This window comes from Amblyomma maculatum, chromosome 10 (assembly GCF_055883805.1).
Source record: "Amblyomma maculatum isolate TAMU_Amacu chromosome 10, ASM5588380v1, whole genome shotgun sequence".
NCBI classification, from domain to species: Eukaryota; Metazoa; Arthropoda; class Arachnida; order Ixodida; family Ixodidae; genus Amblyomma; species Amblyomma maculatum.
Window position 1 is genome coordinate 97,429,811 of NC_139353.1, and position 126,148 is coordinate 97,555,958.

The 126,148-nt window shown below is 44.8% G+C and overlaps 2 protein-coding genes across 4 annotated transcripts; one reads left to right on the forward strand and one right to left on the reverse strand.

Moving 5' to 3' along the window:
• Positions 1-9,357: 9,357 nt before the first annotated feature.
• Positions 9,358-69,374, reverse strand: LOC146177075 (V-type proton ATPase subunit D 1-like). Of its 2 annotated transcripts, none has more exons than XM_084583092.1 (7): positions 69,212-69,374; positions 68,942-69,059; positions 63,574-63,721; positions 56,168-56,212; positions 51,668-51,838; positions 45,674-45,752; positions 9,358-11,227 (listed from the first exon to the last, which is right to left on the reverse strand). In XM_084583092.1, the coding sequence occupies exons 1-7, from the start codon at positions 69,250-69,252 to the stop codon at positions 11,077-11,079; spliced, it is 753 nt and encodes a 250-aa protein (XP_084439218.1). In that variant the 5' UTR covers positions 69,253-69,374; the 3' UTR covers positions 9,358-11,076. The 2 variants fall into 2 exon arrangements, with proteins under 2 accessions (XP_084439218.1, XP_084439217.1); XM_084583091.1 differs by lacking the exon at positions 9,358-11,227 and adding an exon at positions 38,786-39,122.
• A 1,507-nt stretch (positions 69,375-70,881) lies between these two features.
• Positions 70,882-99,366, forward strand: LOC146177076 (uncharacterized). 2 transcript variants are annotated; one of them, XM_084583093.1, is made up of 6 exons: positions 70,895-71,033; positions 83,378-83,472; positions 92,172-92,221; positions 94,506-94,772; positions 95,925-96,233; positions 98,599-99,366. In XM_084583093.1, exons 2-6 carry the CDS (start codon positions 83,421-83,423, stop codon positions 98,800-98,802), a joined length of 882 nt encoding a protein of 293 aa, XP_084439219.1. In that variant the 5' UTR covers positions 70,895-71,033; positions 83,378-83,420; the 3' UTR covers positions 98,803-99,366. The 2 variants fall into 2 exon arrangements, with proteins under 2 accessions (XP_084439220.1, XP_084439219.1); XM_084583094.1 differs by lacking the exon at positions 83,378-83,472 and having other exon boundaries at positions 70,882-71,033.
• The last annotated feature ends 26,782 nt before the right edge of the window (positions 99,367-126,148 follow it).

The window sequence follows — 126,148 nt, forward strand, 5'->3', positions numbered from 1 at the left end:
AATACTAGAATGGATAGACATCCAACCGGGATACACTGCTCATAAGACAGTGGATATCCCGGAAGAGATAAGAGCCAGGATACGCGTCCCGCCTATGCCAAAAAATATGCACCCCGAATATAACAGAGAGGCGCGGGCATAGAGCCAGAGCCTACGAGAAAAGAATGGGAGAACAACCAGCAGAACAAGTGGCCTACGTAGATGCTGCATGTGGACGGAGAGGAGCAGCCGTATCCACAGTAGTCGACGGAACAGGAGCACCTGTAGTATTGGCTTCAAGCCGCACGAGAGACGCCAACGCGGCGGAGGAATTGGCAGTAACGCTCGCTTGTGTCGGTACCAAGGCTAAATTAGTACTATGCGATAGCAAAAAGGCGGTCAGAAATTTTGGGAAGGGAAGAATATCAGAAGAAGCTAAACGAGTCCTCGAATCGAGGCCGCTTGAGCGCAACGTGGAAATTATATGGATACCAGCACATGAATCCATCGCAGGGAATGAGGCTGCTCACGAGTTTGCCCGAGCTCTCTATCACCGGGCGGCTGCCGAGCAGCCCTCTTGCATGGATATAAAAGATAGCCTAATCTCGTATAAAGAGGTTGCAGAGCACTATAAACTAAGCAGAAGGGTCTATCCGCCGCCAGACCGTTCCCTCGGAAACGGGGAGGCAATTGCATGAAGGAGACTACAAGGGGGCAATCATATTAGTCCCTTTTGGGTATATGCAACAATATCAAAATATGAAAAGGATCTACATTGCATAACATGTGGGAGATGGGGCACTCTAGATCATATTATTTAGGAACGTAACAACAGCCCAGGAGCTAAAGAAAATATAAATAGAGACGCCTGGGAGACCCTGCTGCGAAGCGAGGACCCCGCTCAGCAGCAGCAAGCCATCTGCCTGGCGGCTGAGGCCGTGAATCAACAATGCATATTCACCAGATACTCAGAGAGGCTCCTGAGTAAGGCTCCATCAGGCCTGCGTGCCGGGGTGTCCGAAACGGAGCTTCTCGGTGGAAATAAAGGTTTTCAACAACAACAACCGGGCTGCATCTCGCGCCGTCGAGCGCGGCGTCGCCACCAAGGAGTTGTTGTTGTTGAAAACTTTTATTGTCCAAGAGAGAAGGACCACACCGCCTGGACCGCTCTGTCTCACCCCCCTTTAAGGGGGAGGGGACTTAGCGGCCCAGCCGCACGGAATGGTCGCATTACATGCTGGCCGGTTTGGTTTCGCCGGCGGCTTCTGCTGCCAGTTGAACGGCGGTGAGTTGGAGCTCAAGGTCCGAGCTTCGCAATAAGGTTTCCCAGGCTTCCCTACTGCTAACGTTTTGTGCCCTGCCTGGGGAGTAAGCGCACTCCCAAATTATATGGTCGAGGGTTCCTCTCGCCCCACACTTTTTACATTTATCGTCCTCGCAGTCCGATCGGATATGTTTATTTAGTACTGGGTTTGGGTATACTCCAGGAGAACCACGTGATGCGTGACGTCACGACCGAGGAGAGACCGGGCTGCATCTCGCGCCGTCGAGCGCGGCATCGCTACCAAGGAGTACCACGTGATGCGTGACGTCAGAGCAGAGGAGAGATGGGCCGCCGGCTCGCGTGGTCGAGCGCGGCGTCGCTACCAAGGAGTACCACGTGATGCGTGACGTCAGAGCAGAGGAGAGATGGGCAGCCGGCTCGCGCGGTCGAGCGCGGCGTCGCTACCAATGCGCTTCCCACTTCTACCGTTAGGTGCGCTATAGTGAACACGTGATGCCGGAGCGGCGGTATATAAGGGGGTTGCGTCTGCTTCTTGACCCTTCAGGGGTGCTCAGCCCTGATGGGGCTGGTGCAGGTGGGTCACCGCTGCTTGCGGTGGGGGCTGGCCTGGCACCGAATTTTTATCTGTTGTAGGCCGTCATTGCACACGCCACCGCTGGTGGTGGACGACGGCTGTTGTTGCGGCGCGCATCTTTCTTTCCCTCTTGCTTTTCTTTCTTCTCTATATTCTCTTCTATCTGCACGAGGCAGCGGAGATGGCTCAGCTACAGAGCCAGTAGCAGGCCCGTGCATTTTCTTTTCCTTCTTCCTACAGCAACAACAACAACTTCTGCTAGGCACACACCAAGCAAGTTTTATATATCCTCCTTGGCACACACGGGGTTGAGATGCCTCCTGAAGACAGGGCTGCCCGTTGGAATGAGAAGCGAAAGCTGCGGCGTGCTACAGAGACCGATGAAGAGCGTGAAGAACGTCTAGCCAAGCGGCGTGCTCAATATGCGGCACGGCGACAACGTTCTACAACAACTAAAGAACAAAGCGAGGAATTTGTCAGCAATGCTTCCACTAGTGCGGCCAGTGAGTGGCCGTTGCTGCATGTCAAGCCAGCTGGACATGGGTAGTTTACGGGGTGGTTTTCCCATATGACCGTGTTGTTGCCGAAAAATTCATAATCGTTGATCCCTTCAGCAGGTCGGTGTTCTAAGAGCTTTTGGTACGCGTACATATTCGCGTAGTGGTAATCGACTAACGTTGGCCCGGGGTTCGTCATGTTCGTTGTGTGTCGGTAACACAGTTATACTACCGTATTTTCGAGATGAACGAGTCATGCTATTGCCGAGTTCAACCAAGGAAAACCGTGTATTTCCGAGTTTAACTAAGGAAAAACCGTGCATTTCCAAGCCTAGCCACCAATATGCTTCGCATCTGACTAGGCTTAACCTTAGCTAAGCCTCAAAATTTTTTAAGACGAAGGCCTTTCTAGACTCACGGAACGAAATCCTGAGCGCGAGATCTGTCATATTTTGCGAGATTCCGCGAGTTGTGTTCTGGTTTAGCGTTCCTGCAATCTGCAATCCCACGCTTGAATGCGCGGCAAGGAACGCCACGCGACAGGCGCGATGGTGTACCGTCCGAACAGGTTTGCTGGAGGAAGTAGGGCCATTTGTTTACCCTACACTAGCTATACCGGTGTTGCAAATCTCCAAAATCTCCAATGGTGTTTTGCTACAATAGTGTAGCTGGCGTAGGTGAAAAAACTGGCCCTAGTGATACAGATGCTGCGCCTTTCCCTTCCTGCAAATCAATTACATAAAGCACTGCAACGAACACCGATAAGATTGATTGATTTATAGGAAGGGAAAGGCGAGATAACTGTCTCAGAGTTTTGCTAGAATAGTGTAGCTGGCGTATGTGAAAAACCTGGCCTAGTGATACAGATGCTGCACCTTTCCCTTCCAGCAAATCAATTACATAAAGCACTGCAATGAACACCGATAAGATTGATTGATTTATAGGAAGGGAAAGGCGAGGTAACTGTCTCACTTGTTTTCCTGTGGACACCTCAACCGCGCCGCAAGGGAAGGGAGGGCGGTGGGAGTGAAAGTGGAAAGAAAGAAAGAGGAGCCGTAGTGGAGGGCTACGAGATAATTTCGACCACCTGGGGATCTTTAACGTGCGCTGACATCGCACAGCACACGGACGCCTCTTCGTTTCGCCTCCATCTAAACGCAGCCGCCGAGGTCGGGTTCGAACCCGGGTACTCCGGCGCAGTAGTCGGGCGTCTTACCACTGTACCACCCCGGCGGGGCGAACACTGATAAGAGGTAAACGATGAGAGGCAAATGATAGGAGAGGATAAGTAGGCTTTCGTCCTTCTTAAAGAGACTTCTAAGAGACCGTGTAATTTTTTTTATTGCATGGAAAAAAAGTGAAAGGAAATCTCGAACAGCTCAAGCTTCAAATCACTGGGCTGCAAATGCAATACCGCCATGCCCAAACAATTCTTGATTATCACAAATGTCAAATTCTGGTAGGCACACAAAAGCACCGTAATCCGGGAGCCACATAGGCGACTCTAAAGCGCACTGCTCTCGGAATGCTGACCTTGGTGATCGTGGAGGTCCGGTTTGTAGGTCCATTATACAGCTCTTCCCTTGGCTCTTCCACAAACTAACTGGTCACGTGAATGTAAATGAATCACAAGGTGCATCATAGCTTGTTCTGAACAGGCAAAAATCAAGTACTATATACAGAGTATTTCTGGGAAGACTAAACAATTTTAAAAAATAGTTGATGCAAAACAAAGAAAGATTATTTGGAAAAATACACTCTCCGCCCCAGTGAGCATAACATGCTGCAAAACTCGTCGAATTATTTCGATGAAATCTTTCGATGAAATTATGTCGATAGGAGGAGGAGGGGGGAAAACTTTATTTAAATAAAAAAAAATGTACACACTCCCAGGAGGACCCCTTAGTCCAGGAGCCCTCAGGCTGTTCCTTCTAGCGTAGCCCGCTCTACCAGCTGTAACTGATCTGCGGGTTGCGTTGCTAGAAGGGCAGCCTCCCAAGAAGAGGGGGTGGGGTGTTTGACAGGAGGAACGCGGATGGGATGTGGGCATTCCCATAAGTAACTCGGGTGGGTGGAGTGGCATATTGCATGTGGTGCAGTATGGTGGTAAGTCCGTGGGGTGAAACATGTGGGCAAATTAAGGAGATGGGAACGAATGTGTCTGGAGTTGTCGCAGTACGTGTTCTCGATGTGAGAGCGTGTGATATAGTGGCGGGTACGTGACACGGCAACGACGATAGTGGTGAACAATTGTAGTGTAATCAAGAGGTACGATGAGGGTGTATAACGAAGGTTTGAGGAGGCCATCCACAGGTGCCCGGAAGCTCAGTTCTCGGGCAAACGCATGAGCGCGCTCATTTCCGAGGATGTCCTCGTGCCCAGGTACCCATGTGATGGTGATTGGATCGGGAGGGGTAGGTAGAGTAGATAACATTTTAGAGGATGACTGTGGGAGGGTTCCTCGCAGGACATATCTGTATGTTGTTTGGAAGTCCGTGCATACCGTGGTGAGCTGAGTCTGCAACTGACTGATGCATGCAATAGCGAGTGTAATGACCAAGCATTCGGGCTCCGCGATGCTAGTGCATTGGGTGGAGGCGGCATTGAATGTTGAGCGGCGAATGTCCGTGAACACGGCAGTGCAGATGTGAGGAATGTCCGGATTACGTGAAGCATCCCTGTAGATGATGTCCTGGCGTGTACAATACTGTTTGGAAAAATGTGAGGCACGGACTGCGCGACGGCATTCGTGGTGTTCGGGATCCATATTTCGAGGAGGTTGCGCAGATGCTATATGAGTGTGAAGCGAGGGATCAGGAGTAGCATTGAGCATAGGTGTTGTGCGGAGTCGACGTTGTTGGCTAGAGAGGTGCGCATCTATGATCTCCTCAACATTGTTATGTATGCCTAATTGAAGAAGCCGAATCGTACTGGTATGACAGTAAAGGAGAGCAGCTTTACCGGCTGAGCAGTGTACGACGTTAAGTTTATTGAGTTGGGTTTTGGTGACGTGGTGGTAGGATAGTCGACTAACGATGAGGGCACCTACGAGTGTTAGTGTCCTTTTCTTGAGGCCGTGATTGCGGCTTGAAATGTGACGAATGAGATGTGTGATCTGGTTGATTTGGCGCTGCAGGTCCTGTTGAATGTGGAGACCTAGCAGTCGGAGTCGTGGTACTTTGGGAATCGGGGCGTTCTCAAGGAGTATGGTGATGGTTGGGGCAGGTGGGGAAGGTTTAATTACTAGGAGCTCAGATTTCTGCGGTACAACGCAAGACCTAAAACCTGTGTATATATGTGGATGGCATCAGCAGCGAGTTGCAAAGTATGTTTAACTTGGCCAGGGCAACCCTTAGTAGTCCATAGTGCGATGTCGCCTGCGTATATTGTGTGCTAAAGATCGGGTATAGTTTCGAGTATCCGGGCTAAGGGAGTTAAGGCGATGTTAAATAGGGTGGGTGAGAGGACTGAACACTGCGGTGTGCCTCGGTTGGGTGAATGATTGATCGGGGAGGTGTAGGAGCAGAGTGCGTTTGGTTAGGAATGCCTCAACATAGCGCCAGATGCGTAGTCCTCAGTTAGTTATGGCAAAGGTAGACAGAATGTGGTCATGGCTTACATTGTGAAATGCCTTTTGTATATGAATTGTGCAAGTATGGCCCGTGTGGCCTGTTTATGGAGAGTATTGTTTAGGACTGTCTCTTTCAGGTGCAGTAGAATGTCTTAGGTGCAGAGATGTGAGCGGAAGCCGAATTGAGTATGAGCAAAAAAGGCGGTAGATTCTAGCTCAAGTTGAAGCCGTGTAAGGAAAAGACAGAAGGAAAGCACCTGTAGCACCTGCACACATGAAGCGGCAGGCATGCCTCGTGGAGCAGACGCGAAGCGTAGTGAAAATAAACTCTTTGGTCGATATTTCTTCACTCACAGTGTACACGGATGGAATTTTTTCCTCCGTTCCTGCTATCCCACAATTACTCATCTATGTATTACCCAAGCAACCACCGATGTCCGTTGGACATCCGAGCTAGAGCCGAATGTCCTTCGCCGAAATCGGACGTCCGTCGGACATACGTATGACCTCTGCTTTCGGACATACGTATTTGTACATCTGTCGGAGGTACGAACTACGCCCATTTATATATATCCACATAAGATACGAGGTGTGCGTCCGATGTACATATACATACGAGTGTTTTCAGGGCATATATTTCCTTGCTGACAAAATTTCGATTTATCATATACAGACAATTTATGTAATATATGTGCGGGTTCATATCATACGCGTTTTTACGGTGACATTTATTTGTAACAATAAAACAAAGCATAACATACAACATAAGCATTACATAAGTCATTTTCAAGCCACTATTACTGTTTCTTTTGAATGTTCTACTAATGTTTCATATCACAAAACAATAAGTAACATCTAATATTCGGTACTACCTGGGTTAGGATGCTACATAGTGCCAGAATTCTAATAGCTCATTTATTTCAGGGAAGTCGTAACACTAGTGCAGCTAAAGCAAAATTTTCTAATGGTCATATTTTTCTTTCGGCACTTTGAACTATCCGATATTGATTGGAATAGCCTGTCATATTCTAGTAACTCTAACGAATTTCTCTATAGATTTCCCTACCTCTAAGATTTCCCTCTCGACCAGATAATAAACCTACCCTACAACTGCTTTCCAGTATGCCAGCTCAGTGTCTCTTAATAAAAGATTGTGATCATCTGCTTAGTGGGTTCAGCTTAAACACATCATAGATTATAAATGGCAAGACTATGACACTGTCAACAATGGTTTGAAAACTTTTGCTGCACATATCTCCAACTGTTTTCTAAATGTTAGGTTAACAAGCTTACAATTTGTTCATAGAAAAATTAAAAGCTAGTCCATTTTCCCTTACCACAATTCCTCTTTCACGTGAATATATTAAAACCGTGGTTGCACTGGCAGGGTGTTGCCGCACTAAAGAACAAAAAGTTTATTTAGAAGAGCCGAACAATTAGGAACACCACAATCACGGCTTCCCTGTAAAGAAGCTGGCCAAAAATACTGACATGTTTTGACACAAAGCCAAACAAAAATTTTTTTAATGTGATCTCCAAACTCTGATCAATAACCCTACAAAATTCTGGAAAACTATCTTGCCCAAAAACTCAGATGCTCAAATTTCTCTGCAAGACATCTGGATACCGACAAAGTCAAGATGCTCGCTTGTTTTTGAAGTTTTTCACGTCTTTCTTATCCAATATTATCCGGTATCCCACAAATAACCGAGGTTGACCATCAGTGCATCGGACCTGTATCTGTAACTTTTGCCGCAACTGCACAGTGATCAATAATCTCAAGTTGTCAACTTTCTGTGGCGTAAGATGGCACGAGTACTAAAGTTCTTAAAACATCGTCAATAATTCCAATGTTATCTTTGCTCACATATTCAAACAATCATTGTCTACTGGGAAAATATCATAGGATTAGAAAAAGGCTAGAAAACCTGCAATATTTATAGCTGGGGATAGAAATAATGTCAGCAACTGCCACCCAATATCTCGAACCTGAATCACATGCAAACGTCTTGAACATGTCATTGCATCATCAATTGCGCCACTTGGAACACTAAGCCAACGTGGATTTAGGAAGGAATTTCCAGGTGATGCACAGATATTCAAACTTACCAACCTAGATATGCACGGTTTTCCGACTGCATGTTCCTCGAATGCTCTATAGCATTTGATAGCTTTTTCACTCCTTCCAAATTACATTGCTGCTGCTCATGAACTTGTAGTCTCCAAAGAGCAAATACTGCTGTCTTTTTCTTTGTTTTTATATGCTGCCATGTACTTTTTTATTCAGCTTTTAGTCGCCATTGATGGTAACCTTTGTTGTCACTTGTATCATGCTGCATGATCGCTTTCTGTATTCTTTGCTCCCTGTACTCGGCCCCACACACAATACTGTTTGGAGCCTGCGAGTGCCTTGAATACATAAATTGTGATGAAATCGTTCTTTGTGCAGCATTCAGGAGGTGTAATATTCTTCCACTTTAGAAATAATGTCTAGTCAAAGTGGCGGCTGGCTTACAATATTTATTTTAAATGAACACCTAATATACAAGGTCATCCATCCATAGGATGAGCATGCGAGGAGGTGGATGCTCTCTTCAAAAGCCTTTGCATCCAATAAGCAGCATATTAAAGCAGAGTTGAGCTGGCATTGAGCAACTTGTAGGTGACCTTCGCGTGGCTTGCCACTTACCTTCACTGCGTGGACAGATCAGGTGCAATGGCACATTGAAGAGAGGGGCCATGTGCTCTTGTGTTCATCCTAAGCGTGGACAACCCTGTACCTCCAAATGCATGCCATTAATGGTAAGTGTACGCTTCCATACAGATGTGAGAGAAATACTGCATCAGTCCTTTTCTCAAAAAGCAAACCATCTACAGATGTTTAACACTTCGCTAAACTCTGTGCCAGCCTCTCAATGCTAAACCAGCAAGCAAATCAACCGTACCAAACACTGCTTTTCACACGTCCTAATCGATTCAAGTGGAGTTAAAGCACTACTAATTTTGCTAATGTTGTTGGGCGATTTGTCCTGCTTCCGTGAGGATACAGGACACATTTAAGGGCAGCAGCAAGGCTTTGTTGACCGAGCCGTCTTTCTCTGAAGCACTCCTTTCATGATGCTGGCAGAAGATGCAGCAGCTGTTGAAGGGAAGAGAAAATATTCTAGACGGCATATGCCAACATGTGTTAGCACATCATTCTTTTCTTCTCCAACCAAAATCAAAAAAATTTTGATTGGACACACCTCAGTTTACTATAGCCATTCTTTAATGTCAGTTGAGCAAAGAGTTCAAACAAGCGAGAAAGTGAACCTCACTCCCCATTCATGTGTACACTTTGACCAGTGCTTCATACACATGTAGTATGTACTACTAAAAAACCGGTGAGTACGCAACAGGCCTCCAAAGGTGCAAGAAACCAGGATTAATGAGAAATATGAGGACACGCTCGTAACAATCACAAACATTTATTCATACTGCATGAAGTGTAAAGCCTGTTTCTTGTGCAAGTAATAACAGCCGTGCTTTCTGCCATGGCAACATAAAAAACTTTTGAACTTACGCAGTAGCTCAAGCAGCCACAGCAACGCAGTTCCAACATGTTGAAAATTTTTCGCTTTGTCGCTGCCGAGATCGCTTAATCAATTGCATGTACCAGCCTTGAGACATATAACGCCTAGTAGGTCCCATACGAGAGGGTACCCAAAAGAAACTGAACTAATTTTTGGTGGGCAGCACTTTTGTAGTACCGTGTTTTGCTGCTGAGAGTGCATAGAGTGGAACATCCCAGAGTAAGTCAGCCGAGTGGTGTCGCTGAAGGCCAGACGTACTAGCTTCGGCAGAGTTTATAGTAACAACTGTTTTCTGTGAGCATCGTTTTTGCAATGGCTGATTTTCGTAAACAGTGCGTGGCAGTGAAATGTCCTTTCTGCTCGCAAAAAATGGAACAGAAACTCTTGAAATGTTAACGACGACGTACTAGCTTCGGCAGAGTTTATAGTAACAACTGTTTTCTGTGAGCATCGTTTTTGCAATGGCTGATTTTCGTAAACAGCGCGTGGCAGTGAAATGTCCTTTCTGCTCGCAAAAAATGGAACAGAAACTCTTGAAATGTTAACGACGGCGTACAAGGATGATGCTATGGGGAAAACTCAAGTGTTTGATTGGTTCTCCCATTTCAAAATGGGTTTGGTTTGGTTTGTGGGATTTAACGTCCCAAAGCAACTCAGGCTATGAAATGCTAATTGATGACCAACTTCGTTCTGGTCGTCTTTCCACAGCATGAACACATGAAAATGCTGAAAAAATTCATGCAATCATCAATATTTGACCAAAAATGGTATGACCCCTGTTCTTCACCCTCTATTCTCAGCAGACCTTGCCTGGTGTGACTTTTTTTGTTTCCCAAAATGAAAAAATGTATGAAAGCAAAGCGTTTTGCTGATGTTGGAGAGACAAAGAAAAAAAAACGACGCAGGCGCTGTCAAGCATCACAAAAGCTGATTTTAAACAATTTTTTGCAAAGTGGAATGAAAGTTTAAACAATTGTAGTAGTGAAAGTGGAGAGTAGTTTAAAGGAGATTGAAGGTGTGTGTTTCAAATGTGAATAAATAGTTTCAAAAGGAAATAAGTTCGGTTTCCTTTGGGTACCCCCTCGTACTCTAGGCACTTTATATCAGCTGAAAACATGCTTGAACCACTGCAATGCTCTTATTCGATCGGAATTAATGATCCACAAGCATACACTAACATGATGCGCAGTCTCCCAGACTGCACGAAATATGGAATGAAACATGCATCCACACACTCCTCCCATGAGGTCACTTGCATACACTAACATGATGCGCAGTCTCCCAGACTGCACGAAATATGGAATGAAACATGCATCCACACACTCCTCCCATGAGGTCACTTCCACCCTTGCAACACCCCAGCCACCTCCCTTAAGCCACCCTAATGTTGTTATGAATGCAGTAGGATGGAACAATGGCAACCTCAATACATCATCACTTTCCTGCTTGTTCTTTTTAATGGATCCCTTGGAAAGGGGTCACTGCAGGGGATGCAGAGCCTCTATCCAGTTCCCCGTAGCAAAAGTGCCTTGACCCAATGCGTTGTTGCAGCAAGACTATGGCCAGCTCGGGAACCCTTTACAAGGCAGTCGTGGACATCAGGTGAAGAGGATGTCCTCATCGTGGGTATCATCCAGAATGCTAGCCGGCTGCTGCTGCTGTTCTGTTCCAGCTTTCCCCTTTGTCAGAGCCAATTCAGCCTCCCGGCGTGCCCTGAGCTGCTTTTTCTTCTCTTGGATCTTCTTCAGCCTGCTCGCAACCATACAATGCAACAATTCAGTTAGCAAGAACGAAACGTTACAGTCGGCTACTCCACACTTATGTGCGCTCGAGCTATGCATCACCATAGTCATCAGCCTCAGAACACCTACTGCACAATGATGGCCTTTGTAACATAGTTTGGGAACCAATGCTGTCCTGTGCCAGTTGCAGCCATCTCTTCTCTGCAAATTTTGCAATAACAGCCCAAATAACTTTGTACTACCCCTTTGGTATGGCTGCCTCCGATCAAAATCCATTCTATTACTTTTAGCAATATCGGTTAGTTGTTCTCTGCCATACATGTGTTGTCCATGACTATTGAAATGAAGGTATGTGAACTTGCATTTCTTCCATGACCCACACAGCTTCCCCCCACAGCCTCTGTTAACATTATTTATCATGTTCCCTTCCATGGCATGCTGCATTGTCTGCAATCTAATTTCATGCATTTTCATTTGCACCAATACATAATACTTGCTTAGGAGAAAATACAATTGTGGGACAACTGCCATAAAGACTGAGTGTGTTGAACACTCCACCCAGAAAGAGCTGACCAAATTTATTAGCTTGGTTTTTCTCAATTAAAAAGCAGTCATAGTTTTGCGACTGTGAATTAGAGGCACAACTAGAATAAGTGGCACATTTTTTATTTATTTAGTAACACATGATGCAATAGTCCATAGTATGCCCCATTTCTCAAGTGGTACCTTCATTATTCATTCTGTGGCTTACTCTACTCCCGTTCACGGACATGGATTTTCTCTTGGTGCTGAGCTTGATGTGCTCTGCATTTCCCTAGCAGCAACTGCGGAGTGAATTATTCTAATACTCGGCATAACCCCCCCCCCCCATACACACACACACTTCCAACCAAGCACCTAAAATACGTGGAGATTCTCGAGTTTATTGTTGTCTGAAAATTTTTATGCACTTGTTCTGGGTAAGGTTAGCTCTATTGTCGACGAAGCTATTTCTGCATTTAGTGAATTCGAATGAGAAACTATATAATGGTAGTACACAGACATAACAGGATGTGAAGAGAAATCAATCAACCACCCATGTAGACTGGTGGGAAGAAACCACAAAACTTCCTTGGATTAGATGACTGCTAGCATACGAGTTCATTTACGTCATACAGTTGTGTCCGACCCTTCATGAACCTATAAACCATATCATGCCAAACTGTTTGGCCACCCACTATTTTCATGTATCATAACGTTGCAGCTGTAATGCCTCGAGGATGCCATCTAACTGTTGCATTTGCTGTCAGCTCGTTCTACAGTGTCCATCAATCTTTCCCAGCATCAAGGTTATCTCTAGTGACTCCTCTCTTTGCATAAGATGATCAAAGTAGTGGACCTTTAACTTTAAAATTTTACCTTCCAATGAGAAGTCAGAGTTTATGGTCACCAGTAGTGGCTGAGTTGATCTTCTGTTAATCCAAGAAACTCAAGAATCCCTGCCAGCACCACAATTCAAAAGCATCATCTTCGGCGATCAGCCGTCTTCACAGTCCAACTCTTGCATCTATACATCACAATTGGAAAAACAATAGCACGAACTATCCGGACCTTGGTTGGCAGATGTTACTGGAGGCATGCTTGGGTAAGTCATTAATATATATTACATATAGAAGAGGACCAAGGACTGATCCTTGCAGGACGCCCGATTTACTGATAGAAAGCTAAAGGCTTCATTGTTAACAAACAAACTGGGTGTGGTTAGTTAAAATTATTTTATGCATTCCAGTACGTTAGGGTGCAAGTTTAACCAAGAAAGCTTTAGCAGTAAGAGATTGTGAGGCATTTTGTCAAAAGCTTTGGCAAAGTCAGAAAAGATAGCATCAGTTTGAAGGTTAGAATCAAGATTCACATTCAAGTCATAGACGAAAATAGCCAATTGTGTTTTGCAGGATAGGCCCTACAGAAACCATACTAAGGATAGAAAAAATTATTAGTGCCAAGGAAATTGATTAGAAGAATAGATGAAATGTTTCATGATTTTTCATGCATGCTGGTTAACAAAATGGGGCGGTAGTTAAGGAGCGATTTTTTGTTACCTGATTCAAGACTGGAACGACCTTACCCACCTTCCAATCTCTGGGTATGCTTCTTGAGGACAGTGATTGTAGAAACAGTAACGATAGACATTAAGCGGAAATGTGGTGAGCATATTTTATAGTTTGGTTGTAATTTTGTCAGTACCTGCAGAAGTTGACTTAATAGTTTCTACGACAGAAAACATTGCATGTACAGAAAATATGATTGACGGCATAAATGGACAAGGATAAGCAGTTTTAACAGATGGTGGCATATTGTTTTTTTTTTTGTGAAGACTGATGAGAATGCAGTGTTGACATATCAGTACATTCAATGATGCTTGCCTCTTCCACAAGTATGTTGGTAAACGCGGTGATGAGCGTCTGCTGAGGGTTAAGTATTTGCCAGAACTTTCACTGGTTATTTGTTAGAATCTTGGGCAGGTCAGTGGAAAAATTATGCGTTTGGAGTTATGAACTGCAAATAAAAATCCTCGGTCACATAGTACTTGCTCAATGTGCATACGCTCGGGTTTCAATTTGCTGCTCAGGAAAGTCTTTGTTTTCGAGTGTTTTTAGTGACTTTGAAAATCAGTTTATTTCGATTCACACGAAATGTGAAAGTGGGAATAAACTTGTTAATTCTGTGACTTTGGTTCTGAAGGCTAGCCAGTTGTCTTCAACTCATTGAGTATAGAAGCCTGTTTAGAAATTTGGGAAAAAACATGAAATTGATGGATAATTTTACTGTTAATTGCCTTCGTTGTAAAGGCAAATTATTTTGCTGTATATCTGGTGAGATTCTGACATGAAAGTGAATGTTGCATGAAGAACTTTAAGGTCGCTGATTGATAAACTTCCAGGTTGATTTGTTAGTACGAGATCCAAGACGGAACATTCACGGGTGACATGTGTCGGTACTCTTACTAACTAGGCGAGTTTAAAATGTAGACAAACAACAATCAAGTTCATTATATTTGCATTTCCTGTTAGGGTTCGGTTCTGCCAGCCAATAGTCGGGAAACTGAAATCAAAAAGAATGCGTGCATTAAAATGTTTAATGGCGAGTTGATTTAGGCTGTCATTACGGCTACAAAAAAATGTTTTATTTGTGCGGCGTGGTCTACGGCAGACATATATTATGGTGGATTGAGGTGTGGAACGGCAAATTGCACATATTTCTAGCTCTGATTGAATGCTAATAATGGCAAAAGGCAACTGTTGGTTAGTGGCAATAAGAACACCTCCGCGGGTGTCCTAACAACCCTTACAGAAAACATTAAACTTTGATAGATCCACTAGAACTTCAAAATCTGATGTCTTCTGCGAGCCAAGTTTCAGTTAGGATGAATATGTTGTTCGCGGATGAAAAGACAAGATTAGAAACGTTTTTTTTGAGAAGGCCACTGCGTATGCTTTAGGTGTGAGGGGTTGAACCGTATTCTATGCGATTTCTTGCACTGACTGCGATGAATCATCAAATTTGTACCGTTTGGTGCCAATGTGCAGTGTTTCATAGCACAGGGAAAATTGTGGTTTCCTGCATTTCACAAGCAACAAGAAGCTTGCACGTATTGCGGACAAGACGTGAGAAGTCCTCCCCAATGCTGTAGTTCAACTTTTTTCTTTCAACTTGCGGCCATTGAAAAGCATTACCGTAAAATTTCGAGCAAGCGCCCCACTCTTACATGCCGAAATTAGCAGAAAAGTAGAGGGGGGCACTTTCCCGGAACGGGACCGAAATTTAAGATCATGACAAAATTTCCAGCCAAAAAATTGAACTCAGTCGACATGGGTTTAAGTGTTTGTTTATCTCTGATCAGGGCAATTGGACTGAGGAGTGTGTTGTATGTCAAGGCGTCAGCGAGGTGCTGCGCAGTGTGCTCTCACTGAGCCACCTCTGCTGATGCAAACTGATCGGCCCCCGCCACCGACGTTTTCTCTCAGCATGCTGTTTAAATATGTTAACGAGTGTGTTTTTTCATGTCGTCACCAGCTCCCACCTAGACAGCGGGGTGAGATGCATGCCAAGGGTAGGGAGCGGGGAGTTGCGACGCAGGAGAGGGAGGCGCTTTCTTGGAACGGCGTGGAAATGTGAAATTAGCAGTGACATTATGGAAGGCTCTTGCATAGTGGGGGCATTTGCTCGGAATTTTATGGTAATTCTTTAGTTTTAGAAAGTGTAAATTTAACTATTATTGGGGCGAATGTGCTTAGCAGAATGGCAGCCAAGACGGTGAGCCCATTCCATTTCTTTAGATTCGATTGTTAGACCCAAGCGATCACGGCAGAGGCGGAGGACTACTGCTTCAGACTCTGCATACGTTTCCAATGCATTGTTATCTTCGATATTGTAGAAAATGAGGTTTTGCATTGTGAGCAATTCTCAGCATGATAGGTGGGCTTCAATTTTTTAAAATTTGGTTGGATGTTTCTTCTGCGTTTCTGCTAGATTTGATAATGTGATATAAGTTCAGATAATCTGCTGGTAAGTTTAGACATGTCTTAAGTAGTTAATTCGGTTCTAAACCCTTAACCTCGGTCAGCAATTGCGACTAGCTAGCAGATAGCTTTTTTTAGCTTCTCGTGCACGGCAACAGGACCTGGGTTTGTTCCTACATTGCCATGGCTGTCTTTCCCAGAAGCAGGCATCTCCTAATTTCACGACTACAGTCACTTTCCGAGGTAATCTAGGAGCCCAAGAGAAAATCCGTCACGGCTTTTACTTTTTGGCCCTGTATGTTCCAGGACTTGATAGGGCCAAGCTTCTAACTCTTCTTTCAAATGTTCAGTTGAAGACCAAGCTTCTCACTCTAATCTCTTAAATGCTCAGTTGAAGACAACTTCTCACACTCATCTTTCAAATGTTCAGTTGACGACCAAACTTCACTCTGCTTTCAAATCTTCAGTTGAAGACTAAACCTCTCCCATACTTATTGTTCAGTTGAAGACCAAGCTTCTCACTAATCTTTCAAACGTTCAGTTGAAGGCAAAGCTTCTCACTCTCATCTTTCAAATGTTCAGTTTAAGACTAAACATCTGTAATCTTTGAATGTTCAGTAGAAGACCAAGCTCCTCACTCTCATCTTTTAAATGCTGTTCAGTCAAAGACCAAGCTTCTCACTCATTTTATAAATGTTCAGTTGAAGACCAAACTTCACTCTCATTTCAAATGTTCAGTTGAAGACCAAACTTCACTCTCATTTCAAATGTTCAGTTGAAGACTAAACCTCTCTATTTAAATGTTCAGTTGTAGACCAAGCTTCTCACTCATCTTTCAAATGTTCAGTTGAAAACAAAGCTTCTCACACTCATCTTTCAAATGTTCAGTTGAAGACCAAACTTCACTCTCCTTTCAAATGTTCAGTTGAAGACTAAATTTCTCTCACCTTTAAATGTTCAGTTGAAGACCAAGGTTCTCTTTCTCATCTTTCAAATGTTCATGAAAACCAAACTTCTCACTCTCATCTTTCACGCACGTCAGGAGTCTCTCGAGTTTCTCTGCACCTTCAGCGATTAAAGTGGTATGAGCTGCATATCTAAGGTGGTTTTGGTTTTGATTCAAGGAAGGGAAAGGTGCAGTTTCCGCGACACTTGTTCTGTGGACACCTGACTATGCCATAAGGAAGAGGAGAAAGATGGCAAAGAGGAGAGAAAGAGTTGCCGTAGTGGAGGGCTATGGGAGAAATTTTATCCACCTAGTAGCATCGCGAGGGGGTGTGTGGGGTGCGGAACGCACTGGGTGCAATGCTCAGTGGGGTGCAGCAGTTAGAGGGGGGAAGGGGCGAGGGGCGAAATAAATTTTGTGTAAAGACGCGAACTGGTGGAAACACTGAATGACAAGTGCGATCTCTTCGTAGAATGAATTATTCTGTAGTGAGGAGGGCTTGAAAACACTTACCTTAGTTTATGCTAGAGACTCAACGACAATTTAACATTGGACCGGGCCTGTGTACGTGCATGTACCCCGGAAAGACCAGCATTAACCTGATACCCACCGGAAACCCCCTTTGCGGGTGGGTGTTAGACGACACCTGTCGGCTGCTGTGCCGCTGCATCCTCTTCTTTGCTTATGTGCACCTCAATCTCCTTTCCCAAGCTAGGACCGCAGGCAGCATCTCTCCAGCAGTCTTTTGTATTCTGTCTTGTTCATATCTCCTGTACTTTTCTCGCTCCTCGGCCCAGTTATACATATGCCTCACACTTTCAAAACGCCGAAAGGCACGGTGCTCAGGTGATGGCAAGTCTGATCACTACATGCTGACTAAAAAAAAAAAAATTAGGAGGGCCCTTGTGTTATTTGCACCTGTGGTGTTCAGTACTGCTGTTGAGCAGGAGCTCATAAAATGTAATGAACTTGGAATTGCAGTTGAGAGGCGTGTCAAGAGAGGATGCCAAGCGAACAAGCCAGATTCGGGACTTTCGTTGCAGGAAGAAAATAAGAGGGTGATGCTGAAGTGCATCGATAGATTTTATGCCAAGCTTTACATAAGATACAAAAGCGATTCGAGACATGGCAACTCTGTTTGAACCTGTTGAAGCCAGTAGCCTTCTTTATTCAACTAAGGGAGAGCTCAAATTTCTATTCAGAAACATACCAAATTCTATGACGGACTGTCTGACACCGCTCTCCTTATCGAAATTCCTAGGATGAGGAGATTTTGATTTGAGTTTCAATTTTTCTTTGCACTCTGTGAATATCTACTTTTATTATAACCGTGATTTTTTTGTTGTTGTAACTTACATGAATAAAAGTGTTTTTTAAGTGCTCAAACATTTTGTAACAGTAGAACCTCATTTGTATGAATCTCACGGTGTCTTGAAAGAATTCGTATCGCCCGAAAATTGGCATCATCAAAACGAAAGAGAATAAGTTTGCAGAATCATGGGAAAGGCAGTTGCACAGAGCTGTTTATGTCCGAGAAGGTTTATTACGGTCGCGCGGTCCCAGCCCGCCACTCGCAGCGTGCACAGCGCGACAGGCAATTGCGACGCCGCAGTCGTGTGCGCCACGTGCCTCCGCGGACTTCTCGCAGTGCGTACGGCACGACTATTTACTGTACAAGCTTAGCATATCAAAAAGATGACGCGCCGGCCGAGCGGCGCCACAGACTGCTCACGAAGCGTGCAGCGCAATTATAGCGATCGCAAAGTCTACAATGTGCAGACCACGCATCACCGCACACTGCTCGTGATGTGTACATACAGCAAGGCTGGCGATTGCGTAGTGCTCAAGGTTGCGGTTGCAGTTCTCGCGTGTGAGTTCGCAGTGGCACAGGAGAGTGACCAGAACATTCGAAATTTTGCACATTGTACAGAATGCACTCCAGGCGGGAATTCGTATCATCCCAAAATTCGTATCAATCGGATCGTATCACCGAAATTTTATAAATCGGTCAGTTCTTGATTGTACTTTCGCTTTGTACTCTTTGCGTGAATGTCCAGTTTTAAAATAGCCGTGATATTTTTGTAATAATGTACATGAAGAAAACTGGCCTCAAGTGTTCAAATTTTTGTATATCGGTCGGTTCTTGGTTGTTTAACGGATTGCGAGGAATACGTGTAAGCCTTTCAAATTTTGTTACGCGGCAGACATAATTCTTTGCTCCTTGTGACTTTTGCAAGTGTCGTGTTTTCTGGCATGTCCATTAAAGGTCCTGATTAACGGTTTGTCTGTTTCATGACTAGTTATTTGCTGTGTGTCCCAGTTGTCTTTGAGTTATAGATTCACCTCTCTAGTTATCACTTGTCATTCATATGCATATTCCTGCGCACATGATAACGTGCATAGTCTGACACTGTTTGTGTTCGCCAATCTCTAAGCCATTATTACCGGCATAAGTGCAGTTGTTTATCACAAGTTGGAAATTTATTCTTATGCTTAATTCATGTAACCGTGCGTAATAAGCACTAATTCAAGGAGGACACAGGAAGGCGATTCTTTATGGGCTCTACAGTTTTCTTCACCGATTCTTTTTGATAGTCTCTAAATATGTATGCGAAGTTGCATTGTTACTCCTTTATCGTCATAGTAGCATTTACCACTTCCCGTCCATGTTATATCTGTGCACATACGGCTACAGTGATTGCACGCACTCAATGTTTTCACACTGCGCAGTTCAGAGGCCACTTTGTTCTTATGGTCTGATACTGGGAAATCACCTGTCTTAGGCCTCTTGCTCAGTGAATTTTCTCACAACTTACACGTGCTAATACTTCTGCCTTTTTCAGATATATGTGCTTTTTATGTGATGCTTTACGGAATTATCAGTCGTGGGGCACGATCACTGCATATAAGTGTTAAAAAGAAAAAAATGCCACTCGAACTGAGTGAGTGGGTGCAATGTGAGCTTTACTTCAATGCAAATCATGAGCCCTCCACACCAGTTGCAGGCGACCCTAGCGACGCCACTGTATCCACCTGGGGTTTTTTAACGTGCACTGACATCGCACAGCACAAGGATGTCTCTTTGTTTCACCTGCATTGAAACACCAGACTGGCACATTATTCGCATATCTAGGGTTGAAATCAGTTTTACAGCAATCTTCACTCCAGCTGAAGACCCAACCAGCCCAGCCTTTCTCATGATGCACTAGGCATATAGGTCTCTTTGTTTCAAGCACATAGCAAGGTTATAAGTGGGAAAAGCTTATCCTGTGATTAATACAAATTGGCCAGTACTCATAATTTTCGTAGATATTTTCAGACGTTACTCAAACATAGCTCAGGGCCATCCACTGTTGCTGATAATGCTGCTAAGGCTGCACTTGCATCTGGTTAATGCTTTTCAGCTGAACTGCTCCAATAGCTTTGCGGATGCCCACAAGTGTGAAAATATAAGCGCGGTGCTCTTAAGCCTACTGAAAAGAAAATAACTAGAAAAGTCAAATCTGGATTGAGAGTGTCTGGTAAGTTGTTTAAAATTATGAATGGAAGGTTACCAGTATCCTTCAAGAGGAAACCATATAACAGATTTATTTTAGCGGTACTCACCTATGAGACAAAAAGAGGTTAACCAAAGGTGGTCTACTTAAAGAACAGGGCACGGTTAACTGAATAGTTGGAAGAGGCCTTTGCATCGCAGTGGGTGTAATCATGGTGATGAAGTTATCCCGCCTAAGGCCCATTATTCAGAAAATCTGGAGTCAGCATTGTGAATGATGCCACCTGCTGGCGGCAGCTGGCCAGAGATATGGTCGGAAACTGAATGATCGGCCACTTCTGTTACGTCAAAAGACCATGGCATGACAGAGTTGGCAGCAGCTGCGTATTTGGGTACCTCCGTAAGATCACGAGGTTGAGAATGGAATCAAACCGTCTGAGATCCTTAGATGCTAAGTCTGAGAAGGTGCTCCTAGGCCACACAAGCACATCCATACAGCTTGGCTAAAGCATGGCTTTATATCTAAAGTTTGGTCCTTCATACTTACCATCTTACAACTGCATGTTAGCAAGTATGTGCAAGAAACAGAGGCACAAAAATGAACACAAACAAGAAACCACAAGGGGTGCCAGTAGACTGGGCCCATTTGTGTCATACCCTTGCAGGAGAAGCTGAAGCGTCCCCTTTCTGTCTTTCCTTTTTCTGGTCAATCTGTTTAGCTCTACCTCAGGCAGTACAGATCCTATTCAGGTGCACTTCATCTACATTTGTTCCCCAACACGTGCTGCTCACTTTGCCCCTCTCAGTTGTGCTGACAATGTGATATTGCATTCCAGAGTTCGCAGAGGTGTACTTGCTTGTTTTAACGATTTTGTTTTGGTACGTTTCAGCACCAGGGCTGATCATCGGTTGCGTATGTTTGTCATGCACTTTTTGAATATTACAGTAAAACTACTGTCCATAACATGAAATCCAATAATGTACTCCAAACAATCCTTTCGAAGATCAAGATCTACAGTCCCTACACATTGCCGAAATGAATGCGATATATGCATACCTTCACATGTTTGGAAAGTGGTAGCTAGCAAACAGCAATATGACCGCTTGGAGAAAAAAAATTATCTGGACTACAGCACTTCACCATGACTTCAGAACGGATCTGAATGCAGGAATTTCTTGTGGGAAGTGAGTATGGAAGTTTGTTTGCAACTGCAGCAGCTTATTGCACTGTATGTTTAACTACCATTTTTGCACTGTGCACTGTATGCTACTGTCTTTATCAACTTCCATCTGTGCGCAATGAATTCAAATTCACCATTATGTTCTCTCAAGGCGTTACAGTGAGACAGAGTTGATTCACATTATGAACAGGCTTGGCCTACCTCTGAAATTTCGGTGGCCCAAACTCAAAATTAGTTCTTAAAGTCCTTAAATATTGTTAAGGGAAGAACACAGTGGTAAATGCTAGTTCACTGTTAGACGCACACAACACACCGCAGAACGAAGTCAGCTAGGCAAGAGCGTCATCTTCTTCCCTACTTCACATCAGCACGTCGTCGTCGTCTCGATATACTATGCTCTGTAACAGTATTCCCCGCGCCGAAGAAGCACCGTCCCGGTGGGTCCTACACAGGAGAACTCGAATGATATGGTTTTAGACGGACGACATGCACGGGTTCTGGATGAGGGGTTGAGGAAGGATTCTTGGGCTGTAAAGGGGCGATCTCATAGGTCACATCGATGACTTGCCGCAAGACGGAGTAAGGGCCCACGTAACAAGGCAAAAGTTTCTCCCACATACCTACACGGCAAGCCGGGTGCCAAAGAAGTATGAGGGAACCAGGAGGGTAGTGGACGTCTCGGTGATGAAGGTCGTAACGACGTTTTTGAGAGCACTGAGACGCTCCAAGACGCTCTCGAGCAATGTGGCGGGCGGCATCAGCGCGGGCGATGGCATCCGAAGCGTAGCTACAGGAAGAGTCGTCAAGAGGCAGCAAGGTGTCGAATGGGAGTAAAGGGTCACGGCCGAAGAGTAGATAAAAGGGAGAGTATCGGCAGTATCATGGCGTGAGGAGTTGTAGGTGAATGTGACGAAAGGTAAGGAGACATCCCACTCCCGATGGTGATCGGACACATGCATAAACAGCATGTTGATCAGAGTGCGACTGAGGCGCTCAGTAAGACCGTTCGTTTACGGATGGTAGGCCGTGGTGAACTGGTGACGAGTAGCGCATGAGCAGAGAAGGTCATGAACCACTTGAGAGAGGAAACAGCGGCCACGATCTGTGAGCAGTTGACGTGGAGCGCCATGAATCAAGATGACATCATGCAGAAGAAAGTCGGCAACATCGGAGGCGCAGCTGGTAGGGATAGCCCTGGTTACAGCATATCGGGTGGTATAATCAGTCGCCACAGCAATTCACTTGTTTCCAAAAGTCGATGTCAGAAAAGGCCCAAGAAGATCGAGGCCCACACGAGAAAACGGCTCTGGCGGCACTGGAATTGGCTACAGGGGCCCACTAGGTTGAAGCGAGGGTGTCTTACGGCGCTGACACAGCTCACAAGCGGCGACTAGCGACGGACAGAGCGGTAGAAACCAGGCCAGAAAAATCTGTGTCGCGCACTGTCATACGTGCGTGATACTCCCAAGTGTCCTGCTGTAGGAACGTTGTGAAGTTGGGTGAGGACACTAGAGCGCAGATGAGCCGGAACGACCAGTAAAAGGTCCGCGCCATCTGGACTCATATTGCGTCTGTATAATGTCTCGTTATGGAGTACAAACATGCTGGTGGAAGGATCGGGGATGTTGCCCAGCTGGTCAATAATTGGTTGCAGGGCAGGATCACGATGCTGCTCGGAGCCGATATTGATAAAGTCCGAGATGGACAAAACATAGTCATCAGCAGTATGGTCGGACAAATCAGGAGGATCAACGGGTTGGCGGGACAAGCAGTCAGCGTCTTGATGTAAGTGGCCAGACTTGTACACCACAGTAAATTCATACTCTTGTATTCGTAAGGCCCAGCGACCTAAGCGGCCAGTGGGGTCTTAAAGTGAGGACAGCCAACACAAAGCATGATGATCAGTCACTACACAGAAGGACCGCCCAAACAAATAAGGGCGGAATCTGGTCAGCGCCCAAACAAGTGCAAGGCATTCCCGCTCTGTAATTGAATAATTGCACTCAGAGGACGAAAGCAGGCGGCTAGCATAAGCAATGACACGGGAGGAACCATGCTGGGACTGGGCAAGGATAGCACCAATACCATGTCCGCTAGCGTCGGTGCGCATTTCGGTAGGTGCAGAAGGATCGAAGTGCGCCAGAACAGGTGGGGTGGTGAGGGCAGAAATAAGCGTCATGAAGGCATAGGCTTGGTCACAACCCCATGTGAAACGTAGGTTTTTTTTGCAGAAGAGAGGTAAGCGGATGAGCGATGTCTGCGAAGTTCCAAATGAAGCTGCGGAAGTAGGAACAAAGGCCAAGGAAGCTTCGCACGTCACTTGAGCTACGTGGGGTAGGGAAGTCTCGCACGGCTCGGACTTTGTCAGGGTCGGGCTGCACACCATTTGCGTCAACCAAATGACCCAGGACTTTGATTTGGCGCCGGCCAAAGCTGCATTTTTTGGCGTTCAGTTGAAGACCAGCGCGGCAGAAAACGTCCAAGACAGTAGAAAGTCGATGAAGGTGGGTTGCGAACGTGGAAGAGAAAACGACGATGTCATCCAAGTAGCATAAACATGTCCATTTAAAGCCACGGAGGAGTGAGTCCATCATACGCTCGAATGTCGCAGGAGCGTTACAGAGTCCAAATGGCATCACCTTGAATTGATAAAGTCCGTCGGGGGTGACAAATGCGGTTTTCTCGCGATCCCGTTCGTCGACAGCAATTTGCCAGTAGCCTGAACGCATGTCGATGGAAGAAAAATAGCTGGCACCATGCAAGCCGTCAAGCGCATCATCAATTCACGGAAGAGGGTAAACATCCTTCTTTGTTATTTGATTAAGGTGGCGATAGTCGACACAAAATCCAACTTTGGTCTTTCTTTTTGACCAATACGACAGGATACGCCCAGGGACTGCAGGAAGGCTCAATAATATTTTGCGCCAGTATCTTGTCCACTCCTTTCTCTATAACATGCCGCTCAGTAAAGGAAACACAATAAGGCCGTCTGTGGATGGGACTGGCGTCACCCGTATTGTTTCAATGACATTTGGTGGAGGATTGCTGGAAGTACGTAAGTCGCCAAACCTGGATCTCCGTAATGGCCGCCAGATTGGTACTATCACTATGCCATCAGACGCGACACCTTCAGCGGCACCATCAGCTCCCACCGTCGTCATGACGCAGCCTCGCGATCCAGGCACCTTTTGCGGCACCGACCACGTCGACGTAGAAGACTAGCTCACCATGTACGAGCGGGTCAGCAAGCACAACCGTTGGGACATGACCCTCATGCTTGCCTACGTAATCTTCTATCTGGCAGGTACGGCGCGTGTCTGGTTCGAAACGCATGAAGACGATATCACATCGTGGGAGATGTGCAAGGAGAAGCTTCAAGACCTATTTGACAAGCCGATTGGACGCAAGCTTGGCGCACAAAAAGACCTCGCATCCCGTGCCCAGTCTTCGACGGAATTGTACTTGTCTTATATTCAAGACATTCTAGCTCTATGCCGAAAGGTGGACAGCGCCATGTCCGAATTAGACAAGGTGGGCCATATATTAAAGGGAATTGCAGACGATGTTTACAATCTGCTACTTTGCAAATATTGTCCGACGGTCAACTCAGTTATCCAAGTTTGCCGCCAGTTTAAGCAAGCAAAACACTGCCTTATTACTCACCGCTTCGAACGCTTGCCAAACACAGCTGCTACGTCCTCGTGCGAAGATAGTCCAACCTTAGAGCAGCCATCTCATCCCTCCAAATTGACCAGGATTGTTGGTCGAGAGATAGAAGCTATGACACCCATTGCGTTCGCTCCTCAGCCAGCGGATGCTACTATAGCCTTAATCCAATCTGTCGTTCGCCAGGAGTTCGCAAATGTGGGCCTCAACGCGAACGTGGGCTTCAACTCCGGCCAACCTTCCGCACAGCCCTCGCTCCTACCTAATGTTCCAGTCGTAGCTGCTGCAGCTCCTACCACGCCCTTTCAGACCGCAACCCAGACGAATGGCGAACCTCGGATGACCGACCAATCTGCTTCAACTGCTCACATGTCGGCCACATTTCTTGCCATTGCCGCAGCCGTTGGGTTCCGCCACCTCGACCTCGCTACTATTCTGATCGCAGCACCGACTATGTTCCATACCCAGCACCTCCACCAAATGTTAAGGGAAGAACACAGTGGTAAACGGTAGTTCACTGTTAGATGCACACCACACACCGCACACCACAGAACGAAGTCAGCTAGGCCAGAGCGTCTTCTTCCCTACTTCACATCAGCACGTCGTCGTCGTCTCGATATACTGTGCTCTGTAACAGTATGCTCAGGCAGTCCAGACTTGGATGCTCCGTTACGATACTGCATAGCCCGGTGCAGTCAAATAGCCCCAAATTTTTGTCTATAGTCTGAATTAAATGTTCTGATTCCATTCAGAGCTGTTATAACAGTTAACAGTGCCAGTTACCATGCTTTTCTCAGAGTGAAATTTACCCTTCCTGTTCAAGTTTCCAATCAATCACAAAAGCAGTGTTTCCATTTAAAGGCAAAAGAGTTGAAGTGCCCATTATTCAGAGAATCAAGCATCAGAGTTATGTGCAAAAAATCACAGGCAGGGTGTGGTTGGCCTGTCACATGGCTGCCATTGATCCTTTCCAGGTTTTGCGATGCCCTGAAACCACATGACATGACTAACTGTCAACTGGGGCAGCTCCATTCAGATACGATGGCGAGAAGGGAATCACACCCTCCAGGACCCTTGGATGCCAAATAAGACAGTGCCTCAAGAGCTAGCAGGCAGATTTTTAAATAGCTTTATTAAGGCTGCAATTTGTATCTATATTGGGTGATGTTTTAAATAATGAGGAGATTACAGCTGCATGCTAGTATGCATGAATAGCGGCACAAATTTAAGGATTAATGATTGAGTAGGCAGCTACACGTACGTGAACAAGGATCATCAAGGTGAGGTGCAGACAAGAACCATTACTGCTGTCACGTCAGGGATGTCCCAACCTTAAAAAAGCTTAAGAGCTTCCCCCCTCCCTAAACAAAAAATAAATCTGTTTTTCCGAGTGAATGACTGCATGGGGCTCCTCCAAGCAGTATTCAGCATACTTACAAGTCTTCCTCCATGGCGTAGTTATAAAATATAATTACTGCTGTTTCAATCTAACGCTGCATGTTATAAAGGCTATGCAAAATAAACTATACACTCCACATTTCACAGCGACGCCATTGATGACGAGGATGAGACCTATTATCTTGTTTAATGTTGCTGCGATTCTACAAGGCATAAACTGTAAGCTACAGCAGTCCTGCAATAAAATGTACTGCCAGGATAGTTGGTGATCCATACTTGTAAAGAAGACAGTGCAATAAGGATGCACACAAAACAGAAGACGACGAGCATTACTTGTGCTGTGTCTTCTCTTCCGTGTTCGTCCTTTTTGCAATGTCTTCTTTGCAAGTACGGCTGCCCCTATTTTGTACCGAAAGCTACACTAGGCTAGTCAGTGGCTCATTTCAGGTAAGCGTCGCTTGTCAATACTGCACATGTGCTGTAATCATGGCAACTAGTTGCTCCAAGCTACAGAAGAAGGGAAGAGAAGAGGGAGAGAAGCTGCTGAAATGGAGCAAGATCCAGATGCGTCGAATCACCGATGACACCATACGATTTCCAGCCAGTACATTGGCGATGACAAGTCGGACTTTACGAACAATTCATTTGATACCTTTTGCTACGCATATCCAGGCTCAACAAGCCACCATCAATGGGTTTCTAAACTGGACGTCCGTTCAGAAGTACGGGCATTAAATTCTGGTTGCATTTCCCTCTCTTGTGTTGATGTGCAAGACGTTAGTAAAGCACCACACATGAAATTCCCGTATGCCCTCAACACGCTTGATTTTTCTCTCCAATACTAAATTTCAAGCCCCAAAACAGTAGCTATGACACCAAAGTCCTATTCAGGTGGCTTGAGGCAACCATAGTCTGAAATTGTAAGTGCTACATCAAACATCATTCCAGCCTTTCGAACTTGCTTGCACAAGTTGAAGTAAATCAAAAAATGAAGTGGCTACTGTATTTCTAAAAACACTGAGCTTTGAAGCCAACTCTACTGTTTGGTTTCTGAAACAAAATAAGTATGCGAGAATACATTTGATTATATGTTTTTTATATACCGGGCTAAGCGAGGTCCACATGGAACTGCAGTTGAAATTTAGACCACCTGAATATTTCTTCATGCCCCATTAAATTTCATTGAACTCTTTTTCTAGCCTAAATACTACACCCAGGCCTAAAAACAGGCAGTTTGTTACCACTACCTTTCGGATGCAAAAGGCTAATGCTCCTTTTATACGCGCACAATTTCTGACAAGCTGTCATAACAGTTGAGAACTGTATTAAAACCGAAGGCTCTGAATTGGCACCTAGAGGGTCGAGATATCGTGTTCTGCTTGATGAACAAGGAATTCAGAAAAAAATTACATACCTAGTGCAGACGAAAATCTGTCAGGGAGAAAATTGGGAAAGTCTGCCACCGGGACCATTGTTTTCTCAAATAGCGTCTACTGTATTTGTTAGGTGCACAAAAAGCACTGTATTGGCACCCCCCCCCCCCCGTCTCCAAGAAGAATAACCGCATTTACAACGTGCATAACTGTGTACGAATGGCCTTAAATGGTTAAAATGCACTGATATTGCACAATATGCGGCACTTTTTTGCAGCCCAATAGTGGAGGTGCATTCCTGGCAATTTTGACAAGCGAGGCAATCGTGTCGCGTTAGTTTCCTTTCTTACAAGATGCATGCACCGGCCAAAACAATATACCCCGTCTCAAGGTGCCATCCGTTGCTACGGCCAGTAACAAGCTCTAACCACACTGCAATTGGAAGGTTCTACTAGAAATTTTGTAAGATACTGAGCATAGTGTTGAATGTGTTACGCGAGTAATAAACCCTATTCATGCTTGCAGTACAGGCACACAGCAGGCATGGCCGCCACAGCAGTAGGATTCAGTCCTCCCAACGCCAAAGCAACTGACCCATCACTGCATACATTTATCATGTGGCATAATCAAAGTTAAATTTCTATGATGAAAAACTTGAAACACATGAATTTAGAGCAAACAACTTGAAATAGTCGGCACTAAACCTACCACGCCTTAATGTATGCACCACTGTGCCACCACTTCTTGCCTCACCACTGAGCATTTTCTGCTGGGTGTCATGTGCCCGTGCAAGCTATTTTCTGTTCCCTTCTCCTACTGACTTGTGCTGACCCTTCGTTTCTCAGCAACTCACACTGCTTTTTCCTACACTTGAGCAATCCTCTCTCGACACTGTGCCCTGGGTTTCACTTTGATGGTCTGGCTTTCAGAAGTTGGCTCTCTCTTCAAGAGCTCAAAAGATTGGTAGATGGGCTCACCGAGTATCAACAATGTAAAAACAGTCGCGCTTTCTAATACAGTAGTTTCAGTTGTGAGGGATGTTTTGAAGCAAGCAGGTGATTTATGGAAGTTACATTATACTAGGTATGTTGTAATATTTTTTGTCAATAGGTGGCATTACCACGAGTGCCCTCATACAGTGTGAGAATGTATCGCTTCCAAAGCCACAGAGCTTGACTCCACATCTTTCTTAAGCGGATGTGAGTACAAAAATGTAAAGGCACTATGACTTTGTACATTACCAGACGCAACCCCCACAAGCAATATCAACTTTTCTGGAAACGTGACCCGAGCTAAGGAGTTGAAATACACCTAGTTCTTAAGCAGCAGAATAAAATCTCCGCTTTTAGCTAACAGTTTCTTTATGAAACAATCGTATATATTTAAGCCCTACATTTCATACAGAAATGACAGCTTTAAGCTAAGACCACCAGTTCCCGATTTTGCCTCTTTCCCAGAAGCCTTACCTAAAGAACCTAGCCTCGACCTTATATTTATATTATTCTTGTATTGAATTTTACAAATTTAATTTTTCCTAACATGCTCCACTTTCGATCATTCTTTTGCACTGGTGTCTGGAGCACGAGCAATTCATTTAGCCAGAATAACTGATACTGAATAAATCACCACAGTGCCTTTTAAGAAAATTTACCTGCTACACAGCAAAGCTCATCACTCAGTTCAACAATGTGATGCACCCCAATGCATATTGTCTCCGATCACCATTACCAGAAATAAAAAGATCAGCCCATACCTGAAAAAAAAAAAAAAGCTATTCAACGTACACAACATTCACACCATTACGAATTTCCCCCCCCACTTTTCAGGTGACTAATATAAATTGAGGCATTTTATCTCTAGTGGATTGTTCATTGTGCAATAGGGTGTTATAAAAAAACGGAAGGTGAATTTTAACATGTCGGCACTGAGATAAATTCCTTGACCAAGTGTTTGCATCTTCAAGACTACTCATCAACTGCACAGGTGCAGTTCCTTAATTTATGCGATACCAACTAGTCTCTTTTGTGACTTCACTGAAGCATAATCATCGGACATGTCTTTCAGAAGCACAAATATTTGAATGGAGATTTATCCCTGCAATGGTTAACTACAGTTAAACCTCTATGTAACAAAACTCCACATAGCGAATTGCTCGATATCAAATTTTTTTCAATTCCTCAACTTCGCCCCCCATTGAAGTGCATGTATTTGAACTCCATGTAACAAACTTTTTGCTGTGGTTGACATTGACATAGTAAAGAGCTCGTAGCAACGATTATATCTTAGCTACTGCTGAATTACTGTAAATTTGGCAAAACCCTGCAAGTTTATTGACGATAAAACACTAAGTGATGTGAGAGAAACACCTGCGATCACAACCAGCGAACACAATTGATACATCGTGCACTGCCGACGCTGCACCTATGTGGCAAATGCACCAATCTTATCTGCTTTTGCTTTTTAAATGTGGCAGTACAGTAGTTCGTACTCAAAATCAGCAAAAAAAAAATCTCGCAGGCTCTTGAGCAGATAACAGAGTGCCGGAAAGCGCAGAGCGTTGGCGTGCGAGGCAAGAGCCAGTTTCCTGAGGCAATGGCGGGTGAGGTGGAACATGAGTGAAAACACAGGCGCCTCTTTGCCGGCAGTGGCACAACCATGCGCGCTCTCCCTCAGACTGACTCCTTCGAAATCGATGGCAAGTGTAAGCTGCGGCCATGCCGCATCCTCAGTGCAATCATGAAATGTTTTACCGCATTTGTACCCAAAGTAATTCCGATTTACTATAAACACTTTCAAGGTGGATTCCCTTGCATTCAATTCTTAATCTGGTTTCTAGTCTGCTTTTTTTTTTCGAGACTTCATGTGAAAACTGCATATTACGAAAACCTGGATGTAAAGAAAAATCGCAGATAACAATTTTCCTCCAATCAGGTTTAACTGCAACGAGTACTTTTATGCTCGGGCTAGGAACAGTAAGGATGCTTTTAACACTTTATACAACAGTGGTATGCACGTCTCACCACAGTAGAACCCCTTTATAGTAGTCACTAGGACTGGCAAAAATCTATCAGTCTTTACTATATCTATTGTTGGTGATGACATGGTGCTGAAGATGCTGTCTCATAACTAAATAGCTACTTACTAAACACATCTTCTTGCTTTATGAAAAAAAAAGTGAAATACCCTCCATCTCTTTCTAATCGTTGCTTTGAGCCATTTTTTTTTTTTTCAAAAGATCTTGTCTGCTTACATCTTGCAGAAGTACCTCTTTAGCATAAACACAATGTGGATACAAATGCAAATTAGTAATTTTATGTGAAAATCAAAGCATTGCATGAACACACTGTCATCTTCCAGTGTTTCTGTTTGTAAAGGGAAATAGACGAGAAATGCAGATGACGGTCAAGCACTGCAAAAACCGCGCTGGCCGTGCTCACCAATTCTAGCCATCGCTGTCTCGTGCTGCACAGTGCTGTGAATGTTTTGCCATTTATTCCCTTCCCTAGTTCTCGTTCAATTTTTATTCTCTTACTTTCAAACGAACCGTGCCGCCTTCGTTCCATGTTTGCAGATAGAGTTACTTTTTTTCCACAAGCGCTGCACACTTTTCCTCACAACTCCAAGGCATACGTAAAGTTGGCTTTTCCACAGTGTTGCCAAGTCTAGTGGCAAAGCTAAGAAAAAAAAAAAAGTCCTTTTTTTTTTAAAAAGTAAAATTTGCCACGTGATCCGGGTTTTTCACACGTGGGTGATGTCATTTCATGTAAAGTCGTCACCACGGCCAGACCAAACACCATTACTATAACAGATTTTTAACAAATTTAGAGTACAATTTAACCATTGTGTGCATGTGAGATATGCATGCTAGATACGGCTACGTGAGACTTTTCAGTTTCTACTTTTTGAATATTCAGAGAATTTCTTTCGATGCTAATTTCAGAAAGCAAGCATAAGACAGTCCTGGAAAATATTTCTGATGAATGATATGCTTGCTTGTTTTAGAGGGTTTAGCATCCCAAATCCCAAAGCAGCCCTCTGAAACAAAATTGTTGTAGAGAGTTTTGAAAATTTTGACCAACTGGGGTTCTCAGCACATCCATATGGCACAGTATATGAGAAATTTGCGTTTTGCCTCCACTGAAGTGCAGAGAGGCAGTGATCGGAATCACAACTATACTCATGAAATCAACAGGTAATTTCCCTGACCAGCACTAAGCCATCCCAATGGGTCTTTCAAAGGTACAACCACTCAAATAAGATTTGTAGCAATTTTTGAAGCAGCGAAATGTTGGTTTGGAGCCGCAAAATTCATATTTGGAGCAGCTCAAAAGGAAAAAAGATTGCATACTGCAGCATGCATTCGAATTTTTCAGCCATTAAACAGGAACGAATTCTTACTTTCAGCATAAAAGATGATCAGATATGAATATCGGACTGAATGAACGTAATCCAAAGGCAATCTTGCAAGGGCCCCCTATCACCGGCACTGCGTGTACCTATTTTTGTAAATAAGCGCTTTGTATTGCAAGGCATGCTATCACGATAAACAAATGTAATGTGAGCCATAAAATTGAGGAAGCTAATTTTACAAACTTGGAGGCAAATAAAGATGAAAAAAGCTAGAGAATATGCTTCTTTCTTTGCATCTAGTGCTGTTTGACAATCTTAATCGCGGGATCTTATGTTGCTTGCAAGGCTCATAAAACAATGTTTTACTGCCCGTGAAATCCACAGCTTATGTCGTGCGAAGACAGCTCCAAGGGGCACAGTGACGTACATAAGGCCGTTAATTCCAGCCAACCTCTAGGTTCTTTGCCCCAAGTCGATGTCAGTTAAAAAAGAATCCCAAAAATCGGCGCACAGAAACCAGAGTTATTCGGTTTATAAAATTCTAAATACAAGAGCTGGTGCGAGAGGGAGCCCCTCTTCCATTTCGCTCGCCCAGCGCTCGACTTGGGCGGAACCTATGAACGCAGCTTTCTGTTGACGTATCGGAAGCTATCCACCATGGTTGCCTATCCAACCCAACTTGCAGCCGCACTTTTCGGCAGTGTCGTTACCATGGTAACAACGCTGCGAAGCACAGCTATGAGCACAGGCTTCTTCGTCTGCTCAAAGCTAGCCTAGCCCACCAAACGCTGCTCCAAACCATCTTTGCCATCGAAGTGTAGTGCCCACATATCGTTCAATGCTGACAAATGTTTTCCGATCCAATTGCGGGGGTGTCCACAAGGTGGACACGACAGTCAGCAAATCCATGTCACCGTTTTGGTGTTCCGCCAGCGTCCATCGCTGTTGCTGTCACGAATCACTCAAGGGCTACTTGTGCGAAAGTTCGAGAACGAGTGCAAAAGGCGAAGATTGGGGAATGACGTAAACGAGTTAAGGCGAAGCTTACCCTGTACCTGTACAGGGTAGAGAAGCGAGCGTGCTTCACTAGCGAGTTCGACACAACTAGTGCCATCTGTGGAGCGTCGGCAGAAATGATCAACCACGTGATTTTTGCCTGTTCAGCGATTTTGCCGACCTCTGGGATCCGATCGTTGTCAGCTGCCCTGGGATTTGAGGAGCCTGTGGGAGTGACCTTTGTGCTTGTGACCGTAGGGCCTGAACAGCGAATTGGCGGACTTTTTCTATTTTTGGCTCCGCCGCGCCAGAAGGCAGTGGTGACCCGCTACGAAGCACTATGAAGGGCAAAGCCACCATCACCATCATGACAGCAAGCAGGCGTTCCATCACGCTTGTTCACAAACCGCATTTACCCGAGTTCACAGTCCCCATCTTTACAAGCACTCCACGTACACATGCGAAATTAAAACAACTTTTGTTTTTTGCATAGTACCTTGAACAACACTCGAATGTAGAATTAAGAGTGCATGCCCAACCAATCAGCAAAGCAGTGCCTAAGCGAGAAGGAAACGTCATATCCGTTAACGAACTTTGCCGTTAGGTGTCGCTCACATCGGTGCCAAAACGCTGATTATTGAAGCAGATTAAAATATTAGGCGCTATAATTTCCCCGTTATGATCGGGCTTTGGGGAATCGGGAAATTGCAAATAACTATAGAGGTTGGCTGGAATTAGTGGTCTGTTGAACGTCACAGCGCCCCTTTAATTTGAAGTCATGAATGCGATCAGCCTGTGTCCAGATGCGAACGCAGCACAAAAACAAAAAACTCATTAAAAGCAAACACAGAAGAAAGGACAAAAAGAAAAGAAAAACAGCGACCAAAAGTCGAAAAAGTAAATGCTGAAAGGAAATAGGAAAGCAAGTTATAAGCAAACAAAAATGACAAGTGAAAGCGTTTTCGGCCTGTGTATACTGCCTCCTATGGGCTGCTGATGACTAGTTTTCACATGATACAGTAGAATCCCTTTTTAGTAAAGTCACTGGGGCCAGCAAAAATCTTTACTATATCAGGGTCTTTACTATATCAGTTGTTGGTGATTACGCGGTCAAGACGCTGTCTGGTAATTAAACGGCACTTAGCGAACTCGTCTAGTTGCTTAAGAAAAAAACACCCTGAAATACCTTCCATCTCTCTCTTATCATCTCTTCGTGCAATTTCCTTCAGTAAAAATGTTTTTACGTCTTGTGGAAGTACCTCTCAACTTTTTCCTTACCGCACCCATTGAGCATCGCTAGCCCGCTAACTATGACTTCGCACGCAAATTTTGAACCCTGCCGCGAATCTCACGGACACGCTCTAATATCTAGTGTGTAGTCTGACACCAGAGTTTGATTTTGATGCAGTTTACATTTTTCCTGCAAAGCGGCTATTTTTTAGCGCTCTCCGAAGACGCAGCAGCATCTCAGTCGCATGAGAGAATGGCAGCATCCGCTTCGACGACGAGCGCTTCGAAACGTCCCAAATTTGAAGACTACGCATAATCTACGATCAATTTTTTCGATAACCCAAACAGAAGCGACTCTGAAGATGCTGCCAATTATCGTCAGCTTTCTGTTGACGTATCGGAAGCTATCCACCATGGTTGCCTATCCAACCCAACTTGCAGCCGCAAGTTTATCGTCAGGCTCGGCTGACGACGGAAACCAGCCCGGAACACCGGCGGCCCCACTCCGCCCCACTAAAGATGACTTCGCGAGCAAATTTTAAACCTTTCCTCGTCGCTCACGGACCCACTGCACCATCTAGTGAGTAGTCGAGTAATTGAAGCTTAAATTTTATTGTTTACAATATCTCTCGCGCTACGATGTAGGCTCTCTAGCGCTCCGAGCACGTGGCATCCGCATCGACCAAGAGCGCTTCGAAACGTTGCAAATCTCACAATTCCGCACTGTGTACGACCGATTTTATCGATGACTGAAGCAGCAGTAATGACGAAGATGCTGCCTTATTGTCAGAATTAAGTTCCGACCCCGATGACGATGGAAACCAGCCCGGAACCTCGGCAGAGGTTCCGGGCTGGTTTAGAGTTTAGACATGATAGCTTTTAGAGAAAAAGTAATCTACTAAAACCTACAGAAAACAGCCATTTTGCCGCGGTAGGGAAGAATTAAGCATGAGGACACTGTGGCTACGAATACAACTAAGTTCGATTTCATGTGAAAATCAAAGCCTTACATGAACACTGTTAATTTTCGCCATTTGTCTTTTAAAAACAAATAAATGATAAATGCGCATGGCAGTCAAGTGCTTCAAGACCGCACACGCTGCACCTCCACTTCTTACCTCCGCTGCCTCATGCTTTGTGCTGCACAATGCTGTGAATGTTCTCCCGTTTCTTCCCCTTTCCTATTTCTTGCTGCACTTTTACTCTCCCTTACTTTCTGAATGGACCGCGCTGTCTCCTTTCCATGTTTGTAGACAGCTTTACATTTTTTTTTCCTACGCGCTCCGTGCTTTCTCTCACGGCTTCAAGGCCTCCGTAAAGTAGGCTTCTCCTGAATGCTGTAAGCCTGGTGGAAAAGCCACTCAAAATGACACACTATGTTATTTTTTTGTTTTCAAATACAAAAATCTTTTCCTCGCGATTCTAGGTAGTGCGCTGGTGGTGATGTCATATCGTGGAAGACGTCGCCACGGCCCGGTGCACTTTAGTTATAACCAATTTTTACCAAAAATGTCTTTACTATAAAGGGGGAAAAATGTACAGTTGTCTGTGGAAGATGAACTGGGACTTCAGTTTCACTCTGCTATATCAGAGTTTTTAATATATCAGAGTTTACTATAGCAGAGTTCTACTGTATTTTGATTAAGAGGACGTGGGCGATTATTCAGGATATTAAGTTATGTATCTTGTGCACAGAGCAGACTTCATAGTATTTTGATGTTCCAGCATCCGCAAATGTTAATTCTGGCAGTCTTGAACACCACTGAAATTCCAGTATGGAATTCAATAGCTAAGGCTGCTCCTGAGCTTTTCTAGACCTGCTGATGCCAGAAATAAATGTCACATGTACCACCTCCAGTTATATTAGAACAAACAGAGAAGCCATAACACTTCCTACATTATCTGACTATTGGATAGTGAGTCTACCAACGAGACACCATAAAAACATTCATGCTGTACATGATTGGCCCAACAGGATATCGGAAACTTCCATGAGCCACATAAAAGACTAGAGATACATCCAACAAATGCATGGGGCGCTTAAAACACAGTGTTGAAATGTCGCTCCAAAATCACAAGTGCCAACATGGCCCTTTTCGCAATGCGAGGCAGTAGCAGTGGTGCCTCCTCACAAACAGCTCCTTTGCATTATGGGGAAGCTTCACTGCACAAATGGTTACTTGTGCGGTGAAGCATCCTCAATCTGCAACGCTTCAGCGAGCTCTAAAGCGGAGAAAGCACATGGATGCAGAGAAAAAAAACTAAAAGGCCAGTGATGAGTGCTGCAGCGTCTGAAACATCGTGACTGCCCTTATCACAGCTGCAGTAAGTGGTCTCAGAGTATGGCAAACTTTCGTGGATAGTCAGGGCATTTTGGCACAGCATGGCACAAATTCAACAAATTTCACACTTGTGGCACAGAAATACACAGCTCTATCAAAATGGTGCAACTGGTGCAGCTGTTGAATAAGTTATTTTTTGGCCTTTTGATATGGCGATCCTACGCGGTCAAATATCACTAGTATGTCCAGGGCCGCATTTTTGTTAGCATTAGCGTTTTGGCAGTAATTAATCTATAAATGTGCTTTGGGCTGAGCTAGTTTGAAAAGTTATTAGTATCATAAAAAACTGTAATGCAAACTACACGAGACAACCGGCAGCTGACGTGTTATTGTTTCGCTATCGTGCTGGGTTATGAGAGGGAGGAGATCACAGGTCTGTGTTGATGGCAGTGACCGAACTGCCACCATGATGCCAGAACTCTTTTTGTGACACCCATGCAATGTTTTAAGTCAGTGCCTTACATGGCACTGATAAGCTTGCCTAACTGGCAACTGCTCTAAGATGGTGATGATAGTTAACTGTGCTTAGCTAGCAGGCAAGGCAGTGGTGCTTCTTGATCTGCAACGATGTTTAAACCTTAGCAAGTCCTGAATCTGCAGAAATGTACTGCTTATTCAACAATACAACCACTGGGGCTCGCCCGTGGCTAGCCCTAAGCTGTCCTATCTCAATTTTGACCAAGTGTTACTCATTTAATAGCTTGCTAAGTATGTGGTTTATGCCAAGAATACTAGTTTACTCGGTTAAAACTAAATCTTTACTACCAAATTTGGCAGACTTTAATCAGTTTTATTGTTTCTTGAAAGCTCCGTACTGTACTGTGTATATCATATAAAGTGCTAAAGGCATACAAAAACCATATCTTGATTTCATGTTTCTTCTTATTTATGATGAAATCCTCGCACAAGAAGGTTACCACATAGTTTTCGCCTATGAGCACTAGATAATTTCTAATTGATTCTTTTTCCCTGGTTAGGCTTCAATAGCCGAGCAATGGCTGTGACGTGAAGCCGAATTTAGGCCACATAAGGGATAAAAAACAATCACTGCTGCTTCATTTGCTGTGATTCCTGTTTGTGAGGCAGAGTGGCTTTAGTGTTGCAGAAAATGACAGAAGAACACTTCATTAAAACTTCCTGTTGGGCGAGTTGGTAGTTCATTTTCATGTACTTGTGTGCATCGCTTGTGTGTTTTGTCTTGTTGTCTTGTCCTTGTCCTACATCAAGAACGACACTATCAATGTTTTTTCATCTTTCACATCACCTAGAGTTGACTTTGACGTCACGGCCATCACTCAGGTGTTGAAACTGAAAATGAAACTAGCGAGAAGACAAATTAGATCAAATTATTTACGATCATAAGCAAATATCATGCAGTAATTCATATACAGCAATGCTTCAAGTAGCATTATAAAGCCGTGATTTCGAGTCCTTCCTGGAAGGATGATGCCTGAGACTAAAGTTTTGCGATGCACACTTTCTGCAGTCAGAATAGTAGCAGGGTGCACAGCGACAGGAGGATAATGACACGGCTAACAGGTGATTCACAGCTCAATTGTCTTAACTGGAACAGAAATGCTATGCAGGATCAAAAGCAACAAACACAAGATGGATTGGTAGGATTTTGGTATGAACACAAATGTAAGGAACAGAGGTGACAAGCAAAGCCATACTACAGAACAAATTAAATAAAGGAAAACAGGGATGAAGGGCATAATGCACCAGCAAACAACCAAGCAACCATGCAGGCAACCAAGAAACCAAGGAAGAAAGGAAGCAAAAGGGCACAAAACGAGATTTACTTCAACAACCAGCATAAACAAAAGAGGACTAACCAGATGGAGTGAGTAGTGAAGAAGCAGGAATTAAAAGGAAACAACAGAAGCTTAGAACCATCACCTCAACAGCAAGGAATGCAGAGTATTAAAAAATGAACTATGGTCCTCAGAATTTGAGGATATACATGCAAAAGCTTTGATGGCCCTCGGATGTCTCCTCCGAGACCCCAGCACCAGCTTGTCAGACGCAAAGCAACAATCTCTCACCTGTCAACTCCAAGGCGCCAAGGAGAGTATTCACAGAGGAAACTCCAGCCTAGATCATTTATTTTCCAGCAGATCCTTGGCAGAACATTCTTGGAATGTCGACAACAAACAACAACATGAAGTATATTCTCGACTACTCGAATTGCAACAAGAGGAGGATGGGGAAGGGACCATAGGGAACAGGAAGAAGGTGCCTAACTGAAGGAAGGGACACAAGTACTTCCTAAGTGAACAAGATGTCTTCATCGTGCGAGTCCTCTAGGATGTTTGGGGCCTGTTCAAGGTCCTCGACGGTCATTCCCATCTCAGCATTGTGTTTGGCCAACTCGATTGCCTTGCGCGCCTTGATCTGCTTCTTCTTTTCCTGGATTTTCTTCAGCCTGCCCACCCAAGGGTTCAGTCACAAGACACAAGATAAAAAAATAAATAAAAAATGCCAGTATGTCATGCCACGCATAAACAAAAAACAAAAGCCTCGACAGGTGCTTAGACAACCAGCAGTTGCATTTCGATAAAAATTTTCCCGAGTGCAACACAAGGTAAATCACAGTTTTTGTGAAACAACGCCAGCAGATGCTTCCATTGCAACGCAAAATGACTTCAAGTTGCCACAACAGTCACACTACAGGCAGATCTCTTCAATGACCAGCTCACCAACAAATTAAATCTTCTATAGTTATGAGAACTCTGCCAACACTTCCACATATTTCCTTACTTCAGTACCATTCCCATGTTGCTGTTCAGTAAAATAAGTGCCCTACCATCTGTGCACTACAGCACGAGAAAAACATTACATATTTCCTCCACTCCTCCAAAGCCACAATTTACTGACTGAGAAAGAGAGTGACTGACCATCTAAGTTATAAGTATTTGACTAGTTTGGTTAATGTTCCAAGGCCACTCAAGTTACGAGAGATGCCATAGTTTGCTCTGGAAATTCTGACTACAGTCTATAGTATAATACAGTCTCCACTTCACTAGTAACAGCCCCTTTTATATAAAATATTCAGTTAATAAGAACAACGGCAATGCAACCACAGCAGTGGCTACAGCGACCCTTCTTGGAATTATTTTCTGTTTTCAAGCCAAAAATATGCAATAACAGCTTACTTTTTTTGCAGAAAATTGAAGACCTTATTAAGCTTTGAACAGAAAAAAGTTTTATTTTCATACACTTTTATAATTTACAAACAGACAATGAGACAGGTGAGGCTTACTTAACTTGACGTGAATTCAAAGAGTACCATACACCCCAAGTCCTCCAGCCAACAGATCAACTTTGCCCTTGTAGATGTGTGTCATGTGTACATGTGTGAACAAGATCGACTCTGTCTACACAATTTCTGATGACTTACCACCGTATTCACAAACCTACCTTCCCTCGAACACAATTGTAATCAAAGCAGCCTGGCGAGGCCCGGTTTTCATTTAAGAAACAAACTTCAACTGGAATTGCTCCTCGACTAAAAAGGAAAGCGATAATTTTCTCGAGAATCTCGAGGTGGCAGCGGTGCTGTCTTGCGAGCTCCCCAATGGCCACTCCACTTGCAAACATGATAGATGTTGCATCGTTTGCTGCTCATTGCGCGAACTTCGTTCTATACTGGTACAGACGAAACCCGCGGTAACGAAATCTCTAGAGTACGAAATTTTCGCCGCAATGAAATAGAGTCGAACCCGGTTATATCGAACCCGGATATATCGAATTTTGGTTATATCGAACTCGCGGAATATCCCCTTGAAAATCCCATGTAAAAGTATAGGAAAGCCGCGTCATATATCAAACTCAATTTCTCCGGTCGTTCGATATATCGAACTCCGCACCACGCACTGGAAAGTGTGCCTTCCCCGAAGACGATCGCATCACCCTTGGCAGTTTGCCGCGTGACATTTTCAAGCCACGCGCGGAAGGAATGAAAGAGGGCGACGGCTGGTCTGGGCAGCTTGCGCCCATTCCCCAAAGGCGCGCACATCTGCAGTTATCGTTTCCCGTGCGCCAACACATGACATTTGCAAGCCATGTGCATGGGTGTGCCCATTCTTTTGCCTAGCTATCTCTTCCCTTCAGCACACGCTACGCATGCGCCAAGCCAGCTCAGCCCGTTTTCAGACAGACGTCGGACGCTTTCTCCAGCGTGTGTTGCGAACCCTCTGCGCGCGCCGCACGGCTGACGTGACTATGGCGCCTGCGGATGTTAAGAAGCTCTCTTTTTTTTTTGTGAGTCATCCTTTCTTATTGTTGTGCTGTACGCGCGGCGTAGCGTAAGACATGGCGGCTGCGGACTTTCAAAAACGGCAGGTTTTTTTTTTTTTTTTTTTTCCGGGAGTCCTTTTTTTTTTATCGTTTATCCTTGCCTGCATGAATCAACGAAAGCACGCGGTAAGCTGCTGCGATCACGACGCCCGCCCCAAGCGCGGCGTGATAAATCGAACCAGGCTTGTGCAATCAAGCCATCACGGGCACTCTGCCAAATTCGCTCCCCGCCACCGCAGGAGCTATCAAGAGATAAACGCGCCCCGACGTTACTGCTGTGCAGCATCTTGGCACGCTGCCAATGAGCTGTGGATGAGACGACCAAAACAGACTGACGCGCGCCATCGACATGCAAGCGAAAATGCTCGCGATTTCTGCCGCCGCGGCGACACAGAAACCTTGTTTTGAGCTGCCGCGGTAGCTCGAGCGGCGAGAGGGACGCAGTTCCAACAAGTTTGAAAATTTTCGCGCTGTTGCTGCCGCTCGTCGCTGAGATCGCTCAGTCGCTTGCATGTGAGCAAGCTGGCCTTAACGCTTTTTTTTTTTTTTTTAAATTCTCGGGTGCAATGGGTTCATTATGCGAGTGGGTCGATTACGCTACAAATACGGTATCGTTTTTTCGCATCGTAAGTGCTGTAACAAGGCAATTACTGTATATCGAATATCGATATATTGAACTATTTCGCGATCCCCTTAGAGTTCGATATATCCGGGTTCGACTGTATTTCTGGATCCCCGGCAGAGGCCGTTAGAGGCCTCAATGTATTTCTTATCTCTCGGTAACGAAACATTTTCGTACTGCGATCCCACGATAATGAAATTTTCTGCAACGCCCGTCCGCATATTATCTCCCACATTATGAATAACAGTGTCAAAAAAGTGCTCAAATTGAGTAAACTGCCACGGCACGCTTGCGTGGCTGCAGCGACAGTGTTGGCGCCTGGCAACCTTGCAGCCGGAGCGACATTAGCCATCTTTAGCCGCGCGCTAGCCACCATACTAGCGCAGCGCGTGCCCTCTGTGATCGGTTCCGCAGGGCGGTGCTTGCAAAGGCCGCGCCTCAACCTCACCTAACCCACCCCCTTTCCCTCTAGGCCTCAGGTCATCCTCATGAATAAATTTATGAATGAATGAATGCGCCTGAACACACTCAGATTATGATCTCATGCAAGATCAGGGTCTCTGAGGCTATGTTGAGGGGAAGCAGTCTCGCAGCGACACTATCAGGGGGCGACACTAGACTTTTCATCGGCACTACACTTTTAGGCCTGCCAAAGCGGTGCACGTGCGTTCGTTGTGTACGGTGGTGGTGGTGGTGTGTGTGGGTGTATATGAGCAGCAGTCGGCGTGTTTGCGTTTTGAAAGATATCTGCGCCAGCCAAAAAATGATTTTTGTCGCTATAAGAGAAGGCTGTCATCATTGCTCAAGTAGAAAAAGGCAAGAAAGAAATGGATATACGGGATTGCGGATTGGATACGTGATTGCGTGCAGCTCTCTGTCCACAAGTTTGGAAAGTAAGGCAGCCATTCTTGGTGCGCTTGAGAATAGTGCTCGAGCACAGCACCAAAACGTGACAGCTGCGGCGTTCCCGGACGTCGACAAAGCACTGTTTGCCTGGTTTTGTGAACAGCACTCGAACAAAGTGCCTCTGTCTGGCAAAGCGCTGCAACAGAAGGCTCTGGGCTTTGCCTGCATGCTTGGGCATGAACAATTCAGAGCAAGTGCTGGCTTGCTGAGCCGCTTTAAATTCCGCCACGATGTTGTGGCTTGCAATGTGAAAGCAGAAGTATGAAGTTGTTGCAAAGCAAGGCTCCGCAAACACAGTTAACTGACTTTTGACAATAAATTTTCTTTTTGCGAGCTGTTTTCTACCCTGTCTCATTTTCACAGCAACTGAATTTTGGGGAAAGCGAATTTTTTCGCTGTCCCCAGCGATTTCGTTATTGCGGGTTTCGACTGTATACCAAGCTTCTCGCTGAAGTGGATGCAACAAGGATGCACCAAACCTTTCTTAAAGCGTAGGTAAGATGAGTGACAGCGAAGCTGGAATTTCTGCCGCATTATCATTTTACTAGTGCGGACGTGACTAGCCTCCTGACACCCCTGCTGCAGACGCAGTGCTTGGATAACTGTGATCAGTCACTGAAACAATAGCTGTAGTTGATTCTGCGGTGCACTTTTGAAGTCGTCGCCAGATATATGAACGTTTCAGAGCGTATTCACTGCCGAGCTGAGGTGCACGTTTGAGGGCTAATAGCAAGCTCACTCTGCGCGGTGACTTGCGCAGACAGCAGCATAGTTCTAGGAAATGGTTTGTTGCATACAAGAAGCTAGGGCCACCAGAGGCATGGTTGAGCGATGCGAACATCTGTGCTACACGCATCAGTGGTTGCCAGTTGTCTATGTCATTGAACGCGCGGTGCCATCGAGGAAGCACATTGGTTCGCTTGTTCTAAAGTAGATATTCATGGTCGGTGACAGGCACCGCTTTTCAAGTATGCTTAGAATTACGGCTCCCAGCTTGCTTGGAAACCGCTAGCCGCATTTGATTCTGGAAAGTCTGGTTTGGGTGTGCAATGCAACACACTGCAACAAGGTGCTTTTCTTTCCATTGCTCGCCTTCGAGGGCAAAGGGCAAGCGTAACATATTTCACACCAGACTTGAATAAACGCAAGTTTTCACACCACTTCTCAAAGCCTATGTCACGGCCTACATGACGCACTATGTGAAGTCTGCGTAACTAGCAGTGACTGCGACTGGATGTACAAGTGTTTCTAGCAGTTTAGCACAGCTTCCTCGTTCATACAGCCCACAAGACATGCTTTACTAAGCTGCGAACGTCGCAGTTGATTGTGAAGGTTCCTTAACCCTTTTGAGTGTTTTCGCTACATGAGTACTGTGGCCGAATTCCATCCAGCGTGATTTTTGCCCCACGCATACTGTGCTGACCGTGCGTTGGAAATTTCACACGTTTACTGGGAGGTGCTCCCATCTTCTAGAAATTAGAACTAATAAAAATTGCCTATGCTACCATCTTGCCAAAGAAAACTGACCTTGACCATTGTGTTGCGCACAGTGGCGTGCCCTTGCAGTTTAGGCTCCTCTGCGCGATCGCAATAGACATGCAAAGTTTGATATTTATCTTAGCTGGGACACTAGTGGAGGCCGTTAAAAACCTAGGTATTACAAAAAGGGCTGCAAAATTGTTTATGCTACCATCTTGCAGAAAAAAAAAAAAAAACGACCTTCAGTGCTACAAGATGTTTGCAGCGACTCACCCTCGATGGTTTTGCTTCCTCCGTGCGATTGCAACAGAAACACAAAAGCTGATCTCTGTCTTTGTTGGGACACTAGCGGAAGCTCATGAAGGCTGATTTTTATCTTCGTTGGTGCTCTCTCAGCTTTTGGACACTCATGGGGTGTTACTGTTCTCCCATTCAACTAATTTTATTGATTCCATGACTAATACTCTCCCCATATATTTTTTGCCTATTTATCAGGACTAATTCTTTTTAAAATAAGCAATAAAAAAATCTCACACTAAGGGTAAATTATTTCTGAAAATGTTCGACACTCACACTCATAAGGCAAACTGACTTGACGCGAGAAAAACTATGGTGTTACACGCAGCACCGTGCAGTTCTTGGGGTCAAAATGTGGCCCTAATCTTGCCCCTATATGCCATATTCCCAACTGGCCCTAAAGTGAAGGAGTGGTTGCTTTCTCCACTGCACACAGTGGAGATAGAGTGTTGAGTAGAGGTGCATTTGTAAATATGGGCGATAGGATTACAACAGAGGCAAATAAAATGCCATCCTATAAATACTCTCATCTTTCCATCTATTACTGCGCACAATATGAGTCAACACAGCAGCCAGTAAATGAAGTCAGCGAAACTGCACACTTGAAGTAGCTTTGATGATATAAACTCAAAACATCCATAGCAGAACAAAATCTTCATTCTAATCAGTAAAGATGAACAAATAATTTTTTTTGAGCCCTCTTGTGTTTACAAAATGTTGCAAATGAAATAATTCTTCTAGTTGTTGAATCCTTTCCCTGCCAAGTTTTTTTCCTAACAGGTATTTTGCATATTCACTGGCCTATATTTTTTGCATATTAGTTTGTTGGAAATTTTGTTTTTTATGCATGCATGTTACAAATACTGTTGTTATGAGGGCTACTTCCAGGAAAATATATCTCAGCTGCTTCAGCATTGTCACTTTCATTTGAGTACGGATCCACCAACACTTCCTAAACTTATTTGCCCTTCAAAGCATGGATATACCTGGCACGTGTGCTTGCCCTGGCTGTGCTGCTAAGATGACAATGATGCAAATCTGCAAACATCTCCTCTGTTGCCTGTTTAAAATTTACCGTACATGTTATATGCATTTATGAAGTCTCTCCATAGATGGTGTGACATGCACCCCCCATATTTATTTTTGCACAAGCAGTACTGAGGCCAGCAGGGAGTGAGTTAAAGAGGCAACAAGAGTATAATCGGGAGTGGTAGAGAAAGGATTAACAGAAGTAACTCTAATGGCTAGGCACTAGAGATTCTTCAAATCTGTCCTTTACGTGGCGACTACTTTTGCCACCTCGCAACTGTGTACAAAAATGAAGCAAGCCGCTATTTAAATGTACCACAAAGAACAGAGAGAGTTCGACCCACCTGAAGAACTCCTCCCTCTCCCTCTCGTCCAGCTCGGATGTGATGTACTGAAGAGTGCGGTCAATGCGAGGAATGATCACTGGAAAGCACCCAGGAAGAGTACAGTGAGTCTTCGCGTCTGACATGTTAACACAGTTTTAAATCAAATAATGATGCGACACAACACTGCCAAGAGTAGTCACCAAAGATGTTTTGTTTCCATCTAACGATCAACTCTAGCCTGTGCTTATGAAGTTTTGTTTTTATAAACAGTCCTCACAGCAACAGCATGATGCATCTTTCTCGTGACTCAGTGAAGTGCAAAACTATACGATTTAAAAACTAAGACAAACTGAGACAAACTGTGAGAAGTTATGGTCACAACTGAACTGCACTGATAGGTATACAGGGCCTACACATTTCTACACAAAGTATGCCCTCTGTAGATCAAAAGTATGCAGCCCATGCAGCCCACTTCATGGACTGCACATAAAGGTGGGTTTGGTTTGTGGGGTTTAACGTCCCAACGCGACTCAGGCTACGAGAAACTCCATAGTGCAAGACTCCGGAAATTCAGACCAACTGGGGTTCTTTGAACCTGCACTGGCATCGCACAGCACACAGGCGCCTTGCTTTTCGCCTTCATCAAAAAGTAGCAGCCACGGCCGGAATCCGATCACGCATCCTTGGGCACAACCGCCCTAACCACTGTACCACTGCGACGGGGTGCGCATAAAGATAGTTTCTGGGCGTCTCCCTAAAATGAAACTTCAGAAGGAAAACGGCACCAGAGGGGTGCCAAAAAGAAGCCTGAAACTGATTACAGTTGAATCCCGCCACAACGAATACCGCCACAACGAAATTTCCGCGACAACGAACAATTTTTTATTCCCCGCGAGTATCCTATAAGAATTAATGGCCTAAATTTCTCTGCACAACGAACCATTTTTGCAGAGCGTTTCCGCTTCAACGAAATTTTCGCGTTCAAAATCGAAACCGAAACTAGTTTTATTGGCGAGAAGTCCAAGTCAAATCCAAAGCCACATTAAGCATGAAATCACGTGATTGCAGTTCCGCCATTTTGGCTTTGTGTCGTGGTCGCGTTGTTCACTCGCTGCCTTTCTCTTCGACAACGACGAGTTTTCATCCGCAGGACACGATGGCAACGCAAGTGAAAAAACGCAAAACTCTTTCCCTTGAGCAAAAAGCTCAAATAATCGCCCAAGCAGAAAGCGGAAGGAAGAAAGCGGCAATTGCTGAAGACTTCGGAATTCCTGCAAGTTCGCTGTCAACGATTCTAGGCAATAAGGACAGCGTGAGAATGGCACTTGCTTCAGGCACATCCTCGAAGCACAAAAAGGTGACGCGGCCCCTCCATGAAGAGTTGGACAAAGCAGTGCATGCGTGGTTTGTGGAAGCACGAGCCAGCAACGTCCCCCTGTCCGGAAGCATCGTCCAGCAGAAAGCCTTGAACTATGCATGCCTACTTGACATTGATGATTTTAAAGCCAGCATTGGCTGGCTAAACCGTTTCAAGGCCCGCCATAACATCGTTGGAAAAGTGTTGTGCGGCGAGTCAATGTCAGCAGACGTGGACGGAGCAGCTGCTTGGAAGGCGAGTAACATGGCCGGAATTTTAAGCAACTTCGCGCCTGCAGACATTTACAACGCCGACGAGACCGGGCTATTCTACGAGATGTTGCCGGCTAGGACGCTCGACTTCAAGGGGCAGCGCTGTCACGGCGGCAAACACAGCAAAAAACGCATCACAGTGCTGCTTTGCACAAACATGGATGGCTCGGACAAGCGTCCGCCGTTAGTCATAGGCAAAAGTGCCAAGCCGCGCTGTTTTAAGGGAACTCGTAGCCTACCTGTGCAGTACAAGGCGAACAACAAGTCATGGATGACCCGCGCTATTTTCACCGAGTGGATGATGGCATTCGACCGCGACATGAAGCGGCAGGGCCGTAAAGTTTGCTTGCTTTTGGACAATTGTTCAGCGCATCACTCCGATGAAGTCAAGCTCACTAACACGGAGCTGAGGTTTTTCCCTCCCAATTGCACGTCTGTCTTACAGCCTCTCGATCAGGGCGTGATTCTTAGCCTGAAGCGCGCTTACCGCGGGAGGTTAATTCAGCGGCTGCTTTTTAACACTGAAACCGGCCAAGACACGAAGGTGGACTTGTACGTGGCACTGCAGATTATGTCTGCTGCCTGGAGCACACTGGGGCGCTCAGTAATTGTGAACTGTTTCAGGCACGCCGGATTTGCCGAAGGTCGACCCGTACACTCTGCTGGCCTAACACCAGGCGTTACAGACGACGACGAAGAGGCGTCACCGGCTCCGGGGATCGCGGCCGCCTGGAAAACGCTGGGAGAAATAGGAACCGTGCCGCCTAATCTCCAGCTCGACGAATACATCGGCGCTGACGCTTGTGTTGTTGTTCACGAAGATGTGAGTGATGAGCAGATCCTAAAAGCTGCCCGGAATGATAAGGACTCTTCCGATGAAGAAGACGACGACGTACAGGAAGCGCCGGCTGCGGCAACCGCCGTACAGGTGATGGACGCTTTTGATGTCATCAGGAATTTCGTTGCTGTCCGAGACGACGATGTTGCAATGGGTTTGCTGACCGAGTGCGAAAATCGCGTGACGGCGTTGCTCGCCGTGAAGCGTAAGCAAACCAAGCTTACAGATTTTTGGCATTAAACGCCTTTGCTGCTGCTTGGGCAATTCTTTCTGCGTTTCACGTCAAATTTTTGCGATAACGAAGTTCCGCGAGAACGAATTTTTTTTCGTGCACCGTGAATTTCGTTATAGCGGGATTCAACTGTACAGCAATCAGAAAACTAGACTGCTATCTTCAACAAACACTGTACAAGCAATGTGCTATCTGAGATCGCGCCTTGGACTGCGTTCAAAGATCTGTGGGCACAGACAACTTTTGGGATGTCCCCAAAGGTTGTTGTACTGGTGCTTGCTTTGGAGTTCAAGCAGGAAATCCCTGCTGGCCAGTTAACTAGCTTTGCACCCAGGACCTAATATGGTTATGAGAGACTTGGACACTATTAAAGGAGGTGTCCGTGGTCCGTTCATCTAGTCCGTGGTCGTCTCCCGTGGTACTTGTGAAAAAGAAGGATGGCTCCATAAGATTTTGCGTTGACTACCGCCGTCTTAGCAAAATTACATGTAAAGACGTATATCCACTACCCCGCACTTACACCAAATGAAGAAGGGTTTATTGGAGGTTATTTGAAGGACTGGAGACGGCGACCTGTGACACAAGACGATCGTAGAGCAAAGCACAATCTCGTCCGAACAAGACAGTCCGAGCTCTCAGTGCGCGCGCCAGCTGATCGGCGTCTTCATCGTCTTTAGTGTCGGCGCTGTATCATCTTTCTTACAGAGGTATTAGGCGGGCTTGTTTGCCAGGGCTTTCATTGTAGATCAAGTGATATTTCGAGGGCTTGTTTGCCAGGGCTTTCACTGTGGATCACATATTATTTCGGGAAGATTTGCCGTTTTGGCGAAAAGAACTCAGTCCAGCTTTTCTTGGAAATGCGATCAGTTGGTTTGGAAGAAGCCATAAAAAGCGTATGATGTTAGGCTGCGGTGTCAGCTAACCACTATGGAGTGTTCATTATAGAATGGCAAGCAAGTCCTGCCCATGGCAACCGTACACCGCAACTATATGACGTGGCTTTCCTATACTTTTACATGGGATTTTCAAGGGGATATTCCGCGAGTTCGATATAACCGAAATTCGATATATCCGGGTTCGACTGTATAACCAAATATGGCATAACTCAGGGTAGCTATACCACACAAGGTTCATCCTAGCTGCCAGGAAGAAGGAAAAACCAAGAAGACAGGACAGGAGAGTTGTCAGAAAGGAGATCAGGTGTGTCAGCCCGGGGGTGCCGTCTGTGGGAAACGTAGGCCAAAGTGGTGTGTTGCCTCTGCCAAGGGGTCTTAAAAGTCCTAACACTCGGCATCGGCCCAACCGCCAGGATCCCCTTTTCCCCAGACACGGCGATGCCACGCACGGCTAAGCGTGGGTGCTCGGGGTCCGCGGTGACGCACAAAACACACAAAGACCTGCTTTAACAGATGCTCCCTGTGGAGTTCTAGCCCCTTTAAATTTGTCTACGGCAAATTGGCAACTAAATAAAGCGTGCCCACCAGTTGAGGTAACCCCCCATGCACATGTTTCGTACCTGGTCAGAATGTTTAGCACATGGTCCACTGCTTGGCAAAAGCCACGTGTGGAGTTGCACTGAAAGGTATTGAAATGCTTTTGCTGCTGAACATAAACACCCACATGTTAACACAAAAGTGAGGGTCCTGATTACGATAGGCTGATGCAGTTTCAAAATGCAACACCACACTTTCATGTTCTAGACTGTGTTTGTGAACAGCAGTCTTGTCCTCCATCATTCTAAGCTGGCAAATTTACAGTAAAATTATTACTGGAACAAAAAAAAAAAAAACGTGCCACTCTCTCAAAGTGACTGACTTGCTTTTTGTGAGACAGCCAAGCTTTCGTGCCCATGTGAAGAATACAGGTGTGCAAACTTCAAACAGTGTACTAATAGTGTTCAGTACCAATGGGTTTTATTTGAGCCATAATTTCACCATTCAAACTTTCTCTGGAGCTACAGCCTGATCTTGTTTGCTTCCCTTCACTGTGTTGTGTCTTTCAACTGATTTAAAATGATCAAACTTCCTAAATGTTAAGAAATTAAGAATTTTTCATTCACCTAAACTAGCTGTGAAATACCGGTAGCTCTCCAGGGTAAAGCTGCAACCTGCGCGCACTGCTGACATTGTTTTTTCCCAGCAACCACTCTGATCCACCTCGATTTTCGCCTGTCGGAATCTAGTAACCGCATACCTTCGGCCATAAAAGACAAAGACATGCACGGCAAAACACTGAAAGTCAGTGCCAAGGCCCTATATACTGTGTGGACCATGTGCTGAACTAAATAACAGCGTGGTTTAATTCCTGCACCATTAGTTCATGACAATGTTTAGGCCCATTTTGGAGCTTGCAGTTTATCAAAGCTGGTGCACAAGGGTAGACACGAGACCATTGAGCTTGCATCAGCATTTCACAAACAACCCTTTTGTTTTCAGGCACTGAAAAGGAGTTCGGAAAGTCGGACATTGTTTGCATAACTTTAGAAGGGCAGCTGGCAGTACACACCTGTGCTAGGACTAGCTCCCAGCACAGCACAAGTGATTCCATGCATCATAAAAAGGAGCTCGCTCATATGCACTTCAGTTCTGCTAAAGAAAATTCGAATTGTGTGCCTTTCATTCACACACCTCATTTGCGCTGCCGGTCACTCCCTGGGATAATCTAACGGTATGTAATGCGAGAGCACACATTTAATAATCTCCAGGCCCTAAGTCATGCCAGTATCCGAAACTGCAGGACCATTCCTGGTTCGTTTCACCACTCGTCAGACGGCTGCACACGCATGCAAGCGCTGAAGGCCTGGCGCAAAGAGTTTTTTCGTTTTTAAGGCAAAATCATTGCTTGCCTCAGGAATGGTGCGAGCAGGAAGTGATACCAAAAGTCACCAACACATTGGTGCATGCAATTGTCACTAAAGCAACCAAGCCACCAGGCTGTTTGGTTTGGTTTGGTTTATGGGGAATAACTTCTCAAATAGACTGAGGCTACGAGGGACACCACCAGTGGAGGTCTCCGGAAATTTCGACCATATGGGCTTCTTTATAAAACGCGTACTGTCATCACACAGCACACGGGAATCTTGCTTTTCACCTCCATTAAAAAGTGGCCATCACGGCTGGGGTTCGACCCTGCATTCTTGGCTACATCACTTTTCTGCCCGTGTACCCCACACCGGTAACGCAAAAACAGAGCTTTACAGTTTTTGCGTAAAACAGGATGAAGTTCCCAGTACTTCTCTAACGCGTGCTTGCACCAAGGCACATCACTTTTCTTAGCACTGTACAGCGCTTGGAAATGATGGCACCCCACTCACCGTACTCAATGGCATTGACACGTCGGTTGGTGGTCTTGATGACGCTGTCCAGGGTGATGAAGGACGTCTGCAGGGAAGCCAGCTCCACAAGCAGCTTGACCGCCTCAAAGTAGTTCTTCTTGAGCTTGCCCAGCTTCTGGCCCCCCCGAGCCAGGCCGGCCAGCTCATTGGCTGACAGCGAAAGAGTAAAAAGTCATCAACCAACATTCCTTGAGGTTTTCAGAGCACGGTTACAAATATGGAACAGGGCCACACTGGATGTTACAGTATCCCAACTTACTGACTCAAGGCATCACACATGCTGGCCTAACATGTATCACAGTCACCGGTCTCACAATGGTCCAAGTGAACTGCTCAGGGTTAGACGTGGAAATTTAAAACAAAGCACGCTGCTTCATACCATCTCTATAAAAGTGTTTCCAATAACAATGGCAAGTAATTGAGTGGATTAGGTCACTCTGAACGACATACCGTAACTGCAGATGGTAGGTTGCCAAAAAGCAATCAAATTCCTTTCTAGGGCTACCAATGTGGCAGTGAACCCTTGTTCTCAACTTTTTGTTTCGGTGATTCCATGCTTCATTAGGCCCACTTTCTTCCCTAAAGAAACTTCTTTTGTAACTGAAAGTGTCCCCGAAAGTAATTTCTTTTTACAGAAACATTTAGAAGGTAGCAAAGCAGGAATATGTAATCTTCACTGCTCCCTTTGTCTCTTCACTGTCCTTTTACCAGATTAAAATCAAACACATGTTCTCCAAAATTTTTGATAACTCACTGGACATGACAAACTGCAGCAAAATCACACATATGCAATCTCAGTTTATACGTAGCAAGCCTAAGAAAGCCCTCCACATTTACATAAGCTAAAGATATTTCCAGTGATTTTCCACACAGATATTATATTTGCTCTCGGTGATATTTCCAGTCATCCTAACAGGTTTGTACAACAGAGATTACGCTATACTGTTCGCATGCCAGACTGGAGAACCACGGCAGTCAAGAACAAAAAGGTCATTGGCAGTTTCCTCAGCCATCCTATTTAGGGTATGTCCACATGGCATAAGGCAGGTGGATTAGTTCTTTATGGCATCAAGAGTGCACGGCGCATGCGATTTTCCAAATAGGTTGACAGTGTCCTAGTTACCGCCCATTATAGACTAGCAAATTTTGAGAGCTTCAACAAAATACAAACAAGTCACGGTAAAATCAAGGATAAAATTTCAGAGGATACAGTGACATGAAAAACAAGCTTCCTGCACTGCTTCAGTACCAAGTGAACTGGCAATCACTGTAACAATTAAAGCATGCATTTTTTTATGCAGTTCTCAGGAGCCTAAGTGTTTGCTAAGCTCGAATTTGTACATGTGCTTCTAAATGTGAAAATATGCTATTAGACAGTAGCCGCTTACCGTATTTGAACGAGCCATGTAGAAACAAATTAGGATATAATCTTGTCTAACAGCGCAGTGTCCATTTTTAAGAGTCCAGTGCGAAATACCTTGACTGTACCATGAATACCACAGCAGAACCCTTGACCACATGACCATCAGGGGACTACATTAAAGCATTGGACAAATAGGGTACCGCCAATCTTGTCCAGTTTTCTTTTTTTCCACTCGAACGTTCCTGTTAATTGCCTACCAGCTCTTTCATAAGAAAGAAGCCAACAACCACTGACGCAAAGGAAAGCATAGGGGAATAGTTTTTTTTTTTTGTGTTGACAAATGTGAAGCTATAATTAAATGAGGAACATTAGTTCCACATTTAATTATAGCTTCAACGAAAGTACAAAAAATATGATATGGTATTAAAGTACGAAAGATATGAAAGTACAAAAAATATGATTGTTCTTTTTTCTTCTCATTTCTAGCCACTTACTTCGACGATTAATTATGGTAAAAAACTTTGATAATTCAAACTCACCTAATTCGAAATCTGAAATAATTCGAAGAGTTTCTGCACTCCCAAAAATTCTAATGTAAAGCTACCCGTACTGTTAGAAGCAGTAGACAGCACCAGCCCTGTTAGTTCGAAGGTTTTCAGTGTTTTACTATAATTCTTGATCTAAATTTTGCTGCAAACCAATTGAGCGATGACACAAACGATGCTTATGCCTGAAGTGCGCCCCTGCGGAATTGGAGACATGCTTCCCCGCAACACAACCACTGTTATTCTCGATGCTTCATCAAAGCAAGGATGGACTGGAAGCAGCGGTGTGAGCACTCTTTGTCCCTTTTCAGCTCAGTCATGCCCTTGACAGGGATGTGACAGTGCACCACACCGACCTATGCCCTCTATTTTAAAGGTGCACCATGGCTTAGAGAATGGCTAACGGGCACCTCAAATTACCATAGTTACTCGCATAATGAACATGACCCCCCCCCCTCCCCCTTTTTAGGCCATTGAGAATTTTGAAAAAAAAAAAAAAAAAAGAAAGCTCTTTAGCGCGCGTCCCTCCACTTTGCTCTGCGGTCGTCACGGACCACAGCACACTTCTTGGTGTTGGCGCTGAAAACTGCTAAATATATAATTGAGCCTGGATGCATAGTAAAACCTCAATAATTCTAACACAGTCAATTCGAAATCTCAGATAATTTAAAAGAATTTCTGCAGTCCTGAAATTTGCGACGTAAATTCAGAGTGGATGATTTGAAGCTGTAGCAAGCCCTAGTCCAGTTAATTAGAAAATTCGAGGTGCCGTGCCGAAATGCCGGATCCCAATTTTGCCACAAAACAATGAAGCGGCTGACTCAACCATGATGAGCATTGGCATCAAAGTGCTTCCCACCGATATCAGCAGCACTGTAAGCCACGTGACGTGACCATTCTTCATCCATTTCCTCGGCCTGAGCAGTTTCTTCTAATTTCATGCCATGGCTTATGAGGCATGTCAATTATTTAAAGTGCAAGTCGACCTTTCTTCAAAAAAAAAACAAACCACCATCTAAAATTAGGCCAAGCTATATGCAGAGTGTATGTCTAGTGCATGGGAAAGAGAGTATGCACAGCACATTGTAGCAATAAAATTTTTTGCATTTGGTTTTTTTTCCTGCGGTTCGGTAATTCTAACATTTCCAAATGTCCCAATTTATTACTTATTTGCAAATACTGCAGGTAGCAGCACTGCCTATGCAGGAGAGAGATAAAATATTACATACTTTGCAATAACAGCACAGCAAACATTTTCATCATTGCATTCAGCAATAAACAGAGGCAAACAGCTCCACTGATGTTTTGCGAGGAGAAAGTACGACTTTTGAAACAGTTTGGTCCAAGCAAAATCTGAGCGTACTAGTTTGGAGTGGTTTAGTCTGTTGGACCTTTGAAAGGTTTCAGATTTTTTCAGTTTCACTGAACTAAACCAGAGTGACATAAATTTGTAGCTACTATATTGAGCAGACAGATTACCCACATGAAAATCACATCCTAGAAGTCCTAGACAGCCAGGCTACATGCCAAACTGCAATTTCAGCGGTCATTTGGTATATTAGACGGCATGCTCCACTTAGCAAGCGGCACTTCTCCTAATGACATTTCTATCAATTCCCATGCATAGAGAATGGTCAGTTTTTTGGCTTCCAGCACGAGTTGACAGCTCAGTGAAACTGTAGGATGAAGTACACATGGAGAATGCTTAAGGGTGGCCCCTGAAACCCCGCAAATTCACTTTTCACACCCCACCACTGCCATGCAGTGAAGACACCAACCTAACTAAAGCCTAGCAGAAGCTGCTGCCTGGCTGTACGCTTGCTGCTAAAAGCTGTTGCGGAAACAAAGTCCACGCAGCTCTTTGGTGCCCGTTCCTGCATTTCACGTCATCGTCACTGCCGTCTCCGTCGGCGTTATCCATAGTAACTAGCTCCGCAGACGGGGCATTAGGAAGTAACATAATCGTCGACAAGTTTTTTTCTATTTAAAGTGTGCTGATAACAGGATCAGAAAAGTTATCATAGGCAGTGGCCCGTCCCAAAGAGTCGATTGCAGTGATTTCAATATGACGAAAATTAGGCATAGCAACACCTCGCTTGAAAATGGTTGCTAGCCTGGTGCAAGAATTGCATCATCAGCATGGATGCCAGGTAGCCGTGGTTCTAGATAACCTATGCCCTCATCTGTTGCCATTTATTATATAAGAAATCATCAACATTTATTGTACTTTGCAAGTATTTCCCGTTCATGAACCCTTGCCAGCTATTCTCTCAGGTCTAGGTGAAGCCCACAAGCGAGAGGAGCTAAAGAAGACTGGAAGTAAGAACCAAACACCACAGTGGTAGCTTGTGGCAATGTCTGAAACAATAGAGCCAAGAATGAGGCGATGTTGCATCTCACTTTCCATACTGAATCTTCGCTTGTGATGGCTTCTTCTCATTACCTAACATGCAGTACGCTGAAAGGCAGTGATACATTTGTGACCCTCCTTGTTTCTCCTACTGGCGCTGTGCAAAACCAGACACCGAGTACATGTGTACAGAAAAAAAATTAAGAAAAACAATAACTCACTGTCAGTGCCTTCCTGGTAGCATTCGAAAATGGGCAGGGTCACACCTGATAGGGATATAAAAATGATGCAGACAATATATAAGTGAACTTGAATAAAGGTGAATTAGCGTGCACAATAATGATGTTACTAGCAAAGCATTTAATACTTAGGTTATGAAAGAGAAAAAAATGAATCCCTTCTCATTGTTTCCTTGCCACATGGTGCTAGTGAAACCGCCACCTCAAGGATGCCAAAGGGGTTAGGTGCGTGGGGTTTACGCCCGTATTCACAAACAGGTCTCTACTCGACGCTCCACCTCCACTCCTTGAACCGGAGAATATAGCCAATCCGCCACTCCAAGGCCGATTCAGATTCATGAAAGCCCCTCGGCGTTTCCTTCGACAAGTTCTCCTCGAGAATACCTCCTCCACTTGAAGTTGCGCAAGCGGTGTATGGGAACGAGATTAAGGTGAACTGTTGGCCCGAAAACTGCGTGCTGAAGTGTGTAACATGCATAGTTTTTCATGCCAAGACTTCTAAACAACTTTCGCAAGCGACCTCGACGTTAACAGCGCAGTGGACTTGTTTTATGAGCTGGATGAAAATGGCGGCTGTGAAAAATGGCCGAAAATGCTTTTGCATCTGGCAACAGTCGCTGTTGGTGACGCAGAGGTTACACAGAACATGACGTAAGCTTCGAAAAATGGTGTGAATACTTCGGTTTATTTTTTCTTGGGAGATCTACTCTCGGCCTTTGCCGCTTTGCCTTTTTTGTTATTGCCAGGCTTTGACAGACTTTTTTTTATTGCCGAGCTTTGACAGACATCAAAATATTTTGCAGGAAAAAAAAAAGTAAACGCCAACTCCAACGAGCATGGCTCCTTCATGGGGCTCGGGCGGCTCGGGGGCGAGCAGTGAAAACACGTATGCCGATTTGCAGCGCGTTGCAGCTCATGTACACTGAATTCGACTGTCCAGAAGTAAATGCCGCGTTCGGGTTCCAAACAAGTTGAGAGCCCCAATTGGAAACATTCTTTAAAAGCCATGCCCTTCGTCAGCCACGAATATCCCTCCGTAGGACGGGCACACCAACGCGCTCCCTCGACAGCGCCGCGCGTCCAAAAACGTACTATACGTACCCTCGGGCGACGGGCAAACCACTGATGCGCGGGGTAAAGCACAGATGTTCGCACAGTACCACCGCGCCTATGGTGCCCCCCAGCTTACTGCATGCAACACGCTTTTCCCCTCACAAATTTGCCGCCGTCTGCGGAAGTGCGCAGGGCGAGCCATGGAGAGTTGCGCCGCCGCTGCTCGATTCTCGAGTCCGGCCGCGGGCGAGTTCCCCATTTACGATCAAATCGCGCCTCAACTTTGCACTCGGTGGGCTCCAGAAAGTTGTCCATTTATTTGGCGACGACTTGAAATGTGTCCGCGCCACACACGCGCAATGCGATGATGCGACGATCAACACCGCACAGATGTCGGTAGCTGATCAAGGTTCTCCATGTTCGGCGTGAGCGGCAGGGACGGATGGAGGCTAGCCATGGCCGCATTCGTAAAATGATAGCGTGCCAGGAGTCCTGGGTCAGTGTCACTCTCAGCTGATGCTTTAGAGAAAGGTTCGGTGCATCCTTGTCGTATCTTCTTTCGTGAAAAGTTTGATATACCGGTAGAACGAATTCCACACTGCAGGCGAGCGATGCGATGTCGGCCATGTTTACAAGCGGAGTGGCAGTCGAGGAGTGGCCAAGGTAGCATCGTCGCAGACTCGAGATTCTCGAGAATACTCAAGTTTTCTCTGCCGCTGGAGGAGCGATTCGAGTGGAGACTGCTTTCTGAAACGAAAAACAGGCCTCGAGGGCCGCATGGAGTAGAAGTTCGAGTGAAGGCGTGTTTGTGAATACGGCGGTTAGCGTTCCAAAGCACTCTGGCTATGAGAGAGTTGCTAAGACTCCCGTCAGGTGTCATCAGACTAATTCAAAACCGCACATTGAGCAACTTCAAACCTTTTCTGCACAATCCAAGAACCTCGAGAACTGTGTCTACAGCTGCAGATGGAAGAGCGTAAGTGAATTGTGTTAGTTGAAAAACCCAAACACACATAATTGTGGCTTGATAATTTTTGTGAAAAATCTGACGCAAAAGCAGCAAGCCCTAATAAATTCACAAGAAGCTACGCTTAGTGGAAACATGGTCAGGTTCATATGAAAATGATAATTGTTACAAGCCTGCTGCATTGGATTTTGCCCCGCCCTTTGCAACTGTCAACTGTGATAAGACATCCCTACAGTCACTGGGCTTGCATCACTGAAAAAGAGCAAATGTGAGATGCAGTGAAAAAGAAAAATTACATTCCATGCCAGAATCAAATTTCCATGCACTATCACTAACGTTGGCTTTCAGTGACAACGCTGCATTCTAGAAATGCTTCCAATTTGGTGCAACAGCGGAGGAGATATGTAAAAAGACATTTTAGCCTTTAGCACTGCGTGCTCGCACGATGTGCTCGCAATGCTAAAGCTCCTCCAGAGCGGCAGACTGAATTCCCCACAGAAAAGTGCTTTTTGCTATTCCAAGTTGTGCTCGAACTTTCTGTCTAAACAGGTAGTCATATTCCATCCAGTCACAAGGAAGTTAGCGGTTATAGATGTTTCTCTCAAAACGGAGGGGGTACTAACCTCCTACCTCCAATTTCAGTGGCTGCTAGTCAATGTACATAATTCACAACAACCAAACTGAGGAATTTAAAGCTGGGGTGCCACGCTTGCATGGCCACTAACTATTTTTCACAATGTTTGAATGATTGCTGTGACCTTCTCATTTAAGACATAGAAAGAAACTTTAGCTCTTAACAAAGGGAAATTATTCATGGTTTTCAATAATACGCATTGTTATTAGCCCTTGTAGGTACAAAAGCAGAGAAAAAGAAAATGTATAAAATACAAATAAATTGGACTTGCCGGTCTACCTCAAACTTCTATATAAAACAGTATTTAAATGCTGTGAACTCGAGAAACGCCTAACCGTTTCTGGATTTCATTTTTTCATTTCTTCACCTTAAAGGCCCCTTTTGGGGTATTACATAAGGGGTGGGGTAAATCATCAAATATAACACTTCTTTCACATATTTTCATGTGATATACACATTTCAATGCTAGCGTTGAAAGATGATGGGCAGGTGATGGCAGCAACTATCTACTGAATAGTTACTTAAAAATATGCTCAAAAAAGAAAGAACAAGAAATGACAAAAAATATGCATATACTGATAGGTTGTGCCCTGTGAGCTTAATAGTTGGTGTAAGGTGCAGGTGTCATATTGCTGCTCAATACAATAAATTCTTGTTGCTTAATTCAGAGGGAACAGAAAAACTATCCAGAATTAACAGAATTGTAGTAATCCCGATCGCCATCAGCTCGCGCGCCAACCCGAAGAGGTAGACGAAGTGGAGCCGGAGCCTTGTTGGCACTGCACTGTTGATTCGAACGCTACCCCCGTCGCTTTGGTTTGCGGACGTTGCTTACGGTCTTGGTACCCCAATAAACACCTTACAGAATGCTCAAGAATTATTGAATGGATCTGAAAAACCTGCCGAAGATTATATGCATCAGAATAATTTTATCTGATCAATGCCTGCACAATGGTTACCTGCACTCAGATGACGGCAAAGTTAGAACATTTTTTTTTTTTTCCCGGTTTCATCAGGTGCTTCGCATTACGTGCACAGCCGGAAAGGCCCTTTTCACCAAAGGGAAGATTCCCCTTCATAAAACGGGCCCATCATGTTTTCAGCATGCTTAACTGCATAGGGTGTCAAGAATTGCAGTGAAGCAAGCAGCATGGTGAAACTGCAGTTTTAAAATTTTCAGCGTAAAAACTGTTTTTCAATGTTTGTCTCGAATGCTTTCAGCATGCTGTCCAAGGCAGTCCGAGATGCTCTCAACGCCCAATCCTGACAGTTCTTTATCAGCTTTAAACCAACTGGGGCTGAGAGTGGTAGTGAATCTGTCCTTTCAACAACCACCAAGCACATTTGTTGCAGTCTCTGCTCCTGAGTTGTTCAGTTCTTTGTGGGCACAAGTCAGCCAAATGAAGAATCTTTCAAAAGCTTTTCCCTGCCACCTTGACTACTGGTCTCCCTTAACCATTACATGACAATGTAATTAGAAAAATTAACTGATAGCTTTGACAAGAGTAGAAAGCGAATGGCAGCCATTACATATGAGCCTGTTAACAGTGTGGTCTAGAACTTCCATTATTTTCGCAAAAAAAGAAAACAGGAAGAAATCAAAACTATATTACCATTCCTTTTTTAATTTACAGCTGATGGCCTATACAAGATAAAGGTTGGTCAACGTGGCCAAAGGCAAAAAAAAAAAAAAAAAGAATTGGAGAGCCCTGGTCTAAACTGCATAAACTGCCACAGCATGGTGTCACCAAAACAACAGGTGTACATTTGCATATATTATTCCCAGGGGTAGAATATTCCCCCCTTACTGAACATTATTCAGTAAGACACAGAAGTCACAATGCGTTTTGATCTCAAAGGCTTCTGATATTGTTCTTTGATCTTCATTCAGCCCCGATTAAAATATAAAACTTGCTGAAGTCTGCTAGCATTTAGGTGTCCCAAAAAATGAACATTTGTATGATCTGAATTCCTTTGTACTGATGCTCATACAAGCTATCATTGAAACACATACTTGTATGCCCATTGTGTGCCACAAGATATGACAGTAGGAGAAAGCTTTTACACAACTGGTAACCTTCTTCCTTTGTACAAGCCTGTTCTCTGTGGTTCGACATTCACCATTGCACACATCATTCCAAGACACTTCAAAGCAGAAGATACAGTAAAATCTCGTTGATACAAATCCGGTTGATACGAATTTTGGAATGATATGAATTCACGACTTACCCTGGCCATAGTGCATTACATACAATGCGGAAAATTTTGGATGGTTCGAGTACTCTCCCGCGCCACAATGAATGATACGAACACACGAACTGCGACCGCAACCTTGAGCCCTTCGCACCGCCCGCACATCGACTCCATGATCGCCAGCCGCGCTGTATGTATGCATCACGAGCAGTTTGCGATGACGCGTGGTCCGCACCTCGCCGACGTTGAGATTTTCTGTCGGACTCACGCCGCGAAAAACTTTCACCAGCGCGTGGCCGACCAACCGCACACGTCGCAACCGCCGCAGCTGGTGGCAGTGTACGTGACGGGTGCGCACGAATCACAATCCGCGAGCAGTTTCCGACACCGTGCGGCCTGCATGTCGCCATCTCCAGTCATGCTGTACGCGCCGCGAGAAGTATGCGAAGGCGGGCAGATCGCGCATCACCGGCATCGCGATCGTTTTCCACGCCACGAAAGGTTTGCAGCGGCGCGCGGCCGTGAGTAGTGGTCGGCAGCGCACGTGGCACTGCGCAGCTGGCATGTCTCCATCTCTGGCTAGAAGTCCGCAGAGGCACATGTCCCGCGCGTCGCCGACATTGCGATCGCCTGTCACACTGTGTGCGCCACGAGTGGAGAGCTGTGACCGCGCAACCGTAATAAACCTACATGGACGTAAACAGATCTGCGCGACTGCCTTTCCCATGCTTCTGCATACTTATCTTCATTTGATTTTACGATACGAATCTTCAGATACGAATTTTTTTGAGACCCAGTGAGATTTGTGTCACCGATGCTCTACTGTATAACTCCATACACCAGGCTCTTTTGCAGATTATGGGATATGGCTTGAATACAGTTGACGTCGGATATATCCCACCGACAATATGGCACTGTAGTTCAAGCTTATCAGATATTTGGTCAAAAAAGCCTCCAAATACGAACAGTGCATTTCTCATGGCAACATCATAATCACATTTCCCGTGCAAAGACAACCTTGCACAGCAGCTGGCTGTGCTACCTTTGCAAGAATGTGTGGTAGACGCATGAGAGTAGCCTTCGCTATCATGCTGAATGCCCAAGCAGTATCGCTGTGCGTGAACAAGGCGGCTATCGAAGCACAGCCTGCCATGTGGTGAAGCCAGTCTGACCAACAGAAGGAAATCGGAGCTCAATTTCCTCTAATGCAGAACAGTTTTAGTTCTATGGTAGCTGCGAGGCTTTCTGCTCTAAATGACATGCATAAGTGAAAAACAGAGCCTGCAAGAGCAGCTGTTGGATGCGACTGTGATCACGACAAACCTGTGCAATATGGTTTTTCTTGCCTGCTACACCCACTGTGTACAAATGAGTAGAGCAATGTGATTCCCTCAGCCTGCACCACACTGAGACAATGCTATGTCTATATACCATCTTCAGTAGCTGGTGCCTATTTTTAGAATTGTTTACCATTAAAACTATTACTTACTGCATTAAAGCCTATATATTTGCATTCTACACATTTTAAAGATGATGCATGCCAAACCTAATCTAAAAAAGATTAAAATAAGCAGATAAAGTGTGTATAAAAGGCATGTTCGGTCCAAAATAAGTTAAGACAAGCTCGATTCAAGGTTACAAAACTTTCTGTGAAAGAACTTGGTTTCACTGGTGAAAATGTTTTTTTTTCACTTCCGTTGATAAGAAGAAAAAACTTGGGCCCAAAGGCATGCATTAGCCTGAATGTGGGCAATGCAGATGCTTGGACACTTCACGCACTTGAAAATGGCCCAGTTGAGCAACTCTCATAGCTGCCACATGTACTTTAACCGATTTTTAAAATTAGTTTCCTATTCATTTCCGGCTCAACTCTTTCTTATAGATGAAAGAGCAATGACCAAGGTTGTTCAAATACTAGTTAAATACCAATACTAAACAAACAAAAAACTGCCATTTTATGTCCCACCATAATGTGCACTGGCACTGCACAACAGGTGGGCATCTTTTACATTGCACATCCATCACAATGCAGCTGCTCTAGTGAGGAAGTGACCATGCATCCTTAAACTTAGCCACCAAATTCCATACACATTCACCCTGCACTGGCACTGCACAACAGGTGGGCATCTTTTACATTGCACATCCATCACAATGCAGCTGCTCTAGTGAGGAAGTGACCATGCATCCTTAAACTTAGCCACCAAATTCCATACACATTCACCCTCAAAGCACCAAAAAACCAACAACCTAAATTTTTGCTGTTAAAAGTCGTACAAAATCAAGACTAACAGACTATTCAACACTCGTGCAAGCAGCAACAAGTGATCTGTGTGCTTTAATACCGTACTTTACCGCTAAAACCCGGCTACACAAGGAACTAGACGAGACAGAATGTTACATAAAAGCGCACACTGTCAAACACACATCGCAAATAGTCTCCTTAGGACGCTGAATACCAACTATATTGCCACATGTTCAATCAAGGCATAAGAAAAAAAGAGGCCGAATGCCAATGCCAAGAGCCAGGGAACCACAACGTACCGGCCACATTGTCCTTGCGCGAGCGAACCTTGACCTGCGCCCGGGTCACATTCTGCAGCACCACCTGGTTGAAATCGCCACTGGTGAACTTTGCCTCGGCCAGCGAGAAGGCCGCCTCCTTCATCAGGTCACCCATCAGAGACTTGGTCTGCATGCCAAGAAAGAACCCATCAGAAAAAAAAGATGAGAGCACAGAAGTGAAACGATACACACCACCGGAATAAACCGATTTCCATGACACAAGAAATACAAAACTTCACTGCAAATATCTCACAGTGCAAGAAAGTAAATACAATCTTTGGCCTCCATTTTGCCTCTTCCAGCACTATGTTTCAATAAATGCAAGCACACCAGCACACTGCTGAAAGTGCCGTTACAACTTTCACAAAATATTATGAACAGACGAGCTGTGCAAAATCGATATGTGAACATCAAGAGGGATTAGTGTCGACAATGTTACGCTTAATCATCCAATTAATATGTCAACTCCTGACAGCCCAGATGAGACAAAATATGCTAAATCACTGCCTGCCATTTCTTTTATTTGTTTATTTCCCGTCAAGATCTATAAAGCACGACAGTGGAGTAATCTGAAAACTTGCTTTCCAAGGCTCAGGATCATAGCCACCAGGAAGAACTAACATCTGAGCTTTTCGGGAGGACGTTTGTATTTTTCTCAAAAGCTACTCAAAGAGTTCTACTAAGTTTGGTTATATAAGCGCTGGCTAAAGTAAGAAAAAATCTGCACAGCAGTTCAGGCGTTGCAGCCACATTATGGTGGAATCAGGTGCAATAGAGGAAATCATACAAGACTAGAAATGAGAATACTGCGTAAAATATATTTGTATTCATTGTTCTACACAAACCGATCATTGATTACACAGGGTAAGTACTATCCCGCATCCCAAGTTACATAACGGGGATTGTACAGTGGAACCCATTTATAGTAAAGTCACTGGGACGGGCAAAAATCATTACTATATCAGGGTCTTTACAATATATCAGCTGTTGGTGAAGACAACATCCTGAAGAACCTGTCTAGTAATTAAATAGCTACTTACTGAACATGTTTTGTTGCCTAATGAAAACACTCTAAAACACCATCCATCTCTCTCATCATTTCTCGGTGCTATTTCTTTTTTTTACAGTTATAAGATTTGTTGTTCACATCTTGTGGAAGTACACCTTAAGCATGAGGTCAACGTGGCTACAAATACAACTGAGTGTGACTGACTTCATGTGAAAACCAGAGCCTTGCACGAACAAGGCATCGTCTCCTGCTTCTGTCATTTAAGAGACAATAGATGAAAAATATGCGGGAAAATCAAGTGCAGCAAATCCGCACACGCTGCGCCTCCAGTTCTTGCCATTTCTACCTCATGGTTTGTGCTGCACAGTGCTTCGAATGTTCAGCAGTTTCTTCCCATCCCTATTTCTAACTGCTCTTTTACTCTTCTTTACTTTCTGAACGGATTGTACCGCCTTCTTTCCATATTTATACACAGCTTCACTTTCTTTTTTCTACACACTGCACGCTTTCCCTCTAGGCACCAAGGCCTACGTAAAGACCCTAATGGTAAAGCCATTTTTTTAAAATTCGCTGTTCATTTAAGCATACAAAATTTATCTCGCGTTTCAGGGTAGTGTGCGTGCGGTGATGTCATTTCATGGGAAGTCGTCGTCACGGCCAGATGCACTTGACATACCAAAAATGTCTCTACTATAAAGGAGGAAAATGTGCAGTTGTCTATGGAAGATGAACTGGGTCTTTAATTTCACTTTATCATATCAGTTTTGATTACATTAGAATTTACTATAGTGAGCTTCTACATAGGCTCCAAAAGACTGTTTATAAAAAAAATACACTGAGGCATGCTATGCCACAAATGGCAATATATGTTACTGCCTGGAAGATCATCAACTTGTTTAAGAAGCTACTGCAGGGGCTGAAACAAACTGGCCGACCGAGTTTTGTTAATCCTGTCACCCAGTTCCATGTGACAACTCCGCCATTCCCTGCTCACCACCACTTGTCAGCAAAAAAAAGTCTGTGCCACCATCAATGTGCTCCACATATAATCATCTTCGTCCTGCTGCTGCCATTTCCCAATCACAGGAACATTCACCCTACACTGGCAAGCACAATGTCCTCAAACACACAACATCCATACACAAGCTGCACAAATCTACCAAATTATTGTTCTAAAAAGATTACTCCCCGGCCATTCCTGGATACGACAATGTTTGTCGAGCATCCAAAGGTACATCTGTGGGCAAGAGAAAAATTAGTATGCCACTCGTTTCAAAGTCATGACGCTGGTGGTGATGCTCACCCTTTTGTGATCCATTCCATAACCCCGTGTTGAGGCACCTATTTCATTTGCAAAATAAGCTGGTGGTGGCCACACTTGTATTTTGGTTTTTCCTACCTTATAAAAAGTGTTTTTGACATAAGTAGTGTCGCTGCTTTTGTAAGAACGCCATGCCTATCTAAACAGGCCAACTTCGATGTGTAATCAGCGACTTGGCAAATGTACACAAGCTACAGAGCAGTAGTTTGCACCAAAGCTTTCTAATATTACCAACTGCAAAACTTCCCATGAGACCCATGAACAAAAACCTGCCGTATAAGTTGTTCACAGTTCGGTGTTTACGGATAATGTCGCTGCCTGCAGCCATTAAAGAAAACCACATCCAAACTGCTAACTTTGAGAATGTTCATAAATACTCAACCACCTGGTATCAAATCAGCCGAAAAGATGCAGTAGCTAAAGTTTGAGGCAACGGTTGTGGAAATAATTAAGAGAGAAAATAAAATAAAAATGTATAACCACTTTTCAGAAGGCAGTAATGACATTAAAAGGTAGATCCTGTTGGCCGTTTTTAGATGGCACTACAATACATAAGCACCAAAAAAGCACGACAATGACAAGAAATTTAAACTGCCGGTTTGTTACTGCATTACATCCATTGCTCTATTTCCCTAGGTGATCATCAATGGCTTGCTCTTTCAGTTCATTCTTGCGGTCCAGCCTTCAATTATTTGCTAGTTGGGCAGCTTCTAATATGACCTTCCAGCCTACAACCTCCGAGTGCTGAGGTGCATGAAAAAAATTAAAAAAAGAAAAAAAAATATATGTATATATATATATATATATATATATATATATATATATATATATATATATATAAAGGAAAAACATCGCTACACTGCCAAAACATCTATTGCTATATTGCTGTTAAAGCAGGAGATATTTGCAGAAAAACATGCGTTGTAAACCCTAAATAAGCCTTCTCTACTTGGGGAATGCGACACTGGCAAAAAAATTCAATTTCCTGACAAATGGGTGTATTGCCCAATATTTAATGGAGAACTGCGTACATTGCACATTCAAGATTTAATCACAAATATCTGGTTCTAGATTGTATGTAAACATGGCCATTACACTGAGCTTTTTCGTGCCGACACAGAAAAATCTATAGTCAATTCAACCTGTTAGTTCAGATATTCGAATAATTTAAACTAGGCCCTTTTTCTCAAGCAATGCTCAGGTAAATTTATGGCGTCGGACGCTTGTTAATTTGAACAGTGGCCGGGCTTGCTTCAGTTAATTTGGAGAGGGAATTACATAGAGATATGAGCTGTGCAGACAGCAATTACTGAAATAAAATTCCCATGAAACAGTGAAGCCACTAAGAAGGTTAAGACGACGACCAAAACTGTATCAGAAATAAACCTCAGTCGCATAGTCTCAGTAGCTTTAACTTCACGCTATCCCGCAGCCTGACAGGGTGCATGCATTGACCCGTCACACCGTTTTTGGACACTGCTTGGCATGTCACTATTTTTTAGAATTACAGAATGCTGTTTTAATGCCTATGCATACATCTCCCGCATGCATCCACATGATGCTTCCAGTACATGAGTAATCCCAACTATGTAGAATAAATGCACACAATTCTTAGCTTAACAGCTGTGCATTTTTCTCTGCCTTTGCATATTTTGTCTGTTGTGACTCGAGTTCTTCACAATGGATTGTCAGCCTCCTGACAATACCTTCAATGAGCTGCTGGCCTTATAAGACTGCCAATGGTTGAGTGATTACAATTTGAAACTACAATACTGAACTCCGTAGCCTTATGCCTTATCTTACATTGCTTCAAAAAAAAAAAAAAAACAAAAAAACAAAAACGATTTCAGAGTCGCACACATGGCTTCAAGCAGCGGTAGTAAGACATATATAGAATACAGTGAGAATGAAAATGTATGATTGTAAGACAACAAAACTTAGCAGGAAAGAATGTGAAATTTCCTTATGTACAGAATCTGTGCCAACCAGCAGCACAACAAATACCACATTTGCAGAGGAAGACAAGCTGCTCAAAACTGGTACACCTTCTCCTACAATTAAACTAATTTATCACTTTTCACATCAGCACATTTGGAATAGATATATTCAATGTGCATTAAAATATTCAAAACACGTGAGAATAGAATACTAACTCCACAGTATGTCCCCACTGCACAAAATGGCCAAAGTACAGCGTTGAGAAAAAGTGGTATACAACACTGAGCCGGTGGCAGAGCTCGAGAAAACTGCATCCAAACTTTATTTAGCAACAGCTATCTAAGATCGAGACAATACTGGTGGTGCCTCATTTTATCCACACGCATGTGCCGATGTCGCTGTCTCTTACGCTGTCGGTAGATGGCATTTCAATGAAGTTTTTCCGAGCTCTGTCACTGGCTGAGTGTTGTATACCACTTTTGCTCAGGACTGTCCATCATGTGCTTGTTGCCCCAAACCCAGGTGAAAAATGTGCCTTACGAGAGGAAATAAACCACTGTAAAAGATTCTGCCTAAAACTGCAAAACAACCACAATGCACAAGTAACATTCGCCGAGGGTTTCCATCCCTCTGAGATCATTGCCCCGATGTGAACGGGTGAAATACGCAGATTCTTGCGCAGGCGACTCGGGAAAAAATAATCTGCTGACAAAGTTTACACGGAGCTATCATTTTCATAACAGGCGCCCGATAAGCTGATGGGGCGCACATCAGGGTATCAGGAGCACAGTAGAAAACACGACTAATCCTCTGCTGAATCGCAAAGTAGAACTTTCAAACTGCTCAGTGCTACAAGCAATGGAGCCCAACGCAAAAGCGTTTGGAAGCCGAGCTCCCGAGACTGAAGGCCGGAGCTCTAACCGAGCTGTAACATCTCAGAATTTTGCCCCATAAAACTGCCACCGTTGCTGGAACTAACAAACATTACTCGTAGAAACGACTATAGAACTGCACCGCTTGCCTATCACGGCCAATAAGCGGTGAAACTGAGCCAACAGACAAGAAAAAGAGCTACACACCTCCACGATTTTCTTCAGTATGGCTCTGAACCTCATTTGCAAAGCGTCGGCTTTCTTCTTCAGGAGGCTGTGACCCTTCTGGGCGCCTTTGAGCCGTAACCGCATGAGAGTCATGGCCCTGAAACGACATTACACAAACATCAAGCAAAGCTTCGGAAGCAAAAGTCCACCCCGTTTCCGAAACAGAAAGCATTAGCACCAAACCGAGGTACCATCGATCAAGGATCGTTGAAGCATACGCCCAACATTACGCTCAAGAAAGTTACTCACATGCGAGACGGAAAGATGGGTATTCTGTCTCTTCCACTCATTGTTTCACGTCAAAGGTCGGCCTGTGGAACGGAGATTTAAGAAAAGTAATTACTTCGAAGGTCTACGTGCACCTACGATGAGACAGATCATGCGCCCCCGACAGCCAGCAGCAACATCACGTGACAACTACAGCGCCACAAACCCCTCTAACTCTACGCAATTTTTGTTCAGGTTTCGGTTCTGGTTTTGTTACGATTTGTGTCTGTATGTGAAGATTTTCGCTGCTAATGCTATATTTTTGTGCCACCGTCATCACTTTAACGATGGAAAACATGTGGTGAAGAATACCACAGAGTCAAATAGCTCTACGCAACTCTTTTTTGTTAATATGATTTTCTCCACCTTTCAAGAACTATATGAAGAACAACATTTCCTCCTGCAATATGTCGACAGCATATCAATGTTACAAATTCAGTAGTGAAAAGCAAGGAATAGATGCGGTTTTCCTGCAGTTAAGTTTGCCTCAGATAGATTTCTCGACGTGAAAAAAGGAAACAAATTGAAGGTAATGTGGATATACCTATTTAGAAGAGATGGAAGAGTGTACTAAAGGCATTCAACACCAAGATTTAGTCGAGGTGTTGGGTGTTGGCACTGTCCATTCTTCGTCATGTCTTGTTGGATAGACTGATTCTTTTTTCTTAATTTTGGTAAATTCTTAAGATTTGCTACATTGTTCCTGACTTCTGTTTTAAAAGTGATAATAAGGCAATATTTAAAGGAGCATGGACGCCTTATTTTGTGCGTGAGAATTTTGAATGATGCGTAAGACTTTGCTACATGCGAATCACCATGAGCTGTTTGCCTGGGACCGTTAAATTATTTAAAATCAAATTCGTTAGTTTTTAATTGCTTTTGGTTTCGGTTTCGGTTTCGAAAGCATAATGTCGGTTCCGCTGTGTCCATATTGTGATGTCGTTTTTTTTTTTTTTTTTTTGCCAGTTTCGGAATTAAGTCCAGTTGCCTCGTGGACAGCAATCCCACTCAATATAAAAGCAGCGATTCTATTGCAGGTTTTTGCTCCCCGACGTGTCCAAAACTTCACATTAGTACAAACGGAGCGACGCTTCTAGGACGCGGACAAAGGAAAGACAAAGCACCACAGGACTCCTCCGCGCTGTGATGTCCTGTCTTTTCTTCGTCCGTGTCCTAAAGCTGCGCTGTTCTTACCAGTCATGATTTAACAATTAGCACGTTCAACCTCGCTCCCTTTTCACTTCATGGCCACGTCTCAGCTGCGCACAAACCGAAACTGGTACTATCAATAAAATAAAATTCAATTATAAATTATTTAGAGCACGTAGGTGGAAACCATATCATCCCTTAATACTATAAGGTGAAAAATGCAACCGAAATTTGTTGTCTATGCTCTTTGCCTATCAGAATTCTCCACAATCAGGCAGGGTTGTTCGTTTCGTTTTTTTTTTTCTGCATTTTCTCTTCTAATGTTACATAACTACCCTCTATATTCGCCTATCTTAAGCGAAACATATTACATAAGACAAATGCAAAAAATAAACAAATATAAACCAAAGTGATGTTTCCAATTGCTGCGATTGTTTTTACACGCGTATACGTTCAAGCAAAATAACCAACATTTAAACAAAAAATATAGAGGTTTCGGAGAGTGCGCTGCATTCATGGGCCCCGCCCACCCGTACCAATCCCGGCATTGATGCCTGCGCCAGTGCAGTTCTAACAACAAGGCGCCGATTTCAAGCGGGCCGGAGGGTGCGGTGCACGGGATTGAACCATCCGAGGAAACGGAAAAGAGAAAAAGGTTAGTACTCACCTTTTATTGCTTTTTTAATTTATTTATCGAGTTGCCTGTGTGTGCTTACAGGAATGTAAGACATCTGTGAAGGCTAAGTAAGAAGGGGCAATGGGTATCTAGCCTGCTCGTTCTTGACACAGAGATGTTCCTAGAGAAGGCTGATTCTATGTAAAGGTAATTTAAAGCTAACCTCTAAAGGCCGTCGTTTAGTAAGACCTCAATGACAGCTAGTATACCAGGGCGTGAGGAATAAAGCCAAAGCACCTTTCACGGTCGTACAACTTAGATATATAAACGACTCGTTGTTGAACTCCTGACGCAACTTCGGCTGCCCAGAAGTCATGTCAGTAAAAAAAAAATCTGCCCTCACCTAGTTAAAATAAGTGCTGGTGGCGGTATTTCGGTTCGCATGCCAGACTAAATATATAGGGGCTTATTGATAATCGCGTCACATGACAACTATAACAATTTATCAAGTTACATGGAATAGAATATCTTGTACAGCTGCCGCTTTTTTTATACTACTCCCCCATGCTGTGCGGTCTGCTGCGATAAACTATGCAGGCGCCAGACATTCAAGCTTTGTAACAAATCAGAAACTCGGATTTATTGTGCACCAGTCTGTTCCTTTGGAAGACCGGAAGTTGCAGCACAGCTTCTGGAAGGTGAAATTCCAACTTTATGTGGAGTCATGTTTTACACGCCACACTCCTCCAGGCGGGATCCGCCATTAAGCTTTTGTTATCATCTCGATCAGTATGACGCTTGGAATGAACAATTTAGCACATAGTTTCTGTTAATTTGCTGGAAACTAGGCTAATTCTGCAAGAGCAGCAAAGAGCTGGCATTGCCAAAGCTACGGCTGCATTCTGCGCATGTTAGCGCTACTATACGATTGCTACACTTTTGCCACACTTGACACGGCGATGCGCGGGATAAAAGGTATTGTGCACCAGTGGCACAGCCAGAAATATGAATCAGGGGGTGTTTTACGCCGCCGGTAGAAAACAAAAAGCGGACAAAAAGATAAAAGGCTAGAAAGAGAGAAGGGGGGTGGCGTTTCTGACACCGAAACTGCCCTCCCTGGCTACACCCCTGTTGTGCATTTCATGGAGGAAGAAAGAATTATGAACTAATATAGGTTTAGCTGATAGTGCAAAACTGACGCGGAACAGAGTTAATGCTGGTTAGTATTTGCAAACAAACTATTCGAGCTACAGGGCGGAACATTAGCCATAGGCAAGACGAAAGCACCTTTTTTTTTTTTTGCCCCAGATGACACTTTATTGGTAACCATCCAGGTCCGAACGCACGTGTTCATAGCTGACAGTTTTCAGTTTTGCTTCCACAAATTAAAGCAGGCGCAGGGCATATCTATCGATCTCGCCGCTTTTGGACGATTAGATAACTGCCTGTGGGGCCGTCGATAAGTGGGGATCGACGCATCGACGGCCCCACGTGGAAGATGATGCAGATAACAAAAGCAGGCGTAGCGTTTATTTCTACAGCGCGTTTATAGCACGTAGCAAATTTCAGAGGTCTGGCTAGGGCCATAATATTTTTCTTCCCTCACAATGATTGAAGCGAAACGGACTCAATAAGTGTTCTTTTTTATTTTATTCATATTTGAAACACTATGACCAACCATGGCACGTACAGCTTACAACAGTGACGAAGCATTTTTTTAGTTTTTTGCTTATTGAGCCGGTGCTTGGCTGATTCGTTCAACGGTACTGCTTGTATCTGAGCTAGAGGGGCGTCATCCCAAGAATAGACACTGTTACGACCGTGCATTATCCGCACTTGCGCTCTCTATTGTTCGCCTGTGGGCATGGATAAGTGTTGTGGATATGCGGTGATGGTCCTATGGCTCTAAGTGAGCCTGTTTCCAGGAATCCTGTTTTGTAAGCCTGTTTTGCTTTGTGGACACCCTGCAAATGCCAAATTGACCCTGTCAAGAGAACGTCTGGAAAAACACAAAGAAACGTCCCCCTGCGGGAAATGCAGGAAGTGCTTTCTTTATTTTGTTCACCCTTCCAGTCGAGAAGCCCTATCGTCCAGTGAGGAATGCCTCCTATCCAAAGGAGACCACAGAGTGACATGTCCGCTGACGTGCAGGACAAGAAAGGAGCATGACGCATACAGCCATTAAGTGATTTCCCAATAATGCAGGAAAGATTTGCAATTGTCGAAAACGGACAATGCTGGGAGCGTATGCGGCGCCCACGTGCACTTGGGTTTCTGAGAAGTAAATCCACTTGCCGGAACCAGCTGCCTATCGATTCTTGGCTGAAGAATAGAAATGTACCTCCTCGCCGTTCCCAATCTTTTCCCGCCAACAAGTGACCAGGCTCAACGAAACAATGCCGGGCCAGTCAGTGCTTCAGACCATCAGTGCAGTGATGTGTTCGATTGGATGCCGATATCTGAGGGGCGTGCCCTGGATTTGGTTGGTCAGCATCTTCAGAGAGGGGCTGGACATAGGGGGTTTTAAGGACAGTGCAGAGCCCGAAAAAAGCGCTCTGAGCCCTGGGTAAACGGCTCATCCAGTCGCTTCTCGCTATGAACTCTTAACGCTTGCCATTTTGCTGATGTACCTTGTAAATAATCTTGTAAATAAGTTTTCTCAAAGTGCCATTAAACCTACTTGTATATATTTTACCAACTTCGAAGATTCAGTCCTTCTTCAACCCCGAGTCTCTGCACGCTACCAAGTGAAGGCCGGGTCGACTTAGTCCCAGCGTCACGACAACTGGTGACCAGCGGTGGGATCTGAATCTACAAGACACAACATCTGATGACTGGAGGTGGGATCTGGATCTACAAGCTACAACAGCTGGTGATTCGAGGTGGATCAGAATCTACAAGCCACAACATCTGGTGATCGGAGGTGGCATCTCAAGCAACAAGCAGGAGCAACAATCGGCCAACAAGAGAGCAGCTCGGAACATCGATCGCATGTGTGGGTGAGTGCTTGGCTTTTCTTCTGATGTGGACCAGGTTCTAGAACAGGGTTAGATTTTAGAACTGGTAAAAAGTGTTGAAACGCCTTTAGGTTTGGTAGTTTGCACTGTTGTTTTGGAAGTAGCCGACACTCGGAGCGATCATGGACCTACAAAAGCTGCAGAAACCGGAACTGTTGCAATTGTGTGAGGAATTGGGAATTGATACAAGTGGTTTGGCACGAAAACCTTTGATTATAAAGGCAATCACAGATTTGGGAGCCGATGATGAGGAGCTCAGTGAAGCATGGAACCTCATCGCCCAAAAAAAGGAGGAGCAGCTCAGACAGCAGAAAGAGCGGGAAAAAGAGGAAAAGAGGCGTGAGCGTGAACTTGAGAGGGAAAAAGAGGAAAGGGAGCGCGAACGTCAGAGGGAAAAAGAGGAAAGGGAGCGTGAACTTGAGAGGGAAAAAGAGGAAAGGGAGCACGAACGTGAGAAGCTTGAAAGAGAAGCAAAAAAGCTGGACCAAGAAATTGAGCTCCGGAAATTAGAACTAGAGTTGAGCAAGAGGTCGGGCGATTGTCCCCAGCTAGCGGTACCTCGTCTCAACAAGGAGGCAGATTTCAAGATGTCAAAGTACATGCAGCCATATGTGATATCAGGGGATATCGGTCTGTATCTGGCTAACTTTGAGCGAACCTGCGAAAAACTGTCCTTCCAGCGAGACACTTGGTCTCAGAGATTATTGACGGTTCTGCCCTGCGAGGCAGCGGAGGTTGTCGCGCGGCTAAGCAAGGAGGACGCGGACAACTACGAGAAGGTCAAAGCTTGCCTTCTGAGAAAGTATAGGCTTAGCGCCGAGGCGTTCAGACAACGTTTTCGGAACGCTACTAAGTCCAGGGACGAGAGTTACCCTGAATTCCTATACAATTTAAGAGTTAATTTGGGCGAGTGGCTAAAGAGCACTGATTCCTACAGTGATAGGGACGCTGTAGTCGAGCGAATTCTTTTGGAACAGTTTTATAACTGCCTCCCAGAAAAAGAAAGAAATTGGTTACAGGACCGAGGCGCCATTAAGTCGGCAACTGAAGCTGCCGAACTCATTGAGGAGTATGCTTCGCGCCGACAATTCAGCAACCCAGCAGTGGATAGGCCCCGCAATCCCAAGTTGAGGGTGAATAACCGTCAGAAAAGGCACTTTGCTAGATTTGCAAACGAAGAAAGGAAGGCTTCTTCAGGCAAACGCCCTAGAAAGGACGGCAGTGAGAAAAGTGGGGAAGTGACAAATGCGCAGAACACAAAGAACAAGCTTGGGGCTAGGAAGCCGCTCACATGCTTTAGGTGTAATGAGCAGGGTCACATTGCCGTCAACTGCCGGAAAGAAAAGATTGCTTTCTCGTATGTCAGTGACTGCGAGGAAAATATGCAGCTTTTGGAACCTTACATGCATGACCTAGTAGTCAACGGGAAGCCTTGCAAGGTACTGCGCGATTCGGCCGCAACGATGGATGTTGTCCATCCGGCGTATGTGTCGCCTTCCGACTATACAGGACAGTGTGCGTGGATCCGCCAGGTAGTGGAGGAACAGAGTGTGTGCTTGCCAATCGCGAACGTGGTCATCGAGGGCCCTTTCGGCAAGTTGACAACCGAGGCTGCCGTTTCAGGAAAGCTTCCTAAGTGCTATCCGTATTTGTTCTCCAACAAATCGGACATGCTACTGCGAAAGAGGGGCATCCTTTTCGGAGACAGAGTTGTGCAAGCCTTAACACGTTCAAAGGCGCGAGAACTAGCTACACTGCTCATTCCAGAAGAATCCACAGCGGAGGAAACGGCAGTTAAAACAGTGGTAGATGCGGAAGATAGCAGGTCAGAAAACTTTGAGAGCGAGGCATCTCAGATAAGTCAACTTGAAAGTGAGCTTGATAAGACACGGAATGAGGACGTTCTTGAGAGTAACCTCTTGCCGCCAGTGTCTAGTAATCTCACGAGACTTCTAAGTGGAACCCGAGAGGACTTAGCTATGGAGCAAGTAAATTATCCTAAGATACAGGAGCTTCTCAAAAGGACGGAGCAGATAGGAGAACTAAAGAAATCTCAGCTGTCCGATCTGGGGGAGCTAATAACAGAGTTTGAGGCCTGCTTCGTGGACAGGCCAGGCAGGACTGATTTGACTGAGCACGATATTGAGCTGACTTCAGACGTGCCAGTGCGATCAAGGTGCTACCGATTTTCTCCAAGGCAAAGAGAAATTCTGGATAGGGAAGTAACTCGCATGCTGGAATTAGGAGTAATAAAACCCTCGGAAAGCGATTATGCTTCGCCTATGATCTTAGTAGAAGCTCCAGGTAAAGACCCTAGGCCTGTGGTAGACTACCGAAAGCTAAATTCTCTCACCAGGGATCAAGTGTATCCTATTCCGAATATTGAGGAGAGAGTAGAACAGGTCAGTAGAGCGGCATATGTGACTACGCTGGACCTTACTCGAGGATACTGGCAAGTACCGCTCACTGAACGCGCCAGCAGATACGCGGCTTTCGTCACTCCGACGGGCAGCTACCAGCCAACAATGATGAGTTTCGGGCTCAAAAATGCTCCATTTTGTTTTTCCCGACTCATGGATAGGGTTTTAAAGGGGTGTGAAACATTCGCGGTGCCTTATTTAGATGACATTGCGGTTTTTTCCGACTCATGGGCGGACCATATGGTACATCTAAGAGCTGTACTGAGCCTTTTGCGTCAAGCTGGACTAACCGTAAAGGCAGAGAAATGTTGCCTGGCAAGGGCGACCGTGGACTACTTGGGTCACAATGTAGGTCAAGGTTTCAGGAAACCCAGCGAGATTAAGATTTCTGCGGTAGCAGACTACCCGCGGCCGAGCACGAAGATGGAAATTCGAGCATTCCTAGGTCTGACTGGATACTACAATCACTACATCCCTAACTATTCAGCTTTGGCCAGCCCTCTGACCGACGCTCTCCGCAGGACAGAACCGACAAATGTAGTCTGGGACGAACAAAAGGAAGCCTCCTTCGTAAACCTGAAGGCTGTGCTGATTAGCCGTCCGGTATTGCGAGCTCCAGACTATGACCGAGAATTCACGGTCCAGTGTGATGCCAGTGATCGAGGGCTAGGTGCTGTTCTCTGCCAGAGAGATGACGACGGTAATGAGCACCCCGTGCTCTACTTGAGCAGAAAACTGAGTTCTAGAGAGAGGGCTTATTGCGCGTCAGAGAAAGAGTGCGCTTGCATTGTATGGGCCATTCAAAAATTGAAGTGCTATCTTGGAGGGGCCAAATTCACCGTAGAGACGGACCATTGTCCCCTGGCTTGGCTGCAAACTGCGACATCGAAGAACAGTCGCCTTCTTAGGTGGAGCTTGATTTTACAGCAGTACAATTTTGAAATAAGATACAAAAATGGGAAGTTAAATGGGAATGCGGACGCGCTTAGCCGCTGTTTCTAAGCAGTCCGAGATGTTCCTCACCATGTATCCAAATTGATAATCAGGTTTTATTTTTTTTTTCTCGTGCGCTTGTATATGTGTGACTATGTAAAGCAGCACGTTTGGTTTTCTAGGAATACGTGGGTCCTGAACGTCTTGAGAGTGGGCTTTTCTCGAACAACAATGGCAGTTTTCTTTTAACCTGGTCTCTTCAGACGGGGGCCGAGTGCTTGTTTAGACATGTGGTTGAGTTTCAGAGACAGCTCAAGCAATTTGGCCTACAACAATCAAGACAACGCGACAAGCAACAGCGAGCTTCAAGCGTTCACGTGCAGGCCATTAAGTCGTCTCTTCATGCAGCAGCTGCGACTGCTGCCCTCCGAGACTCTTCTGGCGGGGGAGGAGGCTGTTACGACCGTGCATTATCCGCACTTGCGCGCTCTATTGTTCGCCTGTGGGCATGGATAAGTGTTGTGGATATGCGGTGATGGTCCTATGGCTCTAAGTGAGCCTGTTTCCAGGAATCCTGTTTTGTAAGCCTGTTTTGCTTTGTGGACACCCTGCAAATGCCAAATTGACCCTGTCAAGAGAACGTCTGGAAAAACACAAAGAAACGTCCCCCTGCGGGAAATGCAGGAAGTGCTTTCTTTCTTTTGTTCACCCTTCCAGTCGAGAAGCCCTATCGTCCAGTGAGGAATGCCTCCTATCCAAAGGAGACGACAGAGTGACATGTTCGCTGACGTGCAGGACAAGAAAGGAGCATGACGCATACAGCCATTAAGTGATTTCCCAGGAATGCAGGAAAGATTTGCAATTGTCGAAAACGGACAATGCTGGGAGCGTGTGCGGCGCCCACGTGCACTTGGGTTTCTGAGAAGTAAATCCACTTGCCGGAACCAGCTGCCTATCGATTCTTGGCTGAAGAATAGAAATGTACCTCCTCGCCGTTCCCAATCTTTTCCCGCCAAGTGACCAGGCTCAACGAAACAATGCCGGGCCAGTCAGTGCTTCAGACCATCAGTGCAGTGATGTGTTCGATTGGATGCCGATATCTGAGGGGCGTGCCCTGGATTTGGTTGGTCAGCATCTTCAGAGAGGGGCTGGACATAGGGGGTTTTAAGGACAGTGCAGAGCCCGAAAAAAGCGCTCTGAGCCCTGGGTAAACGGCTCATCCAGTCGCTTCTCGCTATGAACTCTTAACGCTTGCCATTTTGCTGATGTACCCTGTAAATAATCTTGTAAATAAGTTTTCTCAAAGTGCCATTAAACCTACTTGTATATATTTTACCAACTTCGAAGATTCAGTCCTTCTTCAACCCCGAGTCTCTGCACGCTACCAAGTGAAGGCCGGGTCGACTTAGTCCCAGCGTCACGACAACACCCAACGTCTCTTATCTAAACTTGATACACCATCAAATGAAAGAGGAAGCAATGCAGTGAAGTTATCAACACTTATAAGAGAAGTCATGTCTGTGCATGTCCCTCTTCCGTCAATGCAGGTGTTGATAATGTACAGCTTAGTGCTTCATTTCTTTCATTTTTATTTTGCCCCGCCGCGGTGGTGCAGTGGTCAGGGCCTCGACTGTTGGACCCAAAGATGCGGGCTCAAATCTTGGCCGTGACAGCCGCGTTTCCATGGAGGCAAAAAACAACGCGCCCGTGTATTGTTCGATGTCAGTGCATGTTAAAGAACCCCTGGTGGTAGAAATTTCCGGAGTATTCCACTACGGCATCTCTCACAGCCTGAGTCGCTTTGGAAAGTTAAACCCCGCGAAGTTAAAAACAGGATTTCTTCATGTCGAAGCCCTAGGAAACTAATTTACTATAAAAACGCTTTCAATAAGCTAGCTCATTAAAAGAAATTCACTCCTTAACGCATTTTTGTGGTTAGTGCAAAAAAGGGGAGTTCGAAGTTCTGGATAATGACATGCCATACGAGCTTTAAGGCGAAAGCATTGATAGCTCCATAACACGAAAATCGGTCTGGCGTTGTTTTCAATACCATATGGCATCCATAAGGACGGCATCACAACTTTTGTCTAGCAACCGAAGGGTGAGCACAGGACAGCATGCACGACGCCCCTTGGCAATTTAGCGCCTCTGGCGCATCATTTGTTCCTACGGCGCATTACTAACGATCATCATTGTCCTGCCAGATTATCTCTCTTTTACATTTAAATTGTGTCGCAACCGCTCTTCGTGCCGCATTCCGTGTGGGGCCATACCATTTCGCATAATCTCTTTTAGCTTCCATCTGCTCCTCAAGCTAGAAGCTAGTTTAGATATGAATTCGAGCTCACTGGATATGTGCCTCCAGGATGAGTGGATAGGGCGAAGCACAAAGACTAGAGGGCATTGCGCTTGCGGTCACGTGGAGGCAAGCGCCACAGTGTAGGAAGCCTCATACGTATAGGCGGCCATAAGTGTGCTGAAGTTTTCTTACGAAGTAATCATTTTCTTAAGCTTTAAATGCGAGGTAAACCTGCGTAGGTTTCCCGCACAAAAATTGGCAATTACCGCATGCGAAAGCACGGGCGTTTTGACAATGGCACGGAACAAATTTCGGAAATAGCCATGGCCAAGTTTAGAGGTCGCCCTCGCGTCGGGCACAATGGCACGATGAATCATGGTTGGACATCAGTATTGTCCAAATTTACCAAAATAAAATTTCGGGGTGAATGTGCCAAATTTGAGGGTGGCCCGGGAGAAATTCAGAGGCCTCCGTTGTGTCCCGAGTAATTGAATTAAGGCCAAATTTAGTGATCACCTAGTCGCGAAGAGTTGCGCGTTGTAGCTTGTTGTAGCCGCTATACCGGACCAGGTTTGAATTACCCGCGCAAGCGTGCGGCCCCGGTATTGTGGTTTTACGAAACAGCTTAACCAGTCAAAACGACGGCACAAACAGGAAACGTCGGGCAAGCTTCGTGGTTTGTGGTTTCGAGCGTATGAGCGGTTTCACACTAGAAATGAAACTAACCACTGTAGAAGTTCTGAGTAAACGCGACGTCAGCGACGCCCGATGACTCGTTGCAGTGTCTACGGCGCTGAATTCAAACTGTATGCGATTTTGTGCCAAGTCATGCACATTATTTTAATTTGCAGTTTGGTTCAGAGGAAAGGACAGTCATTGCCCACTGTGTGGTCGTTATGTTTGACAAGAACGGAGCAAAAACCGTATGACATGCCATAGAAGAGCGGGAAGTTCGAATATGATGACAGTCCAATGCCGTCAGTTTCGATTTCGTGGAGAAAAAAAAATACACCGGATTTCAGCGCACTGGATTGCTTTGCGAAAAAAGAGTATCTTCAATTAAGAATTATATTGCATCGACTTGTCCGTGGTTTCGACCTGCCCCCCCTTGTGGGTCCTATTCACTCAGCTGTGTAAATAAAAAAGTAACTTAACGAGCATTGTTAATTAGCTGTGAGATTGAATGATTCTGCTATGAATTATCTCCCTCGCTGCTAAAAATTTTATCATGAAAATATATTCCTATTTCGCATACCTATACTTCTAGGAATGTTTTGGTTTGCTAGCTGAAACACTTAGTGTAAGTATACCCTTTTCAAGCGCGAGCAGCTGAAAAACAGGAGACGGTTGGCTTGGCCGAACAAATCCCAATTTTGCTCTTTCTGCACTTCTAAAGACCTCATTTCTCATGGCAGACCTATCTCAAATCGTCGGATGTGTACACAGCCAAGTAAGCCGAATGTGATTGATCTGTCAGGCCGAAAAATAGGCGCCAAAGGTGCTAAAGAGCGGCTCCTCAACTGGTAAGTATAGCATGCAGAGGAGGGGGGTGGAGGGGGAGAAGCGAGTCGATATAATTATTTTATCGTCTGAAAATTATATTACGTTGCACTAATATCCCTCCCTATATACATAGTCTAGTTCGCGCTCTGTCCCCGCCGCGCCAATAAACCAAAACCGGTGGTGCATAATAACTCTCGACGATTGCACTATGACGTGGTCCTGAAACCGACACACGTGCTTCTTTTAAAGATAAATTTTAGATCAATTATTCGCCTCAGCTTTGCTTTTTTCTTTTCGGTCGCATCTTCCTGTAGTAATGCAATGCCCAAAGTTATAAACCTAGCTACGAAGGCGAATTTCTCAGCGTCTATTGGTCGGTGATGGACATTGGCTTATGTTCCTAAACACGGGCTGATAACAGGGAAAAACACCTAAAAAACGTCAGCCTATCCTTTAACAACGATGCTCAGAAAAAGACAAGTTTACCGCTTCGAGAACTGTGAAAATGCACGTGCTACAAACGCTACAAGTAAGGGCAGTGTCGGCAATGCAAATCCAACAGATGAGCAAGACCAGGTATAACCGAGTAATTGCTCATTGAGATCCACCCAAGCGCAGCCATACGGCTACAGAGGAAAGCTGCATAGCTTTCTTTTGTAGACGTTTGGCTGCGCTTGGGTGGATGTCATCGAGTAATTTCTCCCTCATTACAAATCTACTCCACCTTGAGGGATTTCCCGAAATATTTGACCATTATCGTAGTATCCTGACTGGTGCACATGTGTATTTTTCTTTTTGCGTATACGTTCCCATACCTTTCACCTCTGAGAGCGCGTGCCGCTTGCGCAATAATGACGTCATAATTGCGTGGAGTGGGGCTGGTCACTCAGTTGCCCTCTGCCATGGCAGGGGAGATGGGCCGGCAGAGTAGGGAGAAGTGGTTAGAAGAGCGTCAGGAACGTGAGCGACTAAGCGAAGAGTTTCGGCTGCACATCGACGGTGACACATTGTCAACATGCGAGCCCATGACGCCGCAAGATGAGTAATTCAGGCATTTGAGTGTTACCGCAATCCCAGCCTGTAGCGGTGAATTCCCCTTGTTAGCAGTGCGCTTAATATCATATAGAGGTGATTTTAATCAATAAAGCCTGTTTTGCAATGTTTGGAATAACATTAATGCAATAAAGCAGAGTGAGCAGACACAATAATGAGAAATGCACCATAGTCGAACATAAGAACGCTACAATAAGAAAGCGTACAAGAGCATTGTATAACCAATATTTAAGGACTGAGATACATAAAAATAGGCTACTGCTGTATTTTGACAGACAGGAAGTGAAAAATGCGCCCGTGTATAATGCTATATTAGTGTACGTTAAACAACCACAGGTGGTTAAAATAAATTTGAAGCTTTTCATCCATGTTATTTCCAAATACTGCTGTCTCTCTTTTTAGAGACGTTAAACGCCATATGTACTGTATATCACATCATAAAAGCAGACAACGAAGTAAGGACGTAAGAATTAACTACTAGTAGAAGGAATGCGAAATCTCTGAAATTGTTTTCCGGAAACCATTGCAACCACTTTCGCCCCAGGAAAGTCAAACCCAAGGATATTGAAGACACTATACACGAATAACTAGATGGTTATAATTCCTTTTTCCAAAATTTCGAAGGATGCTGGTGTCGTTTAACAATTTCAACGCCATGTGTGCGTCTTTGAAGCGCGCACGTCGGCCTGTCAAAAGTTTTAATAATTACCTTTCTTTGATCAAGAAAGCTCAGGTTCCTCTTCAATTGTGTGCTGTAAATCTTATTTTGGTGCATTATTCTGGCTCAACCCCCACTTGTCCGCTAATTTTAGTAAAATTTGATATAAAAATAAAGAAATCAGTGAAATGCATATTTCGAGAACGAGAGATGGTGTTACTGGCGCGTGCTTTGCAGAGCCGATGCTCGGAGTTTCTGCGAACACGGCAATTTCCGAGTATCCATTCGGTATCAGGGTATCTCTTCTAGACTTGATTTTTCTTTCCATTTTTGCTTCGTTCCTTCGTTATTTTTGAGGTCCGAAGATACAAGCCTGATTGCTACGTCCTTGACCTTCTGGTCTTGCCGTCGTTAATTTCATGCGCGAAGCGAAAGCCCTGTAGTTTCGTTGGCGAAGGCTCACTACAGTGCTGAAAAGCGTAGTGTACGTCTGTGCGCAGTGAGGGAAGGTATTTCGACGTAACAGTCCGGCAAACAACCACCATGCGGGTCTTCCTCAGGCGCAACTGCAATCGCCTGCGCTGTGACGTCACAGGTACGTATATGTTGAGTGCATGTTGCGTTGACGCGAGTACATAGCAGCAAAATAAATGGCCATAATAAATCTTGCATGATGCCATTTTCCAGCTCAGATTTCTTCAGGCTCGAAGCACTGCTGACGATTATGTGCTAACGTGACTTGTTTCCGGGCCATGCTGCGACTTCCTTAAATGGGCCAGCTTGATGATGGGGCACAGATGACATAGCGAATACCCGTATAAATATCATGTATGCTTCTCTACTTAATAGATCGTGGGGGCACTGTAAGGATCGGTTGTCAGTACCGTCCTCCTCTGCCTGATCGTTCACGCAGCTTTATGCCTTACAATTCTCATGTCTTATCGCGTTCAGGCATGCCTACCTGAACGTTATTGGAAAAGAAAATATTTTTAGGACAAGGATCGCACGCGCTAACATTGCAATCTCATTGGCGGCAACACGCTTTCACGTCCTTAGAGTTCTTGCTATTTTTATGGAGCTTAACGTCCCAAAGGAACTGAGGCTATGACGAATGTCGCAGTTGGACGACTGCGAATAATTTCTACCACCTGGAGTTCTTTACATGAACTGACATCGCACAGTGCACGGGCGCCTTGCATTCTGCCTGGGCCGAAATGCGGAAGCTGCTGCTGTGCTCAGTGCTTAGCAGTGCTGGTTGGTTTACAAGGTGTGTGACGTCATGGGGCCACGTCATATAGCCGAGAAGGCAGGTGCGTTGGTCACGTGACATGGTTGCATGGACACGATGGCTGAATAAGCGTTAGCGCGCTTGGTTGTGGGGAAACGTGTGTACACAACTGTGCGCATCAGGTTTGCTTGGAGCTCCAAGAGCTAATTTAGAGAAGGAGCTTTGGAGAGAGCACATTTGTAAGGGCTTATCTGCGGCTTTCCGTTACGCCGCGTTTTGGAGTATATGTTATCATAATTACTAACAGCTTATCTGTGGAATTATTTAGTGCTTCAAACATAGTCAATAAAATGGGGTGGCAGTTCATATTCCACGGCGATTGCTTTGTTGCTATGCCACTATACTGGTGCGTGCAATATTGATACCAATCGCGGCGGCCCCGTATATAGTTAGTTGCCAAATGCGCAGACTGTCCTGTGATTTCAGAGCATATCATGCGATGCAAACACCTATGAATGAATGAGGTTCTAATTATGTATATGAGGGTGGCTGATGTTCCCAAAACACCTAGAAGCCTCAAATGCAGCTTTGCTCACCGGTTCGGTCTAGTTCTAAGGGGTAGAAGAATTTTTTATCTTATGGCCACTGGAGCTAGACGTAGTGTTGTCACTTTTTTCGAGGGTCACATATATAAATTGAACTTGTGCGATATCGATCACCTCGTGATTGAAAGAGGCCATTTTAACTAATGACAAAGCTTGCTTAAGCTAAAAAAGGAGAGTGCAACACATTCTGCCTTCAACGACTCATTTTGGTAGTAAACTATGAGCGCCTACAGTTTATAGCATGTATGTCATAGGTCATGCTATACAGTGATTCCTTTCAAACTCTAATCATTGAATCTATTTTGGTAAAGACGCCATGAACTTGAATTAACTGTCTAGTTGTATTCTCAGCTCTTTCGGGAGCAGAGAAAAAATCTGCAATTTGTGAATTGTTTAAGAAAAAATCATTTTTACCATCTTTATATACATACCACACTGAATCTATTTAATGGCATTTTACATATGCATACTGCGAACCATTGAACTCTTTTTGTTGCTTTGTAACAAGAACCGCTATGCGGCCTTATCACAACGACTGTACTGCACGCAATGACCTTGCGCTATTTATTCACTCACACTCAGTGACGCAAGACCTGGCTTTATTACTTTCTTTTTTACGCAAGATGCATCGAATGCACCAGGAATAATTACAGCCACACGAATCTGTTTCCACACTGTTCCAGGTTGTTCCTCTGGCGGTTTTATCAGTTTCTTCCGAGACTTTAAAGGGACCGCTGACGAGCACACCGGGCAATCGTAGTTTAAAGGGAAGGTGCATCGGTTTTAGATTTCGATGAGTTTCGAGCGGTTGAATGATTATAGCTTGCACTTAAAGCTTGCGAAATATCTTGGCGCTAGCATTTGAAACAATGGCGCTATTAGCGATTAACACCACGACGGCTATAAGGCTTCACTGCACTGCATAGTGACACGTGATGACGTCATTGACGGTACCGCTACGTTTTATGCATAGACAGACTTGGTTTGAAGAAATAAAAACAAGGCTGCTGAAAGCAAAGCCCTAGAAATGTCGATTAGCACCGTCAGAAAATGCGCAGCAGGACGTGGACGAAGGCAACGCACATCAGAAATGGTACCGTCCGTTACGTCATCACCGAACTTCTCCGCAAAACTTTTGTGCTTTGAGGAGAAGCTCGAGTTTTAGTCGTCGATTACGCCATCAGTTTGACTGCTAGAGCAAACACACTTTACATGCATTATCTACGGACTATGTAGATTTGAATCCTTGAATATCCCTAAGTTCTCGAAAAGTGATGCAGCTGCTCTTTAACGACCGACGAGCACGCTTGCTGCTATCGTCGCCGCCAAATTGCTTTTATCGAAGATTAAGAACTAATCTAAGTTCAATGAAACTCATGACGTTTGCTGAATTCGGTATTGTCGCGACTACGTGACTATTTCACTTCGACATTCCACATAAATAAAAAATATGGTCTCAGACTTTGCTGAAAATTGAGCACAAAAATAATTCATTACAAAGTAAAATCATGAGAGTATATGCTACATTACCTGTATTCTTAGTTGGGAAAAAACTTTTCGGACGTCTCTCTAGATGCCTTGCTTTGTTGCTGTTCGGCGTCATCCAAGTCCATCTTGCAGGGATTCAAGCGAATATACATGGGGTTCAAGCTAACTTTAGCCAAGGGTTAAAAATAAAACATTTGAGATAGGCCGGAGAAACCATTTGCATACAGCTGCCAGTCATCTAAGGCACCACAGGCATTCTTAATTGTGCAAATTACTAATTAGTAATTAAGACAATTTTTAAAATTTAAGAAGTATTGCCTTTAATCAATAAATGTGATTTGCACAGTTGGAGAGCACCTTCTGAAACTCCAATTCCATTTATTTCCGATAAAGAAAGCCTCACTTGTATCGTTTTTCCAAGTTCTAAAAAAAGCCTGCGAAATGCAAAAATATCCCATGACAAACGCATTCGTGGGCCACGATTTTGGGGCTTCCAATCGTGGTTTGAGTGAACGAAATTAGCCGCGGTCTTGACTCGACAGCTGCTGGCGATGGTTGCAGCCAGCGCGGTGAGCTCTCTGCGACTTGAACAGTCACATGCGCCGACTGCCTGAAGCTAACGAAGAAACTACCGCAGGCATATCGGCAGACATATATGCAGCGATTTGTGAGTTTCAGGCCACGCTTCTCTTCAGTTTTTTTTTTTCGTATATACCACTGAGGGTAGCCAACTGGAACATCCTGTTGGTAAACCGCCGCGCCTTACGCCTCTGTCTCACTCTTTTACACGTACGCTGTTAGCCCTGGGACAATCGAGCCCCTTTTTTACACCTGAAAAGGTGTAACAGCGTTTTAGAGCATATACGTCATACGCAATTACGCAGCTCAACACGTTCACTAGGCCTCTCTGAACCGCCTAGTGCCCAAGACCTTTCGTGACCTATGCGTTGCGTGCTCGCATGTATGCAGAGGTCCTGGATCTGAACCCTAGTGGCGACAAATTTATCTTATTGATGTACTTCTGTTTTCTGAAGTACTCTCGTTAGAGAAATGGCCGTTAGTGGAGTTTTGTACCTTTCTACACAAAGGGCTCCAAAACACATAACCACGCAGGTCGGTCATGCCATCATCATCAATCGAAAAGGAAGTGTATACACGGCCGAGCTAGCTGTACGGTATAATAAGTCTTGCCGAGACCTATCAAATGATTCAGCAAGTTTATGGGACACCTGCTTTGTCCTTTGCAACGATGAGCCAGTCGAAATCAAAACAATCCAATTGGTCGTTTCTGTCGCCAAGGGTGTAGTTGACAACGAATTTGTACCCCATGGACAGGCAGTCAACGCTATCTATCAGGTTGCTGTGCTTGAGAAAGAAGATCGCCGATGCCTGGAAGTTGCTCCACGACAACGTTCCCATCCACTCTCTCTTCACGTGCAGGAGTTTCTGGCCAAGCACAACTTGTGGACGCTGCCCCAGATTCTCTCTAGTCCTCACCTGGCTCTGCCAGACATATTCCTGTTCCCGAGAATCAAAAGCGCCCTGAAAGGAGTCCCTTTTGGGACATCGAAGGGATCCCAGCTACCGTGACAAAGGCTCTAAACGAGGTTCCTGTCGATGCCTTCCAGGATGCGTTCAGTGTATGGCAGTCGCTAGTAAAAATGTCTAGATGCCAAATATCACCTAAAAGATTTTTAAACGCTTGTAACAATATCTTGAATTTCTTTTCTACCGATAAAATTGCATTACTTTCCGGACAAACCATGTATATAACACATACCTGCTTGCCTTGAGAAGCACAGCCATTGAAATGAGAGCATTGTAGTGGTCCACTTTCAGTCGTATATGTTCTCCTTACGTGTCCATTTATTAATTACATCGTCGCACTCATTTTAGAAAACTTTAAGAATATCATACACAATTTAATTCTTCACTTTTAATAGGGGCTGACTCCTTTATACCATTTGGCAACGTCATGCACTATTTACATAGCATATGATATTTATTGAGCATAATAATAATTTAATTTCACGATGACTAGTAGCAAAGGATAACCTGAAGCTCAGCGGGACCCCGTCGTAACCTAACATGGTAGGAAGAAACTCCGCTTCCTCTTGCTCGTGGCAAAAATCAGCTATTGGCTTCCATTTAAATTTTGTTTTATGCTTCAATTCCAGCCGTTTACGCTGGATTTTAGTGTCGGTTTTGACACACAGCGAATCAATCTTCCACCTCATCTCACACATCGCATAAATTTGCTCTGGCGTTCTTTGGCCTCAGGCACTCTTGCGCCATTAAACCCCCGATTGCCAACCAACTGTTACTAGCATCCATTGGACGGTCCCCGATTTGTCGGCTTTGTTTGAATGTGCGGTGTTTCAAACTCGCGCGAGAAATCATGTAGTTTTCACATCATGACCGTCTAGACCAACCAAGATTTTTTCCTACACTGTAAAAAAGGAGTGTGAAATTGCAAGTATTCCTAAAGAAATTTTCTGTACCAGTGCAGATAAAATCTGTTAGACTTCATTGACCGAAATACGTTCACCCCCCCCCCCCCCCCCCACACACACTAATTTTCTGTTCTCCAGCCGAAACCTTGATTAGAAGGCAAGCCATTCGATATATATTTTGCCGTCTGTTCTATTTTCTACAGCAAATTAATTTTTACTTGAATAGTAGGTAAATTCTGAATAGAAAGCGAAATGGTAGGACAACCCCGAAGACTCTGTCCGATGATCAGCTGCGTAACAATTTCAATTTGAAAGAACATAACTAGTGGCGCTACATTGAGGTCCATTGTTGGTTGGCTCCCGGCTACAGTGGTTTCTGTTAGGCATTTTTCCACTTGCCTCTTTTCGGCGGCTAGACAACGGCTGTTGCGATGCCAATCTTATTTATGTCATAGAGTATTGCCAACGCCGAGAGATATCCGCGAGATGTAGTTGGCAAGGCTTTCACCTTAAAATAGTGTTCATAGAAGAAATTGGCGCTAAACGCAATTTTATTGTAGTTACAGGCAGAAAACTTGAAATGAAAGAGGAGAAAAAAACGTGTTATATTTGCATCATTTATTTCATTGCGAGAAAAGAAAAACAGAGAAATAAAAAGCAAAAAAACGCCGTATAACAGAAAATGTTTGTCAATTTAAAAAAAAATTTCTATCAGTTGTAAACAAAAAAAAACTTTAAAATTACAGAAAAATTAAGAAGCAGAAAACATAGCAGAACTGAAAATTTTTGGCAGGACAGCTGCCGGAAAATTTTTGTATTTTTCAACAAATATTTTTTACAGTGTACCGCCGTCTACCCCGGCGGTGCGGGCTTCTCTGTGGAACGGGCAGCTCAGTGACCCGAGGTAAAAACAAAAAAACAAAACAAAACTGATCAAAGGAGTGATGAGTGAACATATTTTTAAGATTGTTATATACGGTGGCTGTGCGAGCTTTTAGGCAGAACGGGCTGCTCAGTGGCCTGAGTAATAAAAGAAACAGATCAAAGGAGTGACGAGGAAAGATCTTACTGCTACATTTGCCGGTTTCTCATCCGTCTTCGTCATTCTCAAATTCAAGGTGGCTTCCAAATCACGTAATCACAGCTACAGTATTGCGAATAATTTCTTGAATGCCACTCATACAGGGGAGTTCACCACATGGTATACTACGCGTGACGTCATGATTCCCCAAAGCCACGTGACCGAAGCCCCCAACAGCGCGGCATGACCTAGTATACTATGAACTGGCCTTATACACTCCACCTGGGATGGGAGTGTGTATGTGTGTATAGCCAGTGATAATCAGTTTGTGGCAAAATTTTGGTCAACTTGTTTGAGGTACAGGGCTCTGAGTGATACCAAACGAATTGTTTTTCCAGCTGAATCCTAACATGTGCGAGGAATTCGAACAGACGACCTCTGTTCCTAAAAATCGTGATGGGGTGGGACCTTCGAGGGACCCGGGCGGCGTATTGACAAACCATACCCCGTAGGAGCACTCGAGCAGACGACGCTCTGACGCGCAAGCACGGGACACGACGTCCCTTCCTTTAAGTTGTTTTTTGCTTGTTTCTATTTTTTTACGCCAAAGAAAGATGGCGGCGCACATGCGCGCGCCGTTAAACGCTTCGCCGACGCTGGCGTTGGGCGTTAGTCAGACAAGAGCGTCGTCTGCTCGAGTGTACCTACGGGATATGGTTTGTCAATACGCACCCGGGCGGGCGAATTAGTGGTAATGGAGGTGCGGGTTGGACCAAAACAAATGTTTCGTAATGTAGATGTTGGTATCAGAAATAAACTTAAGATGAAGTTTTGTAAAATCCGAGCTTAAATGCTCTAAGTAGTACGCCTGTGGTGGTCGAGCTATTTTTTTTTGCTCTCTTCTCGGTGTCATGCCCAAATAGTCATCCAGGTGAAACACTATTCCCGTCGCAATGAAAACTGTCTTCTTTTGCATTAACGGTAGTTGATCACTGCCATAGTTTGCTGGCCCTGAACAACAGAGATGAAGAGGCGAGAAGACACAGGGAACCCGCACTGCTCTCAATATAGAGCTTAATCTGGTTACCTTTGGCCACTAGTAGAAGTTCTACCTTAATTGTCGCCTGAATCCTCAAAGTCCGAACTTGAGAGGTCTTCCCGAGACCGGTCGCTACCGTTGTCAAAAAAAAACAAAAAACAGAAGGAGCGGAATTATGCGAATGACGCCGCATGCCTATAGCATGTTGTGACACGAGCTTGGCGCCATTGTTGATATTTCACTCTCGATCAAATAATTCTGTTGCTACATTGTCTGCTGCAGAAAAGAAAGTGAAGTGCACGGAAACCAAAGTGTTGCAGTTTTGAAGGAACAGTAGCGCCTAAATTGGGCTACGTGTTCCATCGCGCACAAGTTTTAATCCGCCTTTTTCCCAAAATGTGGCGCCATCTGGGAGTGGTGAAAAATTCGTCTGTTACTGGTTGAAAACGCTGTTGGCGCCAGCGAAATGACGGTGTGTGTTCTGGACAACTACCGCCCTCTGTCGCATACGCCTGTCAAGAATATTTACACATGGCCTCCGAGATCAGTTACGGCTGTACCGATCACGGAGGCCAGGAACTGCGCATGTGCAGCTTGGGCTGGTGGTTTGTTTTCAACCAGGGGAGAGGCGCGCATGCGCAAAGCGGCCTTGTGAAAAAGGCGGATTACAAAATGCGTGCAAAACAATCGTTCTTGTGTGATCGACGGCCTATGGGGCGGGGCTGAGGGAGTAATGCAATTTGTTCAGAAAATGAAAGCGCATTGGGTATTACCATGGAGAAAGGAAAGAACTTAGGAGAGGCCCTGACGTCATTTTTTGAAGCCGGCGCGGCCGCGCCGCGACCGGACGCTGCAACGTCTCTCCTCCTCCTTTACCCTCCGCATTCTCTTTCTCCGCGACGCTCACGTACCTAGGGCCCTTAGCAACGTTGTTGCTAGTGGCCCGAGTTTTCATAGCAACCGCGTCGCTGTTGCTAATGGCCCGACTTGGCTAACCCTAAATTTTGACGTCACTTAATCCGCCACACTTTTTCCAATGCATTGGGAATGGCAAGGGCCTCTCCTATGTTGTTTCCTTCCTTCATGGGTTTTAGAGTGGCAAAATATGCGTACTCCACCGGGTGGCGCAGTGGTTAGGGCGCTCGACTACTGTTCCCGGATGCGGGATCGAATTCCGGCCTCAGCGGCAGCTTTTCGGTGGAGACAAGAAGCCAGGCGCCCTTGCACTGTGCGATGCCCGTGCATGGTAAAGAACCCCAAGTGGTCAAAATTTTCGGGGTCTTCCACTACGGCGTCTCTCATAGCCTGAGTCGCTTTAGGACATTAAACCCTACAAACCAAACCAAAATATACCTAGGAAGGTGCGCATTCATTTTTACGAGGAATAAGTATATCGCTGAATTAGTCTATTTAATCTCGGCAGTTTAAGTGCCCTCACACCTCACTTTTTTCTCTTATAGCTAACCGGATGGCTGGCCAGGAGAAGCGTCCTCGACAAAGGAAGGAATTGGTACGTGTTGACAAAAAAGCATTGAACAATAAAGATAACATTGCATGCAGTACATATGACCACTGCTAGACAGTGCTGTTAGGAAAATCAATAGTGAAGTATACTACATGATTTCAGGTGATGTCTGCCTAGATGAGCAAACTTTGACATTATTTTAATACATTTGCTTCTTAATCCTCTACGTGTACAGAAGGACTCTTCTGGCTAACTAAACTATCAAGAGGGTAACACAGGTTATTGGTTTAACATATTTTTGGCTACCCCTCACAGGAAAAATTCTGTGGATCATTCAGCAAGAGGCGGTCTCTATAGCTAAACAATACGGACACTACGTTAAAGATGCACTTGACGCTGCTCGACAATATTGTTTATGAGGCTGCAAAGTTTTCTTAGGAAAGTTACGTTCACTTTCTTGTCCCCATAATCAGCCAAAGCACCGTGCTATTTGACACATGAAAGGAGCATCAAGCATAATCAGTCAGTGAAAATGTGGGAGAACTTGACCTCGGCCTTTAACTCTCTATAAGGCGCAAACTTTATGGGCATGACACGTGAGTTTTTACTCACGCATTACACCTACAATGACTCTAGAAGGTTTATAATATATTTTCAAGCTAATTCAGAATTCGTAGCAAAGAGGGGTACATATGTGTTCCAATAACGTAGTAGAGAGAGGAACAGAAGATTGAAAAGGCAAGGTTAACTAGGCAGTGACCAGTAGGCTGTCCTATGCACCTGCTGAGGGGAACAAAGGGAGAAACAGGAAAGAGCGGAAACTAAGAGTTTCATGTGTCCATAACCTACTTTTATAAAGAGAGAGGGCGCATACTCAACATACTCAAATTAGTCATGCACGTGTTTCAAAGTACAAGTGCACTGTACCACAGGAATCCTAAACTCAGTTAGCTTTCTGTACAGCTCCGGCATTGACTGAACTGACAAATCCTATGATTTTCCACCAAGAAATCGGAGTAAGCGAACGATAGATGTCAGTTTTTACAACATTGTAAAATGACATGACTTGGCAGATGCATCCATACCAAAGTCTTTCAAATGTATATAAAAACTCGCACCTGAACTGAAAGTTGCTTCAAGACATCGTGGAGCAGCTGATAGGCGGAGAAGACAAAAGCTGAAAATTACAAAAATATCTCGCCAAAATAAGTCTTGTCGAACGAAACCCCTGCATGTGTGTAAACGAGTAGAGCATTAGGAAGCCTAGTAGTGAAATGCGAAAACACGCGAATGGCCGATTTCATGGTTTCGTAGTACAGAGCATGCACAAACATGCTACTTAGGATCGCTGTTGTCAATTGAAGTAAGAGGAAAATTTTTGGGAGATGTTTCAGGGTAGCACGCGATAGCGTAATGGATTTCTTCATCTCCTCCTTCCTATGCCGACACGGCCACAGTTCAGCATGAATACTTCCTGTCACGAAAGAAAGCAGCTGACGGGAGTTGGCATAATGTCGACTGTGTGGCCTGCTAAGTAAACTATTTAAAAAAAGTCACACTCACCCATTCTAAGTGCAAGGCTGAGAACATTACTGATCTGTCAATACCTATACGTGACTGAAGCTATGCGGTTCCAAATGAAAACTACAGGCTTCTTCGAAGTCTTAAACATTATTAGGAATTTGATATGGTTTGTCTGCAAACCTGGCCCCACGGTCATAATTGCATCCTTCGTCTCAAATTTATATTAGCGATTTCCTATTTTTCAACATCAAGTAGGCAAGCCGCAGTGCTACAACAAATATTAGTTGGTTCTACATAGCAGGTTTCAGAGCGGTACTACACATTATACTGGCGACCAAAATGACGGACACACAAGCGAACACGAAGCATGAACTGTGAACCCGGAATTGATTATTACACATGTAAAACCTGATTTTGGCAAGCGTGACCTTGCCATTATACATTCCTGATAAGTTCAGCTGTAAGATTTCCCAGTGCCCTAACAGATCCTGCGAGTGAACTGATCGAAAATGGATAGTGGCGCGGCCTAGTTTGCTTAATTATAAAAAATTAACAATTGTGCTCTTGCACAATCTAGGGGAAATTTTCCCACAAATTTTAGGACTTCCTTTGTCTCCACTATTCTCTAACACCGGGCTACTCTATCCTTTGACTTGGTCGACCGAACAGGCAATGCGTCTGTCCTCTACATACCACCTCAATGTTATCGCATGTAGAGAAATTTTTTTGATATCTTCAAGTATTGTTGCTACGATCAAGTATGTTTTGCGAGCGTAGTGGACATGCGTTTCCCATCTCTACGCAGAAGCGGCATGTGTCGCTTATGCGCCAAGTGGCGCAGCAGGTGGTCGACAATCGCAGTCCGAACGACGCGAGGCCGGTGCCCAGTCCTCCATGGTGGTCAACGGTGTTTTCCAGCCGCTACAAGACAGAGATGTGCCACCACCTGGACGAGCTGGGCTTCTGCAACTTCGGCGCTGGGTGTGTGTACGCACACAGCGCCGCCGAATTGCGGCCATTGCCCCGTCACCCCAAGCACCGATCGCAGCTCTGCAAGGACTTCCACGACCAGGTTTGACACCCCCCCCCCCCCCCCCCCACCGCTGTGCTAGAATTAGATTGTGCTATTCTTTTGAACTACTGCCCTGTTTTCAAGACAGGGTGCTTGGTTCTAGGTACTGCAAGGGAGTAGCTTATGCTGTTAAAGCTTCATTGTTTGACCCAGATTTCGGAAAATGACACGACCGAAAACGTGGCTCCCTCGAGACCTGCGCCCTTATGCCGCTAATCGGTCGTGCCTGACGCAGGAATATAAATTAGTTCGACAATGTGACAACTTCTTTGTTGTGCCCCAATATGCCACTTGTGCGGCTTCTGCATGGTCGCGCAATTCCGTTCTCTCAACGGTAAGGTCCCGCAACGTCTTTGTGCTCACTGCATGTCTATCAGCGAGTTAAACGGCGATTGTTGCTGAGAGTGGCCTCTGAACGCAGCCTAAAGGAAACATACTCATTGAAGGCAGGAAATGATTACGGTAAAGGTAATTGCATAGTGTAACCGTTGGCATACACTCACCTCCTGACTCTGTTCACGGCTAGTTTTCCGAATACAAGAATAAAACAAAATTTCAAAATGCAACCTAAACGGGAACACAGCCACAGCTCCTGAAAATTTATTAAATGATTTAAATTCAGTTAATTGTAAAAAAATCGGAGAACATTTTACTCAGAGAATTCGAACAGAAGTTTAAAGTGCTGAGATGTAATATTTATCCATTGCGCCATATAAGCAGCGGGAATGGTGGGTTTAAATACGCTTTTATTCGTTTTGACAAAGAATCTATTGTTGAGAGAACGGAATCACGCTGTACGGTCTACCGCCAGATACGATCGAACGGTCCGCCAAGGTGTCTTGCTCGATTTCGGAGCCGGGTTTATTCCCGGTGCCAGGTGCGTTTAGATGGATACAAAACTTTAGGTTTCTTGAACAGCTCGATGTCAGTGCATGCTAAGAAACTCCAGTTGACAGAAATTTTCTGGACAACCCCCTTAAGACATGCCAAATATACTGGGGTCGCTTTGAGATGTTGAAATCCATGAATTAATCTAAAGCGAGTTTTATAACCGTACTTAAAAATGCATGCTGTCCAATTCTTTACCGACGTAAAAGCTATAGCAGTGCCCCGCGCTAGACTGAGTTTCTCTTTCCGTCTCGTCGTGTTCAGGGTTTCTGCAGCTTCGGCTCCCGCTGCAGCTTCATTCACACTCGACGCGAGACGGCCGACATCGTTGAGGATGTGCTGAATAACATGCGGGTAGCACCGCCCATGCCCGAGAATCCTGCGACAGTGGCGGCCGCAGGGCCTCGAACAACGTCCGGGATGCAGACTCCGGCCAAGTGGGCTGGGTCCGACAAGAGCGACCCCACGCACAGCTCCACGGTGGACGGCGGAGTTGTTGCACCGCCGCCCAGCAGCGACGGCACGCCGCCGCCTAAGAGGCGCAAGAGACGAGGTCCGGGAAAGAAGAATCAGGTCTGTACCTGAAGTGTTACGTCCGCTTTTGAAGACCAAGGAACCGCCGCTGCTCGCGCAAAACGCTTGTTTTCCGCAGTGAGTTCTGAAGGAATCTCTGGAATTATTTACAGAAAAGGAAAATGCGCGACGTTTTTTTTTCGCGGGTTTTTCCGTTTTTTTGCGCGTGCATGGTTGGTAAAATATTCTAAGAAAATAGGAAGAGCTTTTGAACTACATAGTGAACCCTTTGAAGCGTCTGCAAAAGTACGAAGTTTCTCTCGAGGGAGGAAGACAGTCTTATTATCCGCTCTGCTCATATATTCTGGTTCTGAGCTACAGTAATGTGGTTTTTAAAGCCTCAGAAGGTGAGTTTGTGGCCTAAGGAATTTTTTTGCAACTGTAGGTGTATAAATATTTGTTTTTGTTTATTTATTTTGTTAGTTCAAAGTAGGAGCAGGAAGTTCTTGGCAGATTCATAATATACGGCCGATATACAATAAATGTCAAATATAGGTCAAGCTCTATAGACAATAAAACTGTAGACTATAAGCTTAAAATCAAAAACTTTAAAATGAGGGTTTACCTTGGCGTTGTGCAGAATGTGATTATTCTCGGCATGTAGCGATGTAGTGAAAACAGAATGGTTACGAATTGAGTTACCCTCTACCTTAAAAGGGTCCGGAGGAAACTAGTTAGTTAAAACACATTAACTAGTTAGTGATAAAGACAATAAAGGAACTTAGGGTCTCGCAGCGCAACAGGCATTTGGCTCGAACAAAGGAGGATTATGTTCAAGCAATGAACAATAATTTCTTGGATATAATTGCGTAGTGTTAAACACAACTATGAAGTGCGCATTAAAAGTAGGGAATATGGCACGTAGGCAAGCTACTGGCAAACTGTGAAGAGAGACAAAAGAGCTGGTTAAGAAAGAAGCTTGGAATCAAGCGTCCTGCCTGAAGAGAACTGGTAGAGCTATCCAGGGGAAAAAATAAGGCAAGGCAGCTGGCATAAGCGTAATAATCGAGACGATCGAGCATGCTCGCAAGAACGAAGGTAGCCTAAAAGCGATCAAGGTGCAATTAGGCAATGACAGAAATATGCGACAATAGTGAACAGCAATGTCGTTAACAGTATGGTAAGGGTAGAAAAGTAGTAAGAGTTCGACAGAGATCTACACAGTAGTAGTCCAAGGAATAAGGACGATACAAAGAAATTCGACATTGTCCGTCAGCAAAAAAAAAAAAAAGAGGAACAAATAAAAACGCAGAAACAACTCAGAGGGTGAGGCTCAGATAGTAGCATTATGTTGAAGCACTTGGAAATATTGCGCTGTAATAACTTGGTGATCGTGTATGCACAGAGCATTATATGACCCGGCGCGAACCGTAATTTCGGAAGGACGGTGGCATTTTATTCATCCATGAGCAAAGGGGGCGAGGAGGAACTGAAAAATAAGAGCGCTTCGCTTATTGTCCGTTGTCCTGTGAGTATTAAGTTAACCGCTAGCTGAGTGAATGAAACTTTAAACTTTAGTCGGCTAAGAAATGCACATAGTAAAGGCTGCTCGACAGTACAAGTTATGGGGCTTCGCAGCCCCTTTAAGTGTTTTAAACCGTGCGCGCGTTTTCCTATTTGTATAGGGCTTGCACGAGCAGCGCGAGTGCCCATGAGCGAGCAGCCAATCTTGAGGGGCGGGATATCAGCGGCGAAAAGACGAGGGTTGATAAGCGCGTCAAAAGCAAGGCGCGGGGCTTTTTTGCCCGGCGGGGAGGCCAGCGCGGGGCGGCGAGCGAGCGTCACGGGCCAGCGGGGTGTGCACGGACGATGGAAAGAAGACCGGCGACACGAAGATGGAAGGAGTGCCTGCAGAAACGGCCTAGGCGTATTCGCGTGATTTGCTGCCACGCGAGAAGCAATGTTTCTGGTGCCGCAGCTAGTGCTTTGGCCCTATCACTCGCCCTGTTCGCGCCGCAGAGTGTTTTGTTGGTCGCGGTCAAGCCCTGACCCTCGTTCTGCTTTATCCTTGGCAGTGTATTGTCACGCGCGTCGACAGCATGTCTCCAGCGCAGTGGCGTTTTTTTTTGTTTCTTGTTCCTTTTATCAAATGCTTTTGCGTTTATCCGGAAATAAACCGGCGTTTTTAAAAGAGACGAATTAATTGTCACTCGTCGGGCGAAACCATGGCACGCGGACCCCTTTTCTGAAAGCGGTCTTCAAGGTCTTATTCGCACTATGAATGTGGGTGATATGGAATTGAGGGAAACATAACCACACTTTATATATAGTATCCATAAATTATATTGCACCACATTTTGCCAGCGCGACGATAGCATGGCTGAAATGAAAATTTCCTGACCATTCGTGATCTTGTATCCTGCAGAACTCGGACCCTCACTGGAACAATAGCACCTGGAAACGCGAAGAGACCGACCTTCCTCCGGTAACCTTGGAACCGACTTTGCTTGATACTCCGCTGGAGGCGGACTTCCGTCGGCGCTGGAACTGGCGCTGGAAGGAAATGCCCTATCGACGTCTGGACGTCTTCGAGCAGTTATGTCCGCGCACCCCCTGCACTCTACAGTGACCTCGAAGTGAATCTCGTGACAAGACAAGGGCCCTTTACAGCCCGGCTATTCTGTGATGTGGTACGACGCTATTTTAACGACAACGTGCCCATTCTCAGCGAGGGTAGTGCCCGATAAGACTGACTTAATTATACAAAACTAGACGAGGTTATCATAGAAGGGGAAAATACTATATGAAATGACAAACTTGACGCGGGCTTGTTTGGTCTCTTTAGAAAGCGTGGCACACCGAAACGTGCCTACACAATACAAAGAGGACAAAGCAGCTAGAACTACCCTTTACTTATTTGATGGCTTCTGAACAGCGAACATGCCTATCCGTGACAAGCACTGTCTGCTATCCAGTATAGCTGCGTCACGACATGTTCTCTTTGGAAATGTTTAGCAACAGCTAGAAGTTACATTACTGCAAGGAGAAAAGGAACAGGAATCATATAAGTGGGGCACAGGCGTGCGTTTTTTAAGTTATATATTTTTACCTCTACGGGAAGCCGGCCATGTGCTTCCATCGAGGAACGGATATAAGTATAGATTATCTGAAACTCGCTTTATTAAGCTTTTTTTAAGGAACGAAAGTAGAAAAACGAGTTGAATTTAACGCAGAGAAAGACTTGCAGTAAGTCGTTATGCTATTAGATTGCTTTCGCGACTAGCACTAACGCGAGACCTCCTGGTCGCTTGCTCTTTTCTTGCGAAATGTGTGGTGAGAACTCTAGGGCGTGCTTTATGCAGGAGAAAAAGCCTCGCTCCTTTACAAAACTGATAAGAGGTCGCACGCTCCTAATCAGGCAACCGTGAGCATTTTAGGTGATGCAGCTGCCACTTTAATTTTGTAGGTTGAGTATGCAATTGTGAATCTGCTTATCTTCTACTTGACGAGCGCCTAGTTTTGGCGCCACACTCGTGGTCCAGTCTGTACGAATTGTAAAAATGGGCTGTCTTTATCGTATCTGACCGTTCTGTCTTTTGACATGAGGAATACAATAAAAGTGTACGAAATTTTGTGAAGCTTTTCCTTACAGAATTACCGTATTGAACATGTTCAATCGGTATTTTCTAGCTTCCAATGAATAAAAATATTTCCATGTTGTGATTTTACAGTGCCTCAAATGAAACGTTGACATGGGAGCATTCACCAGCAATAGCTTTCGAAAACAAATTGTGGAGATACCTTCATCAGGTTGTAGTGAATGCATTTACAGGTTCTTGGGTGAGGAAAATTTCTTTGTACTGTTGCGGTGGCCCAGGGATTGACACTCGACGACTAATGCGGAAGTCCCAAGTTCAATTTTGGCACCGGCAACCGCTTTTCGATGGAAGTGAGATGCGAGGTGCCCTGCCTACTTCGCCATTAAATAATTCGAGGTTGTCGAACGTACCTGGAGCTTTTTATTACTGCCTCTCTCGTGACATTAGTCGGTTTAGGACGCTGAGTACAAAAAGAAAATAAAACGGTTCATGCTTCCACTGCTGCATGCTGTGTGATTTTCGCGTTCATAAGCAAATTCACACAGCAGTATAATTTCAAACGCTGAGCGAAAACGCTTGCGTGCGCGACGCGAAAGCCGTACAGATTGCCGCGTTCGCATTTCAAGAGCTCATGAAGGGGAAAACGAGCATCGCGCCAAATGCTCCCTTCTCGACCTACTTTTCCGAATTTCCAACAAAAGGTGACATAGAGCCGCCTTCCACTGCCTCCGCATTCAGGAAATGATCGGGTAGCAAAAAAAAAAAAAAAGTGTGCGAAGGCCAGGCCATGAAGTCGGCAAGTGACGTAGTACTCCAGACTACGCATTTCCCACTAAAATCTGAATAAGGCGAAATTGCTGAAGCTAGTGGACCAGGTAGGAGAGAGAAAGTCTTCGAGGTGGAAGGTAAAGACAGTAGCACGGCGGTGTAGATTGATCTTAATGCCTCTAAATCCGCTGTTATCTTTCTAAAATCAAATCAAATCAGTTTCTTCAAACATCCTGTGATGCTTAGGGGCACGGACAAAAAGCCCTCGGTGGGCTTGACGAGGTCCGTGCCCCCTACAAGGCATACAGTGGACAGCGTTTGATGCGTCAATAGCAGAAATACACTAGCAGGACGCAGCTGCTCATAAACAGAAAATCATAAAGAAGGATACAAATATGATACGAATAACAATGACAAATTTTTAGGTTATGGAAAATGACAGATATGATGAACGAAAATTGCATAGCACTGGAAAACACAGCTGAATGAGTACATATGACATGGTCAAATAAAGGAACTAACAATATTACTATATGTATTTGTGCAAAAAAATAACACGCAAATCCTTGAATGATTTGTCATTGACGTCTGTGCCATCTTCTCCGGAAAGCTCGTTAAGGAGGGATGGCAAGCAAAACTTCAACATTTGTTTCCGGTAATTTTTACGGCAAACGTCAACTTTCCATTTTTCTGGTTTTCGCGTACAATACAGAGGATCGTTCGCCGAGAGCCTGGCTAGTTCAGCTAATGAATTATTGTGTTTGATTTTTTCCGATTTGTAATAGCGGATCAGTCTGTAGGGGTGTAGACACTGCATACGGATAATGTTAAACGTTTTGAACAATTCGGCTGTGTGTGAATAAGAAGGCACTTTACCAATTATGCGAATTGCAGTTTTCTGTACAAGCGAAAGTTTATTAATATTTCCGAGTGTAGTAGTTGCCCAGACAAGCGCACCATAATTCATGACTGAGGAAAACAGGGAATTGTATAGCAATATATTAGTAGAAATGGGAAACAGTGAACAGTGGCGGCGTAAATAGCCAGTTGTGCGCGATAGTTTCCTCACAAGGTAGGTAACGCGGTCGTCCCATGACATATTCTCAGAGAAAATTATTCCTAAAATTTTAAATTGCGAAACTACTTCAATGGGAGTGTTATTGATCACAAGGGATGGAAGATGGAAAACCTTATGACGTGGATGGAAGGTTCGTTTTCATTTGCCCAAGTGTTTATCAGCGCCAGTGTCCTGTTTGCTCTTTCGGCTAAAGTGAGGCTTGATTGTCCGGAGAAAAACACGCTTGTATCATCGGCGTATATAATATAGTCAACAGACTTATCAATGTTAACAATATCATTGACGTATATTAAAAACAGGAATGGCCCTAAAACACTCCCCTGAGGAACGCCTGAAGCTACTGATTTCACGGCTGAGCAATATCTGTTAGTATCAACGAACTGTGTACGGTGTTGTAAATAAGACGATAACAAAGACAGGACTTTACCGCGAAAGCCATAGTGTTCCAACTTTTGAAGGAGGATTCGGTGGTTGATAAGGTCGAAGGCTTTCGTGAAGTCTAAAAAAATGCCAAACACAATATTTTTATTTTCAAAATTTTGTAATATCAGCTCCTTTTGAGCAAGTAGAGCTAACTCGGTTGATTTGTTTTTTTGGAAACCATACTGTGCCGGAGTTGTTATATTATGCTTGTCGGAAAAGGCCTTTAAGCGTTGAAGAATAATTTTTTCGAATCCTTTGGACAAGACAGGAAGAATAGAAATTGGACGATAATTTGATAGATTATCTCTGTTGCCTTTTTTATAGATTACGGTAACTCTGGCAGATTGCATATTGCGCGGGAACACACCTGATGATAGGCAAATATTAAATACATGCGTCAGATAGGGTGCGATTACGTCAATGGCGTAAATGGTGTAATTTGGAGGCCAAGTGCATCTTCCGATTTGCTGTTGCTGAGTGACACAAACGCTGCAATAACTTCATCCTTAGTGACTGGTTTTAAGAACATAGTGTGACCATTGCTTGGCTCCATGTAACATAAATTATTATTCATATTTCTATTTTGCGCCGAAGCCACGGAAAGGAAATAATCGTTAAATGCATTGGCTAACTCAGCCCCACATAATTCTGTCTTATCTATCGTTACCTTTGAAACTGTTTCGGGAGACTGCCCGGTTAGAAAATTCAGGACCTTCCACACATCCCCCGATCGCCCAGTAGATGCATTGAAAAGATTCGTGTGGTAACGCCTTTTGGCTGCACGTAACTCTTTGTTAACGAAGTTTCGGCATTCTTTAAATTTGTTCAATGTTTCAAGGTCTCTAGTACGCAGAAACGTAGCGGACAGTTTGTCACGTTTTTTAATAATCTTAACTATATCGGTTGTGACCCATGGCTTACGAGCTTTTTTAGGCCGCTTTAACATAACTAGTGGAAATGACTCGTAGTAGACATCGATAATTTTTTTTCATTAATTTATTGTATGCGTCTTCGGGGTCAGTCGACGCAAGCACGTCAGCCCAAATTAAGCCAGCTAAACGGTCGCGAAATGACGATAGCTTTTCTGGGTTTATAGCACGGTAATAGATAGGTTGTCTGAAGTGTTTGTTAGTGTTGACAGTATGCTCAATGGACATAAAGATCGGAAGATGATCACTTAGCGCGTAATTAATAACACCACATTTCAGACGGGTTATTTCGAAATTTGTGATGATCAGGTCTAATAGAGTCTGAGAAGTAAGTGTTATTCTTGTGGGTGACTCTATAACATTCCAGCATAGGTGGCAGTTCAACAGTGTTTCCAAACTTTGCTTGACACTGTTATCAGCAAGCCAATTTATGTTGAAGTCTCCACCTATTATTACGTGGTATTTGTTCTTGTTAACAAACTCCAAAATAGAATCCAAAAAAGAAAAAAAACTGGCATGTGTCTCCAGAGGGTGGACGATAACAGACGCAGAAAATGTTTGAGTTTGATCTTAGCACTAGCGTTTCGTAATCTGGTGTGACAGTGCAGAAGTCTGGAAGCAGTTCACAGTTAATGTTACTTGAAGTTAGAGCACAAACACCGCCCCCTCGTTGGTCAGTACGATTCATGAAATATGATCGGTATTCGGGCATTCGGAACACATCAGGCTCAGTGTTGAACCAAGTTTCAGAAAACATTATTACATCAAATTGTACTCCAACTTCGCGAAAGAAACATTCTAGATCAGCATATTTGTTTCTGCCAGATTGCAAATTGAAGTGAATGCAGTTAAAACGTGCCTGAGAACTGTTGCTGGCATACATGCTCAGTTCTGATATATCTAGGTAATTTACATCGTTGAAAGCCATGACGAAGAAAACACAAGAAAGAAGAAATACAGTGAAGAAATTGATCGGGCATGAGGCAATTTTTTGCAGTAAAACGTACTTTAATCGACGCATTCACCGATAGCTACTACCCAAAATTTAAGCAACTGGGCGGCCGGTAAGCACGCGCATGTTATAACAATTATCAGTTTATGCCAAGACACAGCAAATGGGCATGCACTTTCGCTATCAGTTGCAGTGACAGTCTGCCAAAATACATTTTCAAAGCCAGTGATCTTTCCCAGCTTGAAACTAAATGTTTGGTCTTCAGCAGCACTTTTCATAATTTTAGGGCTGTTTTTTTTTGTTTTGAACACTGGCGACGATCCATTATTCCCAAGCAGTTAGCATAAGAAATGGCAAACTGTGTGCCTTTACTGGATCTTGTTAAGGTCACTCTCATTCTTAATGATTATTGTTTGCGAGCCATCCAACTGCTTTGCATATATCTTGCCCCCTCTGTTCCAGACGCGCTTCCACCCAGTAGCCTTTTTTTTGGCAACAGTCAAGCTCAGAAGGCGGCGAAGGACGGGACAGAGGTGATTATTTACGAATGTTTGCGACCATGCATTCTGAGACGATGCCTTTCAAGAACCGGGTTAGAACTTGTTCTTGGTTTTAGAGTGGTCAGTGGCCATTAAGATGCAACACAGCGATAAACTTTGCTCGAAATGTCAAAATCACTGCTTTTTGTTATACTGGCATGAAGTTACAATCTGCTCCGTTCTTGGGCTACTGAATAAAAGAAATTGTACCAACAAGATTCATTGATTTAAACAGCGCGAACAAGTAGACAAAGGACAAGATAAAAGGAAGCCACAGTACAAGCGCTGACTCACAACTATGCCTAAGCCTTTACTCCAAGGCCCAGATAAAAACAAACACGACGAAAACGAAACAATCACGTGAAACAACCCCTGGGTCACCTGCTGCACAAAAAGCCACTCAAAAAAGACATATCTATGCTTGAAAGAGCAAGAGAAGTCCTTTGTCTTCTTGTTTGCGCTGTTTAAATTAATAATGAATCTGTACCAACTCGCCCAACAAAGTATCTTGGTGTCAACAAGAGTAGTCTTCAATAACGGTGTACGTTGCTGATAGCCGCATATTACCGGCTTCCAGAAGCAATCGTTATTCGAAGCAGTTCAAAATGTAGGTGGTCACATGTGGTAAAGTTCACCATTACAATGAGACAGTGAATCTCTCGCGAAGTGCGATGACCCAGATGCCATCGGTTCAATGCGAAAACGCGTTTGGTTGTCGAATTCACAGGAAACTTTGCCTGCGTTATATAGTTGAAAAAAAAAAACAGGAACGTATTGGTCATACTCAGTAATATTTCTTTATTGAATAGAACCAAAACCAAAAGGGTGAACGCGAGCAGCGAAGGAAAACTCGCTTGTCGTTAAAAACAATATCTTGCAGCAAACCAACCTTAATACGCAAACCAGCCGTCTTCTGTCCGCGATGAGAACATGGCACAACTCGCATGTGATGACAAAGCATAATACGATGCTCTACCTGGAAATGGCCACATCACAATAGCGAGTCAGAAACTCAGCGACACAAAATCTCTACGAAGCAAGATAATTTGTCACATATTTGTGCTCGACTTAAACTCGAAACTGTTATTGCAGTCTTAGCAGTACGTTAGTCTGTAACCCCAGAATGAACATCATGGCAAGATCGTATCTCGCATCGGAAGAGTAGCTGCAATGATGTTTGAAATTCTTCGTGGTGGAAAATTGAGAAACGATTTTCAAGAAATAGCCCTAAAGAATCTGTCGTGTCAGGGTTGCGCGATTTACACCAGCCCGCACTTCTTTACCGGATTCATCGGCGTTCCGGGTGAGCACTCGAATGTGCGAGCAAAATCAGGCATGTGCATCAATGGCAGGTTGCACGCCCAGGGCGGAGTCTTTCCTGCGCCCCTGCCTCTGCACTTCATGAAGCAGAGCGCCATGAACAACAGCTGCCGGCCAGTGAGCTCTTGGAGCTCCGGAAGTCGCTTGTTTTCATCGCCCTTATCAGAGATGTGATCATCATACGCATCTACTAGAGCGCCAACGGAGACTGCCTCAGCCATGGTCATAAAGAGGTTCCTCTCCTCCAGTAACGTAGTCTTCAGGAGACAGCCTTCAAGCCTGGAGATCCAAGATCGCGAATGCTCAGGAACTCGGTGCGCTTCGATAAACAGCTGTCCCAGCATCCTGGCGACTTGGGCTCCCAATCCCCCGTAGTTTACGGCGGGTATCAGATGGTAGTCGTAGAGGGGGAACGAGAGAGAGTATGGGATCAGAATAAAGTCACCTTTCCCGTACAGTGCCGCAGACAGGTGGAACGTGGAAATGGCAACCGAAATCGCAGTATCTTCGATGCCGTTGGTGTAGTTACTGCGACTTCCTGCTATCGCGAACAAAGTCGTCGTTCTGCGCAGGTTGGTGACAAGGGACTCTTCTGTCATGTCCGGTAACACAGCCCTCTCGATGCCCGTTACGTCACCAATCCTGTCACTGCCAGAAGCAATTGGCGCTGTTGTAATGGCGGGTGCAGGGTTTTCATTGCCACCGAATGCTTGGAAGACAGTATCCAGGGACGTCCAGTTGGAAATAACAGTATTGTGTTCGTCGTGGTCCTCCCAGTGGGCCACTCGCTTTCTGAAGGACTCCCGCACAGCAAGTGTAAGACTACCTGCGTCGTGCCTCGCAATGGACCTCAGCGTGTGGCGGCTGTAGCTAGAGAAGACGACGGGGCCAGAAACGGCGTACGCATGTCCCAAGCAGAAGGCAGTGTGCAAGGCAAGTGCACGTCTGGAGTCACCATCATAGTAGTTGAATATGAGCGCCTGATTAGCAAAAAGCGCGGCGACCTGCAATATAGTTTCGGTAGCAACTGTAGCCACACATCTTGCACTGTCGAAAGTGTTAGCATAATAATACCAAATCAAATCTACCTTTATTTTACTAAAGTGAGCGTTTATCATTTTAGATATTTTCCAAGACTCTGGAGAGCACTTGCCAATATGCTTCAGATAATAAGCGTACACACCTGAGTGCCCTGCCCAACCCAGGAAAATACCTATATCTCCGCTCGGCTCTAGGACTCGAGACCCAAAGGGTCCTCGTAACACAAGTGCAGACCCCAGCAGCCGCCGCTAGATTCCCGGACTAGAGACCCCACCCACACATACCCCTCCCTTATCTTCAATACTTTTTCAGTCAGAAATCGGTGAAAAAAAAATGAGGACCAGTATTGCACATCTCCTGTTCTCATTTTTGTTGCTCACCATATGGATCAGGCGCAAAACTACCCATCGCTTAACTGTCCAAGCAGAAATTTCTTAAAAGCAGACGACTGACGAAACTTTCGGCTTAAACCCCCGTGAAGGTAGCAAACAACACAGCAGCCAAAAAAAAAATCTTAACCAAAAGACTAGCTGTTAATAGCGTTGCACAAAGAACGCCAATCGTTATTACATCGGTAAAACGGAGCAATCAAGAATTCGCCATCTCACCTGGACTGTATACCAGGAGACGAAAAGATGTGTCCTTGCGTTTCCCAGATGCTTCCATAGCTGCAGAAATGACAGCACGTACTGCGGGTTCGCACTGTAGATCTCGAAGGGCGCAACTCCTGCACTGTTGTCAAGGCCGAATACTGCCAGAGTCTTCACCCAAACGTCACGAGACAGCTCAAGTTCTGGCACGTCTACAAAGTCTGGTAGAGCTACTGGATGCACGCCCGGTCTATAGTAAGAACGCCTGAGCTCCGCCGCCGCCAGCTCCTCAACAGCATTGACTTCATCAAAAGTCACTTCGTTGGCACTGCTTTCAGAGCTGCGAAATTCTCGCTCCAAAAAGTTCTCACGAAGAACTGTGAAATAGGCCCGCTTTTTCGATAAAGACGCAGGGTGGGTCGTCTTGTTTAAGACCTCGATTATGGTTCTTCCCGAATTCAACAGCAAGCGTGGATGCGGGGACCAATGTGGAACGACGCTGAATATTACGTCCCAGCCCAGACGTAGAGATGTGGCTAGGATTGTGTGCAGGATGTTTATCTTGGCTGGACGTCGGGGCCAAGTGATGCCGGCTTCCTTCAGGGCTTCCCTAACAGCTGGCAGGTCGTCGCGTCTGCCTATAAGTAGGCCGTTGCAGCTGCGGTACATAGCCGCGGCACGTGCTTCGGTGCTCTGACGTGTCTGCAACCGAGCAGATTGACACACAAGAATGAGACCTCAAATAGTTTTGGCGTACATCAACCAATGGTTGGTTAATTTCTATAATAGAACAGATACGCAGCGAAATGGAACGCGCAGCTCCAGGCAGTATCGTGCCTAGTAGGATGTGAGGAAATTTACAGCGCCCGGTGTCGGAAAGGTGTGGGTGTGGGGGGATGGGGGGACAAAAAGATGTGAAAGGATGTACAGTGTTTGCATGCGGGAAAACGGTGGTTTAGCGGTGTCGCGAGCTTGCCATTTGTTTGCGTCTGCGCATAACGTGAACATGTGTTATTGCCGGGTGTTTTCGAACGTCGTGTTGGTTGTGGTGAAGGCTGTATCGCTGCGTAAGGCTTCTCGACGGTGCTGCATTCGTCAGCGCTTCTTCCGCAGACATCGCACAGTGGCAGGGGGTGGCGTTCAAAGCTTGAATGGCGTCTGAATGCGTCGATTTGGAGCTTAGCCCTGAATATGAGCAGGTGAGCTTTGATTTCTTTCACGATGTACGTGGAACTATAGAAAACTTTTTGCCTGGTTCCCTTGCTGAGCGTGTCGGCCACTGCACAACATTAACGGACCAGCCGGTGTTACGCGTAATTCCGTTCTCTCAATGGTAGGGTCTCGAAACTTTTCTCCTCTCTGCTCGTCTCTCAGAGAATTAAACGGCGGTGCTGAGAGGTGTCTCTGAACGCAACCTAAAGGTAACATGCACTCACTGAAGAGACGAAATGATTATCGTGACCGTTGCCATACCGTCACCTCCTGCCTGTCTTCCTGGCTGGTTTTGCGGCTATTAGTCTAAAGGGGACACACCCGAGGATAATGTTAGTATTTTTTATGTTGTGAATAAAAATAAAAGAAATTGCACTAAGATGATTCGAACATATGGTATTTTCAGTGCTGAGATAAGCAGTGTTAAGTTGTTCCATTGCGCCACAGAAGCGACGGGAATGACGGGTTTAAATGTGCTCTTATTGGTTCTGAGAGTAGTTCCGCTATTTGTCGCCATGTAACGCTGCTCAGAGGAACCTACTAGAGTTACTATATAGCCTATAAAGTAACGCTAGAGCCTACCATTGAGAGGATGGATTCACGCAGTTGTTACTGGCGGCCTGCTGTGTGAATGGTATTTTTGGATGTTTGAAACGGCTATACTAAACGCTGAAATTGCACTAAATTTGTATCTCTTATTGCGGCTGTTTTAAACCAGCCTTTTGCAGAGGAGGTATATGTTCAGCTGTCTGTCGCCCGCCACCCGTCTGTGCTACTGTTTAACCGAGATCTTATCAATGGCGCAATTTAACACCGTTTTGCACAAAGACGTGATGAACTTCCAGTGTAATTTGTTGGCATTTCGGTTTTCAAACTTCAGCAAGCATAAACTCCCAGTAACCTTAAATAGTTCGTGATTTCGCTTACACTGACTTCTGTCAGCAGCAAATAAACGCAAGCAAAATAAGTGAAGCAAGCTGTGCATGACACCCGATGAAAAGGTTGTAAATGATGGAAATTTAGCTTAGCTTAGGTTTTCACTTCAAGTGCTGAGTGGTAATGAAGCCTGTTTGAATTTCTTGTTCAGGAGGTAATTTTTTTTCTTTTGTTTTTTTTTTCTTTCCTGGCATTAATGGTATGCGTTACTTATCCCTTTTTATAGACACACCAGTCTTAGGTTCTTTTTTTTTTTTTTGCAGGCACAGTACCCGGGCGATTGTGCTATAACCAGGTTCTACGTTTTAACACCGCGTTGGGGCAGCATAGAGATTGGTCAAATTTCTGCAGTTACATTTCACTTTATGTAGCGGGCGCAACTGTATGTATAAACGTGAATCAATAAGGTATGTCTTTTGATGTAGCACAAATTTGGGTGGTATGACTCTATTCACTTTTATAGAGCCGTAGCGTTCACCCTAGGCCCATATGTATTTCAGAAGGTTCCCCCAAAAGCAAGCCCAAGCATACCTTAACATTTCGCGCAAAGAGGCAAGGTTATCAACGACAGAGGCAGAATGGAGCTTGGACCATCCGGTTAAGATATGCTCCTGTTCAACATCATGGGTCGACTTAACTGTAGTCGAAATTCATTCCAAGTTAAAATCACTTTAACAGTTACGGAGCCATTTTTTTGCCTACTTGGCAGAGCACCATTTTGTATTCGTCGCCTTTAGCCTTGTGGTTTGTCTAAAAAAGAAAAAAAAAAAGAATCTAAATTCGTGCCAAGCTACGCAAATGTCTTAATACATTTGTTCCTATTATTTTCACTGGTATTTAGAACTGCCTGCAGAGCGGATTGGAGGCGCCACAGAACTCGTGCTTCTCTCAGTGGTCAGTCTGTGGCTTTGTACGAGTATCGTTCCCAGTTGATCTACATCGACGCGTTCTCGGACACAGCAGCAACGTTTCGTGGCACTCGCGTCAGGCGAAAAACCCCTAGCTACGCTTTCATACTTGAGGGGACGGTACATACATTTGCTGGTTACGAGAAAGATGGGAAAACCAAGTAATGGCTCGAACAGCGCGAAAAATACGATGCTTCTTTATAAAGACGAATAAATGGGAGTTGAACCCTGCTATCCGCCCGCCTTTTTTGCATAATTACTAAAATTTACACTTTAATTTATGATTACAACTTTGAGGTGCTTCTTTGAAGCTGCAAGAACCACCTTCCGAATGAGGTGTGGCATCAGAGAGGCAATGATTACCGCTATTTTTCCGTTACGTAGAAAGAACGTTTGGAAGACAGGAGTTAAACCGAGTGTGCTATTTGATGCAGCTGTCATAGCTGCACACTTTCTCATTGCTCTGTGATCAACGCGTTTGTTGCGGCTCGTTTGTGAGTCAGGTTTTATTTCGAATAACAGCAAGGCATCAAGGACATCTATATGAAGCGATCTCTGACTTCGCTGGCTGCGTACAGATTTGGAGCTTTCTGCAAACGGTTCGATATATTTGGCTGCAGCGCTTTCTCCGCAATGCGTGGGGTAGACCAGCTTCGGTAAAGTGATGATGAACGAGAGTTGCACGTGATCCACGTGACACGCCGCATCGTGTCTGTGTTAGCTCTAGTGCACAGACTCGGCGGCGAGGCGCACCTTGGGCACGTAGACCATCGTCAGCAGGCGTCCCATGGTCTGCATCGCTTGTGCGACCATGAGTTCGCGGACGCTCAGCGAGCGTTCCGAGGTCCAGCCGTCGCACACGAAGCGCGTGAAGTTGTCACACGGGCGGACAGACCGGTTGAGGGAGCCCCTCAGGCGCTGTGCGTACTCGCGGCATTCCAGAGACAGACACAGGCTCACACCCGGACGATTCTGGCCCTTGAATAGATTCGCCATCAGCGCCACGCCTACCAGCGTAGCCCCGAGCAAGACGAAAACGATCAGCAGCGCGAACATCCTCGGACATCGGATGAGCCCGTTTGCACGGTCTGCCTGCAGTTACGGCATCGGCAGTGTCGAACGGGGCGTTAAAGCAAGCGCCGCATTAACTGCCTTACCTTAACTTCCATGTTGGGCCAACTGAAGTCCAAGGGGCACATGTCTTCTTCCTGTTGTTGGTGAAGGTCGCACCAGATCAATAATTAAGACAAGTGACGCTTCGTTTAACGAGGTAGCATTTAATAAACTCGCATATCGGCGACGACACACGTATGCAGTAGTTGTGACTGCGAATGCGTCAGACACGACCAAGTAGAGTAGCAATGATTTTTACATAGGCAGAACGACGAAGTATAAGCACACGACAGTGAAGTCTCAAAAGAAGTTTGCGTGCTAAATGGGTTTGTAAAGCGTTCAACATAACAATTGGAAACTAAATGGTGCGTAACGGCTGAAAAGGAAAAACATAAGTAGGTATCAATATTTTTCAGATGCCCAGAATTAGGTTAAGCGAGGTAATAAATTAAACTCCATAACTTAGTCGAAGAGTCGTCTAAAACACTTGAAGGGGGACGCTCATTAATCGCCTATATAGTATCGTTTTTCATTTATTGAACATTTATTATGGTAAAGGCCTACACGCAAGACCGATATATATTGCACTGTTCAATAACGTGCCTTGAAAAGGGCCGATAATTGTGCTGTCATAAAACTTATTTCTCAATCCAATGACAGAAAATAAGAAGAGTGGAAGAAAACTGGGCATAATTTTAAAGAAAAACAAGCTCTAACAGCCCTTACAAGAACATTAAAAAGAGTCTTCTAATCAGAGAATTGAAAAAGCCTAAAATAAAAGGAACGCCGTTCTTTTTGGTGCATAAAATTTACGCATAAAGTAAATTTGTTCGGAAGTTAATTCAGTTGTCAGCTCTGCCCCCCCCTCCCCCCCCCCCCCCCCCCAATGGTCTCAAACAAAATCATTCGTATTTTTTCGGCTCAACAGAATACATTCACAAGCTATAGGCAACCAAATGAACTGGTAGCGCTTTCGAATGGCTTCCGAGTCAAACTAAGAATTCCCTTACAATAATCTTCCTTAGCTGTTCATAGCTCGGGCTATGAGCCGGAGCCTTGATTCCTCGATTGAGACTTCTCTGAAGATCGTCCAACAAATTGGTCGCTGTGAGACACAAGCTAGCTTCAACAGTGGTTGCTTCAATGTGGTGGGGCGCGTCTGAGCCTGCCAAAGACCCTTGGCGGCCAGAAGACTGCGTCTGTTTTTGGTGGACTCCGTAGGTGACGCAGCGTCGGCAGGAAAGAATGCTTCGTCCGCTTCATCGCGCTGTTTAGCCTGCGAGAGAAATTAAAACATTTAATAATGGAAACTGGGACAAGACTGCGCTTACCGAAGGCGGTTCTTGGTTAACCATACCATATTTCTTAGTTTGCTTGAGCTTGACGAAATATGCACATAACCTAACGTTGCCCAGCTTGACCTTTAATATGGGATTAAATTTGTACGTATTGAATGAATACTTGATAGAATGAATGATTGAATGATGAATAAATGAGTGATGAATCAGTCAATCAATCAACCGACATAGCTATTACCTTTACGGTGCCAACTGAAGAAGGGACATTGCCTTGGCGTTGAAGCCCTATCACACTAAAAACATTCATATATGTGCACGTCGGAGCGGGTAGCGAAAATATAAGAGAGCTGGGGGATCGGCGGGGGGGGGGGGGGGGGGGGGGGGGGGGTCCAGCTGTGAATAATCATTTTGCATAGCCGGAACCTATCAGTGGCAGCGGCATTAATTGCCTGGGAATATTTTTCTGTTTCAGTCTTTTGTAGCCATTGTTGTGCCTGTGCTACTTGAATACAGACTATAGCAAAGGCACCACTACATCGAGCGTTGCCGCTTTCCGTTGCCTCTTGTGCTGAACCTGGCTTACACTTAAAGATTAGTGTATGAAACTGGCATTGTTAGCGTATGCCAACACATTATTTGGCCTATTTAGAGCACCTGAATCAAGGCATTTTTTTTAGAGCACTCGTCTTGTTTCCCAATGGCGTTGTTTCGATGTCAAAGTGCTCGCGCATCTCTGAATTGAGGCACCGAGACGACTGTATTTTGGCCAAGTATTAGGCTTCATCAGAGTACAGCGCAACTTGGCCAGATTACAAGACTTACAATTCTAGTTGTACGTTTTAAGCCCAAATTCTCATGTACGCGGGAGAAAATATTTATTATTTATTTATTTTAAATACCGCCGCTCTCAGTCGAGAACCTAGCAGATGGACAAAAGCAGATATTTTACGTATATGCTTACATAAGAAATTTTGAAAGAAGCAAAAGAGTACAACAAATGGAAACAACAAATGATATATCATTTTTTGCAAAAAGAAAAATTTGATAAAGCAAAACTCACACTCACATTTCGGAAAAAAGAAAATATAACTCAATAAGATGAAAAAACAAACAAACAATATTATTCATACCCAAATTCAAGTGTCAACGAGAACCAGTAATAAATATAAGATACGTTATTGATTTATTAACTAATTCTAACTAGGATAGGAACTGTGACATTAATTGGTGTTTTTTGGTGATGAGCTTTGCTCATTCTATTTTCCTATTACCCGAGGAGAAAAAGAATTCCTGAATGCGTCGTAAGAAAAAAAAAATACTCCGTTACTGTCTGTTAGTGTTGATGCCATGTTATTCCAGGCTGCGAATACGACGTGCTCTTGGTTATACCAAGTTTGCATTGATGGAGCAGAATATAAAGATTAGTCGAGATTGCTTCGCTCTTGTCGACAGTGTGTTTAGATCCGAGCGAGCTAAAGAAAGGGATGGTGAGTCAGTATGCCGTTATCTGCTGCGTGAATAAACCTTGCTGCCTCCTTCTGCACGCCTTCAATTTTGGCTATGTTAGTTGCTGTGTAAGAAAACCAAATTTTGTTATCGTATTTTAAAATTGGTTGGACGAAATGTTTTATAGGCCAAACGAACCCGACTAACGTCGGCTACGTTTCGATGGAGGCGAAATGGAGTGGCGTCCGTGGGCTGTGCGGCGTCAGTGAACGTTAAAGAACTTCAGCTGGTCGAAATTTCAGGGAACCTCTACTACGGCGTCTCTCATAAGCCGAGTCGCTTTGGGACGTTCAATCGTACGAAAAAAACCTAAACCAAACCAAACCTTAATATTCATTGGAGCGACTCTTAAGTTTCTTATTAGATAACGTTTGTAGTGCTCTATAGTCGCAACATTATTTATGTATGGCTCCCAATTAAAGCTTAATGTGAGTGTTAGTCCTCACTATTTATGTTACATTTAGAAGTTCTTGCCATTTACGATATAGGCGAAGTGAGATAATTGCTTTTTTCTTTCAATTGTCATTGCTGCAGATTTATTGACATTGACTGACATTTGCCACACCGAACACCACTATAGCGTGTTAAGCAATTCAGAAAGTATGAGATGGCCGTTTTGGCTTTTGATTTCCTTGTACTTGACGCAATAATCCGTGAAGAGTTTAATTTTGCATCCTGTAGTATTGGTTATGTCACTGATGCAGATCAAGAATACTAGTGGGCCTAGAACTGAGCCTCATGGAACTCCACATATGACAGAGACGGTATCGAATGGCATATAGCCGAAATAACGAGGTGAGAACGACCTGTCAAAAAAGAAAATTAGCTTATGCTCTAACTCTGCAGTTAATTTGATGTGACTCGTACACTCGACTGCTTTACAAAAGTAAACTAGAATCATGTTGATCTGAGAAAGGTTATATATGCAAAGGGCAACGTCATGAACTACTTCTGTCGACTGAGTGATGGCTGATAATCCAGCGCGAAAACCAAGTTGGTGAGATAGTATGTCTTTATGTTCTGGAAACGTAGCCACATGTGCTTAAAAATATGATGTCCCAGTATTCTGCATGAAGGGCTAGTCATTGATATGAGCCTGTAATTAGCAACATTCATTTCATTTCCTGTCTTATGAATAGGCATTATTTTAGCCTTTTTGTGCGGTAGATTAGCAGTTTTTAGATTAGCAACGAATTGATGCAAAGGAGGACGTTTTCTTCTACATTTTTTCCTCATATGCTTACAGCTGTTATCGAATAGCTATTATTATACAGGTGACCAGCTCCAAAAAAAGAAAAACAATAAAACTTGGTCATTTAATCGCGGATCATTTTCAGTCACCTTGTAGATAAAATGATCTTTCAGTTCCAGCGCTGTAATCAGAGGAATGGCGACATTGGATTGTTGTTCTTCAAAAACGCATTATTGTGCAAATAAAATAGGTGGTACTTATAATGAGGAGTTGCGCAAGAAGAAATATAGACACAGGAAGGAAATGAAGAAGACGAAAAAGAGCGAAGTTCTCGTGTCTGTCTTTTTGCGTCTGTCTTTTTGTGTTTAAGAACAGCCATGAACAAATTAGTCAAACACTATGTTCCTTTAAACTAAAACAAGTGAATCGGCCGAGTTATTTAACTCTTGTGCATTTGTAATGGATCTCCACGTTGTACATATTCAGCAGAACACCTCCTTGGTGTAGGGGTTTTGAGTCCGAACTGAGTTTTAGATATTTTTAAGCCTTATAGCCCTGTAGTTTCTATGCACTTGAATTAACCCGCACACACGAAGTGTACAGAAATAAAATGATCGCTTGAAAAAAGCGACTCTACATCTTTAATGGGGATTAGGGTTCCGAAGTTATCTACGGGTTTTCAATCAACTGCTTCTTGCTGTCATATTTCCAATTTGATCCACCATGTCCGAAAAGCGATAATTTGATGAGTTTAGAAGCTACGATATATTGCTATACACATCGCTATCACCGTGCCCGCTCATAGAATGTACACATGATCGATGCGACTGATGTGGAGCAGTACGCGTTATGGTCAGTGTCTACCGCGGATGGGGAAGCCGCTGACAGATTCATAGCGTATGAATCGATGGAGCCACTGAGTCGATCAATTAGTGTGCGACATGTAGTCCCTCACTCCATGTTCCTATTGAATCCAGCAATCAGCGTGTGACAGCCTTCAGCTGATCGTCACTTTGCCCCCTTACTTGCCCCGTCCCTCTCCCTCTTTTATTGCCCTCTATAGCTGCTTTGAATATGCCGATGGATATTGTTTCTCTGCACGCTACGCCACTTGTTACCAATGCTTCAGAGGGGCGTATTGAGATATATTCTTGATATTGGGCCTCATAAAATCGTAGCGCATTAAAATATATTTAGCTTGTTGACATGGCCACGCGTGTCAGTTTCAGAAATATGCAACCTGACGCAGGGTAGAGGGAGAAATGTGGACGTGACAGCAGAGAAAGCCACATCCTCCGGAAAATATGGCGTCGACAGTTTTGGCATTGTGAAGGAATTTAATAGGCCTGCATGTGGCAGGTGGTACTTGGCAGTTGGCATGGTCGGCAGCAGATTGGCCGCCAGGTTGTATGACGCCACGACACCACGTGACTACCCTTAGGCCACGCAGGCTCACATCTTGCTATAGCTTGCGACTGCATGCGAATTCTTCATAGAAAAAGAACGATACACCTTGGTTCTTGTTTTCTATCTTTTCCTTTTCTATTACTGTTGAAAATAGTACAACGTAATAAGAAAATTACTCTGAGACACCGAACTGCCCTCTCCTCCCACTTCTCAACGTGGTATACTGTCCGCTCTTTCATATATGCAAATCTCCATGTGTGGAGTATTAGAGGTAAAAATTAAAGGATTATGAACAAGCTAGCATTGAATTGAATGTAAGCGAACGACGATCCGCTAGGGCAGCCATTCGCAGTCGCTTCGTAGTACGCTCAAAGGCTGAGCATAAGTGTCCGTGAAATGTGTTTAACTGAACACGGATCGGGATAAAAATGAGGAGAAAAACAAAAGTTCATGGCTCCTATCACCCATACGTAAAGCTTCAAGGCTTGAAGCAGGTAGTTCCTTACCACTCTCAGTGAGTTTCAAGAAACTGCTTGCATTCAAAACCACCTCCCAGTATGCGGAAGTGTTACTCTTTAGAGAAAAGCTTTTTTTGTTACGCCGCGCTGCGGTGACACAGTGGTGTTCTATTGCTGTGCCCAAAGATGCGGGATCGAATCCATGTCGCTTTTCGACAGAGGCAAAAACCAAGATGCACGTGTTTTGGGCAATGACCGCCCACGTTAAAGAACCAAAGGTGGTCGAAATTTCCGGTGCCCTCCACTACGGTGTCTCTCGTCACCTGAGTTGCTTTTAAACGTTAAACACCTTAAACAAATCCAAAAAACCAATCTTTTATTAGCGTCTTGGGCAGTCAGAACACGACATCTGCAATAGCTCTCTTGTTATTTACTACAGAAGAGCAATCAAAGCTGTTAATATCACCATGCAAGGGTCGAACAAAGTGTCTATGCAATTTTTTTTCGTAGCATATCTGCTGTCGTCTGTAACGGCATCAATGTCGTAGAAGCGCACTGAATTAAGGAGAGCAGCGGAAGAGGAGGGGAGAATTCGGTGCTACTTTCTCTTTCTGTCTTTTAAGTGCCCAATAAAAGTGGCTCGAACACTCATTAGGGCGCAAAGCGCCAAACTAACGCGGTGTCAAGCACTGCGCACAGGCTGAACGAAGCTGTTTGCTCATTAAAGAAAGTAGAATAGCGGTAGTAGTGGAATATATTAACAGCACAAATCGTGTTCCGGCATTGAAAGCAAGTTGTTGCGATTGCTCTAAGGAATGTACAACACATTATATGGTACACTTCAGCTCTGTATATGACAGCTTGATGCGATAGCGTAGGCGACAACCCGACATACAAACCAAGCAGTATGAGCCCGCCTGCTTAGGCTAGGTGAAAAGTGGCTGACTCGGCCTCCAAGAGCACTGGAAGGTGGATTGGAGAGCACTGGAAGGTGGATTGTTATTTCACCTTCCCACCTGAAATAAGCCACCAGAGTTGGTACATTGTTTGTCCCAACGCCCAGTCGGAAAAAACTACAGAAACGTTTCTGATGTTACGAAAGAATTTCTGTGCGGTTTTTGACGGGAAACCTGTTGTGACAACAGAAGATTCTGTAGTAACATCAGAAATTTCTGTAAAGTGCTACCGTACTACCGTCAACAGAAATATACTACATAAAAACTACAGAACTACAGAAAAGTACTACAGAACTACAGAAAAATCTGATGGTTACGACAGAACAACAGGATATTTTGTCGATCGAATTTTTGACACAGTTCTGTAGTTTTTTTCGACTGGGCGTTCTGATGTTATATGTCGTTAAGTTGCACAAACCATCGAAGAATTAGTGGGCAGCTATGCCAGCTGCCGGTTATCACCTGCCAGCGCCATGCTCGTGATTTTCGCTCAAAACGCCGGCGCCGACAACGCTGACACAACATGGCCTGGCAAACGAGGACTTAAAGGTATCTTTCAGGGTATGCAAAGAAACTTTATGCGCCACGAGAAAACAGCTAAAGTTAGAAAGCGTGTTTGTAAAAAATAATGAGATCAACACAGCCGCGACAAGCCAGCTACTGCGTTGATCACTGGCTCGCTATCAAGGCCACGCTCCGAAGGACGCGCTATTGGGATACCGATGACGATAAGTCCAAGGTGGTGATGATAGAGGCCATGCTGTGATGACTCACATGACCAGGTATCACATGAGGATCTCACCTTGCAGGGCGGTGAAGTTTGGGCGACATATTGTAGCGCCTTGAGAGGCTTGTCTTGTTCTTGGTTGACCGTCGGGTGTGGCTCATCCGGTCCTCGGACTTTTCCACAAGAAACTTGATCAGTGGATCTGTGAGAAAAAAAGAAAAAAAAAAAGAACGAAAGCTAAATTTAGATGTGATGTAGGGTTCGTGAAACTGCGCAGCACTGAATCTTGAAATAAATCAATCAATAGATGAATTTTTTTATCAGTTTTCTTTACACAGCAACTGATGGTGGCAAGGAAAAAGCAGTCATTAAGTACGCTTGACAAGCCTCGCCACCTTTACAAAGCGGCAGTTCTGTAGCGACTGAAAGGATGCGGTTAAAGTACACTTGTTGTAACACATGGGAGAGCTACAAGGTAATACATACACACGCACACACTCATAGTTATCTGGATGCATCTGGTATTTAGGAACGAAAAAAAAAACAATTAGAAACATCTTGTGCCTATGGGGACATGACGTCACAGACTGTAACAGCCCAGCCACATCAAAGCAATTTGCAAATATATTCTCGGAATTTGTGCACGGTTACTGCAGAGTTGTATGCAATCGATTACTTTCAACTAATTACAATGTTATGTAATTTTGTAATATAACTGCGAACTAGCCCAAACCAAACACCTGTTGTATCATAACTCATTAAAAATTTCAAACAGTATCGTTTCTGGTTGCCCCGCCGGGGTGGTGTAGTGGTAAGACGCCCGAATTCGTGAAGTACTCGCGGACTTCATCCATCAAGGGTGGCAGTTCCTGGCCCTGCGGGGCTGGGACGGTAGGTCAATGCTATTTGCGGCGGGGCTAGCCAGCCACTGATTTTTATCTGTTGTAGGCGGTCATTGCACCCGCCACCGCTTTGGTGGGGGTGGACGACGGCTGTTGTTGCGGCCAGCGTCTTTCTCTCGTTTTTTGTTTTCTTGTCTATTTTATCTACTGTCCGTATTAGGGTGCGGAGGTGGCTCAGCTGCAGAGCCGGAGAGGTCCCTCTATAGGGTCCTGGTACTCCCCTGATCGGGCTGGGACAGGTAGGTCACCGCCGCTTGCGGCGGGGCCTAGCCTGCCACAGAATTTTTATCTTTTGTAGGCCGTCATTGCACCCGCCACCGTTTCGGTGGTGGACGACGGCTGTTGTGGCGGCGCGCGTCTTTCTCTCCCTCTTCCATTTCTTTCTTCTCTATTTTCTCTTCTGTCCGCACGAGGCAGCGGTGGCGGCTCAGCTACAGAGCCAGTAGCAGGCCCGTGGATTTTCTTTTCCTTCTTCCTACAGCCACAACAACAACAACCGTTTCGACCGCCTTGAGTTCTTGGATGTGTATTGCTATAGCATAGTACACGGGCTCCCTGCTTTTCGCTTTCTTAGTTAAAAGCGGCCGCCGTGGCCGGGATTCAATCCCGCGTCCTTTGGTCCAGTAGTCGAATGCCCCAGCCACTGTGTCACTTGGGCGTGTCATAGAGGATGCAGAAACTGCAATGAAAACACTGCGCAACTACGAGTGAGTGTGCAAGGACAGTGCGATGCATGCTTTTATCTTTTTTTCCACGAGAAAGCAGCTCGTGAGAGAACTAGCACGCCTACTATAAAGCAATGAGCGCCGCATTCTTGCCGTACGCTTAAAATAAACTAAATTATGCCTTCATCTCCATGCTAACCTTGCCCTTCTGTAACTGGAATATTGCACGGAGGCTGATTGATCCTCCAATCTAGCTCAACGCTATAGCTGTATACAGAGCTGACTATCGACAAGCAGTGAATAGGACACAAACATTACTTAGTTGTATAACTGTCGGTAACTAATATCGAAGGCTCCAGACTGCGTATAAAATAGATTTTGCCAAAAAGAATAAAATTGACCCAGTAGAGAAACGTGACCACTTCCGGTTACGGTATATTGCAGCGAAAGAATTGTTCACATCGCTCAGACAAGAGGACGTCCCTCATGCTGCTGCGGCTGCAAAACATAAGGGAATGCTAAAAAGTTCTTGCATGATGGGCGAGATATTTCTCTTCGTTTCACTTGTAACACCTGTTCTTAGCTGTATACTAAATTCAAGGAAGATGCCACTTACCGTTTCCGGTCCTGTGGGTTGACGACTTTGCTATCGAGAGCGCAAGTGGTCGTTACGGGTGCCGGCTCGGGCCCTGCGACCTGCGGCGAGTCGCGGTCATCCTCAGCGGGCCTCTCTGGGGCTGGTTGGAGGCTTTTCTTGCCTTTCCCAGCTTTGTCCCGCCGGCGCCGGGATGACCGCGACGACCGCGAAGGTGTACGAGCCCTGCTTGACCTTTGGCTAGACTGAGAAGCGTCCTTCTCGGTAGCAACGTTCGCAGCCACTGGGACAGACGCCGCGGTGGTGAAGGAGGCGCCGCTGCTTCTGGAAAGGCTGCCGGTTGAAGAGGCCGCGGTGACCTCTGAGCCTTTGCTTTTCATTACGACTTGGCCAGTCAATAGTGGAGCCCCTTGTCCAGATTAAGACGTAGTATACGTGGGTGCAGCCGGACAACTACTACAACGACGAAAATCGGAACGGTCGTCGCGGGGGAACGCTAGCGAAGCCCGACTCGTGTGCAGGGCGTGAATAGCGCACGCGGACAAAAAAAAAAAAAAAGAACTTCTTCTTCTTCTGCCTTGATAAATGGCACATACTCACGAAGGGGCTATGTGGCGGGAACATCATATTAAAGAACTTCGGCATCTTTTTCCCCATTCACGTAATCTACTCCTTAATTTCACGACCAACTTTGTTGTTTGCCAGTGTAATTCTGAGAGGCTAATCTTGAAGTTACAAGACGTATCCATCCTTCTTATGGCCAGCACAGCACAACACGTCTGAGGAAGTTTCTATCGGGTTTCTGTAAAATAAAAAAAAAAAAATGTCATGGTCGGAGAATTTTCAAGTTTAATTTAGGTATCAACCCAACTAGAGAGGAAAATATGTCGAAATGTTTAGTTCAGGATAAAAACAGCAACCAACAACGTGGGATGCTGAGCAATAAAGATCCGAGAGCACTGCAGAATCTGCAGCGGGGAAATGCGGAAGCCTGGACATTGCTGCTGCACACGCTACATCGCACGTCCCTTGTCGAACTCAACCAACATTCCTTTGAACGCATCAAAGTTCACCAGTATTCTATAAATGGCTTACAAGAAGGGAAAGGCGCAGCGTCATTCACTCGCGGAATCTCGCGGACAAATATCGCCGACGAGAAGTTTTCACCATGAGCATAGAAATGCCTTCGCTTCATTACACTTTCTGCATTGAATCACCCTTTAAGAATCCGATGCCATGAACCGTAGTCACCGCCGTGTCAGTCACAGTAAAATAACAGGTTGAAGATCATATATGGGCGAAGTAATGAAAAGAAGCGTAATCTACGTGCCCATAAGCACCCAAACCTGCAGGCCGTCGACTAATTAATCATTTTCAGCTCGAAAATCAGAACTATATCATCCACATCAGTAAACCGTCTGCGGCTGTATGCGCGTCTATGTGGTTGCAGGCCTACACCGAAGGGCAGAAATTTCATGACGGGAACTGGAAAGGACAAAGGTTTAGCCTGTGAGCCACAAAAAAGTGGAACGGGGTGTTGTACCGGGTATAAATCTCACTCATTGAGTTATTGTTCGGAATTTATGACTGCTCTTAGCTAGCGCCGCTATGCTTTGATGCGCATAGGGATCCTAAGCTTAGCTAGTTGTTTCTTCGCCATGTTAGTAATCAGAACCTCTTTGGCTAGAAAATGATTAAACGGGAGGGGGGTTGAGGGGTCTTTTCCTCTAAAGGCGATGTCCGACGAAAATAAATGTTCCTTTGCGATTTCGTATTTTTCCCTCAATGTACCGGTCTTTTTTTTTTGCCGCACGGCTAAAAAGTTGAGCATTGCTGAACTGGTTTTTCTGTAGTAACGTAAGAGCACGCTTATTGACGTCATTAAAAGGGAGAAAAATCGCAGTGCACAAAATACACTCGCTGTTGAAGGAAAGACGCCGTGCTGGTCGCCATGGTCTACCAACGTCCACTTCAAATGTCAATAATGAGAGCGCTTCGTAGCGGATAACTGGCAATCATAATACAAGAACAATGGCTTAAGTCAAGTATAAACGCGAGAAGCTTATAACCGGCACTCTATTAAAGAGGTGCTTCCTACACCGGGTCCGCATAACCGTCAGAAACTTTGGCTTTGCTTTTGCATTACCGTCACTGATCTTTAATTAGATTACTCAGCAACAGACATTACTGGCTCCGACGCTTCCTCCCTATACATTCGCGTCTTTAAGAAACAAACGGCAGCTTATACCAGGTGTGAATTGAAACAGTCGCACGCGACAAGGTACGTCGCTGCAGCTGCTCAGACCTTCTTAGCCGAGAAATCACGCAGGAAATCCGCGTCGTCACCGATGTTCCAGCTTCGCAAGATACTTCTTCCAGTGATCGTCATACGCCCTCAACAAGTCAAATGCTTTCCTATCGCCTACAGCAGTTCAAATTTTCCACACGGTTTCGGAAGCAGCTCAACAACCTTATCCAGCTTTCTAAAAAGACCAATAACGAAGCACATCATTTTCACATAAGCTATATTGATCACTTTTCTATTGTCTAAAGCCACTCTACAACAGTTCTGTGGATACCAGGCCACTGTGGTATCCTGGGTAACGAAAAAGGCGGATGCAGTGGCTCTATAAGCCTTCAGCATTGTTTCTGAAAGCGGATTTTCTAAAGGTAAGCGGCGCATTTGAACTACGTATAGGATGTGCTCACGAAAAAAAAGGAAGAACCCTGTCAGGAGCTTGCTGACGCACCAATTGACCTGTTTTCATTAAATATAGCCTCTTTCCAGACAGCGACTACCAGATGTACTACCTCGCCATTCGGGAACTGTTTATCATCAAACTCTTCGGTGCGTTGCGCACAGAAATAGTTTACGGTTCCGGTTAGGACGAGCGTATAATCTCTTTAAGGTATTCAATGGACGTTACGCGGAAGCCATTTTGCGGTGAATAGCGCATCTTCGCAAGTGCCAGCCGAAACAGATAATATTCTGATTAGGTATGCCTGTATACAGTCTTTGGACGTGTTATTTGCTCAGCAGTATGGCCACCACTGTGACATAGAGGCAAACGTTCTATCGAAACAGCTGCAGCGCCGTCTAACAGCACGGTATTTCCTGTTTGAATGCCCCGCGTATGCCGAAGAACGGGCTCGTATGAATATTTATTGGAATCGGTCACCCAAGTGGTCCAGAGAGCGTGTTAGGTCCCTTGGCTGTCGTAGACAGCAAAGGCGTACAATGAACATTTTAGTTTTCTGTCTATTTGATGCTACATATCGAGACAGCCTTAAATAGCTCCACGTTCCTGAACATTTCGCGATCAGTAAGCAAAGGGCATTGCCAGTCCGTTTATAGGGCATTACAAGTCACCTGTAAATGTTTTCCGGCATTCTTCTTTTATAAGTTTGGTTCCACAGTTCAACACCTCATATTATTTATTAAAATCTCACAATTCTTTAATTCCTTATCTCTCTTGTTCGATTCACTTCCCAGCGAAGAGTAGGAAATTAGCGGGTTTGAAATGCCGGCTAAATTTCATTCCTTTTTTATTGAAAAGATTCTATCTCTCTAGTTTCCGTTTTCTTGACTTTAAAACTGGGTTCAGCGGGCGTACGTTCTTAATAAATGTTTTAAGTAACGTTAAAAAATACAGGATTTGAGCAGGGTTGGATAAGAAACATACTATCGCGTGTTAGTGACGAGGCCGAAACCAGCAAACGAAGAAACTGGGGATGGACATTATGCAAATTTTATTTGGGTTGATTTGCGCGCTCAAAAAAGCTAACCGATTCGAGGGCGGCGATAACAGCAAGCTTGCTCGTCTATCGTCGATCTACGAATTGCTTAGTTCTTTTGCGAGCGCAAGTCAGCCCAAATAGAGTTCATTCAGTCCAACGCCAGTTTCTCTTCGTTTGCTGGTTACGGCATCGTGACCAACATGGGACATCTGGTGAAGATGCTGCACTTTGTGTTTAGGTCTACCCCTTCAAGCCACGACCACAACCCCCTGTTTCTGTCGCACTGGGGGACCAGCCTACAGGGCATCGAGCCAGCCGATGACTTCAAGTCCCCGAACCTCGTCTCCAGAACTCCGTCTGCTGCCGGACCCTGTTCGACCTCGAAAGAAGTCCTCCTCAGCATTAGTAATGGCCCAGTCTACAGTTCCGGTTGGCTTGCAGCAGCCCCGACAGGCCCTATTTTCTACAGCAACCCGGAAGAAGATACAGGGGACTAGCTAGACCAGTACAAATAAGCTGCCGCATTTAACAATTGGGATAAAGCTTTGAAACTTCGAAACATGTTCTTCGCTCCTGATGGAACAGCGAGGAAGTCGTATGAAAACCCCGACTCTTCGATAACGACGTGGGGGACTTCACGAAAGAACTGTTCAAATAGTTCGCGAGCGTGGTAAGGAAAGAAAAAGCGGAACAGCTTCTTTAATCCAAAGCCCAGCTTCCTAACGAGCCCATCCTCGCCTACGTTGAAGAAATGAAGCGCCCCTTACGTCGGACCAACCCAAATATGACTGAAGGGGAAAAAGTAAAATTTTATTCGAGGCGTCAAAGCATCTCTTTTTGTATGCCGCGTGAGAAACCAGTGCACCTCCACCAGATGCGACAGTCGTCGATCTACCCGCTCCTGTCGCGGCCGTCAACGGTCAATATAAATGCGGCGAAGAAACATCGAGTAAAGCCGCCGCAAACTGTGACTAACACAACCTGAACATTGTAGAAACACATGGGAGGGCATAGCTGGAATCTTTCAGATACATCTCGACGCACCTTGCGTGACGAAGAAAATTATAAAGCGCCGTCTCGCGGCAACGAGCATGAACAAGCAAACATAAGCACTAGTGCACAA

Coding starts and splice junctions, on each gene's coding strand:
- LOC146177075 (XM_084583091.1), bottom strand. CDS start 69,252: ATGAGTGGAAGAGACAGAATACCCATCTTTCCGTCTCGCAT. Junction 69,060..69,211: donor CCCATCTTTCCGTCTCGCAT/GTGAGTAACTTT, acceptor ATGTCGTTTCAG/GGCCATGACTCTCATGCGGT. Junction 45,753..51,667: donor TGTCAATGCCATTGAGTACG/GTGAGTGGGGTG, acceptor GGTGCTTTCCAG/TGATCATTCCTCGCATTGAC.
- LOC146177076 (XM_084583093.1), top strand. CDS start 83,421: ATGCGGGTCTTCCTCAGGCGCAACTGCAATCGCCTGCGCTGTGACGTC. Junction 83,473..92,171: donor CCTGCGCTGTGACGTCACAG/GTACGTATATGT, acceptor TTTCTCTTATAG/CTAACCGGATGGCTGGCCAG. Junction 96,234..98,598: donor GTCCGGGAAAGAAGAATCAG/GTCTGTACCTGA, acceptor TGTATCCTGCAG/AACTCGGACCCTCACTGGAA.